The following is a 144179-nucleotide window of genomic DNA, read 5'->3' on the forward strand; positions in this document are numbered from 1 at the left end:
CTGTCTGTAACCTTCGTGTCTGTCAAAGTTACTTTCTTTATCGTTTACGCTTAAGTAGCAAAGATGGCATTGCTGATGCAACGACATCCTTTACTCGAGACAAAGAAAAGTACTATAATCTCCATCCACACCTAGCCTTAATAACGTCTCGTAACATGAGATTGCATATGCTTCCTTAGTTCCCACTGTGAACGCCAGCAACATTTAAATATTTTAAGGTCCCCATTAACGTCTTTTTTTTTTTTTTTTAATAGAGATAATGTTGTAACATTTAACTAACTTCTGAGTTAATAGTTTGTCATTTCTTTTTAAATGGCCATACGTAAAGCCTACTTAATGCTTCCTTAAATGTATTCGATTATTTAATTCGATAAAATACTTTTTAATATGCATGGGTCTTAAAATAAATGTACAGCACAAGAACCCACTGTAAGTGCATTTTGACGCATATTTACAGTAATCTCCAGCATACAGAAATGATGGCAAATCTAAGAATTAAATGTATCAGTATTCTATAATGTATATATTATATATATATATATATTATATATATATATATATATATATATATATATATATATATATATATATATATATATAGATATGACTGACCATATTGAGACATCCATACTTTCCCTGCTAATCGAACTTTGTGCTGATGAGACAATAGTAGATGTGTGTGCATTTAATACGGGAGAAACCATTATTGGCTCAGGTGTAGGATTTTAAAAAATCTAACGGTAATAACAAATGCATTATTAATATCAGCTTAAAAGACACACATATTCAACGATATTACTATCTATGTGTACTTATTGTGCACACACAATTATAAAAGTGGCTGCTGGCAAACTGTTTTTACCAGACAGCTCGCTTCTGATTTAAAAGAAATCCCCTTTGGAAGAGTGGAGCAGGCGCAAGCAATCATGGGCAGATCTTTCCTTATTACATACAGCGCATGGTTTCACCTTCAGCTTCTTTATCCATCTGTCCCTACTGAAATATTCAGTATACACAAAGGTAGGTTTAACTATCGAATTGTAATAGTGACGTTATTGCGCGATCTGGACTTAATTGAAATAGGGCCACGAACTCTATTAACTAATTATCGCTTTGAGCAATGGTAGCAAAAAGAAAAAAATAATAAACTTTCCATTGCTTTAAATAAAAACACACCATGATAGCGTAGCTGTGGTTAACGCTGTTGTTACCAGTAATCCGTTTGAGAGCTGTGCTAGAGTTCGTAGCAACGATGCTATTTTTACATTATGACATGGAATGGATTGCAGTACTTTAAAGTAGAAACACTGAAAGGCATCCGTGGCAGAATAGTATTTTTTAATTATTAAGGGACTCCAAATGTAATTGATTAAATATGTATATGAAAGCTATAATGGTTATTCATGGAATTATATTACCTTCAGTGTTATGCATTGGACTGTAAAAATAAGTGAAGTAGACGGTTTGTAAAAGGAAGTTGGGGGTTGACACATAATATAAATAATGACGGTAGACGCTAAAGTAAAGAGACTGACCAAAGAATACGTCTTAATTTATAAAGACATGCTAAGTGCATCTAACAATACGTCAGCGTGGAAACTTAATGTCTACAAATAATCGAAGTCGCTGTCTGCAAATTCGAAGGCAGCAAAGCGTTCTGTACGATATTTCAAAGAAAGTATATTATATGCAGTTGTAGAAAATGTTAATTTGATGTCTTCTTTTTTTTGGACAGGCAAAATACTGTATATATTTAGACACGTTTGTTATAAACTAAAGGGTGGTAGTGAATCACAATCAGTCCTTGTTTGCTGAAACAAATTAACCCTCGTGCATAAACTAGATATATCGGCGCAGTTTTATTCAGTTACCAAGTAAGGGATGGTGTATATAGACTACTCTTATAAATAACCCACTGAATTACATTGTATGGAGAATAATGGGATGATGGGTTTTAAAGTGATTGTTGGCAAACGGAATGCAGTTTAACATTGTTCAAATGCATGTTACACAGTATAAAAACATAACAGCTATTGGTGTCCAAAGGCTAAATTGCACAGAGTGTGCAGTAAATAATAATTTATGTTCTGAGTAGTTAATCCAGATGAATACAGTAGATTATTATTCATAACCAAGCCATTGTTACTTTTTTTTTCTGAGGCGACTGGTATAACCTGTGGAATGTGTAGTGCAAATAAAAGCCAGTGGCAGTTGAGGCAGAACAAATTAGCATTTTTTGAAGTATAAACTATTTCAGATGTTTTTTTTTTTTTTTTTTTTAAGGTCATTTAGGTGATCGAAACACGTCGCCAAACGCTCAGAATTGTCATTGATGTTGCAATTGATGAAACTCGGCTATCTCAAGTGTTTTCAGGAAGAAGAAGAAAAAAAAAAAAACATAGATTACAAGATAAACATCTGTTAACATGACCGTTTATCACTGCCCATAAATAGGTCAGTCCTTTCTTAAAGGAAAAAAATAAGCGTTAAAAAAAAAAAAAAAAAGATTTAATAACGACATTGAATTAATGACGTGTTTAAATGGTTGCTTTGTAATGAAATGTAATTCCTTTAGAGCTGATTATTACTTTATTTCAAATACATATGGGGATCAAATTAAAGCCAATAGACCCTTTGTTATCGACCCTCATCGCGTCTGGCATCACTTTATTACACTTGCATTCTATATTCGATTAATGGTTGAGAGTACAGATGAATGTTGAAGCAGCAGTTACCTGTGTTTACTCAGATATGCTGATACGAAATACTAGCTGGAAAGCTTACAGACACGTTTGTAAAGAACTTCATATACCGCCTATTTAAATGAAAGACCGACAGTACAGCCAACACAATGCTGCTTGTTTCCAATAATAGATCAAGTTTACTGTGATGTTTAGTGCTGCATTACTGAAATACTACTAGTGCTTGCTTTGTGGGAATTATTTCACTTCATAAATTACACATTCAGATTGTAGGTTCAAGTTCTAGCGATTCACAGAGTAATCAAACACGTATGAGGACTGGGCCCTTCACTTCTACTGCTGTGAGACACCCTCCCTTGGGATTCTTGTAGTGAGACCCAATGTGTGTGGCCCCGGTACACGTAGCGGAGAATGCAATGTTGCTAATTATTGTGTCTTTATTGTAAAGAACAGTATCTCAATTCAGTATTCATGGCAACCCCAATAAAAAAAAAATAAAAAAAAAATAAAAACTAACCAGTTTCCTATATAGAGTAGCTTGTTGTTAGAATATAAACAGGTTGCTGACCACCAGAACCAGGCATATTGCATATAATGGCCATGTCACCACCGCAGGGACACAATGGGCTTATTCAGGAACAGAAGAATGCTATTCCAAGTGAACTCTGGCTGCATTTGCTCCTTGGACCACCCCAGCATTCGCCCAATTGGCCTGTATGCTGTGGGCTGGTACTGCAGGAAAGCACATTTAAAGCAAACCTTTATCATAACCAGTTATATTAGAGACTGCAGTTTTACAACGATAACAGCACTTAATTGCACTACTAAAACTAGCAAGAAAAATACAGTATGTTTGTTGTGTGGTCAGTTGACTGGGCTTTAAGCCAGTATTATATATATATATATATATATATATATATATATATATATATATATATATATATATATATATATATATATAGAGAGAGAGAGAGAGAGAGAGAGAGAGAGAGAGAGAGAGAGAGAGAGACACACACACACACACACACACAGGTAGTTGACAAAAAAATGGAAACACCAACGTAAAGTCACTTATTAGGGCGTTGGGCCACCATGTGCAGCCAGTACGGCCTGTATGCGCCGTGACATAGAGTTTACCAGCCTCTGTAATTCTGTAGGAGGGATGCGGCACCATTCTTCCATGAGAAAGTCAATCAACTCACACCTGGTTGATGGAGGTGGAAAACATTGTCTCAGGCGTCTCCCATAAATATCCCATAAATGCTCGATTGGGTTCAGATCTGGAGACTGAGAAGGTCATGACATATGGATAACATCAGTGTCATGCTCATCAAACCATTGGGCGACCACACGTGCTTAGTGGATGGGGACATTGTCATCTTGGAAGACCTCCCCCGGCAGGAAAGAAATGCAGCAACATGGGGTACCATTAAGTAGCGATTAGCATTGACCTTGCCTTCTAAGGGAATGAGTGCACCCAAACCATGCCCGAAAAATGCACCCCACAACATTACGGAACCACGAGAACCCTTCACTGCTGGAACCAAGCACTCAGGGCTGTAGAGTTCTTTAGGTTGGCGCCAGATGTGCACGCGTCCATTTGTTGAGAACATGGTGAAGGATGATTCATCTGACCATATCACATTTCTCCACTGCTCGGTAGTCTGTTGCCTGTGCTCTTTGCACTACTGGACTCGCAAATGTGCATTACCAGGTGTGATGTGCGGTTTGTGCACTGCAACTTGACTCTGTGGAGTTCTCGGCGGACCGTTTTTGATGAAACTGACTGCTCGCGCCCCAGGTTGAAATGTGCAGTCAGTTGATCTGCAGTTGCTTGCCTGTTTTGCCTTGCACTTCGAATTAATGCACGGGTATCACAATCCTGGATTATGCGCTTCCGCCCACTGTTGCCCTTTGCTGATGGTGTCTATCCTTCGAAGTTCCATGTCAACATCACCTTAGACACCATTGCTCGTGAAACATCAGCAAACGCGCCCCAGCAATCACCCCTCTTTCAAAGTCACTGAGGTCTCCTCTTGCAGCCATGCTAGCTGTAATTGTAGGCAACCAGGCTTGTCCAACATTTTTATACATGACCCTAAGCATGCTGGGATGCTAGCTGCTTAATTAACACATGAGCCACACCTGTGTGGAAGCCCTTGCTTTCAATATACTTGGTGCCCCTCATTTACCCAGGTGTTTCCATTTATATATATATATATATATATATATATATATATATATATATATATATATATATATATATATATAATAATTTAGCATGGAATTAGTTTTAATACTTTACCCAGGTTGACTTTGTTGATCTATTTTTTTTTTTCTTTCAGTGTATTACCAAATTACTTTGTGTACAACAAAATACATGTTCAAAACTGCAACTGTGTGCAAAATGATATGATAACCTTATTTGATCAGATTTGTTGAGATATTTGGTGAGCAGTAGATTTGAAATCAGATGTAAAGTCTAAAGCAGTGGATATGATTTTGGTTTATTTATAAGGTACTGAGCTGGGCATTAGTAAGTTACCTGGCTGTAGCTGTTATTGCGATTGCTGTAAATTAGTGTAAGGGGTGGGGCTTGAATTGAACTACTTTTGGAGTGACTTGTCCTTGCAGAGCCTGCGGGAACGTCACACAGTCATGTACTGTAATACAACAAGTGAAACAGCAGGGGGAAAAGAGTGCCAGGAACAGCAATCTAACTTCTAACCTTTACACAAGCAGACAAAACACAGCAGGAATTTACCAAACAGTGGGGGGGAGAAAATGTTACGATATTAAACAAGTTACAAGACGTTTGATGGAGATTTTTTAACAAGAAGTACTGAAGATAGCGTAACTGAGGAAACAGGTCGATGTTTTAATACAGTAAATGGATTATACTCGTAGAGACCCCTTTGTCTATTGCTGAAGCGGCGTTGCTTGGTAAGATCATTTACTTTCTATTTTAAGCTTGATTGTTACATTTTGAGAGGTTGTGTTATGTGATAGCGTTGAATTAATCCGTAGAGTTGGTTTTATGTATGAAAAGGTGTAAAAATGTATGCATTCATATTTGTGAAGTATGTGCTTAGACAATTACCCTAACCTTCGTTTCCCTTAATTAATTTACTGGGAGGTGTCCTTAAATATAGCACAGTGCTTATTATTATTATTATTATTATTATTATTATTATTATTATTATTATTATTATTATTAGGTATTACCATTAAAATAGCTGCAATTTGATTTGCGTCCCGTTATGTATTATGTCGTATGTGTTTGAGTCTAGTCGGAAAGTATTGGTAATTTAAAAATAATATTTAATTCGAGTGATTTTGACTTTATAGAAACAAATTAAATGTAAAATGTGTTTGTATAAAGTATAAAATAAAATATATACATATTTGCATACTACAGTTTAGTTATTGGGTCGCCTTGTTGATCAAACAAGAGAGCTGAGTGCCAAGTGGAAGAACAATAACGGATATAGTGCAAAACCTAGTGGCTTGAAATGAGTATCTTTTTTATTACTTTAATCGCTTTTTTCTTTTATTTGTGGACACGTTTTACACATTATGTGATTTCTAAGCTCCCCTTGATCTTGCTTATTGATTTCATATTCAGCTTCCATTTAGTAACCTCGTATGAGGTGATTTTAGTAACCTGTATTGCTTAAAACGCTGGCTTCCTGTACTAAAAACGCGAGCAGGTAGGGTATGTAAGAGGACCTGAGAATGTAAAACCTGGTGGGAAATGAATATGAGGAGATCTTGACCCTTAGTTGGTAATTAGCTTACGACTTTTTAAAAATAAATAAATAAAGAAAGAAAACTTTCTGTGGGGGGTGGCAGTTGTAACCCCTTTAACCTTGAATATATGTACTGTGGATTAAAAAGTAGTTGGGTTGTGCTGAAAGAGAAGTGTAGAATTTCCTAGTTTAAGAACACCCTATTTTGGGATTTCCAATTTAACACCTAATGAAGAGTAATATGAACTCATAGGCATGGATACAATTAAAGTTACCATGTCAGCAACACAGCCCTAACCATACACAACAGGATTCCGTTCTCCCTGTTAAATGGCCTTTGACTGGTTTCTTTCTGTAGCTTTTTAATAGCTTCCCTGTAGTAAAATGTTACTGATGTATAGGAGCTTGTACTGGAAGTTGGAGAATCCTAAATGTTGTACAGGGATCTGTTGAACTATAAACAATGATAGTTGAAGACAGGTGAAGTTTAACTGGCATTCAAAATCTGCTTATTTTTCACTGCTACAGTTTATGTGGTAGTTACTGTAGATTATTATTATTATTATTATTATTATTATTATTATTATTATTATTATTATTATTATTATTATTTTAGTAGTATGCAGTAGTTCAAATATATGTCTCATCATCAATAATGTTTTCTTATGAATGTCGGTACTTAAATTATTTTATCTTAACACTTATGTGGCTTGTAAGTATGGTACACAATATCTATGTTATCACCAACAGTTTGTGTTTTCTTATTCACATGACATTCTCAACCAATATATAATTAACCAAGCATTACAACATACTTGCTATAAAACTAGTTAAAACAGGTCTGGAAAAGTCTCTGTAAACTCAAGCCGTTCCTTAAATTGAACCTCCTTATTGTTTTCTCCCACAAGGTATTGGATTCAGATGCTTGTGCACGCCTGTGTTGTACCTGGTAAAAGATGCTTGCAGAGTTTTCATAGAAACAAAACAATGGTAAGAATAAAACTGGCCTCATTTGGCCCCATAAATAATAACATTAAAACTGACTGAACAGTGGTGTTATGTGCATTGTGGACCTTGCTACTGAAACACCATTGTCCAAAATGTATTTCTGTACTTTCATAGCAATATGATGTTTTTGCACTGGGGGATTCACACTTTGAGTCATAAAAAAATATTATTCACTCTTCCATGTAGCAGATGGGCACGGATATCTTATTGAAATGTTTGCACTGATCAGGTGGGAAGGTTGCACACCAGTTTTGAAACTGATTTTTCAAGCAAACATGATAATGCTGAGTTGTGGTGACACTAATTAAATGTATTGTGGGAAGGATGGTTTTCCTTCTAGACTGAATGTTGTTTACAGCTATAGATTCCCATTTTAATAACATATTTCGAGATTTAATTTAAATAATGTGGAATAGATTTAACTGTGGTCTACAGTAGGTGCTTGTTGCTTTTTAAAAAAGGTATTTTATTAAGACTGCTTAAAAAAGCCATTAGAAACAGCAATTATATTAAGGATCGTCATTGTAAAAGAAAAACAAGTCAGTGGGTCAACTTTAGTCTGACACTACAGTTTTACACTACAGGCAGCATTTCCCAAAGACAAAAAAAAAGAAGTTGTCATTGTTATTTTAGTTTCAGTATGCTGTAAAAAGGTGACATTGGTAACACAACTCTCAAACTAAATTAAAATAGTTTACTAAAATATAACAGTCACCTGCTATATATTTTATAGTAAATATGCAGCTTTTGAGGTGTTTCCATCGTTAGATATCAATAATAAATGTGTATAAAGATAAGCAGTACCTAACCAATTCAGGGTTTTCATTGCTGTATTTGTTACATGTGACCAAACGACAGTTGCTGGTTGAAGTGATCTAAGAAGGGCAAGTAAACTTCATCCTTGGTTTGAATAATTAAATACTGGGTGTGGGACACTAAGAATAGAATTGTTTACTACAGGGTGTGGAGGACTGCACAAGGCAAAGCACCATTGAGGGGAAGAAATAGGACAGCTAAGGCTTAGCAATATGTTATGTGCCCATTAGAAATTATAATTGTAACTCTTTAATAAGATTGCAACAGTCAGTCCAAAAGAATTAAATGGAAGATGTGGTAGTTTATGGAAAATTACTGTTTTCCCATAAATGTGCATAATCAAACTGAAAATTCAGTAACACTGGAACAAACTACAGTGGCTTTAAAAAGGGTTTAACAAAGTTGAAAGATAATGTTTATAAGTAAATACAGCTTGAAAACACATCCCTGCCACATTTTGCTCATGGGAAACTTAGCTACGATTAGCATTAAAACAATATGTTTAATTCAAGACTTAACGTAAAAAAAATAAATGTAACTTTCATACAAAGTTTCCAGTTTATAAAAGTGCACTTCAGTAATTACATAAACAGGATAAGATAGAACAATTGATTTGGTTGCTGCTTTCAGTATAGGATTTTTCTTTGGGAACTTGGAAGAGTAAATTATGCATGTGGGATTTCACAGCTACAGTACACAGCTTGGCCCTTTGTCCTTAACAAGTAGATGATAGAAAATCATTCAAAGGGGCTTTTTAAAACAGTTGTCCTTTATATTAGATTCTGCTTTCTTAATGTGAAATGTAATTTCACCAGAAAATATGCAAGTGTAAGTTGTTTCCCTGTGTTCAGAACAAAATGAAACAAAGCCATTACTGTAACTGATTCACAGTGTAGGAGTCAAATGAGTTTTTATTACAGCTGAGTGACCTTTCTACTCACATTCATTTAAGAAAACTGTTGCAATAGAACTTTAAAATAAAAAATAAAAAGTTGTATTCCTTACATTCTGTTATATATATATAAAATACAAATATAATATCTATTTGTGGTTCCTTGCAGGTTTGCGCATTTTCATTAAGCAGTTGAATTATGGTTTGAAGCAAAACAGAGCTTATTTCCAACAGGACATTCATAATGAAATTGTAAGACATGATGAGAAAATATAAACTACTGTAGAATGAAGTCATGCTAATTACTTTGGAATACGCTAGTCATAACTCTTGGCTCGTATAAAAATTAGTGGATGGATGGCTACATATGACAGTTAATGAACGCTGAAAGATATAGTCCTTAATAAAGCACAGAATTGTGTGTTTCATAATGATGCGAGGTACATGAGAGGCGTACAGAAGCAAAAATTAACAATTCTAAATACTGGATGATTTTAAGATGAAAGAACGCATATTTTATATCTATGAAAAAAGGCTTTATTTCTTTCCTTTAATACATAATGAAATATATGTTATACATTAGGGATTTGATGTGTTTTTTTTTTCAAAATAAATGTGTGTCTGGATAATATTGTGTCTGCTGTATGTTTCACATTTTTCTCATTTTCAAAATGATCTGTGGTCCAAAACATGTGCCAGCTTAATCCTGTTATTGGGGTCATCGTCTTTTGCTCAGGATCGATACAAAACATGCCCAGTCAGTATTGAATAATGTTTCAGGCACAAAAAAAAAAAAAAAAAAACAATTTAGAAATAGTCTGGATTAGTGGGATCTGGTGGGGATTTAAGATGGTGTATACAAAATTGCCCTGTTGATACAGGAGCCAGGACCTGTAAATGGTCTTTAGAGCAGATTGGTTTATCAACGTTTTCTAGGTTGATTGGGGATTATTTGTCCCAATTTGGTGTTGGCTTTTAGCATAGAGTCTAATATAAATCTAATATGCCACCCTCTCCAGTTATTTATTTAGCTTATGTAATAGATATATTATTATTGTTATTGCTGTTATGTTTGTAAATTCTATTTGAATTACATATTTATAAAAAATTTGGATTTTATTAAGGTTTGCATTCTTTACTTGAAATAAAATGTAATTAGTGCATACACTTGTTATGTACTAAATTTGTTTTTAATTAGGAAGGTTTTTTTTTTCTTAAGATGAATGTAAAAAATGAATTTGATTTGTATGCACAAAAGCAGATTTACAAGACTGCATATCCAGTTGCTGCTCTGATTAGGTCTGATGCAATAACAGGGTGAAGAGTCACAAACAATATGTAGAGCCTTTTAAAAAAGTTCCAGAGTACACTGTCAGGATTAGACGCTCTATTTTAAAACAAAATATGTGTAAGTTTCTGTACATGTTTAGCCACTTTTGCTTATTTTCTTTCTGCTGGTCTTCTTCAATGTGGAATGAGGCATACTAACTGTGTGTGACTTGGAGTGCTGACTGCACCACAAACAGACAGTAAGGTATTAGTGGGTGTAAAGTCAGGATCAGTTGATGTGCTCTCATTCCATGCATTGGCAGTTGAAAGGAGTGCTGCAGTAATACACTGTGCAGGAAATGAATTGAGCACATTCGAAACATGGGGACATGCCATGACATCATCACACACATCAAAACTAATATAGAAACATGCGCAGATCTGACAGGTTACAGTAGTAGATACAGTATATAACTCCTGTGAGATATCACTTTTTAAAAATAAAATAATAAAAAAGAATTGTTCCCTGCAAATAAGTTATAGGTGCCAGTAGAACCAATATTAACCTTTTTTAAAGAAGGAAATGGGCATGCAGAAACAAATTTCCTGTTTAAAAAAAAAAAAAAAAAAAAAAAAAAAAAATAAATTAATTGTATTTGTTCAGTCTCTCTCTAATATATTTACAATGTGTTGGACCTATACAATTGATCTAAGTACTGGCAGATATAAATATCAATACTGTTTAGCTCATTAAAATAGTTGTAATAGATTTAGGTTCTCATACCAATTTAATTTTAAACAGCAGAGTATTTAGATACAATCATTTGGATAAATGTAATGGTAATATGGAATGCTTCAGAGCTCCACGGTCCTACAACATTGTGATGTCTAAATGCCTGACATGTGGTATAAGCTTAAGATCCAACACGTAGGCATAATTGCAATGGGCTGTCAGCTTTTTTTCCAGTCCCAGATGTCACTAGTGCACTGTATTGATTTGTTAGCAAGCCCTCTCCAGTGACTGTTAGACCTAAGTTTCATTATAGAAGGGTTGCACAAACAAGAACATAATTTTAGCATTTTTCTTGGTGAAGAGAGAGAACAAAAAAAGCCTTGTATGAAAACCTTTATTGCTTTTAATTTATTTGTCTTCACGTCATCCTCTCGTTTGTAAACTTTCTTATGTTCTTATTATTTATACAGAAAATGAACAGTTCATTTTTACTTTTAAGCACTTTTAAGGGAAATATAAAACAAACCAAAAAATAACAGAACAAAAAATATTGCTTCACTTTCTTCAAATGGTTGTGCCATACTGTCCATTCAGTTGTTAGTTGTTACTTCAGACTCAAGTGGGAGGAAAAGTGGCCATTTTTTAAAATACCTTTCAGATGCACAAGAGTGGAGATAGATTGCATTATTGCAGTCGCATGAGGGCACTACATTTTGAACACACAGGTTGAAAGGTCAATTGTTTTTACAATTTTGCAGTTTTTTTTTTTTTTTTTTTTTAGTAGAATATTAGGCACATGACCACAGCTCATATAAATTCAATTAAAAAAAAAAAAAAAAAAAAAGCTGTAAAGAAAATATATAATTCCAGAATAAATTTGATAAACTAGCCCATGTTTTAATCAAATACATACACAAATCAATTCCCTATTGTTTCTACCAGTCAGGGTACAGTAATCTCAGTTTTCAGATCTAATTCTTAAATCTCTCTGCCTGGCTTAAAACTAAGTATAGACTTCTATTTACAGAGCATGGAAATTATTGTATCTCATTATTGGAGCAGCAGAACTCCAAACCATAGTTTGAATTTTGAAGCAACTTATCCCTTTAATTTTAAGTCTTGCACTGCTTCTTAATATTAGTGAACATGTTATTTGTAACATGAGGTATTTTATTGTATTTTTTTTTACAGGTAATGCTGTTTGATAATTTGACAGCTGTTTAGTCAGTCTTCCTGGGCATCTTATTGGTTTTTGACGTGTACTTGTAATTGTAATGGATCACTGTGGGGTGTTTGTTGCTGTGGTGTTGACTCTCAAGCCCTGCAGGGTACTAATGCTGCAGACTTCTACTTTGTTGTCAGTCATATGTTTCTAAAGTCTTTTATTTTTATTGTATAGCAAAACAGCAGAAACAAGGCATGCTAGATGCCTCTCTTGGCTTTGTATTCACAGGAGAGTTTGGTTCAATCAGATTGGCTTCCTGTTTAGAATGCCGAGTTCTGTTGCTAGTGCAAAGGCTGGAAATGCAATAAGCAACTGTTTCACACTGACCTTGAAGAGCCTAAGTTGCTTTTGTTGGCACAGCTGATGATATTGTTTTTGTTTATTTATTTGTAAGCTACTAACAGTCATTAAATGGTCTCAGACCAGCGTTCCCTGTATTTGTAAGCTACTAACAGTCATTAAATGGTCTCAAACCAGCGTTCCCTGTAAGCTTTTTAGATACTGATAAACTTGCCGTTTTAACTGATAAATTATCAGTGAGAAACCTTTGGCCACGCATTAACCCTTTTAATATATTTTTGTTGCATTATATAATTTTAAAACAATATTCCAACACAAGTATCTCAACAATTTTAAAGTTTACTTTAAATTTAAGTAAGACATTTGTTGTGGCTCTGCCTCTGATTTTGAAACTTTCTCTATCCTGTGCAGCCCTGTCAGTTGTTATCATAGATATAAACTGCATGCTTGGTGGCCTGCATAAAACTGCTTTATACTACTTACTTACTGCATAAAACACAGGCATCTGCACTGCCTTCAATTGTAACCATCTTTAGGGCTACTAATTGTTTCATTCTTTGGAATACCACATTCTGTTTTTCAAAAATACTTTTCCCACTTTTTATCAACACATGAATAATTAAATATGGCAATTGAACATATTTAATTATTGCCAGTTAATATTTAATATATTGCTAGTTAAAATAAGTACATTTAAAAAACATTACTACAATTCTGTTTTTTTTTTTTTTTTCAAATCAAAAACGCAAAAAAATGTTGCTGTAAATATAAAGCACCTGAAGACACTTCAAACCTGTCATAATGTTTATAGACATCACTTGGTTCATTGCTGGCATTAAAATAAACAGGAAAACCTAATAATTATATTACAACAGTTCAAGAAACCAAATTTGCAGCACAGTTGTGAGAATTATTTTTACAGTCTTCCACTAAAACTGTAGTTCAGTCTACACATAAAGGTGTTTTGAAAAGACCTGTTTAGTTGGTTCATGGCATTTACAATAACAATAAAAATATGAAACAGTTTAGTAACAGTCCAGCAATGTCATGCGAGAGTAATCCTATGTACAGTACTCCGCGTTTTACTGGCATTATAATAATAACCAGGATAAAATATGAAACACTGATAAAGGCGTGTTTACTGACTTGTTGCTCTAAAACAGGTAATTTATGCCAAACAAAAGTGATGTACAATACTCGTAATGTTTGCAGAATGGCCACGTATCAAATAAAATAGCAAATAAGATTCAGAAATGATGTATTTCCTTTCGGAATGAGGTCTTTAAGGATGATCCGACCTAAAAAAAATAAATATTTCATTTTTTCATCTTTCGTACTTGGTTTTCATTTGCACTTCCTGATGCAACACATGCACAGTCATACACCGTTGAGCGGGAAAGTCGAATTCGGCCACAAATTCCATCTCCCTTTCAGTTTATGAACAATGTGATGTTGAAATATTGTCATTATTTTGGAAGTTCCCTGTGTACAGTCACACTGTGTTGCTGAGGAAAAATTTAATTGAAACTGTTAATGACACAACTTCAATATTTAAAAATGAAAGCGCACATGATGCATAATTTATTATACAGCGTAAGGTTCCATTATAATAACGTTTGCGGTTCCAATTCAGCCTGTAAATCCCTGCAACTTGTGGCAGTGGAACGCTGTGTTTTTCTTTCGGTTTGTAGATTTTTGCTTGTCATTGGAACTTTGTCTGTTTGGGTGTTTTTGTTATTTCTGTATACCTCAAGATGTCTGATAACAAAAACACCCAAACAGACACAGTTACAATGGCAACAGTGTTGCCAAGTCTCACGAGAAAAAGAAGCAGCACAGCCTTTCAAAACAAGCCCAAAACAAGCCCAGTCCATTTCAGTTGGGGTGTTTATACAAATTCGCCCCCCTTGGGCATTTTCACAGTTTGTTGTGTTACAACCTGAAATCTTGATGCATTTAAATGGGATTTTTTTCCCTTTGATTTACACAAACTACTCAACACTTTGAAGAGGCAAGAGAATTTTTATTGTGAAACAAGTTAATGAAAAAAACAAAAAAAACTGAAATGTCTTGGTTAGATAAGTATTCCCCCCCCCCCCCCAAGGATTTGCCTGTATTTAGCTCCATCCATTTTGCCCTCTATCCTGACAAGCTTTCCAGTCCCTGCCGATGAAAAGCATCCCCATAGCATGATGCTGCCACCACCATGCTTCACAGTAGGGATGGTGTTACCTGGGTGATGTGCTGTGTTGGGTTTTCGTCAGACATAATGATTTTAATTTAGGCCAAATAGTTCAATTTTTGTTTCTTCAGACCACTGAATCTTTTCCCACATCTTTTCAGAGTTTCCCACATGACTTTTTGCAAATTCCAAGCGGTATTTTGCATGTTTTTTTTTTCAGAAGTGGCTTCCTTCTTGCCGCTCTTTCATACAGGCTAGATTTGTGGAATACCTGCGCTATTGCTGACACATGGACACTTTCTCCCTTCTCAGCCATGGAACGCTGTAGGTCTTTCAGAGTTGTCATTGGCCTCTTTCTGGCTTCTCTGACCAATGCTCTTCTTACCCAGCTGCTCAGTTTTGGAGGACGGCCTGCTCAAAGCAGATTCTGGGTGGTGCCGTATACCTTCCACTTCTTAATGATTGACTTGACTGTGCTTCAAGGGATATTCAATGCTTTTAAAATCTTTTTATACACCTTCCCTGATCTCTGCCTTTCCACAACTTTATCCTGGAGTTGTTTTGAAAGCTCCTTGGTCTTCATAGTAGTATCTTTGCTTTGAATGCACTACCCAACTGTGAGACCTTAGAGAGACAGGTGTAGACACTTTTATTGCACACAGATGGACTTCATTTAACTTATTATGTGAATTCTGAAGGCAATTGGTTGCACCTGAACTTATTTTGTCATAGCAAAGTGGGTGAATACTTATCTAATGAAGACTTTTCAGTTTTTATTTTTAATTGATTAGTTTTTTCATCCCCCCATTTTTTCACACATTAAAAGTGTTGAGTAGGTTGTGTAAAGGAAAAAATCCCATTTAAATGCATCATGATTTCAGGTTGTAGCACAACAAACTGTGAAAACATCCAAGGGGGGTGAATACTTCCTATAGGCACTGTATAAGGTTTGGTTGGGTACTTTTATCCTCAAAAATACATAGGGCTTCTGCTTTTCGGTTTTAACCGATAAAAAACAATAAATCACCATCGATACAAAAAAAAAATTAATTGGTGGATAGCCAATAGACACCGGAAACCACTGGAAAAACCATGGAAACGGTTAATCAATTCACATTGACTTCACCCCTTTCCCATTAATGTTCCACTTTCCTGCCTTGTATCTATCCTTGATTCGTTCTGAATACTTTAAACCTGCCCCAACTACTGAGTGACAGCCCATTCCTACGTTTCTATTGGAGCCTCCGCTTACAAGATTTAAAACAATTACAATTAGGAATGGAGGGTTGTTAGCAGGATTTAAAGCTGTATTACAGTTAAGATACAGAGGTTTGAAAACAGAATTGCAAATTGTGGCGAAATGTAAAAAAATGCCTAAACACAAAAACCCCAGAAGAATGTGCCCGTGTGCGTGACCATAAGGATTTCGTTGTGAAACACAGCAAAGGAAAGAAGGTACAACTTAAGTGTGCAACTACTGTCGATTTACTATTATACATATTTTGACAGAAAAAAACACTCAAGCATTTTGGAAAGTAATCAAAAACACTAATTTCATACAGTATTTAAAAAACGAAAGGCCCGGAAAAAAAAAAAAAAAAAAAAAAAAAAAAAAAAAAAAAAACGATTTACATAATACTCGAAAATAACTAAAAGTAAACACCGAAAAATAAAAGGAATAAACACTGAAAAACAGAAGCCCTAAAAAATAAACTACCAATAATCTCAGTTTTGAGGAGATAAAGTGGTTTGGCAGACTAGCAAAAAAAAAAAAAAAAAAAAAAAAAAAAAAGCTTTGTTTAATGGTTTCCCCCACTTCTGTACTGTACACGTTTGTTACACTGAATGTGCCTTGATTTAGATGCCTTTCAAAAGAGCAAAACAAGCACATTCTGTGAGGCCCAATGTTTCTATCAAGTGTTTGTGTTTATAGACAGGGCAAAACGAGGGAGCATATATAGTAAGACTTTTTAATCCGATTTATGAAAGCATTGCTTTAAATAATCAGCTCTATTAAAATGAAAAGTGAATAGTTGCATACTTTAGTGCACTATTAAAAAAAAGTAGCCATAAGTGTTTGAATTATATTCATCTTTATTTACTTTATTTTTTATGTTGCAGGGGAGATGAAGATGGATGAGAGTGTGGAATTACTTGTGTTCAGGGTTAGTGAGGTTACTCTTTCTTTTTAACTGTACACTGCTGGAAGTGGCACTTAAAATACAGACATCTTTTTATATTTGTTTTATTTTGAATGTTCTGCCCATCCTTTGTTGACAAACATAGCTCAGCTAGATTCCTACTGAGGTTAGGATAAGGATGTAGAAGATTAGAAATGTTTATGGAGTTTTATGAAGTACAATAAACTAAACTCTTCTGCTTACAATTAGCTACATACTTACATGGTTGACAAAGAAACAGAATTAGGGACCAACTCAAGCAATGAAAAAGTAAAACTTATATTTAGTTAAATTTGACACCACTACATTTGAGAAATGCTCAAAGTTTGACCTGTAGAACAATATTTAATGAAATACAATATGGAATATAATTACTGAATTAAAAAAACAATGCATGCATGAAAGATAAATATGAACATAAGTGACAGTGTGCTGTCGCCACCCCACCTAAGGGGATTGGCCTCTGCCAGCCTCACCTCCCTGTGGGGACAGAGGGAGACCACTGGGACAAATATCAACTTGGCATGCAGAGAAAACAGAACACATTCATTTGCTTTCCGAGTTACCTGTACTGTAAGACTGTAAGCCTTGGTCTAACGAATGCTCTTGTTTTGTAGTTTATAATCACATGCCCTGAAATTATTGATTTGAGGTCGCACCATCACATTCTGTCCTCCAGCACAAAACAAGGTCATTAATCTCTGTATGATTCAAAATGCACTTTATACAGCACTGTGGCATCCTTTGTAGACAGCAATGCACACAATGAAAAAAATAATATGAAATGTATTGTCCCTCGAGAAATATGTGATAACCGTGAAAAAAAGAATATAGCCTTACTTATCAATAACGAGATCCAAACTGGTAAAAAGGTAACCTGTAGTTTTTGTGACACAGGTCTGTTGACATACCACATATTTTTCCCTGGATGGCTGCATATAGAGTGCAACTGAAACGGTACATTACAGCTCAGAAATGAATACACAGGGCCACTTATTTTTAACAAAGGGTTACATTTGAAATTATGTTTGGAAGCACTGCTAAAGTAATAATGAGCTCCACACGTTGTTTTAGAAAGAACAGCACTGATGAAATGACACTGGGCAGCAGTATCAGCAGCACTCGCTGCTGTCCAAGGCGCCATATTGTGTTCAGTTACAAAGGCATTTAAATACTCTCCCACACAAAATTGGAGTTAGTATAAAACACCAACGTTACACCTGTTACATCACTCTGTTGTATTCATATTCAGCAGTGAGATATATATGACACATTTCCTTGTAACATAAAAATAAAGTGTATTTATTTATTTGTTTTTAAATGTGTGAGATAAGCAGAGATGTGCATAAGAAAGTTAGATAACATGCAAATGAGATGTGTCTTATGCTAAGTGTGTGAGACCGTTTCTTTGGGGTTCAGGAGTTTGTTTTTCTATAGTACCCATTGGTAATGGTGCCAGCTGCACAACTTGCACGGGTTCACCTGTCCCTATTAACTTATTAATCTTTGTTAATGGTGCTTTATTTAGAGATTGACCTTGTGGAGTTTCAGATAATGCATTTGTACTGTAAAAATGCACAGAAAGATCATTCCTGAATCACTGACATGCAGACACAGATTTGTAAGTGACCTTTCCCAGATGCACAGCTGATAATGATCTCAAGACATCTATCTTATGTTTGACTAACATTCTTTATAGCCAGCTTATTTTCAGTGTGACAGGAGGTTGTTTTCTTTTTTTGTTTTTGTTTAATTCAGTTGCATACTGACTGTTGCAGGAATCTTGGAGAACTACTACAAACATGCTATTAACAGTCTCCTTATTAGAAGTCCCTGCAGATCATGTATCTGTACTGTAATGAGAACTATGCTATATAACACCAACACTAGCTGTTACTGAATATACTTTAATCATAGGTCAAGTAGAGTATTGCATAACAGCTAGCAAATGTCAAACAGTTGTTTACATCTTCATTCTCTATCTGTTCGTTTGGAATGGCATTGTTTTGACAGCTTGGAATTTGTGATTGTTCTTTAAGGCATATGTAAAACAAAATAACAGAGTATTCAGTGCTCAGTCACACGGTAGAGTAATAAACCTTGATTAATTTGCTGTAACAGGTTTAAGGGTTTAGTGCTCTGTGGCACAGTAACAGTCTAGCGTTAGAATGAGACAGCTACAGTACACAAGATGATTCTTATTCTCTGCTATACTAATCTAACTGCTATGTTAAACTTCTAAGTTGTGTGCATCTCTAGAAAGAGAGAAAGAGTAATACATGGGTCAGAATATATTATCACACAACACAACATATTAGAAATATATATATATATATATATATATATATATATATATATATATATATATATATATATATATATATATATATATATATATCCCCACCCAAGGGTTATCTTGTTTGTTGTAAAATATAGTACAGTAAATAACGGTAATAAAATGTCTGTTTGCATAGTAGTTTAATAAAGAGTATTGGTTTTGAATATTAGCTTTTTTTTTTTTTTTGCCCACGTGATGCTAAACCACCGGCAATGACAGTCTAGCTCATACTCAAACCTCTGCAGATTTGACCTTATTATTCATAATTTGCCTAAATGTGATTATTTTTTTTACCTACCCACAATGCCCAAATAGATTTATTGTGGATGGCAGAGGAGTTTAGGTCATTAGTAAGCAAGGGTTTGCAGTGTGGTCAGGAAGAAGGAGCTTCTTTTGTGTGTCACTGTTTTATTGTGTCAGGACCCTTCAAATGAATAGAAGGGGGAGCAGGGCAGTCTTTCTCTGTGATGACAAAGGCCATTGTTTAGTGAAAAGAGGGGAATTGAATTAAATTTGATTATCTCCTCCCCTCCCCAAGTACCTGTCCCAGTACTGGGTCTAGTTAGTGGGTGTACATGAGGGTAGTCTCTGGGAAAGTGAATATCCCTTTTCATCACTCAGAGAGGTCTGTTAACAATGTAAATAAGGATTTCCTTTTGCAAGTGTGACACTGAAGTTCTGTGGTTATAAGTAGACTGCACTGTTGCTAGTTGTGGTGAATGGGTCAACAACAAAGTAGGACAAATGTAAAAAGGCATATTTTCAAGTTGCTAAAGGTTCTCTATCTTTTCCATTATATTAAAATGTAAAGTTGTGTATGTAGTTATGAATATCAAGTACATACTGTATGGTTTAATTTAGTTTTCTGACATAACTCAGAAACGTAACAGATTCAAGTTGTCTTGTTTTAGCTGGCTTCCATTTAGGTTGTACAAAGATAACCATTGGCAATCTGTAGCAATGTCTTTGGTGACATTGTATTCTGACAGCAATCTTCGTCAGTTTTTACTCAGTGACAGCTGTTCATCATCTAATATATTGTTCAATATGAATGACAGTTACTCTATTCAAACTGCTCATATATGAATGTTCCTTGGAGCTTTTTTTGGTATCATCTCCTTTGTGCTGTATATATATATATATATATATATATATATATATATATAGAGAGAGAGAGAGAGAGAGAGAGAGAGAGAGAGAGAGAGAGAGAGAGAGAGAGAGAGAGAGAGAGAGAGAGAGATGATGCCTCTCTGTACTCGGCTCGTTTGCCCTTGTAAAACATAGACCATAAACACAGACAAAAGAACTGCACAGTGAAGCACTTTTGTCCACTTTTATTTTCACAAAACAAAAATAAGCAAAACAAAAGCCTAGTTCAAAAAGTAGAGCTTAACTGCATTTTAAGTCCCTAACTATCAGACTGTACGGCTAAGTCATTTACCAATCACAAAAACTTTCACAAACACTTTTCACACACAAGTGTAACTTTACACAATACCTTTCTTTTTCTTGAACACAACACTTCTCTCATAAACCAGCTCCCTAATGGCCCTGGGAGCTCTGTTTTATTAGTATGCGGCTGTTCTCAATTGACACCAATTATCTAGTTTGGGAACAGCCACATTCTCACATGTTTTTTGCAGGAAAGGAATTAATATGAAAGCAGTAGGGACTGAATTGGAAAATATAAAGACATATGAAGATGTACAAACTAGTAACATAAATATCATACTAAAAGAAGTGAGGATTTTAGCAGATAGATTGTTACAAAAAGACATGCTCCCTCAAAATCCAATAACAGGTTTGGTTAGAGGTACCCAAAAAATGCACAAAGATAAACGCTCAATTTGAATGATTGTTAGCACAATTGATAACCCAGCATACTTTAGTGCAGAAATAACTGAGAGGCAGTTGCAGTGACATGTTGAAAGTTTACCTAGATATGTTAAAGATACAACACGTTATTGGAATAGGATTAACAAATTAAGAGAATACTAATTGTATTTTTAGAGACTGAGAAACTTCCAGTTTTGAGGAATAAAGCTACAGCGTCACCTTTTCTAATCCACTTGTTTTGGATTAGTTGGATTTTTTCATAAGAATCCTTTATGGGTTGGGCTTCTGAATGTGCCACACAATGTTGGCTTATTATCCAAGGACTATCCTCCTGTGAAACATATTGAATATGACTATTAATTATATCTGATCATTTAAAATTAATAAAGTTCTTTAAAAGTACATATTTACCGTTAACCTTGCGTGAAGTCCTGTGTGACATCCTATCGTAACTGCAGCCCCATCAGTTGTTATCGTAGATATACACTGTAGGTTTAACTGGTTTTCTGCATAGATTTGCGTTATACAACTGTACAGAACACTGGCATCTGCGCTGCCTTCAATTGTGACCACCTTGAGAAACTTCACTTTAATTTCGGACTTAAAAGCAAAATCAAATAAAAGCTCATGTATCGCATACAGAAACATTAATATACAATATATCCAACTAAAATCTACTGATTAGTTTTATGTTTCTGAAATTACATTGACCACATACTAACACCAAACAGGCTAACCATTATAAACAATTAGCTGTTATTTGCATTTTAGTTTACCCACAATCTCATTAAAAACATTGCCTAATTGAAATATTAGAAATGATGTACTACATCTTGTAGTAAGAAACCAGATGTGATTTCAGCATCTATATTACAACTGCCCTTCTATGCATACGATTTATGTATTAAGGCTGCATGTTCTTTTTATAAATATAAAGTTTGAAATTTAAACTTACTTGTGATAGATATTTCACGAAAAGACGACTGTAGAATAAATAAGTAAACCAACCAATTTATACCTGTGCAGACGCGAGGCTTTAGCGATGGCAATTTGTTCTTTTGTTAGCCAAAGAACATTTCTGAGAAGATGAATAACTCTGTCTTTGTTATCATTTCCCATAGTGGCTCGTCTTTGAGCCTTTTCCCAGTCTTTTCGTTGTGCCCGAATATGCTCCTTGGTTGTAACATGTCGAAGCAAATAATCTTTTTTCCACCCGCCATCTGGAGTGATCTTTCCAGATGTCCATTCATTAGAAAAGCTGTTACTAACATACAGTCTTAAAAGCAATAAGAAAAAAAAATTGATGACATTGAAAATAATAATAATACTAATAATAATATGGAGCCATTTTTACCGACAAAAGCATTCGTTTTGTTGGCTATCAAATGAGAACTCGGGAAACCTTGGATCTGATTTTAATCAAAAAAGTATCCCAGAATGCGCTTGAGGTTGTTTACCTTTTGTGCTTGATGTAGATGTACTGGGGAAGGAAGTCTTATCAAGATTTATCAACACTTATGACATTCTTGTCTGGCAACAGTAGATGCAGCATCTTTATTATTTTAAATGATAACTTGGAATGTTGGTGCATCTGTTAATACCTCGTCTATCTATCTAAAAATATCGGTCTTTCTGTCTATATCTCGCTCCTTCATCCGATGTCGCTTACAATGTAGAGACCAAAATACAGTAGTGCTACCAGTAGTAATCATAGTAATAATAATAATGACCTTCTCCGCATCTTTGCGGGAAAAGAAATTGTCAGTCGAACGCTGAGTCATTGTTCATTTTACACTTACTGGTGGAAATAAAAAGACAGGGGTACGGGCCCAGCAAATAACCTCAATTGTCGCTTCCCCTGAAAGTTACGTTCATGTAGAGTTTATTTTGAACAGATCTACGCTGCAAATAGATTTGCTATTGCCAGGTCGAGCTCTGCACGCATATGGGCGTGCAGATCCTGACAAATCCGCTTCAAAACAGACTCCGCTATGGTTAAATTAATACTTTAGAACATAAGAACATAAGAAAGTTTACAAACGAGAGGAGGCCATTCGGCCCATCTTGCTCGTTTGGTTGTTAGTAGCTTATTGATCCCAGAATCTCATCAAGCAGCTTCTTGAAGGATCCCAGGGTGTCAGCTTCAACAACATTACTGGGGAGTTGATTCCAGACCCTCACAATTCTCTGTGTAAAAAAGTGCCTCCTATTTTCTGTTCTGAATGCCCCTTTGTCTAATCTTCATTTGTGACCCCTGGTCCTTGTTTCTTTTTTCAGGCTGAAAAAGTCCTTTGGGTCGACACTGTTCGGTACCTTTTAGAATTTTGAATGCTTGAATTAGGTTGCCACGTAGTCTTCTTTGTTCAAGACTGAACAGATTCAATTCTTTTAGCCTGTCTGCATATGACATGCCTTTTAAGCCCGGAATAATTCTGGTCGCTCTTCTTTGCACTTTTTCTAGAGCAGCAATATCTTTTTTATAGCGAGGTGACCAGAACTGCACACAATATTCAAGATGAGGTCTTAACGTCCTTACGGAAGTTTTAAAAGAAGCAATAGTGCCATATACCCTTATATATATATATATATATATATATATATATATATATATATATATATATATATATATATATATATCATGGTAACCACATGGCCCGTCGTGGTTTATACCTTACTTCCTGTCTATAGAAACAACAATGCCTACATTGCAGACTTTGAAAGAAAATTACAGCAGTCCGCTGATTTTCTTGTCTGAGTTTGAGTTTACAACTTGTTTGTTTTTTAAACAATTCTAAACAGCGGCATTTCCCAACAGTCTTGATGGGTTAGCGCCCTTGCACTCAACGTAATAACTTAAAGAAAGAAAGTAAACAAAAGGGGTCATGTGATGTTACCAGCCATGGTAACGCACAGAGGACACATACAGCAAGCTGTACAAAAGTAAAACACAGTACACAAACTACAAATAAAAGGTGCCACACAGGATGAGCGCTAGCCTTATAAACGAGGCGTCCCGCTCCAGGAACCAGCTACACTACGTAACCCTCGCTGTACATTACATGGGATCACTATCCCCTAAACTAACCTACTTATGAGCCGGTATTCATACGATGACTCCTGCTGCTTCATACGACCTTGGCTGGGCAGTGCCTTCACAAGCACCTCTTGCAGTTTCAGGGCTGCGTAGCTGTCGTTCCTGCAGAGCGGACCCTCCCCTTCCGAATACACGCAGCTCCCCTCTGCAGCATGGCGTTGCAATCGCCTCGAGCCATCTTGACCGGATGTTTTTATGCCGACAGACACTCGGTCAAGACCCGCCCACCTGCCGACTCAGGACCAGCTCAGCCAAACACTTGCTGCCCTTCCCCTCAACCAAGCCTAGCAGGCAGCAAGTCTCAATCGCGAGCCCGTGTGTAAACAATAATTCAATTACACAAATCAACTCCAAAAAGACACATTAAACCTGTTTCCACACATACAAAATTACACCAATAATAATTCCCCATTCTGCATGGCAATTGCCCTGCCATAACCACTACTCTGTTTTAAACAGAAGATATGTAGAAAAAAAAATCCTCTACAGGTAATCAATTACGTATGACTAAGGCCTTTGCACACTGGATCCGTGCCATCATTTAGAGTCCGTCATCCGATAAAGTCATTGTCAATCCATTGCACACTAGATGTGTTAATATTGTACTTCAGAGTGCTGATGTGCAGTGGAGGCTTTGCAGTAAATATACCTATTTTAATAAAAAAAATTAATACAATTCTGTTACATAATTTTGAACACAAAATATGTTAAATGTAGTATAAACTTAATGTCTGCGCCTGACGTATAGCATTCATCTGCAACAGAAGTACTGCATGAACACTAAAGTTTTCCATGATTCTGAAACAAACAGCATGTTGTAAAGAAAACCTCTGTAAGTTGGTAAACTTCTGTTGTCTGATATATTTGTTCTTCTGTCTTTACAGAAAACAAGTCACTCACAGTTTTTTGGGGGGATTTTAGCTGTCAACCATTTACATGCTTGCTCGCTCTGCTGTCTCATTCACTGACCTATATAGCCTCACATAAATGCTGCGTGAAACAACCAATTTAAAGATACTCGCAGAGAAGTACACATTTGAAAGGAAATAAAGGAACCGCCTAATAATCAAACTGTTTTTACATCCGTTTTCAAGGTTTCACTGACTTTTTTTCAATTCATGATTTTCACGATTTCTATGACTTCAGTGACACAAATCGTAGCTTTACATATGAACAATTTATTAAAGCACAAACGGGAACATTGTTGTCAACTGTATTCACATTTCACAGTAAGACACAACAAATTCAACACGTGCTACTTTTACATATTTTTGAATATAACAATGAAAATGAAACACTGAACAGTTTAATCATAAATCTTTAAATGATTGGGAATACAATGAAAGAAATTTGTTATGCAGTAGACATTGCTGTTTTCCAAGTCGACTGTTAAATGTCCTAACTCTTAATATCCAGGAATATAACTAGCAAACCTCCGTTTATTAGCAAAGCACTTCAGTTGCCACATATATTTTTACAGCTTGTTTTCTGTGTACATTATTCTGAGCGATCATGTAACATGGATCCAGAAGATGGAAATGTGAACTGAAGGAAAATTAAATATAGTGCGATTTGACTCGCTACTGGCTGCTCCGAAAAAAATGTAATGTAAATGTAATGTTGAATTTCATTAGCTGGCTGTGATGTAATGCTTTGTCGTTGACCAGTGGGTGTAAGACCATGAGAAGAGCGCTTTTTTCAAATGATTGTATACAGGGTTGCCAGTTCCGTTTTAAAACCGCGGAATTGGACTTCTATTTCCACGGAATCGCTTACAATTTTACCTTGCTGCTTTTTCTGTATTTTGGGCTTCTTTTCATGCTTGGTCGCTTATGTTGAAAATGGTTAACACTGCAAAAGTCTGTTCAATTAAATATCATTCTTGTATACAGAAGCAAAGCACATTATCTACCAGGTTTTTGTTTTCTCTGTAAGACATAGGAGGTCGTTTGCAGCGTACCAAAGTTAGTCCGCTTTATGGGTCTAACTAGTGGATTAGCAGGTTTAGTCCACTTGCTTGGACTGAAGTTAGTCCACTTGTTAATCCCGATTTCAGCGTACCAGACGATAATCATCACAGGTTGATCATCTGCTAAATCTGACTAAACAAGATCATGATTGCAGTGTACCAAATCGGACGAGAGATGATCCTGTTCAGGTGGACTAATTTAGTATTATTAAGATTAACTTAGTATGGTTGGTCATCCTACGTTTATACAGCACATTTTTGTTAAAAAGACAGCTCCATTATTCTCTGAAATGACATCTGAAAATGATTGAAATGAAAAGTGAAGCCTTTTGAAGCTTTTTGTTCAGTAGTGTTTGCTCGCTGATGCTGTCCCATGAAGAGCTTCTTGCTCAGTGCAAGGTACTGTTGACCCGCATAACCCAGCGTCTCAAGTGAAAGGCATCACTAACATGTAACAGAATACAGAACTATATATAATATTTTTAATTATTATATAAAATTGACAATTGCACAGTGTATGTTGTATCATTACCGTGTGTTGTTGATACACAATATTAAGCAATTATACATTTTCTAGGTAGACTACAATGTAGCCTATAATTTAAATATGCTGCACCTTTTTCTTTTTTTCTCATTTATCTCCCTTATTAAAAAAGAAGTATACTGCAAGTATGCCCAGGTCAAAATACTACGATTTTCCTATAACTGCTATACTGTGCTTCTTTATGAATTTGGTACAATTAGTAAGTGTATTAAGCACAGCTTTGTTTACTGCATTCAGTATTTTTAAATGTGAAATCTGTATTCTTCCTAATCAAACCTGTCAGTGTCTCTGTTCTTTGAAGAACTAAATAAACAGCAGCTGCTAATCAGCATGTGAAACTCAGTAGTAATACATTCTTCTGTGGTTTAAGTTACTGAACCAGAGAAGCTGGCACAAATAATGCTTGTTTGAAGCTAGCTACAATTTTTCTGATAGGTCTTCAGTTAAAAATGTGGATGCTATAATAAATACCCATGAATCATTATTGACTTGTATAACTATGCTAGTTGGATTGAAGCGTACATATATATTTTTTTTTTATATAAGCTTATGAAAAATAAACTTTTAGAATGTAAAGCTAATGAAGTGTCCATTCTATTAACAGTGGGGTAGCAAGGGGAGGATATGTGGTGTTCTGAATGCGCATTTTATTAATTCAGCTGTAAGATTTTTTACTTTTAGGTAAACTTGATGAAAGAAATGGTGAATTTACATGTATTTGAACTTTGATACTACAGTATTTATATTGCATCCACTTTCTATACATTTTTACCCTGACCTTTGTTCTCAGATTAAGGTCCTGGCAACCGTTCTGTTTTAGCTGCTAGGCATTTAAAAACCTTATTATGCCTTACCATTCTATTGTTTTGTCTTTTATTTGTCTTCCTTTGCAAAAAGGTTCAACCAACTTGTTTTTTTGAACTCTTCAAAACAAAAGTGAAGCAATGTGTAGCTAGTGCTGTTCATTGAGGAATAACTCCATAGGCTAATGTTTAACAGAATGGTCTTACAGATCATTGGCCCAAAATGAAGGCTTTAAAAATCCCTGGCTGTTTACTAAAGTTTCCTAGTAAAAGTAACTGTTCTAACGGTGCCTTAGGCACAAAAGCTCATACCATTATTTATTTTAAATGATTCATCAAAATGTGATTTTCCTCTATCTTTTAGTCAGCTCTGAATTTCACTCATCACATTCACCACAGTTAACTCTACTGTGTCATGCTTTTTAATATAAACACAAAATATGTATTTTAAGTGTGGAATTTTTTTTTACCAGTATTTTGTATCAGAGTGATAATTTTATGGTGGTTTAGTAATGTAGACTAATGCCTATTGGGGGCTAATTTGTGATGTAATGGCCTGTGTCCGATTTGAAAACAGGCTTCCACATGGGTAATCTGTAGACTCTACAGACATACTGTACTGCAGTCACACTAGGTTATATTGGGATTTGACAGACATACTGTACTGCAGTCACACTAGGTTATATTGGGATTTGACAGACATACTGTACTGCAGTCACACTAGGTTATATTGGGATTTGACAGACATACTGTACTGCAGTCACACTAGGTTATATTGGGATTTGACAGACATACTGTACTGCAGTCACACTAGGTTATATTGGGATTTGACAGACATACTGTACTGCAGTCACACTAGGTTATATTGGGATTTGACAGACATACTGTACTGCAGTCACACTACGTTATATTGGGATTTGACAGACATACTGTACTGCAGTCACACTAGGTTATATTGGGATTTGACAGACATACTGTATTGCAGTCACACTAGGTTATATTGGGATTTTACAGACATACTGTACTGCAGTCACATTAGGTTATATTGGGATTTTACAGACGTACTGTACTGCAGTCACATTAGGTTATATTGGGATTTGACAGACATACTATACTGCAGTCACACTAGGTTATATTGGAATTTGGTCCAACACATGCATTGCACCCATTCAGCGGGCTGAGCAGAACAGAGGTTTGGTAGAGGTTTGTATTTATCCTTGGTAGTGCAGCACAGGGAATAATGATTAAAGGAAAATACTTTAAGACCCTTTGAGTGAGTATGTCATCACAATCACTGAAGACAAAAACATTATATCTAAAAAGCCAGGTGAAATAATGGCAAAGAAGGTTCAATGCCCTTTAAGCAGACTTCTTAGGGCTAACATTAACAGCAGCTTTCTGCATTAGCAAAAGAATCTGGAGAGTAGAGCTCTAGTGCTTTGCCATTAGTGCTTTATAAAGCCAGATGATCACTGAGAGAATAAACTAGGGATGCTGATTTAATGTTTACTGCAACCCTCCCCTGGAGACTGCCAGAGGAAAAAACATTTCTTAGCAGCTATGTGTAGCAGCTGACTTAAAGCCACCAGAAGGGGTTCAGAGTAAACAGCAAAGAGTACTGTGTATCCTTTCCCCGCTATTAGTACTTGGGCTTCTTCCTTTTTTGTGTTGGCCTTGTATGTTCCTTCATATCAGCTCTACTGGGCTAGAACAGAATCTGCAAGCAGAATTGACAGCTTTGCATTTTATTTTATTTTTTTTAAACACATTATAATGCTGAAAGTCCAAATGGTCTACTTAATTCACCTGTTTGGCATTGCTAGCTGTTTATGTATTGTGCTTTCTTTGCATACTGTCTTGTTACACTAACATACAGTATTCCAGAAAACCACCAGAGGTTAAACAAATGTGCTTTAAGTCACTAAAACACTGTGAAAGAGAAAGAGTGAATCTTGATTATAAATCTCCCTCTTGACTTGTGAGGGCGCTGTGTAAAGGGAACAGAGTGGCCTGGACTGGATGACCTGACAATTCATTTCCAGGGTTAGGTGGAAGTCAGCCATCTGGAAAGGGGGTGGAGCTATGGTACACCAAGTCATCGACCCGGAAGGGAAGCGATGTGGCAACTGCGGATTGGAGGAGAAACGGTTGCACTCGCCAACCAAGGGGGCATGACATAATGTACAAAACGGGATATAGCAAGGTGATCTATTCCTTTGTTAGTTTTAAGCTGAACCGGAAGGAATACTGTGAATTATTGTGAGTGTTATGTTTGTTTTGTCGTGTCTAAAAATGTACTTGTTTGTTATTATTAGACAGCTAACATGATCCGGAGCAGTCGCTTAAGGCCAGCACTAAACCTGGACAACAATGCACCATTGTACACAGATAAATTGTATTACACCACAAGCACTACAGCACTCACTCCGGACTTGTGAAAGTGTGTGTCTTTATGTGTGTTCTACTGAGTTTATTATATACAAACTGTCTTATTATTTCGGGACTGTGCCTATTGTTGTGTGTTGCCTGGGGTTATTCTTTGTCGTCACCAGACCAGGATTATAAAATAAAACCTGTTTGGATCGATTTGTTGCCTGTCTTCTGTTTCATAATCACATCACCACTACACCTACATACTGCAAACCACTTTGCCACAAACACACATTGGAATTGTCTTGATTTGATTAAAGCTTATAAATGCTCATACAAGCAAGCCACCCTCCTGTATGCTTTTGGTATTCTTCCTTGATGAGTATCAAGTGCACCCTCTTGACTTCTCTAACATTTTAATTTGCTTAGAGGCCACACAATGTTTGGAGAATGGAAAATGTGCATGGTTTTGTTGAAGCACATTATCGGCATAAATGTGAAGGAGCGGTTTTGCATTTTGACTCCTTGCACTGTGTCTGGCTTTCACAGAATTTGACACTATGTTTTCACATCTTTTGCACTTCTCATCAGACACTACACATTTAAAAGCACTACAAATCAAACTGTAGTTACAGTAAGGTGTTGGATGTCTCTACAAAGCAGTCAGCAATGGCCGTTTTTCACAAATTAAAACTTAACAAAAGCAAACCCTTGCACATTTCACATGCTAATTATTTTAAAAGAATATGACCCCTATTTTTAAACCAAGGGCAAAGACAAACGCACATTTTGTGAGAGGAAAAAAACTGTTGTAACAATATAGAACTGGCAAGGTACTGTACAGCTTACAGTAGTTGCAGGAAGCTGTGGTTATGACAAGTTTCTTTTGCAGTTTTATTCTGTAACAGTGTTTTTATGCCTCTTCAAACTAACTAACTTTTGCTCTTGTTTCAAACAAAGTGGAGCACTTCATATCTTTTTTTTGTTTCAAACATGTTTTACAATATTTGCTTCGTTTGCTTCTTCTTGTCAGTTGATTCTGATAGGAAACACAGAAATACCTTAGTTTTCTCTGCTCATGATACTGCTGCTCATTTGGCCACATGGAGTTTGATTTAAAAGTTAAACAGTGGTGTAAACAAGTACATTTAGGAGCAGCCAGAGGTTAACTAGTTCGATGAGAAAAAAATGTAGAGTAAATGCTGTAGATCACAAGCTTCCTATTACTGCATGTGAAACTACAGTACTTCATAACTAATGGCAAACATGGAAAAGGATGACTTATAAAGCTTGACTGTTTGGTATATTTTTTGAACCTCACTCTGGTTTTATAATAGCTGCTCAGTACAGGGTACTCATCTGTTGTTTCTTTCATAGAAATCTGTGGCAAAAAAAAAAAAAAAAACAGACAGCAGAAGAAGGCTGAATCTGAAAGAAATTGTTTTCTAACAGTAACTAATGTCTACATTGCCACAATAAGCACAACTGCTGGCTGGCCGGGCTGCCACACTAACAGGTACAGTCAGTGAGAAGCATAACATTTGCAGATATGGGAAATTGCTCCATTTGGGCAAAATAAATCTGAACATTTGATCTTCTTGATGATCAAAAATCACTGTCTGAAGACTACATGTGTACATAAACTGTATCTTGCATTTTCCTAGTCCTGGGTGTCTTTTAAAAAATGGTTTATAAAAAGAGATTGAGCAGTAGTAATTGGTGGTTCCCTTTCAAGTACGAAATGTAACTATTACCGAATAGATACTTACCTCCTGAAGACCCGAAACCTGATTAAAATTTAACATTGCTACTCAGCCGAGACTGTGATTCAGTCAAACCCGCCCCCAATAGCATAAAGGACTGTGCACACAGATGTCAGCGCCATTATTTTGCTCAAGAACTGACTTGACAGGAGAGCCTATTCAGATAAGTACTTCCTACTTTTTCTGCAGTAGAATTTCACGTTTATTGTGTTTTTACACAAATTGTATGTGATATTAAAAATAATTGCTGTATTAGTTTTACTAATTACACATATTTGTGCACTATAGCCTGTTGTTTGTTACGTCCTGCTGCGGCCTTGTGCTCTGCATTAAGCCAGCGGCTTGAGTCGCTTCTTCCCAGGGATCAAGCCGTGTAAGACGGCTGACTTTGTGCTCTGCTCCCCCAGGCTGGAATAGCTCCGGCTGTAGTTTTTTATTCTAATTTTGGCTTCGGCCAAAATTACGAGACAGTTTATATAATTAAAGTAATTACTGTATGTTGTTGAGAAAAATATTTTTCTGTTCTGTTTTTCTGTTTTCACAGAGACCAAGCGCAAACCTGTCACACGTGTAGTGACAGCAGCTGCTGGGTTCAGCAACGCTGCGCAGGCCCAAGAGCTGCTTTGATTGTGATTGCTTGCAATCTCTGTGGTTTTGGTGACAGCTTTTGCTACACCATTACGAGGGCTGTTAGTTAATTCTAACAAGCAGGCTTCCCTTAGTCTCGTGTGACTACGGACTGTGACTACCAAACCGGGACCGAAGTTACCGCACCGACCAGGTATCGTCCCAATTCCAACCCGGTACCGTAGCATACTGATCGGTGCTATAGTCACCAAATCAGTACCGAACTGGTCCGTACCGTACCGTACCGACCCAGTGCTACAGTCAATATACCAGTACCAAACCAGGGTGGCAGGTATTCTCAATTGTGAAAGCCTACTTAATTTTAGTAGAAGCCAGGACAAAGGTTACGCTCTGTACCACAACTGCTTTTTTGCCGAAGACTATCTCTGCATTTCATGTCAACCAGTCTGTGGAATGGGAACCTTTCCATCCACCTTTACTAGGTTCTACAGACTTAATGTCGTGGATCCTCAAAACCCTGGTTTTGGAACTAGGGTGTTAAGGGCAGCTTCTCAGTCGAACCTTACAACACAGGAATAAATGTGAGTTTCTCCCTCAATTTTTTAGCCCTAGCTACTTTTTACTGGGGCTCTGAATGGTAATGCACAAGGCAGCCTCGGCTTAGCCTTGTAAAATTCTGGTCGTGCAGCAATCTCGGTAATGGTTACATTTCGAACTTAAATGGGAGCTTTAGATTACTATCATAACCTTGGTTCCCTGAAATAGAAATGTAACCATTAACCTTCAAGGTTGCTGCGTCTATGATTGCAGCAGGCTTGAAAGAAAAATGACATTGAGATCTGTGCACACAGTCCTTTATACCCTCGGGGACAGGCATGACTGTGCCACAGGCTCGGCTGAGCAGCTTTGTTATATCTTATTCAGGTTGCGGGTCTTTAGGAGGTAAATACCCATTCGGTGATGGTTACATTTCTGTTTCAGGGAACCAGGGTTATGATAATAACCTAACGATTTGTTTCTTCTGGAATGTTTTGTTTTCTGGGTAAATATAATTATAATTTCACTTGTCCAAAGTAACAAGCTAACTGGTGTAGTTCCTAACAGTGTGTTACCTCTTTTATCTCTGGTATACAGACATATTTCTGGCACAAATCCAAAACCCAACCAAGCCCGTTTAATCTATGTTCAGACAGTCCCTGTCGAATCAACACTAGAATTTCAATATAACAGTATGGTGGGCCATGCGTCAAATTGACCTTTTCTGAGCCACAAACCAGGCAACGTGAACTGACATGTTACATTCATACTGGCGTAACAGATGACACTTGCTTTATGGCACATGGCAGCATCTTGGACTCCCAAGATGTTTAGCTGTTGTTTGAGCCCAGTCTAGCTTACCTTTGCATTGAGCTACGAAGCCAAAAAACACCAAATCACAAAGTACTTTACATTGACACTTGTAAATCAATTTACCTGGCATTAGTTAGTTGCTTTTCCATAAAGGTATCATTAGTATGTGGCTTGTTCTATGGTGTAAACGCTTTCTGCCCAGTTGGCTACAGATGGACCAGTCATTCTACACAAAAAATGGCAGCTTCAAAGCATATTGCCCTCTTTTCTCAACTTGACCAGATTTGTATTAAAATTCCCAGAGTGGCTCATCCAGTTAAGGCAATACTGCTGGGAGTGCAGGATGAGTCATACAGCATGGACAGCGTCGGGTTGCGTCCAGGCTGTGCAAAGAAGCTGAACTTTGCTGGGGACTCTGAAGAGGGCGTCACATTGGCTCTGACGCTCCCAAGGGTGGGGATGGGAAACCAGCAAGGATTCCTTCTTCTCGTCACGCAACAGCGAACCCTCCTGACAAGACTAAAAGCATATTCAGAGTGGCTGATCTCTGTTCTCCAGGATCGGTAGCCACCCACCTCTGCTCTGGATTGCTCGGCATAAAAGCGAGTCTGGCTTTAGGCTTGTGCGATCAGAGGATACTCACACGTCCTCAGAATGTCTGTGCTGTGTGGGACTCGCTGCGGTGAGGAGAAAAAAAAAAAAAAGTTGGACATTCCAAATTGGGGGAAAATAAATTAAAATAATTGGTCACTCTAAATTAAAAAAAAAAAGATTCTGTCTGAACTCATTGAATTGGCCAACCCCTTAAACTCTAAAGAAATTAAGCAGACCAAACTAAAACCACACTCTTTGAGATAAAGGAATTGTGTTGGCCACCCACTTGCCAGCATTTAGATTGACACCCCAGTCTAGCCTTAAGATAAAGCACAACCTTGGTTGCTATAGTAACACCGTACCTCCTGTTTGCAGAAGCATATCACTAATTACGTATTCTGGCTTAATTTCATTGACATGGGTAACACTTTGAGAGCAATTAGGATGCAATATGATGAAGCTTTTCTGTGAATCAGCTCTGTTGACAATTCCCATAGTAAATAGTACTCCTCCTATCAGAAGTTAAGACAAGCCAAATGGGCCATGTATTGGCAAGGCCATTTTAAACAAGAATTCAATGCTGGGGGGAGGCAGTAAAAGCTTGTACATGGGGATTATACCAATAATGCAGGAAATATGTTTTGTTATACAGATCCTACTGTTTTTTTTTTTTTTTCTATGTTAACTCAAGCAACTCTAATGGGGGAAAAATGAATTCCCTTATTTTCTATGTCTGATATTGTAAGGGCACTGATATTAAGACTCCTTTAACTTACAGCAATGTTGACAATAAAAATGTGAGTTTATAGTGGTATTTCTAATTTGGTAGTGATTTCTGACTAATAAAAAGTTTTTGGTTGTTTGTTTAATTATGGTGAGCTACAATTTGAAACGTATAAAAATAACACAGAAAAATGCTGGCTGAGTAAGACTGATATGATGCTGCATCCCTGAATGCATTGCACTGTGCTTTAAGTTCACTGATGGTGCTTTCTTATTCTTTTGTGCTCATACATACTACTTCTCTTTGTCCATTTCTTGATGTAAGAGTGGAAATGCAGTTTGTTCATAATGGATTATTGATTGGTCTGAGAATAGCAGAGCCCCCGAGGCCCTGTCATCAGTGGTACTTACTTTCCCAGTGGTGAATGCGTCACTTCATGTAGTCAATTTAGGACCTCAGTCTATAGAATATAAGCCTCTAATTGTTAATTCTCTTAAGAGAGTTACAGAGAGGCATTAAAGTGTTTGCTAATATTTAAAGCTTTTCTTCTATTAGTTTAGCTTTCTGATTGTAATTTACTTTTACTCTGAAATGTGTAGATTAGTATTGGTGCCTAAAAAAATGTGTATTCTGAAACTTTGTCTGCTAGAACTAGTATCGGTCCAGCAGTTAAATTTCTTTTGGCAATAACTTTTCATCAGTCCATGTAGTGTAGCTCAATGGAAATAAGTTTATACTTCAATTTATCCACATTTGTACATAATGAGAGGATTGCCTATATTTCCTCATCTTCTATTTTAAAGCTTTGGGCAGTATGTCACAGGCGGGGGAGTTTAAAACCACAGCATTGTTTGTAAATCAACAAAATCCAACACAGTCATCAAAAGGTAATTTTCAGTGATCACATAGGAGGGTTGGACAGATTTTTTTTTTTTTTCTTTTTTTTACTATAACAATCAAGAAAACAATTCAGCATATCATACACACTTTAAAAAAATTTAAAATCTGGAAAGGGTCTGGATAACCAAATGTTTGCCTTATGCAATCTGAACTATAGTTAAACATTATCTCATTTAATCTAACAGCGTTAGTAAAAGTACAGTGAAGTCTTGATAGATAAGCTGGGCTTGTGCACAAATACCACTGTGTTAAACTAAAGTTAGTTTTAATAGAAATACATTTTCAGAACATGTAACTTTCAAATAAGCAGTGTGTTGTAGCTCCAAGGCACTAGTTATTGCAGTAACTGATCTGGTAATAAATTATGTACAGTGGAATTGCAATAAAATGTGTGTAGGTACAAAAACTAAATAAGTTGTGAAGTAAAATGACCTCTGGTATTCAACATTGCTGCTGTGCGCTGACAAGTGCAAAAACAATAGTCAGTCACTTAACGTCAAAAGTGTCCCATAATGTTTTAACAAGTACAAAGAAGAGTTCTTTTTCAGTCACAGTGGAGAGCCGGATTTAGGGTTGTTCATGTAGTTAGGTTAGGGTCCTGTATGTCGTGTGCTTTCAGTTTGCAGAACCGTTGAAACATTTTCCGAGGGGAATAATACAATTGTTATAATATTATTAAAACTAACCAACAACTTACTTGCAGGAAGGAGCATACATCACTGTGCTGCTTCTTGCTAGTTAAACCATTAAAATGATTAATTCACTGTACTGAAATGTCACATTTACAGTCACTTCCAAATAGGCCCTTCTATGTTTCATTCAAAAAAATGCTGTTTAAAATGGATGGCCTGTATACATTATGTATAAAAAATATCTATATTGAAAATACAGATTTTGTCTGTTTTAAGCATTGTATTTTCATATATTAGAGGTCATGCTGTACCTCAATATACGAGTAATAAATAATGCTTTAATATTTTTGTACTTAAGTGTTTATTTCACTTTAGTCAGCAAGGATTTGAGCTTAATTGAACAATATTGTTTTAAGTAAAAAGATACACAAGACTTATCACAGCCATTCCTGTAAATCCCTTGTTTTTCATTGATATATTAAAGACGTAGTTTTAAAAGTAAGCATGATTTTTGAGCCTCTTAAAAGAAATGGAAGCTATCACAGCATACTGTTCACCAGTTTAAACATAATAAGCTTGTGAAAACACACTGTGCCCCTGGCTCTGTAAAATGTGACACTTGGGAATCCTCACTCTATATTGCAGGCAGTGTGCCATGCAATAATAGCGACTCTTCTCCCTTCCCCCCACAGTACAAACTGACGCAGGGTTAGACCTGTCAGTGGAGTCAGTTTGGAGTACCGGAGTCGTACAATAAAAGCTGGAATTAGTTAACTGTTGCCCAAGCAAGATTCATTTGTTGTTGATGGCAATGTAAACGGCTTGATATCTGGCAAATAAAACAAAACACCATAAACAATTCCACTCTTGCATTACAGTGTGTATGCAATTACTCATTTTGAATATGCCACTTAATTTGTTGTAACGCATGCTTTATAGGAGGCTTCTGTATTTCATCTGGAACAACAGCACCGTGTAACTCATAATCTACTGACAGAAGCAGAAAACAGGATATTCTTGTTTCGGAACTGTGCCAAAGTATAGCAGTATTGTTAGTAAAACAGCAGCAGTTCATTTAGTGGTATGATTACCATTTTGGGATGGAAGATTTTTTTTTGTTCTTCGTATTTCAATTAAAAGCAGTACTAATCTGTCTAGGCTGACATATTCTGTGTTGTCTGGATCAGAATCATATTTCTATTAACTTCACTTTTGCATTTCCCTTCCACTAATTTAAAGGGATTAATGAATTTTGCTTACACTGTATGTTGTGTGAAAGTCTGGGTTGACAAACTGACAACAGTCCAACCTGGTAATAGCTCTCTTCCCCAGGATTGAGGATGTGAACCCTATTGACTGTCAGGTTCTGGATTTATAATCTACGAACACAGAGGGGAAAATCAGTGAAATAAACATGTGAAAGCAGCAAGTACTATACAAGGCAGTATAATATCATTGTAATACTGCAAACAAATTACAACAAGTCTTAATGTTCCCCTTTTGCAAAGCTTTGTGAACTAAAGATACTTTCAGAAGCACACTCAGCACAGTATAATGCTCACTCATCTTTTCACGGACAAATTTGGTTCAATAATTTTTGTTTTCTGCAGTGATTGTTAAATGTGTTGATTGCTCATGTTGCCCCAAGCACTTTGGTTTACAGTTCATATAACTCAGTTACCTGAGAGTCACACAGCCCCGGTAGAAATAATCGGCCATTAAACTGCAAGTTGAATATTGACTTTTCATAAAAATGTGGGCCAGAACACTCTTTAATCACTGAACAGAGGACCTTTTGTTTGTTTTTTTGTTTTTTTAAACGTGTTATTCCTTTCATTCCCAAATTTATCTGTATGTTATAGACAGTGGGGTGTATTCACTTGATCTAGTCAGCAGATCTACAGTAAATACCACCATCGTTTATATAATTAAATTAGGGATCCTTTACTCTGTTTACACTAGCCACTTTTCAGCTGACTCTAAAAGTAGCATGCTCCAAAGAGGGCTCTGAGACGGCTTCGGTCTCTTCTTTGTTCTACTGTGATCACAGAGGTCCGAGACAGCACGTGTATGCCACGTGTTTGAGGACTGCTGCAGAACCATTAATTCTGCAGTTAGTTATTAGGCTGGCAATGTATATTGCTAAGGTTGCCAATATGAGTGAAATAGGTTATTGTAGGGTTCATGAATACCTCCTCTAAAATCTATTTGACAGAGCTGAATAAGCAAACAAAAGGTTACAAAATTCAAACAGAATGTTGCATGTGCTTCAGTAAAGCTTGTTTGGCTTAATCAGTTCATGATGCAACTGTTCAGTGACTGTTACAGCATACACTTGTGTTTCATAATTAGCTGGAGAGTATGCTGAATGATAATAGACTGATTAACATAGATTAACATGTACTTCCGATTCTTTTTAGAAATATTCTTCTATCCTGACTGAAATTAAACAAAAAAACACTAACCAGCAATTAATCTTTTAACAGCAGTTGGCTTAATAAAGCTCTCAGTGATTGGTGATTGCATAGAAAGTAGTTTCCTTTAATACGTGATATTTCAGTAAAAGGTGTTTTATGATTTTGTTAATCGAAAATTCCTTTTAATACCATCTCCTTTTCTAAATACTTAAATATTGCCGCATTATGCTGCCGTTTCCCGTCAATGGCGCCGGTTACCTCCAATTCCCTTAGAGGGGTAAAAAACACATTATTTCCTCTATCTCCTAATTAAACCTGTTTTTACTCGCCATTCTTCCAGTTTGCTATGAGAAAGTACTGTAACTTCCTGAGGTATAGTGCACTACGGGGGATTTGCTTATTTTATGTGAATAAACATGTTTCCATTTAAGTTTATATGCATTAAGGCACCTTAATTCGCATTTTCTCAGACTGTCTAGCATTTCTTAAAGTTTGCCTAACTATAAACAGTTATGCAAGCTATACCTTTTCCATTGAGTTTGTTGCATCTTTTTTTTAATTTGCAAGCTTTTATCGAATAGATCCACTACAATGGAAACATAGCCTGTGTCTCAGTCCTCTGGACGAGTGCTTAAAACAAATGTACAGATGTACTCTCATGTTCACAGTCTTGCATTTGAAAAAATGCAGGAAAAGTAATTTTTCTAACACAGTGTCGCAGCAGTGAATAAACATTCATGGTGCTTACATCACTCGTAACTGAAACCTCCCTTCATTCATCTCCCCTGCAATGCCAACCCCACTTAATGCCGTTTAACGTTTGTGTTCTCCCTCTGCACGGGATGCAAAGTTTATTAGGCATTTGATTTTACTGAAACACGTTGCATCTTTGAAGTAAGTGTAAAGTCATTAAAAGGAAATATGTAGAGTACAGTAGTCGCTCAGCAATTACTCAGTAACGAGTTGCAAACAGGTGATCTGTAGGAAAATACAATTTAAGCCTAATATTTTTAGGGACCCCAACTATTGTTGTAGATTCTAACTTAAGCAATTCACATAAGGACTAGTAAGTTTACATCAGGACTAGTAAGTTTTAAAAGGTACTAGTCCTTTGGACTAGTACCGCAATTTGTTAGTTTCATATCTGAAATTACATTTAAATGAATTAGGTTTGTAAGCATACATTTATTAGGGTGTTTTAGTATAATAATGCTCACACCAAAACTAGTTGAACTAAAGGTTTGTCCTCTAAAGAAAAATTTGTAAAATGACTAATTTAGCCATTTAATCGTATTGTGTGCCATTTATTTTTAAAACAGTTTTATAAAAATCATTTTTTTTCTTGTTTTTCAGGTCTTCAGGATTACAGATATGTGTCTAGCTGACTAACCATGCAAACCAAATTTAAACAGCACTTTTGCATTTAGAAGAAGGGAGAAAAAAGTTGAGGAACAATGATGAAGAGTTCCAGTTAACAAAGTCTTAAGTGCTGCTCTCTTGTTCTCTGTTGGATTTAATATAGCACTGCAGTTAACCAACGGTTCTGTTGCCATGGATCACAGTGATAACACAGAAATGATGGAATACCAAGATGACTCCACAGACGAAAGCAAGATGAACAGAAATGATCCTGAAGTAGACAAGTCCCTCTTCCATGCCTGCAATATTTGCGGCAAAAGTTTCCCCTTTCAGAGTTCTTTGTCACAGCACATGAGAAAACACACAGGAGTCAAGCCTTACAAATGCCCTTACTGTGACCACAGAGCTTCACAAAAGGGGAACCTTAAAATCCACATCCGTTCCCACAAGATGGGGACTCTGAGCCATGGCCACAAGGAGGAGGAGGACCTAGGAGAGGGCCAGCTGGAGGCTGGAGTCTCTGATGGCCTAGACAGCTGTACTAGCCCCACCAAAAGCACGTCAGCTTGCAATAAGATAATGAACGGGGTGGCCAAGGAAGAAAACAGCAAGATCCTGCTTAGGAGCATCAAAAAAGATAAAACGGGGAGCAGTGATGGTGGGAAGTCTCCCACACTTCAGTGTTCATTCTGCAAGAGGAAGCTTAACAACAAGGAGGACCTGAAGCAGCACATCCAGGTCTTGCATAAGCCTTATCGATGCCGGCTGTGCAGCTTTGTGGCACTGAGGGAAGACCAGCTCTTGAGCCACATTGAGAAGGTCCACATCACAGTGGAGGCGCCCGTGCAGGATGTGGTTGACGTTGAAGCTGTGAAAAGTGAGCAATGCGCTGGAGAAGGAGACTTTCCCTGTGATGTTTGTGGCCAGGTATTCACCCAGGCTTGGTTCTTGAAGGCACACATGAAGAAGCATGGTAGCACTTTTGACCATGTCTGCCACATCTGCGGTCGCCGTTTCAGGGAGCCCTGGTTTCTTAAGAACCACATGAAGTCCCATAGCACAAAGACTGGGGGCAAAAGCAAGCCGAAGATGGATTCGGACCCCTTGGCTACAATTAATGACGTGGTTCAAGAGGAGGCAGCAGTGATGAGCGGGCTATGCCTCTATGAACTATGCTCCAAGTGTGGAAACATCTTCCACAACAGGGAGAGCCTTAGGGAACATGATAAGGTTCATACCCGAGCCAGCAAAACCTGCATGGAAGATGGAGCAGCTGTTGATTGCACAGCAGCGAAAAAGCACATTTTCATTGAGTGCCTGAATCTTAGACCAGTCGGTACCCTAGAAAACATCACTGATGGTAAGCTTGGAAAGAGAATAGCAGAGCTTGATCCTGTAAGCAGCTACCAAGCCTGGCAGCTTGCCACCAAGGGCAAAGTGGCTGAGGTTTCAGAGTATGCAAAGTACATTGGATGGGATGAAACTCTTGCCGACGCAGATGTGGCGTATGACAGAGAGAAAGAGGAATACATACTTTTAGGCCAAGAGAAAAGGAAACGAGAGCAGGACTCTCACAGCACAGGCAATGGCAAGCGACGAAACAGCACCAATATCATTAGCAGCAGCAGCAGTGGCAGCAACCACTACCAGCGAGCTGAAAAGTACAACAACCTTTCCCCAGGAGACCTGAGCCCAGAGAGCCACAGCGATTCTGACTACAGGCCCTCATCTCGCCAGAGCCGGAGGTCTTCCCAAAACAAGAACAAGGAGTGCTTTGAGTGTGGCAAGGTGTTCCGCACCTACCACCAAATGGTGCTGCACTCCCGGGTGCACCGCAGGGAGACACGGGGTAGCAGTGAAAGCTGCAGGGTCTCCAGGGAGGACCGGTGTGGCTTGACCAGTGAAGGGGAGTCAGGCTCTTCCAGCCGACCCAGCACCCCGGGGTCAGCCTCTGTAGCTGAGAATTCACCCACCTCTGCCATGGTAGAAAATGTGGCAGAGGATAGGTCAGAGGAAGGCTTGCCATTAACTCCAGGTGAGTAGCTTGCCTTACTGGGGTTTAATGCTGCAGTGTTCAGTGTGGTGTACCCAAAAAAGGGGGAAATAACTTTAAAAACCTGCAGGTACTAACTACAGTGTGTTGAGCACAAGAGTGTGTTGAGTACCTTTTGAGCATATATTATTATTATTATTATTATTATTATTATTATTATTATTATTATTATTATTACATACCCATAAACATGAACCATTTTTTCATTATGAATTCCTCAGTTGCCAGTTGTCAACTTAAGTTCTGAGTTTAAGACCCTTACTGTATGGGCCCTATATTTAACTTGTGAAGACATTGTTTTTTAGAATGCATTTATCCAGCTATGGTACAATTGTATCAATTGGGTCAGACTGAGGTGCAGGATGTTTTTATGACCCAAATGCCCACTGTCAAGGTCAGACATTATCGTAGCTAAACTGGAATGAGAAACCACAGCTGCAACCCCACTTACATTTCCACAGAGTCAAGACTAATTCACACAACTAAAACACTGTTGGATGTTCTCTTTTTCCGTTAGACTTAGATTCCACCTGTCCCCAGTGTCTATCTTTTAATTACTTTCAGTAAACAAAAAATGATGATAAGCTCAGTGGTTTTAATAGGATTAAGACTTGTCAATTTTACCCTCATGTTAAAAGTCTTAAGTCAAGTAGACAAACATTTTGGAAAGTGCCTTCATCATTGTAAGTTTTATCTAAATTTTGACTGAGCGGTTTGAAGTAATGGTGGAGTACCTTGATATACTTGAACGCCCTGAAAACAGAATCACTTCCCTCAAAAGAATGTTGACTTCATTGTTCATTTTCTTAATAAACTGTAACTCAAACTCTTTGAATGAATAGCGAGGCTTCATGCGCATGCCTATAGCACTTCATCAAAGTAGTGACATACGAGATGTTAACTCTAATGTGGCACACATGTACTATGTAAACACTTTACTATAAATAACATTTTTGTTTCAGCAGTGCAAATTCAAAAGCAGGGCTGAAAAAACAACAAAAATGCGGCACATTTATTGGTTGGTTTTATTATTGTAAGTCCATTCAGCTTGATTAGAATGGCAAGCTGTGTTAGCACATACAGTAGATTTCCTTGTTCAGATTGATGGCAAATACAGCAGGATTCTGCAAGGTGGCATTCTGAATTAGGTGGCACTTGCATCACCGTTGCACTGTTTGATTTGTACAAAATAAAAAGCAAGTGAAAGACTAATTGATGTATGTTTGTGTAAAAGAAAGGCAAATATATACTTCAGCCACACTTCAAAATCCTCTTCATTTTTACAGCAAGGACAGGGTTGGCATTTAGTTTGAGAGACAGGGGGTGACTGGGCAAACCTAATTTGATAAGAGTTTTTAATAAGCTGCCATTTACAGCACAGTCATTTAGTACCTACTAATTTATAGCTTCAAAAAATGTCTCGCTACATCAGTTCAGTGAAGCCTAGCATTCAATTAACGCCAACTACTTCCATTTTGGAAAAGTCAGTATACCTACTGTCTTAATTTCCAAATCGGTTTCCCTGCTAATCACAGTCATAAATCAGTAACCTGTAATTCACAAAATATGCCAGTTAATCAGATGCACACAAAATGATTAGAATCTGGTTTTGAAAAATTGAAAGTATGTGTAGGCAATCTGGAAATCTTAATCAGCTACCGGTCAGCATTTGTGAAAAAAAATCTGAAAAGTATATGATTCATACGAGTTAATTTGGCACAAAATTTAGATTTTTTTTTACGCTATTTTAGTTTACTATGGGTATCTGTCACATTGGATGCTGTTTAGCAATGTTTGTAAACCTCTAAGGCAGTCGCAAAACACTTTTGTGGACAGTTAGCGCACCAAAATCAGGCGCACGTGTGGGCAAACAGACTTTGCATTTATGTGATTTAGCAATCGTGCTTTAGCGCCCACCCGGTAAGTCAATGTTAGTGCTGGACATGAGCTGAACTTTAGGGGACTGTCCTCATTTACATACTACTGTAGTGATTTAGCGTGAAAAACGGGTCTAAGCTGCACGGAAATTACGTGGTCAACTATACCAGGGAAGGAGGTTTACAATAAAAAGAGAGACTGAAAAAAGAGAAATGAAAGAAGTATGGAGTGTGCATTGGATTTCTTTGTGGTAAGATGAAAAGAGAGGAAGAGGAGGATACGTTCCCAAATATTTTGAAGTCATCTGTCTTTTCTGAGCCTCTCTGACACACAATGTAAGCTGCAATTTCGCCTCTACAGACAGCCACTGACATCTCCCAACTGCTTCAGGCTGACCTGGAAGGAGACATGCAGAGAGCACACTGTTTGCCTGTAGCACTAAGGGTATCCGCTACACTAACATTTTATGCCACTGTATCATGTCCAGTGCGAGATGTAACTGAGCTTTAGTTTCTCACAAGCTGCAACAAAGTACAACAACTACATCACAAATGTATATGCAAACTATCATGGCTCCGCTCATGACTTGTTTATCCTCGCTAATTTGCGAGTGGCAGCTGCATTTCAGAGGGATGACAGTCTGAGAGGTTGGTTGATCGGGACAAGAGGTATCCGTTGAAGTGACTACTGACACCACTGCTGAACCGTACGACCCCTGCCGAACAGAGGAATAATCGTACCTTTAAATGTGCTCGTACTGTATTAATTAAGTGAACATTTGGAATTCTGATGTTTGGATGTTTCTAGGGGAACACTACAGTACACTCCTCAGAAGGTTAGCAGTCCTGGCTGATTGTATTTTACATACAATAGCTCTCCGTAATGGATGTGCTGTTGAACTTACAAAGGAAAGGTTACAGGGTTTGAGGGAAGCAGATGCTGAACTTGAAGCCCTAGTGATGGAGGTTGCAGATGCTGCAAGTGCCAGGCAGGTCAGACAAAGCCTTATAGATAACTTTTTTTTTTTAATTTATTTTGTAGCCTTGCTTAAAGGGTTTGGTCATTTTTGCCCAACTGGAAGCGGCTGCGCACATATTAAATTATATTAAATAGGGCCCAATATGTTTTATATCATGTTAGATATTTGATACACATATCACAGGTCAGTTGTGTAAATTATTGTAGGAAAGTTAATTTAAGGTGTAATATGCTATAGGTTAATATTATTGCATGTATGTTCTGTTCTAAAAAAAAAAAAAAAAAAAAAACTTTTTTAAAAAAGCTAGAGGGGGAATATGAAACACCATATAGCTGGTTAATCACATATCAACAGTATGATGAAATTGTGATGAAACTTGTTTAGTACAATTTTTACATAAGTTAGGAGAGCATCAGTATCCGTGGCTATAAGGAGCAGTCTGCCCATCTGTCCTTAACCTTACTGACATGCATTTTAACTGAGGCTGTCACTCGATTCAAAATTTTGATCGGTTAATTTATGTTAGATTATTCCATGCACATTTTTAATAAAGGTAACAATCTTTTAACAGTTGTCCTGCATAGTAATACTAAAAAAAGCGATAGAATCTAAAAAAAAATTTAAATGAGATTTTTTTTTTTTTTTTTTTTTAAAGCATTATTGTTATTTTACTAAATATAGCACATTTTCACAGAACAACCTTTTTCACAGATTGGACACCTGCATAACATGGGGCAGATCTTTGACTCTCCCACTGGTTAACCCTAACTCAAGACCTTCATCTGTTCATGTCCCGCCTCAGCTCACTTATGAATGGACTGCTGCGGAGAACATGCAGATCTGCTATTGGTTGATTTTATTTTATATATATAATATCGCTAAATAAATAATATTATATATATATATATATATATATATATATATAATATATATATATAAATCTGCACAATTAAATTGTAAAAAATAAATAAATAAATCTGTGATCAACTCTTTAGTCGATTAATCTGTTAATTGGAGCAGCCCTAATTTTTACATATCTATAGAGAACCATAGCATTCTTTAGAGCAGTGGTGCACAAGGTCATGGTGGGCCAGTGTTCCTCCTGGTTTTTGTTCTAACCATACCCTAAATTAGTTAATTGGACCAATAAAGCTTCTAATAAAGGTTAAATAAAGTACTTTAGGGTGCAGTTGTAATAAAAACCTGCAGGGACACCGGCCCTCCAGGACCTGAGTTCACCACTGCTTTAGTGTCATATTCTGGAGAGACAATCTGTATTTACACTGTGACTGGGGATATACAATGTTATATGAACATACTTGTTTATTTGCGTTTTACTCAACTAGTTTGAAAACTTGTTTTATGATGTCGTTTATTTGTTAGTTACAAAAATGAAACCAACATTTACACAGAACTACGGTAGTGCCAGAAGTAGAGACCTCTTGTTGTTTCAAGTCTAAAATGTAAATCGTGTTTAGAAATTCCCTGTCTCAGGAAACAACTCATTTAAAAAAAAAAAAATTAAAAAAAGGTATTTGTTTCATATCAAACATTTAGTGATAGATTATTTTGTTTAAAAAATAAAATAAAAAGTAATCCAAAACCATTAAATTCACTGTAGGGATGTGATTTTGTCACAGTAAAAATATGTAACAATCACAGCTAAAAGTATACAGTTTCACAGAATGGTATATATTTAATGTGTATTTAATGTGTATTTAATGTGTTTTCTTTTAACACACGCTTCTAGTCAAAAGTAAACATAGATTGTTTTAATTTTTTTTTTTTTTTTTAAACAGTAACAGGAATATGCTTACCTTTTAATTTTAACATTATACGTTTTCTGATGCAAAGAAGTAAAGTACCTGAACACTGAAATTTAGTTTTAAAAATAAATGTTCTGGTTGTAAATTGAGAATTTTACAATATCCTTTTCGTAAATGTCTATTTAAACACAGCTGTCATTTTGGTATTATAAGATGTACGTTGAAAGATTAGTAGAAGGATTGTTCTGCATTTATACTGTTGATAGTTAAGCACCTCAGGGGAATGACTGCAAATCGGGGTTCGTGCTTCTCCAGAATTGTAAACTATATATAAACTGCCCTCCTTTAGGTTTTGCATTATCAAGTGTATGCAGAGGTATATTTTCTGCACAAAAGGCTTTGGTTAATTTGAAGTTTCTTTCTCATTAAAACTGCTCCCTCTGCTTTCATTAAATTGTTTGGGACATTATGCTGCTAGTTGCTTAGAACTTAATTTCGACACCTTTTTTTTTTTATAGTTCTGTTTACGTTTTCACCTTTATTTGACATTTGCTAACCATTTTAAGTGCACTGAAACCAATTCAAAAGACGTGGCTCCTGTCCTATTTTCACGCTGAGTGGAAACAAATGTCAAAATTTTGGGTTCCATGACTACCGTGACAAAAATCACATCCCTAACAATTGGCTATAAGGGTGAACTGTGTGTTATTGTCTTGAACACCTGTTTCACGCATTAGAGCTGCCATACTGTAATAATGCAGGCTTGCTGTTGAAAGCCATGTCACCCCACCCCTTCCAATCCCTCTCCAAAAAGACTGATAGAAAACTCACTCATTAACAAGCTACGCATGGTACTTTAAACATCCTTGTTTATTTAAATCCTCCCTTCTGGGGTTGTTAATGTCTTCCTTTACATCTGCGGTTCAGTGGCCCTCACTATGAAAAACTATACACACATGTAGCCACAAACTCATTCAATGTCAAAGTTAACCCTTTTTATTGTTGTGACGCTTTAAAAAAAAATTAAAACACAGTGTTCGTGTGGGGGGTTCACAGGAGTAGTGTTCACCTGCATAGAAGTCTATTTCAGTGATTGACTATTTTAATCCAGAGCTTTTTGGAAAACAATCACAAAAATACCAACTTTATAAATAAAAGGTTAACGATTCACGTAAAGCTAGGTTAGATTAAAGAGCTCTGTTTTTCATTAATGGATTTGTTGTTCATAGTGAGCTTATAAATTTAACCATGTACTGAGATAGGAAGGTTAAAAAACGAAATCAATTTTATTAGTAGTAGCTGTAATAGTAAATGATTAACTGGAAAAATAAGATGTGTACCATTATGTATTAAGTCAGTATTGTATGTGGAATATACCAAATATTTAAGTTATTTTATAAAAACTAAATTAAATATACAATTCAAATCCAGAGCTGAATAGGATGTAGTCACATGTAAATTATGACTTTATGTGGTAAGGTTGCTGTGAGCTTGACTTTGAACACATTTTTTATCAAATCAAATCAAGGGGCTCCCGAGTGGTGTATCCAGTAAAGGCGCTCTGCATAGAGTGCAGATGCACCCTATAGTCTGGACATCACCAGTTCAAGTCCAGGCTGTTTCACAGCCAGTCATGGACAAGTGCTCCCAGGGTACAGCACACAATTGGCCAAGCATCACCGAGGGGGTTGGGTCGGCCAGGGTATCCTCGGCTCACTGCGCACCAGCTGAGGGAATTGGTACAGTGTCCTGACAGAACAGCAAAAGTCCAGTTCTCTCAAATCTTGCTTACTCACTGTTCATTGCCATGCTGGTTTTGTCTGGTTTTGGAAAAATGAAAAGTTGGCAACCCTAGTGCATATATATATATATATATATATATATATATATATATATATACACACACACACACACAGCTTGCATACTAATGAGCTGCTTCACACAGTATAAATCAATATGCACAACATTATAAAAATTCTATTTTATTTATTAGCTATAAAACCACTGCCAGAAAATGAGTGACATTTCACCCATTTTCTTTAATGCATTTGGGGAAACAAATATAGAAGTCATACAGCACCAACCTTCCCAGTGAAGACAGTAATGCACCTGAAATAAAAATGAAAAAAAAGTACCACAGAAGCTGTCAACAGTAGATACATGAGGCACAGCTAAATAAAAAAGAAAACAAAGATGAAAAAATGCTAAAGACTACAACAATGGCTGTTAGTGTATTTGAAATATGGACATTCATTTTAAGGAAATACATCCAGACCTCAGCAGCATTCTTCAGCCTCTATTGCAGCTTTTCTCAGATGGCGCTTTCAATGCAGAAATTCACAATAAATGGAAACGTGCCATTTATTTTTAACAAGTAAAGCTTAACTTATTCTTGAATACAAATGAAATGTTTTGTCACTTGGGACTATATACACTGCAGATGTACACTTAATACAAGTGTATTGTTTTTTTTTAATTTAAAAAGTTTGAAAATATTTTTTCTTCTCCAAAAAAATTTTTTATAAGTGGTATAAACCACTTTGGGCTGTATGGTTCCCATGAAATATATACCCACTTCTGGGTGGTTAAAGGCCCTTGGCTTTGTCGTGGGCCTAACACCACCCAGACGTGTGTATGTATTTCATGGGAACCGCAAGGCCCGTCGTGTTTTATACCTTACATATGTGGAGGTAAAAGAAAGAATGCAATGTAGAAAACTTTCATTCAGATTCTGAAATTTAAATTGATGTACTGTTCAGTAAATGTGTCTACATTTTCAATATATTCTTGCCTTTGTTCAAAATTTGCCCACATTATCTGTCATCTTTAAAAAGATGGAGACATTTTTTAAATGTGTGTGTTATATTTTACACTAGATAGTTAAAGGCTGCTTGAAATATCATTTAGTTTATAATGGTTTATAAGTTAAGATTTGTTTTAGTAATTACATTTAAAATGCTGACATGTATTATAAAGTCTTCCCAGGCTGCAGTAAAGGGAGTGTGTTGCTAAGTTTAGGGTATATGAAGACAGGAAGCAAAGTAAGAAGGGCTGGTTCAGCTCCCTCCTAAAACACTTCATGGATAACCAGAGGAAAAGCTATAATAGTCTTACAAAAGACCTCCAAGTAAAAACCAGATGCCTGTCTGCTCACTTATTTCCCATCTGTTACACCAGGCTGCAAAAAAACTGCATAGATCTCCAGAATATAAATGATTATGTGCCATAAGAAATAAATCAACACCATAGAAATACATTTCTTGAGGCCCTGGTTAAACATAAAATCTGCATGATATGCATTCCTGCGGTGTTCCTCAGTGGCTGTTTTATTCATCCGTGGTGAATATAGAGCCACCTAGTGGAAAAATACTGTACTGCTGTTGAAGTTTTAATTTACTCTTGAAATTACTTGTGTTGGCTTTAAAAGATCTAGGCCTAATTTATTTTAGTTTTTTTTTTTTTTTTTCTTTTCTAAATATATTCAACTCTTGGTGTTGTCCCGTAATAGATGCTATTCATCTATACATTCTGTAAATTATTAAATTTGTTTTTTTATGCTAGAATTAGCAATCATTGAAAAAAATATAGTGCCCATTTAAAATTACATGACATTTTGCACAAAAGAAAATAAAAAAAAAAACAGTTAGCATTTCTAAAAGTTTTAATGCTGGTCAAATTTGTAAATACTAATGTATAATAGTAGTGTACTGTATATATTTCCTGGCGCAAAGCCTGGTAGTGGTATGTGAAAAAAGTCCTTGAATGTCAAGGTGGTCCTTATCTTGGAAAAAGTCAGGAGTCACTGTTCTGCTCCAAAGCATTGAGTGACATAACAACTTTTACATGAAAAAAAAAAAAAAAAAAAAAATGATATGAAATACAGGGGAAAAACTGATTTGGGGTATTGACTTCTGTGTTTAAACCAAGACAAAATGACCCTAAATGTACAGGTCAGTTGAAATTCTGAACTAGTAAACAGTGAGTGGATTTGTATCCTGACTGTTTTACCTGGAGTTGGTGAGAGCGTGCCATCTACTGGTCACATATGAACATTTCATCAATTTAAATGAAATCATTAGAAAGCATTTTTTCTTCATTTAACCAGGGTTTATTCCTTTAATTAACTGTGTTCGCTTTTTAGACAGAAATTTGTATTATTATGAAGAAATACCTATCCTAGTTTAAAATTTCATTTAACATTTGTTTGTGTCAAGTTTACTGTAATTTATCATGTTTTTATTTTTGCTTTATCATACTTATGTACTTTATCACAATGTCATATTATTTACCATAGATACCAGAGTAAACTTTAATAACTCAGTCTTTTCAGATGATAACATTTGAGAAACTATATTTATGTATTATGTATTTGTGAATTGAATACACTTATGAGCATTTTTTTTTTAACAATTCTGGATATATTCCTGTTTCTCTTTTAGAATAACAAAAAAAAGGAAGTGCAGATGCACAGTTGGAACAGGATACAGGATGGTTAGTAAATCATCCTCTAAAAATAAACATAACTCTGCATATGACTCTTCCGGCACTTACTGTAGTTATAACCCTACAACCTGTTTTTTATTTCTTCTTGTTTGACGAGTATACATTCGGTCAAAATTACGTAGTTCACGTGTCAATTAAAAAAGAAAAACACCATATAAGTCTTTAGTGTATATAAGACTGACAATATGTTTGACCTTTTATAGTATACACAGCAGCACACATGGACACCAAACGATGATTTCCAGTTTAAAATAATCAATATAGGTTAAACAGTGATTTAATCTGGTTCAAAACCAAAAAGCAAATATGGTATATACAGTGCAGATCAACAGCTAGCAAGCTTCTACTTTAAAGTCTTGTAATTGACTTCTGCAATTTTGCAGTTCACATATACATAAAGTAAAATCCCTTATACACAAACTACCCACTGTTCTCCAACTTGGAACAGTGTCCCACAGCATTTTCCACTGGTGGGCATAATCTCTCCTTTATTCAAGCAAAATGGCTTCTAGTGTAACTTATTTCTGAGAAAATATATTTTTTCTGTGTAAATTCTAAGCGGGAGAGTTGATTAGATATTTTTGAATGAGTAAATATCTATTTTGTCTTTCTTACAGATGAAAAACCATATATGTGCAGCAACTGTGATCATGCAACTACCAGTTCCTCCTTGTTGATGTCACACATGAAAGACCATCACACAGGAGACCAGGATGCTGCCTGTAAATCCAGAGGTGCCAACCATAAAAAGGATATGTTCTTGGCTGAATCTCAAACACATAATGGTGACTCCTTACCGAGGAATAATGTCAAGGAAAACATAGTAAAGAGTGGAGAATACCGTTACCTGGAACTACAAACATCTATAATGCAACAGAACTTAAAACTTACAGACTCTTTTAAATGCCTTCAAAAAACAATATCTCCCAGTGTGGAACAGGCCATATCCAGCAGCGTTGTCAACCTAAGTATATCAGCAGAAGCACACACAAAAGGTATGTTGTCAGAAAGCAAGAAAGAAACGGTATTACAAGAAAATAATGCACAGGACAAATTGCCAATTGACACCATCCCCTTAGATCTCACATCTAAGTCCAACAAAAGTGACTTTGTGCTGAAGGATTTACCTACCTCACCCATACAGAATGCTTTGATAAGGCACCAGTGTCCGTACTGTTCTCACACAACCCATTACCCTGAGGTTCTGTGGATGCACGAAATAATTGCACATAAGGTTAGCTGCAATGCTGCTGCGCCCAAGTGGGTTCAGAGAAACAGATTTAAAGGACTGAAAGAAGATTTTGGTTTCTCAAGCCGAAGGAGCAGCACAGGGCCTCCCTTAGTATTGGATGGCAAAGACTGCCAGCCTCTTCCAGTTACCGGAAGCGCCCGCACCCAGGCACCACCACAGAGCAGCTTGCAAGCACTGAAGTCAAATGCCACAACTTACAGCTCCAGTGTGCCCAGTACTTCCCAAGCAAGGGACACAGCAGCTAGAGCAGCTCCCACAGGCTCAGGCCTACATAACACAAAGCAACCCAAACTTAACTACCACAAGAGGCAACATGGAGTACTAACAGAGCAGTCGCACGGGAGGCCCAAATTAGAAATGTATCCTAAAGTAGCACCTGTCGGAACCATTGAACAAAACGTTATGGCTTCGCAGCGGCCACTTGCGACATTCGGAGACAGACAGAAGTGCTTATTTCCTCGGGAAGGTTTAGGGCTTGCACTTTCTGCCAAGCACGGCCTCTCTGAGCACAAGGTCAAAGCGAACTCCTCTGAACCCCCTTCCTATCACTCGCCAGTGAAAAGCAGGCAAGAAGCTCCCCAAGCGTGCTCTCGGAGGGAATCTATCAATGATCCTCGCTCAGTAGGAAGGAACAGCATAGGAGGGAGGGTGAACAGCAGCTCACACAACTCTGGTTCCACAGGGTGGCCCCCTTCACTACAAGTACACTTCAAACAGGAGCCTCTGCCCGAGGGACCCAAGACACACTTCGATATCTTAAGCTTCTTAAAGACCTGCAACACACAGGACTTAACCACCCTCTATCACCGCTGGGGCTCCAACAACACCATGATAGATCAGACAGGTAAGAAGAAAAGCATGTCTTTTTTCATACCTTTTACAAAATGCTGTATACGTGATGCTAGGGATGTATGCCTGATAGATAACCAAGAGGAGATGTGAAATGATAAATAAATCCAGTTCCCCAACCAACAGTAAGGTACGCTTCTGTGTCATTAACCTGAGTGTGTTTTCAAAAGAGCTCCTCTGAGTTGACTGCAGTTCCCTTGCATTCATGCTGAGAGCTGGCATGCCGATTTCGTGGAATCAGAAGCTCCATTTGAGTATCTTCTTTCTTTCTTCTTCATGGCCTACTTCGCCTTGCTTCACAGGCCGTCTTTTCTACAGCTGTCCTGCCTGTGCAGTATTGGTGTGTGCGTATGTTGTCTTTCAACCTACACCCTTCAGGGAAAACACTGTTCCTCCGCCTGGGCGGGACCTACCAGTCGTTGAGCGACTCTGCCTGCTGTCGTTCACGCAGCTCAGGCAAATTAAATTCTTTGCTGTTGTGTGTCCACCTGTGTGTTGACTGTCTCGCACAACCCCACTTTGCCTATGTCTGTGCTTGAGTTTTTGCTGCACCGTGGATTCTGCCTGTGTGTCTCCCCTGGTACATGCTGCGTGCTGACCAGGTGGTTGACTACATGCGGTTAAGGTAGACACCACCACATTAGCTTCGGTACCTCGGTGCACGCAGTGTGCACAGTACTTCAGTGCCTCAGTGTGCATAGCTCCTCAGTGCTTGGTCCACTTGGTGCATCCGGTGCGCACGGTACTCAGTGTGCACGATGCTTCGGTACTCGGTGTACATGGTGCCTAAGTGCTCATAGCGCCTCGGTGCGTATCGAGTCTCGGTGCACCGTGGTACCTCGATGCATGAGGTGCTTAGGTGCTCCCATGCTTAGGTGCACTCCGTGTGCAGCGCCCTGGGTTTATACCTCAGCTAGCATGTTCTAGTTTCATGCTTCCATGTCCTGCAGGACGAACATGCCACAGGAGGATGGACATATGTTGTGCACGCAGTGCTTGGGTGTCCAGCATGCCAATTCAGCCCTAAAGGACAAGATGTTTTGCAAAATCTGTGCAGCTTTTCAGCCCCGGTATGCTTTGCAAAAGGCTTGACCGAGGCAGAGTCCAGCTTCAAGGTTGCCTTGGAGGCTAGTGCGTACCTGTTTGAGCTCCATGTCGACCCTGATGGCACGTGCTGCAAACTTCTTGCAGGTCCCTTGGTCAACAGTGGTGGAGCCACGGCTGTTCATGTTCAGGACGCAGGCTACGTCTCCTCACTCTCAGCCCTTCCCAGCGTTCCGGGATTTCATGGAGAAGGTACGCTTCTCCTAGGATCGTCTGGGATCAGTGCAGAGTGTGATGAAGCAAGCGACCTTGCTTGCTTCCTTGGAAGGCGTGGAGAAGCTGGACCTGGCGGGCTTTCCCCCAGTGGACTCCACCATTGCAGCCTTGGTGAAGGCTCCGCTAGTGGGGGGCTCACCTAAGGACCCTGTGTGCCCGAACCCGCAATGCAGGGTCATGAAGATCCACCTGAAGCGGGCATATGTAGCGGAAGCACAGGTGACCCCCCTAGAGAATACAGTGAATATCCTGACCACCTATATGGATGGTATACTATGGGAAGCCCCGCTCCCTGAGCTGGTGGCTTCCGAGTTACGCCTCCTTTCAGGCATGCTGCTCCAGATCTCCAGCATCTTGGCAATTGGCCGCGCTACTCTCTCCCCTGTGTTCCGGCGCAGGGCAGGTCGAGCTGCTGGCAATCTCCCCAGGCTCTGCCAGTGCACAGTTCCTATATGCATGTTTCGGTAGCGAGGTGTCCCTCGTATGCTGTCCGCTCACGCTTCCTTGCGACGGCTTTGGTATACTTTTCCCAAAAGTATTGGTTGGTGGTCATTTTCAAATTGAAAGGGAATGTTATACTTACCTTAACCCTGGTTCCCTGAAAGAGAAGACGCCCACCAAACCGTGCAAGGTCGCATCACTTCCTACTTCAGTGGGCAAGCCTTTTTTGAAAAGAGCTTTCACAAGTTTGTCGATGGGCCAATCCTTTTAAAAAAAAAAAGTTGCATTGGAGAATCATTCTGAGGTTTGATGCATTTAGAGTGGCTAAGAAGAATAGCAGCGGGCACAGCTGGATAAAAGAAGGTTGAAGCAGCAGGAATGGTGGCGGCTTAATGGAGATCTTGGGCAGTATTGTCAGATGGACGAGAAGCAGGCCGGGCGGATTTCTTTGAATTTTTTCAGCTGATTATTTGTTGAAGGAAGAAAAATTTTCATCTGAATCAGATGAAAATGAAAGCTGCCTCGGGTAAGTAACTTTTTTTGTTTAAAGATTGAGTCTGCAAGTCTGAGTGGTAACTGCAAACTGAAATGCAATACAGGAATTAGCTGGAATCAGTTTAAATAGGGTGAGTGACAGGTAATTAAAGGGTGACTGACAGATATTAGCAGGGTGACACAAGGGAAGAGCCCCAGCTTCAGCCCCCTGAAATACAGTTTTCAACAAAACTCAAAAATAGCTAAAAGTAAGCACTGAACTTTGAAATTAATAAAAAACAAAAAACAGAAGCCCTAGGTATATTTCATGCATCATTATTCCAGCAGAATATCTGTACGGAGATGTGTCCGAAGAGTGGTTCTGACAATCGTTTAATGTATTGTTAAAGGAAGGCTCCATGTACAGTATGAAATCTCTTTTCAAGGACATTCTTTTGTAAATCAGGAAGTCTATAGACATTATCTCTGACATACCATACTACAAACTACTGTGCTGTGCTGTCCTTTAGGTCATGCTTGATATTACACTAAAACTTAACAATATTCTTGGTCGCGTTGACAAACATTTGACAAAAGTGCAAACATAGACTGTTTCTTTGAATTTTACTCTTGTATAATAATACTTAAAAACAGATTTAGGGCCTCATTTACGAAAGGGCACTAAATGTAGCTGTAACATGCACATTAACTAGTGAGCCTAATGTGCACCATAAATCAAAATGTACTGTCCAATTTACTAACAGAGTGCATTAATTTACTTGCACACTATTTGGCTAATTTACATACCAGAGCATGCACAGTACAGGTATTGCAAGTGATAATTTAATGTGTATGATAATGTCTAAGACTTACCTGTGAGCACTGTGATATAAAAAGCACCAGTAGTCCAGACATATCTTTTGGTCAGTGGCTTACTGTGAAAGATGGAGGTGGCTTACACTGACCAAAAATGAACGATCAACAGACGCAGCCCTACACAGGGGTCAGGCAGAGGCAACGCAAACTAAAACTGCATGCAAAGGAGTTAGAAATTCTAGCAGAGGAGGCTGTTTTAAATTTTAATACCTTGTTTGGGCCAATGTTTTATTTAACCACTCTATTATTTGTACCAATGTAACGAACTATTAAATAAAATAGAAGAAATTCTAACATTCATTTACGGTTATTAACTCTTAATATAACCTGTTATTTACAGGTAATTTTTACAGCTCTGTATATGAACACTTTAATGCAACGTACTGCCTCCATGATGCCAGATAGATTTAAATAGGGCACCTACCAGTGGTTAAAGTCTGGTTTCCAAACTAACTAATTTTCATTTTAAGGTGCACACGACGATTATATTGTAAATTTACAGTATAATCGTAAATCTCAAAAAACTACTCACTTCTAAATCTTTTGTAGTCATTTTTGTATTACTTTAGTACAAGTACATGTTAATTTGGATTCATATGTTGTTTTTTTCTGACTTTATGTGAACGGAAAGACACAAAAGCGCCCGTATTCCCATTGGAAATAGTGATATTTTGAAATTTACCTGTCCTGGTCACAAAAGCAAAGTTTGTGGGGAATAATAGCCATTTTCTATACTTTTGAGGCATAAGCAATTAGGAAATAATACTTACTACCCAGGAACAAAAAAAAATAAAATTGTTACACGGTGTAATGAATACAATTGCAATAGTATATAAGGAAATGATTAACATGCATAGTAATTGCAAATATGGTGCACCATAATGTTCAGAGTCCTCTCGTAAATGAGGTCCATTACTGTGATACTGTTGTTTTTAGCATTTTAATACTTAACATTACTCAAGTCATTTAAGGTGTACAATAAAACTCTTAAAATGTTACAAATATGAACATTTCAATCATTGTATATGCCCTTACTTGTAACATCAAATTATATATCGCATAACAATTAAATATGTAACCTCATGATGGTTGGGAAGTGGGTCCGTAAGAAAGTATAGCTTAAGTCCACACTTCTTTTTTTATTTAGTTGCTGAGACATCGTGGAGTAAAATAAATTAGAACACTATAAGGAATGTTGCCCCCTGTTGGTGAAAGTTATAAAATGTTTAACACCTACTGGCAGATATTTACTGGCTGATATTAACAATATTAAGTTTAAAAAAAAAAAAAAAACTTAATTACAACTTCACTTTGAAGAATTGGAATTGTGCTTCGTGTACCCTATTTGTTGCCCTCATTTCTAAAATGCACTGCCTGCAGCATTTTTGGTCCTTTTGAACTTTATTTCAGGGTTATATAGGACAACTTAATCTGTGTTGTTTTTGTTTTTAAGCAAATGTTGCTTTTAATGATAATAAGAAAAAATGTATATAGAGTGAAACTAAAATGGAAAAAATATGTATAATTGATATAAAATAAACTGATATTAAACCTAAATTAAGATGTATATTTTGGTGTACAAGTACTGGTTAGATGGGTAAATCTGCCGTCAAATATTCTCACCATGCATTTTAGCATGAGAGGAATTAAAGTGCTGAAAGGTCTTGTTCCTTATCTTATATTGTGAACTGTGCAAACAAATCCCCATTTGGAATGACTTCAAATATCTTTTTGTCTTGAACCAGACAATGTGTCAGGAGCAGACATGATGGTTACTGTAGTTTCACATGTAGCCTTACAACACAAATATGTAAAGTAAAAAATAAAATTTAAAAAATGTAATTTTTTAAAGCTGCCAGCTGTTTTGAAAAATGGCAATTATAAAAGCTATATTTTCAATATGTTCTAATTTTTTTTCTTTTTTTTTTTAAATTCAGTTTTTCTTGTTGATGTTTTCCTAAGGTCAAATACTAAGTGTGTATCACTGCTATGCTAAAAAAAAAAGTAATGTAATGTAGACAGATGAAATCTCTGTCACATGTCAGGAAAGATATCATCACTACCCTTTGTAGCCCTTTGAGTCAGATACAATAAAGTGACCTTTTGGAAATGAGGATGTTTGAGTAGTTTTCCATGAATGCTAATGGCTCAGAAAACATGTTTACCAAGGCCAGCAGAAGGGCGTCTCGGTGTATGTCCGGTGACACTTTCATTCATAGATGTCTTTAGTCCGTGCCTTCGAGGTCCGAGGTCAAAGCAGCACCAGCAGGCAGGTAGAAGGCAGGTTTGATCAGCCTGTGATGGCTCCACTCACTCTGCATTTCTCTCCAAGGTATCCCTGCCCAGGGGGGACAGTCGCGCTCTGGTTCCGCTCACTTCCCATTATCTGTGCGGCTTGTCTCTGCCACGCTGGCGTCACTTTGATTTGCCTGATGTACCACTTGACAAAACTGGGTGATGGCTGGAAAGTGGATCCAGCTGCTCTGAAATGCGCACACCTGACATGCTAGTCCAAGAGCGGGCACATCACGGGGCGAATCTTTTAATTCACTCTAATTTATGCATTCTCACAGTCCTGTGTGTGTCTGGCCTGTCAGTGAATGCAGTGATGAAGGCTGACAGTTGTCATCCAGGGCCTGAAGGTAGCCTCACATAATGACACATTCGACATACTAATGATATTTTTTTTCCCTGGCATAATGTTGTCGTCGTCTAACTTTTTTTTCCATGAACCACAGGGATGCTGAGGTCACAAGTACGACAAGCAGACTATGTCTGCAAAGAATGCGGGAAAAGCTTCAGTCAGTCCAGCCACCTCTGGACCCACATGAGATCCCACACAGGTAGGGGATTTTAGCCATCGGAAACACGAAATTAAACACAAAATATCCTGCTTTTTTAAAAACAAAATCATAGAGACAAAAAAAAGAATACTTTCAATTTTAAACCTTTAAAAATGTCCACTATTGCTTTGATAACCAACATTTTTAAACAGCTGTATTTATTTATTTATTTATTTATTCTGTTTATTTTTACCTTTATTTGTACCTTTATTTTTTCAACTTTACAAATAACATGCTGTACCTCTATGGTGGATTGCCCATGAAACTAGTAAGCACAGTTGTGAAAGTGATGCTTCAGTGAAATCAAAGAATCCTATTATTGTTGTCTAATTGTCCTTTTGAAAATCATTAAAAGGACATCTATTGTGTATATTCTGTAGCTGTGTTCTGTGATATAACCTCTGTCCTTGGAATGCAGTTTTATAACAAACGTCATATTTGCTAGTGATACTGACCTGTGAAAAATGGTATACATTATTAATCAGATGTCAGTTATGTTGATGTAATTGCGCATGTTAATGAAGTGCATTGCCACCAGCACTATGAAAATCAAATTTTCAACATTTTCAATTTTCAAACAGACTTTGATCTTTGAACTTGAGCCCATCTTTATATTACCATAACAAAAATAATATAGTAAGCGGGACTTCCAGCTTTCTGAAGGATGTAAACCTGTGATGGATTTAATCCTAGCAGGTATGTCGTATTCACCACTGTAGTTCAATCTTTGCACCTTATCGGGGGGGGGCATACTAGTATGATATGAGACAGTGAGATAAATATGTTCTTTATTGAAAGTGTGAACGATGCATGCATAAGCCAGTTTGATGCAAAGTGACAGAGGCCAAATGGTAACTAATGCAAGAAGTGGGACCGCTTTACACATATAGTTGTAATTAATGTTGTCAGTGATTCACTTTCTTCAGCATAAATGTCCAAATTAAAAAGGGCAGGGGCCCCAGGCTTCCATTAGCATACTCTCTAACTGTAAGTGTCATATTGAGTTGGTATTTACAGTCCACAGGCTACTTTTTCTGGTGATGGTAATCTGTAATGGTCTCAAATAATGTTCACTAACTGAAGTCTTAGATTTTAACGAGCCCCCTTGTTCCCACAGTGGTTTTTGAGTCTAATGGACTCCGAGGTACTGAAGTGCACACCACCTCTGCAGATGCCCCAAAACAAGTATGTTTTATAATTAACTGGGTCTTTGGTTTTATGTGCTTGTTGGGAAGAAGGTTTTTAACAGATATACTCATCTATTAAAAAAAAAGAAAGAAACACCATTTTAAATTTACCATTAATGGTCAAATGCTGTCGCAAAACTGATCTAAATGCCTGTACATAATGAAGTCATTTAGGTGTTCTTAGATCTGGTATTACTGCACACACCTAGTCTACCTCATTGATTGATTTGGAATCTGTACAGTAATCTGTGGCACTAAAATCGAAGTAATGCATTTATTTCTATATACAGTAATCTCCCAGGTCACCCATGCTGCTTGATAGAGACATGAAATGCATGTCTCCTCTAGGAGGGTTGTATGTGTCTTTTGGGAGTTATGTAACTTTACAAAATAAATGTATTTTAAATTGATTCAATACAGACAACTCAGCGTTGAGTATAAGCTGGGTATCATATTTTATGATAAAAATATGACAAAATGGAATTAATGGGAATGTTTAACTTTTATCATCTAAAGACAAAGATCTCTGATTTCAGTAGTTTCAACGCTTAACTTTCCCCTATGAAAGTATTATTGCAGTAAATTCTTTGGAAATCTGAGATTGTTTAAGCCATATATGGAAATTTCTTAAATTACTAACAATTGTGTTAAAAAGGATATAGAAAGGAGAAATGCTACAGTCAAAAACTGCTTGTGTCCAAGTTATGCAATGCTTAAAACAATACCTAAAATGTAACTTTAACTAAACAAAGGTAATGTATTTCCACTGTATTTAGTCTTTCAAATATAATACATGGAATAATCTTACATCAAAAACCGAGTTCAGATTAGATTCCTCAGAGAAAGCAAGTTCGGTTCAGATTCCTTAGAGCAAGCAAATTCTTGCTCTAAGGAATCTACAATGTACATTAATGACAACTGGGTTAGGGCACCAAATTATTGTTTATTAATTATCTAGCAGGTAATGACAGAACATAATCCGCTGCATATGCAACTGCGGTGGGATCAGAGTAAGGGCAGATATGTAAAAAGTCAGATGAATGAATCCTGTTTTAAATACCATTATACACAGCTGTAACAATTACTGTATTCACACAATTATTGTTTTGAGATGCAGCTTTTATTTGGGAGCTCTCCTAAATCCCTTGTTTAGAAAGATACAGGGTATTAGTATTTGTGACAAGGTAGCCAAATGCTACGTGGGTGCGTGCATTCGCTGCTGAGTGACAGGCAGGAGATCGAGACGGAGGTTGAAGTTGATATGCCCCGCAGGCAAACAGGATTTATTTACATATCAAGTGTCAACACACAACAGCTTGGCGTGACACTACCAGCAATGGCAGCGCACAGAGCACATGTAACACAGTGTGTGAGATCTACAATCTCCGGTCTAATCTCTGTTCAGTAATAAACTAACGTTGCTGAAGAGAGTGATCATGGCGGATAAATGGTTAGGGCAGATATGTGATGGGCGGATACGTGATGGATTACTATACTAATATTGGGGTTGGATTTTGTACTTACCGATTTAAGGAAATACAGGAATTGGCAGAAGCAATAATAAAATAATGTTTGGTCTACTTCAGTAGACCAAACACTTGATTTCTAAATAATTAAGGGCATATCAACAGCCATGACTGTAGCAGTCTCCTTGTTTTTGTTATGTGTATGATGAAGTAAGTTGCAATAAAACTTGTATTAACATAACTTGCTGTTACCAGCCAGTAAACGTACAGAAGATTTTATTCTTTCAATACAAGGGAATAAAAGCAGGGGCTCCCGAGGGCGCATCCAGTAAAGGCGCTCCGCCTGGATTGCAGGATGCGCCCTATAGCCTGGAGATCGCAGGTTCGAATCCAGGTTATGTCATTGCCAACTGTGACCGGGGGTTCCTAGGGGGCGGCGCACAATTGGGCGAGCACCGCCTGGGTAGGGAGGGCTTTGGTCGGCAGGGGAATCCACAGTTCACCATGCACCAGCGACCCCTGTGGCCGATAGGACGCCTGCGGTAATGAAGTGGAGCTATCAGATCTGTGTTGTCCTCCAGCACTATAGGTCTGGTGGCCTCGCTGTGGATCCGCAGTGCGAAAAATGCCGGATTGGCAGGAGCGCGTTTTGGAGGCAGGTGCTCCAGCTTCCGTTCCCCGAGTCACCAGGGGGGCTAATGCGGTGAACCGGGATAAAAAATAATAATTAGGCATTTCAAATTGGGGAGAAAACCAGGTTAAAAAATCATTGGTGACAACTAAATTTAAGAAAAAATGGGAATGAAAGCAGCCACAATAATATTACAGAACTTAATACTAGTTTTGAGTATTGTAATGAACTTAAGTATAGTGTAGTTTAAATTAAGTTACCAATAACAAGATTTTGAAGGTAGATCATTGAAATAATTCATACATTTATGTCTCCTTGTTTTATTATTTCTTGCTTGCTGCAGGGGAGAGACCATTCCAGTGCAGATATTGCCCTTACCGTGCCTCTCAGAAGGGGAACCTAAAAACCCATGTGCAGTGTGTGCTTCACGTACCTTTTGACAACACAGTACCCAGACAACAGAGTTATACAGCCCGGAATTGTTGATTTTAACCAACCTTTGGACAAACAGATGGAAAATGTCCTAAAAGATCATGAACTGTCAGAAACAACTATCCTGGACCAAGAAGTTTATTTTAAACAAAACAAAGGGGGGAAAAAAGCAATATATCTACACTGGTGTCCATCACCTGAACTTAACAAGATATTGAAAAGGACTTATTGATGTAACCCATTTTCCTTTTATTAGATTGAAGATTTGATATGAGATTTGGTTTGATAATCTGTGTACATCATATTCGGTATATATGTGTGTGTGTGTGTGTGTGTGCAGTATAAATATAATGACACTGTGAAATGGTGCACAGTAGTTTTCTGATTTTCTGTTGTGTTTTGCTAGATGCAAAGCAGCCACGTTTCAGCTTTTATTTATAGCTTATAAATTCCATACAGAAGTGCATGTTACAAATTCTACTACTTGTTCTAAAAAGGCAACTATTTACAGACTGCTGTGGATTGCAAGTTTACATGAATAACTGTGAAGCCACTGCTTACTTTGAATCTAAACAAACTTTAAAACCATTGGCTTGAGGAACCCTATCAACTCCTGCAGTGTTTAAGCAGCACACTTCTTAGACTTTTAACTCTTAAAAGCTGCCTCAAAAATGGACTTTTAAAACACTGAATCAAAATCCAAGATGTTGGATATAGTGTTTTAGAATGTCTGTAGAACACTAACAGAAGGCCATTTCTGTTCTGTCCTCAGGACTTGCATATTACATGGCTAGATTCCAAAGCCTCCATTCACAAAGATTGTGTAGCGGTAACGCTTTAACCAGTAAAGGATCATTACCGAAATGTTCTATAACATGAAGAGGGTGTTCAGCATGACGGGAACCACAGTAGAATCGCTGTTTGTGAGGAGCAGGTTCAAAAGCCTAGCAGTGGGCAGATACAAAGAAAATGTTCAGGGTGGCCTCAGCTGACTGCTGACATCATTAAAGCGTGTTGACTTTGTAACTAAAGGTCAACCATTTCCTCCCCCCTTTTCTTGACATTAACTGGGTTTTTTAATAAAACAAATCATATACCTCCTCTGCAATAAAAGCTTTATGAATGCATGGCCCATTGGGACATGAAGCCATTCTATATATGCAATTATGAAGTTAGTTTTAGTGTATTTATTTTCTTCTGTTACTGTGATACTATACTGAGTGTAACAAATCTTTTCAGTTTCAAAATTTTGCACATACGACGAAGAGTTTATTTCTTAGTGAACGTTAACGCTGCCTTGAGAGAGAGTGTGTGCGAAACTGAAGATTTTTGTAAGTCTTGCTAGAAGTTTTGTTTTCTTACTCTTGTAACATTTTGTCAAGACAGGAGCAAAACTAGAAATTCCTAGCATGCAAATATATATAAATATATTTTTTGTTCAGTAGCTTTTTCATGTACAGTAATAATGTAAACTTTCTGTACTGAGGAGAGTTAAAAAAATGGTGGTAATTGGCTTATAACACAAAGATTTATATGACATAACAAGTACTTTTAATGTGATTTTGCTATTGTACTAATGCTGATTAAAAATCATTTAGGTTTCCTCTAGTTTCTCTACTTGAAATTTTCTTACTAGATGATAACAGCTATGGAGATGGTAATGTGATCTGACCTGTTACTTTTTAATGAAACCCTTTATTGCATCTGTTATAAAAATGAAATCATTGGTCAACAAGGTGCATTAGGATATATTTTTTTGTGCTTTTTTGGGACAGACAGGTCTGCATTTTTTTTTTTTTTTAAATGAAAAATGCCTAACCACATTCCAGATTGCATTTTTATTGCTACACAGTTTAAATTGTAATGTAGGGGTTATGATTCAACTTTTATTCCATGATTTTTGTATTTTAATTGTTATTATTTTTAGTCAGTTAAAACATTTCAAATGCTGGTAGAGCAATAAAAAAAAACAAACAAACAAAAAAAAAAAAAACAAGTGGTATATATCAAGTGGTCTAGGTGTGCTATGGGTTAATCTTTTATTTTAGTCTACTTGCAGAACCAGCTGTTCACCACTGTCCTTCTTTGCTGAGTCACAAAAAAAAAACTTATTGGCAAATACATGATAGCAGCAGAAATCCAGAATTAACTTTAAACTTTTCAGAGACCCTAACACAAGAAATGGCTCTTCAAAACTATTTCTGCTTAGTACAGTACATCCAAGAGCCAGGTACAGGGTTCACACAAAGCTGATCATTTTTAGTACCAGTGTAATCCAGAACATTGCTAATTCTGAAGCAATTGGGCAGTCTGTGTAGCAATCAATAAAAGATGACTCTATAGTGCTGGTCATAAAGTTTTTATAGCTTTCAGGAATCAAGCCACTTGTGAATGCCATTGGTATGTATTTTAATACAGAACATCACAAAAAACTACTATTTCTTTGCCTACTTGATTGATGAAACAATAGTGGGGACAAAATAAAAAGATAACATGCTAATAACAGAATGGGAGACACCCCCTCACTCCCTCTCTTTTTTTACTTTTAAGTTCCTGGTGTTTCTTTATCAGTGGTATTGTATTTATTTTGTGTTATTTTGTTAGTTAAGTTCAATAGGAAATAGTATTTAATGTTTTTTTTGTTATAGTATTTATTTTCAGTCTGTATTGATCAACTTTTAAAATAAACTTGTTATTTAGGAACCATTCACCAACTCTTACCAATGAGAAATTCTCTACCTCTGCAGATCTGATGTTTCTCACTTAACAGTTTTGTACATTTGTTCAAATTATAATTGTCAGTCCTACATTAAACAGTTTAATAATCCACTTGTATTTTACTGAGCACAATTGATATGATTTAATTGTTTTGGCTTAACAAATGCTTATACAGGCCTCGCCCCCCATGGCTCACAACCATGATGTTCATGTGGCAGGTGAGTCATACAGTCAGTCAGGGGAGCGCAGGGGAGCATCCAGGCTGTGCAAAGTTACCGTTTTTTGCTGAAGATTTTACTAAGCGTCACATTGGCTCTGGTTTTGGAGGTCCTGCTTGTAAAGGAGGCAAAACGCCAGGGACTGTTTCTTCACATAGTGCTATAGTGAAGCCACTGGGTTACTAAGTAAGGTGGGTCGTTGATGAAGGTATAGTTAACACAAATATATCTGTACGTCAGTATAGTAGACTATACATTTCATTTTTAATAATGAAAAGATCACAACATTTTCTTTTTGTAAAGAATCTGTTTAACAATCCCCCACTCACATTATGCAATGGACAGTCACAAATACGATGTGTCGTATTATTACGAAGCCTATAGGAGATATCATTTAAAAAAAAAATAATAATAATAATAATTTTGCTACTTTGGCTGCGCGCCATTTGGTTAGTATTCATCTGCTTTTGCTCAATTTTCTGATAAAAAAAGAACAAAGTTCTATAGCCCCTTTCCGTATTGCAAAAGTCGTTGAGAAGTTGATTTCATTACCTGTCTCACTGGACATCGTTGGAAGATAATGCTAATTAAGGAGGCTGCACACAAAATTGCATGTGTCCCCCTGTAAAATAATACTGTGCCAACCAAAGACTTTGAAGACTTGTCATAGGTTTGCAGCTGAATGAACGGCTTTGCTCTCCAATATAGGTATTGTAATTTTACTGTGTTAAAGCTCGTACATTTGATTGATACAGTGAGTGTTGTATTTGTGTGGTGGAATTTTGAATTAAAATTTAAGTATTAGGTTCGGTCTGTATCAGTTTCACAACAGCAATACAATAGTTTTTGTAACCATAGAGATGGATTGCAGGCATGCTTTTTATTAGAGCTTCTTTTATTAAGTGTTTTGTATGTTTTTAAGTCGGACCCCCTCATCAATTTTACTCCTAAAATGTTATCATTACTGTTTCAGAATATAGCAGTTTATATGTAACTACCTAATTAATGAGACTTTTGTTGGAATTAATGCTGGTAGGCCTAACATTCTTGACCAATCAATACAGTACTTGGTGAAAGTAGGTGCAGATGAAACCTTTCGTACGACAGGCTTTTCAAATCGGGGGGAAAAAAAAAAAAAACTTCGTCCACCAGAAGCCAGCAGCTGGGCATCATCCACTGTCAAACTCCTGGCACTAATACAACACAATCTCTCTCATATGTTATTGCTTACATATCAGAGCAAAGCTTTCATTTATAGTAAAACAGGCATGCATGGTAAGCAAAAAAGAAGTATGGCTAAGTGTGTCGTACTACAAAAGAAAGTTTCTATCTATAAAAACTACATCACGTTTTAAGGTGAAGAAACAACTACTATATAGTGTTACAATGCCCACAATGTATGATAAAAGCTTGATGAAGTACAGGCACTTCATTTTTTAATTACTAAAGTTGATTTTCCTGGAGTTAATGCCCTGGTGCTTTATGTCTGTGCAATATATTTAGTTTCCTGCTAATTGTAACTCTAAAATGTTGAGATAAATAACTAGTCCAAGTAAAAAAGAATCTCTAAGGTGGGGAGTGATTTAAAAAAAAAAAAAGTCTGAAATACCCTGGGCTAGAGCAATACATCTTGCAACCTTAGAATATAACTAACCTGCTTTTGTAAAGAAAACGTGCTGCTATTAAGAATTGTGCTTTTAATAAATTATGCAAATGACATAATGTAAATCCTTAATGGATACAATCTTATAGTTTTATTTTATTTAAAGACAATAAATCAATGTAGTATATCACAACTTGAATTGCAGAAGGCTTTGGGACATAGAGTGCCCAAGAAATTTTGTAATTTCTGGTAACTAATGTGATTTTATGATTCCAAACAATCGCAGGTACAAGTTACTTCCTCCAAAATTCCCACCTTAAGAACTCAAATACAGGTTTTCCATTTAATATGGTTGTTTATTAAACAAAAATATGAAACTAGCATAAGGAATACAGCTGCATTTCAAGATAAGTTCTATCATCAATTAGCTGTAAGTAATTTATTTAAGGTACCAGACCCCTCCCGACACAAACACTTTTAGCTAAAATTGTCACCATTAATTTCCAGTTTTTATTAACCATGCACAAATAATGTCTAAGGGGAAATATCATGCTTACGTGAAAAAAAAACGGCCTAGAAGTAGTAAAAATAGACTTGTGAATTGTAACTTATTGCCAAGGACAGTATATAAGACTTTGCATGGCCAATGTCATGTTTTATGGTGCAGCTGATAATGATTATTGCGACTATAATACTTGCCCAAACCTGTTGCTTTGATTCCAGTTGCCAACAAGCCTTTATCATTCAATTTTGACATTGACATGGAAAACTTATTTTCTCCTGCTGTTTCTGATAGTCATGTGTACTGCAATAGATTAATAGTGAAGGGTTTACAATGAGGCTCAAGTAAATTGCATTGATCTGTTCCACTTGTGCATGCACATGAGCTGCTGTTTGTACACATTATGACCATAGCAAGAACAGCCCTTCAGTACATTAGCACAGATGTGCACTTTCAACAATAGCCTCTTTACAAAAACCCACCTCCAGAAATATAAATCGTCTTCAAATTATAGCATTTGAATTACGAGTTAAGTCATAGGCTGTTTTATTTAGAAATCGAATTCACTGCATCTGCATTGGCCTTGGGGGGGGATCACAGCTATTTGAGTGTGTTGGTATTCTTCAGGTTTCTATGCATGATATCATGGACGTAGATTAGTCTTTTGACCGATTCAGATAGGGTCAACTCTTGCAACTCATTGTTAGGCATTGGCTGTAAGAAAATCCCAGCTACAGTATTCTGCTACAGTATTCTGCAATCAGCAGTTGCTGTAACTCGCTGTTTTTCAATTCCCCTTTACTCCCCAAATTGTAATTTGATATTCAGTACTTTACTTGTATTGTGCAATTGCTCCTCTTTGCCTTCACAATAGGGAACTATTCAAGAAAAAAATGTCATAAATACTTTTCTTACACTGAACAGTGCATTTGATAGCACATTCAATTCCACTTGATCTGTGCAGGAGTACAAACACCATAACAAGCATGTGTAAAGCAGATTTTGCTTTGCTTTTCATTGCTTTGTACTTGGCTTTACATGCACAATGTCAGGATGATATAATTTAGGACTTAGGTGAACTCTTCCAAAGTTTTGTCAGTTGTCAAATTGAACAGCAGAGAGTCTATCTATATGATGCAACCATTTATATATTACAAATAACACCAAGCCTGGCATCTTACTTACTTTTAATGGAACATTGTTAAAGACTTAGATTTCCACAAACTTCCCTTTTAATGATTTAAACAACAGCAGTATTTAGATTTGCCACCTGTTTAATCAATTGAATACATGTGTCTTCACATTTGGTACACAGCTGTATTCTATGATTTTCTCAGCCCATTTATTGTGTCTTTTACAAATCATTCAGTTCGAGATGCCAAAGATGCTCCCCAGAGATGCTACATTTTTGTTCATAGCTGAAGTTTTTTTATTTATTTTTTTTAGTCTAGCAATGTATTATATATTCTTAACAATAACCGCTCCAATAATTAGCTCCATTTACACTTGCCTACCAGCATTTACCTCTGTAAAACAGCAATGAGCTGTTAATGGCAAGGTGATAATATTCTGGTGTATGCCCCAAATTTGCCTTTTCATGCTTTTAGCGGTATATTGATCTATAGTTTACTGCTGTGTTATATGTTTACACATTAACAGCAGTGCGAAGGGTGTGGGTTGTATATAGATATATTAACTAGTGACCATTTTTTTTTCAAAGGGCTCGTCCAGTTGATATTTCACTAATATCAACAACAGAGCGAGATGTCAAACTGTCAGTACGAAACACATATTCACAAATCTCTACTGTGTACTCGATAAAGAAAGCCCTTCAGAGCCCTCCATGTCCAGTAAAAATCAGGTAAAACCAGGAGAAACACAGACTTCCAACAATCAAAACTACCTTGACAACAGGCTGCTTTCAATCTTTGGGCCAAACTGCATTTTCCATAAGGGTCACCATAAACATCTGTAGCCACCCAAAAAATACCCCATCCACAGCTGAAGTTGTTGACTGAAGGTAAGCCACTTCTCACAAAAAGGTACGCAAATGTTAGCAAACACAACACCTTTGGCACAAACTAATAGCAAAATACAGTGTTGGAGGAAGATAAAGACATTATTGTGTATCAACATAAAATAACATGCCAAGTCAAGTGTTCAGTGTACACAGTATAGGCCTAGATGTAATAAGAAAGGTTTCTATCACCTACCTGCATTGAATTTTGCAGGGATCTTTACATCCAGCACTACACTATTTTGAATCACGTGTGCAAGTTTAATCACCAGTCCCTTCAATGAAACTCATTTTAATTAAATTAAGCACTAGAACCCAAAGAAGAGGTCCTGCCTCGTGTTGTTAAATTTCCCAAGCTGAAGGGGAAAGTAGGCATTTAACATAACCAGACGATAAAGCCTTGTTATTAGGGTTTTATTACTGTTAGAAAATGGATGCATAAAAAAAAAAAAAAGTTTTTCTGTTCGTTTTTCTCTGGATTTTATGCAGCACTCATTTTTATTTGCAAATAAATATAAACATTTTCCTAATTATTCTGTAAGTAATGCGGGTTGCTCAGAATTCCATCTGAGTTCTCGAAGGCATAGCCTTCACTCAGGCTTCATTCCAGCAGTCGACGCTTTGTGGCTTTTTCCAATTGCCAAATCAAAAATAAAAAAAATTCTACTTCAGTTCTTCTTCAGTTCAGGTACCTCGTACAGAAAAGGAAACATGATTTGTGAACTGTTTGTAAAACATTCTTAAAACTGTAAAACAAAGACAGCTTTCCTATTCATATTTATTAGGATTTGAGTGCATGTTCGTGTATTTGTGTAAGTTTCAGTATTTAATTTACTGTTAGGCCCTAACATGTATTAGCTAAATAAATAAAATAAAAAAAAAGTTTTAGTAATTAACATATCTAGTTATCTGCAGTATGTGTTAATCCTGATTGTGCTGTTTGTTCAGTAATTTGTTCACAGTGTGTGTTCATAAAGTCAAAGCCTCCTTCTCCTGGCTTTAGAGAAAAGATCCAATGTGCCTGTGTTGCTTCTGTAAATAAAGTTCCAGACTGCAGTTGTTTGATTTCAACTCATCATTCAAATCAAACACTAGTTGCAATAGTATTGTGGTTCTCTGTATTGCCGCTAATAGCAAACCCCACTGTCGATCATTTTTGTATTTTACTTTATCTGCTATAGCCTACTAAATTTAAATAGATAGATAGGACAGCGAAGAAGCAGAATAGTCTACACTGACATACAGCATTCAGAGGGTGTGTACTGGAACGGAGATTATCTTTTGATTTGGAACAGTGATCAAACACAGTTTGAAAGATGATATTCAAGGTCCTTTATTAGTGATTTAACCCCTCGTACTGGCCAATCAGGATTTTCATTTATTTATTTATTTATTTTAAAGAGAACAGCAGTATTGGAACAAGGGAGGATAAAAAATGAATTACTGGCATCGGTAGCTACAATGACACAAACATGAAGATGTAAACATCTGCAGATCTAAATGTGAAGGATGTTAAATCACTGTTAAATATCCTTTTCCACTTTCAGCCTCCTCTGGGGCTCTATGAGCACGTGGGCCCCTGTGCAGTTACACCAACTGCACCACCTATTCGTCCACCACTGGCAAAATAGTTGTATATAAAAAAAAAAAAAACATTAAAGCACGTCATATTAACACGGTCCCTAACCTTTTTTTTCAGCTGAAAAAAAAGTTGCCATGGAAACCTGACGGCTTAAAAAAACAGAACAGGCACTCTGTCTCACACAACGCAAACCTTATTTTAAATTGTGTTCAAGTTTTTACTATTTTAAACAAAATTCTTTATGCAGTTCACTCTGTCTAATAATTCACTGGTCTAGTGGGTAGTGTGTGATAAAAAAAATGCCCACCATCGGGATGTGATGCTCTCGACGTAGTTAGCTGCTACTTCATTCATCGAGTCTCCTCCCACTGGTTACCATCTGTTACCATTTTTATAGCTGCTTTCCCTTTCTAAATCGACAGACACTAAAGAAATTGAATAAAAAATGTCGCAAAAATAATTTTGAAAAACTGTACTAATACTGTACTAATGCAAATAAAGAAACAATAATATTGTATTCCTTATTTACCACCCTGCTATAGCAATATAAAGTATCCTGATTCTCTCCAAATTAAGCTAATAACTAAAGTTCATGAGAAGGGTCAGACACCATTCACCGCATCACCAATTTCAATCATTCTTTCATTGCTAGTACTACATATACCCTCTTCACTTAGCTCTCATTGCATCTCGATTTTCATTGATTCCTTCCAAGAAACTCCGCCTGTAGAAGTTTGTACTAAAAGAATAGAACGCCATTTCCTTTACTCCTGCTCCCTGAAGACATTCAACTGTTGACAGATGCAACTCCCTCTCTTGGCTTTGGAGGGAACATGGTTTTCTGCTCCATGGCCCGAAGAATTCAGCACCGTTCCTACACCGATCAGTCCTCGTCATTGTAAGAGATGTATCCAGTTGCAGTAGCTGCATTCCTTTGGGGGTCCTACTGGGACCAAAAGTCCATTCTTATCCACTCAGATAATTCAGCTACAGTCCAAATTATCAACAAAGGTCATTCATCCTATCACCATATAATGAATCATCCTCAGACCCGCTGTTTGTTAGCAAAAACTGAGCAATTGTTACTTGCCATTGGTTCCTCTTTCAGATTCTTCCCAGGTGTGGATTCGCAGGCGAGAAGTTCTCCATTCACTCCTTCAAGATCAGAGCAGCTTCTTCAGCTTCTCACCATGGAGTTCCAGGCTCCCTTATCAAACAGTTAGGTCATTGGTCCTCCAATGCTTACCAAGTTTACAGTAGAACAAATATTACTGATCTTAAAAATAATTTTACTAAAATGTGCTCTTAAGTGTTAGTAGCCTGCTGGAGGAAGCACAATCAGATCAGCCATGGATTTCTAGAGGTTTATTTGTTTTCCTCTCCTGCGAGCCGCCAATCTTTGTAGGTCCATTCCTTCAAGTGGGCTATCTATTTCTACTTACAGCATTGAGACCTGCTTTTTGGGGGTCTCTGCCTTGTCCATTTGGCCAGGCAGCGAGACCTCAAGTTGTCAGGTTTGATGCCAAATTAATGTTATATTCAATGTCATTCTGTATTGTCAGTCCTTGCATACTCTGCATTCTGTAATAAATATTTTGGTGTGATTGATGATTGTCCCAAACTACTGAAACACAGAATATTTTATTTATTATATAGAATTACTTTCCAAAAGTTCAGGTAAATTGGTAGGTTTGGTTGAGAAAGATGAACGGCTTCGAAAAATCCTAAGGATCAAGCATCCAGTTGCTTATTTACAAACATGCATTGCAAGTGAGTGGATTCAACCATATGTTGTTGTTTTTTTATTATTGCTTTTATTTTATTTTATTGGTCACATGTTTCTGGCAATTCCCAGCCAGACTAGTTGCCAGTTGTCCCGACATTTCTATTTCTATTCTCTGGCTCCTGCATGCAGTATATTCACAATTGACTACCGTGATGTTGGGAACCAACGAAGCACAAGAAGCTTGATAACATGTTAACTCAAGACGTGTAGAACATTGCTAAGTTTATTCTTTACGCATTCAATTAAAATTTTTCAAATAAGGCAAATCTAGAAATTGTAATTCATTCTCATAACTTGTATAGCATATTGAGATATCCTACTTTTTATGGGGAACTTGGTTTCACAGCAGTGTGAATTGATTGATGTCAAATGAGTTTCCCAAGCAAATGCCATTTGACACTTGCTTAATGCTTTTCAACCCCTAGGCTAGGTAATGGGTATTAGCTGACAGTTTCTTGGTCACGGAAACTGTAACTGCCTTTTGGCACAAGGAACCACATTTATTGAATATTCTAGTTATTTAGTTTTTTCATTATTTTTAGGATTAGGCTTAATGCTTATTAATCTGTGTATATAACATAAAATATATAAAACCATTAAGAAAAATAAATATACAAAATATATCAATTCCATGGGCAGTTTCCATGTGTACCATAAGTCACAACCTACACAAATACGTGCATAGTTTTCTTGCAGCAAGCAGCAAACGCTAATGTTACAGTTAAGCCTTCATTAATGTTTACAGTTTATGTTTGATTGATAAAGTAGTATAAATAAACCCAGTTTAAAGTATGATTAATCCTACTATTATTTTTTTTGCTTTACCCCACTGCTTTTAGCATACCAGAGGGGTCTTGTAAAAGGTGCGTTAAATAAAACTGCTCATTCATGTGCACAATACACGGGGTGCACGTTATATAAAATATTATGGTACTGGTATATACTGTGGCAAAGTGAGGTGTGCTGTGCCACTTTTTGAGACATTTCACACTGTCTTCGTGTGTAAATGAACACTACCCCACAGGTATTTCACAAAACAGGACGCTGCCTGTATTTTTATTTTCATTTACAAACAAAACAAAACTTAACTTCAGCCAGGAGTTTTAACTAAACCTTTACGTATTTTTACCTACTGTATAAACTGGATGACTATGCTGTTTACCGGTGACCAAATACTATAAAAGTATTACAGTGCCTTTCAAGTTTGAAAACACAGGTCTCTCCCCAGGCCTTAGCCTTAACATAGACAAAACCCACACATCTGGACCTGCTTATAAATACCTGTCTTAATTATTAGCAGGCATGCCTAATTACGTGACTAAAACAATGAAACCTGTGGCTGTGTAAAGCAGCCACAAAATGCATTCTTAGGTGTGCAGGGCATCTGCTCTGTCACAATTCATAGAGTATATATAGCATGGGCAAACATTATATCTGAAATATGATCTGATACATTTGAAACATTTAAAGTTAGAGCAACTCAAGGCAATGGCACTGGAACAATTTTTAAAGCGGGGGTGCTGAAAGCCATTGAACAAAACTGTAACCCCTGTATATCACGCAAGCCATGCAAAGCCAGGGGTGCTGCCGTACCCCCAGCACCACTAGTTCCAGCCCCCCTGACTCAAGGTCAGAACAACTGGAAAGCCCACTTGTGGGTAGCCGTTCTGACCTGACATGGGGGTGGGTATTGTACATTAGTCTAGATGTCAGCTTCTGTATGCTGAATAAAGGTTGGTGATGTGCTTTTTTTCTTTGCATGTTGGTTAGTGCAACATATTGTTTAGCATGCATGCTACCTTTTTGTATTTTTGTTGAAAGTGGAAAGGTGTAAACGTGAAGTCACCATCTATGAAACTTCTGCATCACAATATTTTAAATCTTCAGAAATTCTAAAAAGACAAACAGGGAGTAACGGACATCTACCATATGATGAGGATCGTTGTAATCAAACCTGATTGGTTGAAGTTTTATCAATAAAATGTAAGAATTTTGTCAGGGGAAACAGCTCCCCAAATTTTGTCGATCCCAAATTCTGTGAAATATGATAAACAGCATGCTCTGCTGTAAAAAATAATATTTCATAAAAAATAAAAACATCCATGGGAGCAAATCCAGAAATAAATGCTGCCAAAAGAAACACATTTATACTGCCAAATAATTACAATGAAACGACGTGGATGCAGAAACACAAAATACATTCTTAAATTTACTAAAAAAAAAAACATTTGTGATGGAGAATTCTAAACTATTTGGAACATGTTCAAGTCAAAGCACATTAATGTGCTAATTTCCCTTTGTTATAAAGAATTATGAAGAAAATCGCAAGTTAGTAAAACCGAATGTGAAGACTTGAGCAGTGATATGCTGGAAACTTTTGGCTCAACACAACCATTGTTGTTTTATTTATCAGACAGACCTACTGTACAATACTGAGTAAAACATATGCACAAATAATAACTATACACTTTTTTCAACACAAATTTACAGAATGTTTGTAAGTAATCTAAAACACTTTTTTTGTTTTAGAACTGACTAAAACATGTCTATGTAATAGACTACATTTTGAATAAATATTGAAGATTAACACTATATTTACTGTACATATATGCCTGATTAAAAATAAGGCTACAATCTAGAGCATATTAGATATGTATGTTTTCAAGCACCTTCATGTAATTTAAGATTTTCGTTTATGATAACAATAACACCCTCAGGTCGCTGACCATCCAGATAACTGATTTGGTCTTTCATCCTTCACCTTTGACCTGAGACACTTAATGAAACCTCAGTCATTTAAAATGTACTAATTGGTAGTTTCTTTAAGTAAACTCTATAGAATTTCACCAAACTAAACATTAATAATAATATTATTGTAAAGCATTTTATTTAACTACTGGGAACTCTAAAAAAACGTAATAAAACGACAGTCACAACCTACAATGCGCAAATTAACATGTACCTTTTTAAGTTTAAGACTTAAAGATGTAAACGCACTCCTCATTAAAGCCTAAACAACTAAATGGCACGTTATTACAGACAAATAGGGCCCTGTTAGCATTCAAAATTATGTATTCCAGGCAAAAGGCCAAACAAATTTACAACACTTCAAGTGTTTCTACATAAGAACACTTCCACTGAAGAATATGTAAATACTGCACTAATCAAAGGTTCTGGAATTGCAAATGCCACAAAAGGTTATGACCTGAAGCCCTGCTAATAGACGACTGAGGGCGTACTCGAAGCAGGAACGAGTGACAGCTACACAGGGTGTTTTGCATGAAAAGGACCTCTGGTAAGTGACCTCTGCCTCCTCCTTTTCAATTCCATGACAGTAATGAATGTAAAGGGGTGTTTATGCATATCAACTGTTATTTCCACCTAAACAGAACCAAAAATGGTGCCCTGTCCTCTACTTATCTTAAGACATTATGTGGACAGCCTTGTATTGCATTTATAAAACAAGGTGAACATATCAAGAGTTTACCCTGGTGATTAAATACCCCACACTAAACTTTCTTTAAGCCCCAGTTACTTAAATTTACTGTTAAGTGTCATTTGCAAACTTTGTTCATCAAGTTTTCTGCATTTTCAGAATTCCCTTTTTTGTGTGCTTAAAATAACCATTCATTTGCCCAAAGCACTCCCTGGCGATGTGAATATTTAGGTCCGTCTGCAGTATGGATCGTACTCTTTGCAGTGCCTTGGTGCATGATTATTGAGATTACTGAGCTGTACAGGGCAAAGTAACTACGGGCTTCATGGATAAAAATATTTGCGCCACGGAGAGCTTTGGCAGTGGAAGGGGTAAAATGAACCATACGAATAATGTGAAAATAAAGGAGTTTGGCATACTGTTAAAATATTGCCATTATACTGCCTGGTAGGTAAATGTAAAGGTAGAAAATGAATTACTGTGAGCTCCCGAGTGGCACATCCAGCAATGACGCTCTGCGTGGAGTGCAGGATGCGCGCTGTAGCCTGGAGGTCGCAGGTTCGAGTTCAGGCTATGTTATTGCTACCCATCGCCGGGGGTTCCTAGGGGGAGGCACACAATTGGCCGAGCGCCACCCGGGTAGGGAGGGCTTAGGTCGGCAGGGCAATCCATGGTTCACCGCACACCAGAGACCCCTGTGGCTGATAGGGCGCCTGCGGGTCTGCAGTGGAGCCATTCAGATTTGTGTTGTCCCCCGGCACTATAGGTCTGGTGGCTTTGCTGTGGCTCTGCAGTGCGAGAAATGACGGCTTTGCAGGAACACGTTTCGGATGACTCGAGTTTCAGCCTCCATTTTCTGAGATGCCGGGGGGGTGCAGTGGTGAACCGGGATAAAAATAATAACTGGGCATTCCAAATTGGCGAGAAAACCAGGGTAAAAACCATTGGAGACTACTAAATTAAAAAAAAAAAAAAATGGATTGCTGTAAGTAACAGGAGAAAAATATCCATTAATGTTGCAAAATACACCTTGAATATTCTATAATTATGACTGTGGGTAATAACTTTACAACACATAGAATATTTTGAAGTGGAAGTTCACCACATGGTTACCGTTTCTATTTCTGTCACAGATAAGGAATTGAAAAACCTATGCTTTGAGAACATTCTGCTGCATCTTTTGTGATAATACATTTTAGCACACACATTTGGGTGGATTGACAGAACAAAATTCTGTGTTATTAGCTAGGCCTTCCTCACTTGTGTGAATAATTTCCTATTATCATGTAATGCTGTTATGCCTTTAGCATATCATACTTTTTCGGCTTCAGAATTAGTTAAATCTAAAGTATGCAAATAACTATTCACTGGGTTGCACTCTGAAAGTGAAAATTACTCCTATGACATACAATGACATTTAACAGCTCCTTTACTAATGTGTGCTTAATAGCCATAAAAGTGATTAGAATTAGAATTAATGACATTTTGTACATTCCCACAACATTAGTTTCCCTTTGTTAATACTAGATGCTAATATTTATTTAAAATAAACATGCAGCTTAAAAAACACTTTGGCAGAAATCCTTCTCTGATATGATTTTAAAAATGTATTCAAGAAAACAAAAAATGTGTACAGTAATTCCCTCAATTTGAGGTTTATTTTGGCCAGTGGGCTCCAGCATTCAAATAGTGATCATTTACTGTAGGTTCATAGGGGTTAACCATCCCCACTGTGTTTGTAAATCTACATTTTTCTTCTAAAGTCTGCAAACAGTAGTTCTGCTGGTTTTCAGATTTGATCATATTAACATAGGAAATGTTGAAAACGAGAAGAGGCCATTCAGCCCATCAACGCTCATCTATTGCTGGGAACACCATGTGCCCCAAGGCAAAAGCTGCAGTTTTTTTTTTTTTTAATATAGCGTTTTAACTGTTACAACTTCACCTTTGCTGTGTGTTCAACGATGCACATGTTAGCCCCAAGATGTGTTCTCCGCACACTAGTACATGCTGCTAGATTCTGTCAGCAGGCAACACTTCTGTCAACACCGTTCAGAAGTCTTTGTGTAGTTGAACGCAGCCCTGCCATACCATGCAGTATTACTCTTCGTAATTACCTTATGTTCGGGAATAATTTTACTCCGCTTCCATTTGTGTCCTCTAGTCCTACTCTACTTTTGAAATTTTTATAGGTTTAACCTTATTTGTACTATTTGGAATTGCACAGTATAAACTTCACTCTCCCATAACCATCTCTTCTCTCATTCAAAAATATTTGATTATTTTACTTAGTATACACAGCTCATATAATTGATTTCTTATTTTATATATACAAAAAAAAAAAAAAAATTGCACTCATTGGATAATAGACTTGTCAACTTTAAGGTTGGCTTCTGCTCTCGTCCCTTTCCCAAGGGAGCAGCAGCCTTCAAAAGTTGAACTTGTGCTGGTGTCGATAAAATAAACCCCATGATGGACATTATTGGCAGGCAGTAGTAGTTTTGATGCTTGGCTAGCTCTTGTGTACTACTGTGTGTGCCACCACTATAATGATTGCCATACTATATTCTCTATTAACTCTACTTGGCAGCCTACATGCTTAGGAGTCAAGAATATGTTCTGACAGGTTATAAAAAACGGTCTAACCCTTTTTAAAGCTTTTTATTTCTTTGATAAAACTCTATTTCTATGATATATATAATATATATATATATATATATATATATATATATATATATATATATATATATATATATATATATATATTGCCTATAGAAAGTCTACACCCCCTTTCAACATTTTCAACTTTTGTTGCCTTATAGCCTGGAATTAAAATGCATTAATAAATAAATAAATAAATATTTTCATTTATCTACACATCCTACCCCACAACTTCCAAGTGAAAAAAATATTCTAGAAATGTGTAGAAAATTGATTAAAAATAAAAACTTATATAGCTTGATTGGATAAGTGTCCACCCCCCTTGTAATAGCAATCCTAATTTAGCTCAGGTGTAACCAATTTCCTTCAAAATCACACACCAAGTCAAGTGGCCTCCACCTGTGTTAAATTGTAGTGATTGACATGATTTCAGGATAAAATCAGCAGTTCCTGTAGGTTCCCTCTGCTGGATAGTGCATTTCAAAGCAAAGACTCAACCATGAGCACCAAGGCGCTTTCAAAAGAACTCCGGGACAAAGTTGTTGAAAGGCACAGATCAGGTGATGGGTATAAAAAAATATCAAAGGCCTTGAATATCCCTTGGAACATGGTCAAGACCATTATTAAGAAGTAGAAATTGTATGGCACCACCAAGACCCTGCCTAGATCAGACTGTCCCTCCAAACTGGATGACAAAGCAAGAAAGAGACTGATCAGAGAGGCTACCAAGAGGCCAATGGGAACTTTACAAGAGCTACAGGTTTTTATGGCCAAGACTGGTCAAAGTGTGTATGTGACAACAATATGCCAAACACTCCACAAATATGGCCTGTATGGTAGGGTGGCGAGAAGGAAGCCATTACAAAAGAAAGCCCACCTTGAATCCCGTTTGAAGTATGCAAAACAACACTCTGGAGATTCTGTAGCCATGTGGCAAAAAGTTTTGTGGTCTGACAAAACCAAAATGGAACATTTTGGCCTAAATGCAAAGTGTTATGTTTGGCGCAAACCCAACACAGCGCATCACCCAAAGAACACCATTCGTGTTGTGAGGCATGGTGGTGGCAGCATCATGTTATGGGGATGTTTCTCATCGGCAGGGCCTGGGGCACTTGTCAGGACAGAAGGGAAAATGAATGGAGCAAAGTACAGAGAACTCCTTGAGGAAAACCTGCTGCCCTCTGCAAGAAAGCTGAAACTGGGATGGAAGTTCACCTTTCAGCATGACAACGACCCAAAGCACACAGTCAAAGCTACACTGGAGTGGCTAAGGAACAAAAAGGTAAATGTCCTTGAGTGGCCCAGTCAGAGCCCCGACCTAGGAACTTGACAGAGTTTGAACAGTTTTGTGAAGAAGAATGGTCAAATATTGTCAAATCTAGGTAAATGTAGACTCACAGCTGTAATTGCTGCCAAAGGTGCTTCCACCAAGTATTAACTCAGGGGGGTGGAGACTTATCCAATTATGATCTTTCAGTTTTGTATTTTTAATATATAATTATTTTCTGATAAAAACTTTTTTCCCCTTAACAGTGTGGAGTATGGGATATAGATAAGTGGAAAAAACCCTCATTTAAATGCATGAAACTCTGAGGCACTGACACAACAAAATGTGAAAAAAGTTCAAGAGGGTGTAGACTTTCTATAGGCACTGTATATATATATATATATATATATATATATATATATATATATATATATATATATATATATATATATATATATATATACATATCAATACCATTCCAGCCGTAAAGGCACAGAAAGGAAAAAGACAGCAACCACAATCCACAATCAAGGTTTCAACAAAAAAAAAAAAAAAGTATTCTTAGAAAAATTTGCTTATGCATTTTAACAGCATGTCTTCATCAGAGCAATACATGAAACATGCATCTCAGACCTTAAATACATACCGCACCCACAATCATAGCTATGACAATTGGTTGCACGTGATAATCTATTCTAAAATTCATACTCATTACATCATTAGGTTAAATAATTGATTGACTTAAATATTAACAACCTTTTATATATACAGTCTGATCTGAGTCCAACAGAACATCTGTGGGACCAAATCACCAGTGCCATCCACAAGAGACAACTGCTACCAGCCAACCTTCACCAGCTGGCTGCAGCTGCACAGGAAGAGTGGCGGAACATCCCACAGCAGTCTATCCAGAGGCTGATCAGGTCTATGCTTCAACGCTGCCAGGATTGTGTTAAGGCTCAGGGAGGTCATACCTAATACTAACTTTGTAATGTTTTCATTTTGACAGTGTGTACGTTTCATACTGAAAACTTATCACTTTTTTTTATCTGTATTTTTTTTTCACAATTTCTGTGATTTTGTTTGATGTCTATGTTTAAAATATTTGATTAAATCCCTACATTTTTCAGTTAGATCCAGTTTTAACACATATCTGTATTAGAGGGTATTTATGCATAAAAATGTAGATCAGTGAAGCACTGACAAACTAGTAGCATTATGAAATCACCTTAATGCAAGCCAAGTGGAAGCGAGGTCTGTATTCACCAGATCTCTTACTGTTTGTTGTAATTGCCAAAATCCCACACCTCCAGAGTGATATATAGGAAATGACGGGGCCCAATGTTGATGGACAGCCCAATCTCTCAGCCAGATAGTTTAAAGAAGGATATGTCATTCTGTTCTACCACCACATGTCACTGGCATCGTTTCAGTGCTAAATACGTATTGGCAAAATGTCTGTGCCAATGTTGTGAGCACACAGGCTTACATTTCCATGTTGATTTCTTGGCCACTTGGGATACGGAATGGATTTTTGTACTAATAGATCTGAATGGTGATTAAGCCTCTCATAATATCATTGTATCACCAAGACAAAAATATGCCTCCCCCTCCCCCTCCACCTCCACATACACACACACCCCATACCCACACCCACACATTTACGCTACCCTGGAACAGATAGTTTTGAAGTAGTAGTCACTCTTGAGTTCTTTCTGGTTGTGTAATTTTTATATTACTTCTGTACAGACTATGTCGCAAATGCTTAGAGGTATATGGGTTAAAAAATAAGTTCCATATTTAGATATATAAAGATTCTGGATCATTCCATTGGCTTTACAGTAGAACCTCAGAGTTACGAACACCAAACTTACGAACTGACTGGTCTACTGAACACCTCACTTTTAAACAGAAGTATAGAACTCACTCAACCATGCGTGCATTGCAACCAGTTAGGCCCTCCTGTACGTGGTGTGCTGGTCATGAAGGCAAAATTGCTGTATCAACAAATGTATCCAGACAGGTGAGGCAGATTGCAAAGCAAGTACGGACAATTTTACGAGGAACATTTTGCCAAGGGAGGTAAACAAGCACTACAGTAATCCATATTATCCTGGATGTTTAAATCTGTGTTTTTGTTACAGTAACAATTTCAATAGTAACTTAAATCTAGCCTTTTCCATGTATAGTCACTTTAGAACCACAACAATATCAGTATTGCATTACTATGCTGTATCCTTGTATTATTCGCCAGATTGAGGGTGAAGATAGAAGATGTATGCATTTATTAACGCCATTGAAAACTGATTTTCAGACTTATGGACATTGCAGACCTACGAACAGTTTTCATTCTCAAGGTGTTCGTAACTCTTAGGTTCTGTAGTAGTTTGAATTGTGTAGCAGAATGTGAACTGAACACAGCAAGTGGTTATGTATTACTGGTAACTGTAAGATGATTTATTACCATCAGGGGGTAGTCTCTCACCACTCTTACAAATTTATGAATTAGGGAATTAACCCGCATAACTTAGAGATAGTCAGAATCAAACCAGGAAAGTTGCAATCCCTAGCACTATATGTCTTTTTGGTTGAGTTGTGCCTTCATAGAAGTTGATATACACTATGAATCACAATCTATGCTTAACAAAGGGGTCAGCTCATCACAGTTGGTATATTGGTCAAGTTCTGAATTGGAATAAAAAAGAATAGGTCTAATACTAGTGAATTTTTACAAAAAAAGAAACGGGTCAAAAGGAAACAAGGACCCTTAGGATTTATAAGCAGAATTTGTTAGATAGGAGGCTTGTTAAATGTGATGTGCTGTACCTTGAAGGTGGACATTTTTTCTTTTATCTTGCAGTCTTAGCACCAGCAAGCAACTATTAAATATATAGCTCAATATTGTGTCTTGGGGTTCACATGTAAAGCTCTATGTCCACTACATTAACAGCTGACTTATTATTTATTATGCTTTATTAAATGTTTACACTCCACCATAACTGTTCCTATTTCTAAAGTCACTCATGTTCCACATCTAAAAGATAGTCCTTGCTTACTTATATCAGACACCTTTGTCTTGCTTATGTTGGATTTTAAACTCAAACAGAACTCAACATTCCCACAATGTGAGAGACAAACAGTTTAGCTGTTTGAACTGTAAGCGTAACGAAAGAGCAAAAAAACAAATCCAATTACCAAATTAACAATCAATTGAATCTCATTGTCAAACAAGTATAAGTTAGGAAGAAATGTTTTAAGTGGAATTGAGAGGAACAGTAGTTCCTCGTGCCAAGTTATCAGCCTCTCTAAGAGCAAGGATAGTTTACGTGTTTTCAGGGTATTGGCGCAGCAAAAGTAAATCAGCCTAAAGCACCATTTCACTTTTAATTTGTAGTTCCCAACACTCTTAGGTGAAATGTAGAAAAAAAAAGTCAATACCTTCATACAGTAACAGCAATATGTCTTTTACTTGTCTTGTGTTTTTCAGGCACAATAAAAGCGGATTGAACTTGCATAAAAAACCACACACCGAGTCAATAGAAACAACTGGGGCAACCTTGGCCCCCATCGGTTTTACAGTTGTGTCTATTTGCTTTGTGCTGGGCAAGGTTGCCCCAGTGGTTTCTTGAAACTTGGCTTGTGTTTTTTGATATCTCCACTTTAAATGGCTGGGCACTTTTGATAACTTGGCATTTTTTTCATATTTCCAATGAGTTTTTTTTTCAGATAAACAACTCAAAGGGAAAGGTGTACTAAGATGGGCCAGTCACAGTGCAAATATACTGCAGTTTGCATTTTAATTGCAACACGTTATCCATCCATCAACAGTCCAAAGCACCTTTGACCATTGTTCCATATTTCTGTGTTCTTGTGCATATTTTAGCCTTTTAGTCTTGTTCCCCTTTCTTAACAGAGGTATTCTTACTGCAACACATCCTTTAAGTCGTGATTTCAAGAGTGTCCTTCGTACTGTTGATTTGATGGACAATGACACATAAGTGCCTTCTGCCAGTTCTGTTATCAATTCAACTTTTGTCTTCTTTCTGTTCCTTAAGGATATTATCTTCAAGTATTGCTCATCCCTGTTAGACACCTTTTTGTGTCTTCCAGTCCTGGGTTTGTCAATTATAGATGATGTTTCTCTGTACTTGTTGATTATTGTTTGGATACCACACCTTGAAAATCGAGTGATGCGAGCTATTTCACTCAATGTGTTTCCTTCCTTATGCAAGTAAAGGTTGTTATAATAGTAGAAAACACTAGTGGGGGCTTTGAGTAAATTGTTAATGCTCATAATTCATCAGAGTAGAAAAATGCAACATGTCTAAGACTTTTGCATAGCAATATATATATATGAAGGCAGTTTAATCCCATCTGAATCTACAGTGAGACCCCCAAATATAAAATGTGTTTCTATTAAAAAGCTTTTCATAATCATACAGTAGCCACTCGCTAAACCGGGTATGTTTGTTTGACATTAGGTTTCAGGTTTAAAAAAAAAACAAACAAAAAAAAAAAAAAAACAATTGCACAGACATAAATTTATGCTCAATGAATTTTAAATGTATTAATCATTGCGCTGAAATAACACTAATGTTTTTTGGGTAGGCTACACATTACATTATGAAAAAATATATAAATCTGTACAGTACACCTATACACTATATAGTACAGAAGTAAAATCAAATGAACACCTAGTGCACTTATACTTTCTTTCTTGGCAGCCTAGACAATTAACACAAAATAGATTTTGGTGCTGCATTGATAAGTTATGATACTTGCAGGAGGACAGTCAATTCTTGTTAATACGAATTTCAATCATTATACAGTACCACTAATTCATATTATCATGAGTAGCCTATAAGCCAAATCTATACTCTCCGTTTTTATTTAAGTTAATGGTGTAGTGCTAAATTGTGCAGAATTACAAACCACTTGCACATTAATAGAATAGATGTGTTTCCTATTCCTATACAGAGGATCAGAATGAACTAGAGGGATTAGTGTGCAGTCTATTGTTCCCTGGTTTTAGGGAAAAATCGTTATTTCGATGTTCACCTCAAAAATGCTTTGAGCACAACTGGCAATGCATGAGGAAAGACGGACTGGGAAATGCCAGCAATGATTGTGACTGTTTAAAACATGCTTTCAAATGTTCTTAAAAAACGTATGCAATTGTAAGTGTTGCAATTGTCTGCAGCTTTTGTACATCTCATTGTAATATTTGAGAACCCTGATTTGCATCTCCACCCCCTTTGTGCAGGAATACCCATAAGTACATATTCATCTGAGGTTGAACCGCAAAGAAAAACTGCTGCTGCAAAACATTCCCTAAAAAGTTACAAAAAGCATTGCGTCTGATTAGTACATTTCACCCTAGACTTCCGACTCGTTTGCAACTGGTTTGCAACTATTGTGACAGGCGCAACGCTTTAGTAAACCTACCCCAATGTGTTGAATCAGTAAGAAAATAATGTGCTTAACAGCACTCGAAACAGTGAATTATATTTACCGATTCAATCTCTTATATACATGATGCATTTTATAAACTACAAAAACAAAATCAAAGCTTGTTATACTAGAAGTCAGCAAGAATTCTTAAAATACTTTTTTAAATAGTATTAACACAAAATGGTGTTTCATGTTTTGTATAGACTTTTACCACTCAAAAAGCAAAACAAATGATCTTTGGGCACACAGTTCATTTTCAATACTATTTCTTACTGCACACATGTGTTCCTTACACACCAGTTGTGGAAGGTGTCAGCACATGCAAGTCATTTCTTTCTTTTGTATTTTACTTGACAATCACTTTTGTAATCCTCTGTCCCAGACATGCTTATCAAGCACAGCAGGTGGAATCTTCTGTTACTGGCTGTGGAAAGTCTCTCAGCTACATAAAGGAACCTCTTCAGCCAAGTAAATGCAGAGTCAATATGGGAAGTTGTTGAGTACAACAACAATATTATAGACAAAATCAGAATGACTTTGTGACTGTTTATGAAATTCTTCTAACCCTTATGATTCTATACACTCTAAATAGAAATGCATTTATTTTTCTAAGTTTTAAATTAAAAGGTGACACACTACAGTAAGATATAAAATAATATACCGTGTAACACACTTTGTTATGATGTCCAACTTCAGTTTAGTTTAGCCGAATCATACTGCACATTCTAAACTAATAAACGAGACAGGAAATGAGGTCCTCAAATTAATTTGGGGGGATTTTTTTTTTTATAGAGCATGTATAAATTGTAATATAACACAATTCAAACAAAATGGCTGTACCAGCTTCTGACTGCAAGTTTTAGCATTCTGTGCCATACTAAGAGTTGAATTATGATTGAGGTTATAGATTTTTTGTGTAAATGTAGCACATTACTTTACTCAGTTTATTGTTGCATCACCGACCATCAGCTTTTACCTGTAGACCAGCTTTTTAGTTCAAATCAGTTGCATTGCTAGAATGACAAACCCCACAATGCCACAACCATCCCTCTGCAATGTGTAATAGAATAATACAAATTCAGCACTCACTTGTTATAAGATGTTGGTATTCTGTGTAACTGCTTATAACAAGTCCTGGTCAGATCTCCTGTTTACCCCCTTAGGCCATTCCACTAACTCCAATCTGGTTTTAAGGTGGTATAGAAATGGCTCCCAAATACAGCATTAAAATATTTTAGGGTATTTTGTGGTAGACAACAGTTACAAAAAGTTAATATTTTTCCCCAGACTAATCACATAAATCATAATCTTTTTTTTTTTTTTAAACAAAATAAAACATACAGTTGGATTTAATATAGAATTGTACAGCAACAATATTTATAAATCCTTTACAATTTAACTAAAGGTCTTTGGACTTTGCAACCCCCCACAAAAATAAACCCTGCTTTATTGAAAACAAAAACTAAAAAAAACTATTAAAAGTTCTTAAATCATACCTGCATTGTTTTCCAATTGTTCAAGCATGCAGTACGTGTAAACTGGTAAATTAAATTATTAGATCTCACATGCATAAAAAAACTTGGATAGCACACCTGCTAAAGTGAAATGCTGGTCTAAACCCCAGAGAAAACTATTTTCTTAAGGCGCCGTTTGTGTGTGTGGTTGATTTCAACATTTGCATCTTAAAGTGAAATCAAAGTTTGTATCATAACAGGCTACCAATGATGGTAAAAAAAAATAATAATTGCACAGTCGTCCTTTGCAAATTGGCCCCAAAAAGTGTTTTTCACACTAGCACAAGGCTTTCACTGTAACTAAACACATTTTAAGGTGTTGCATTGAGTGTAATCTATTCCAGGTGGTCTTGATCTCAACGTTTTCAACACAATCTTTTCTTTGACTAAGAAACTAATTATTTTCTGCAACGACGTGTAAAAAAAAGAGATTGACAGCATCTGAGATGGATGATAATAACTTAATGGACATGTTTAAGAATCTAATATAATAGAGGCATTTCTTTAAAATAACAGCAGGTGGCGTTCAATAGCAACCAGAGTATTGTTTTGTGAGAATAAAGTTGTGACACTTGTACAGATTGTTAACATTATAAGACAAGAATGCCCCTAGAATATTCCAATTGGAGAAGCTAATGGTCACCTCAAGTTTTAAGAGAGACAGAGGAAAAATCCTTCTTGTCTAAAGCAAAAAAGGGTTTATATTTAAACAGCTGAAGCATCTCACATTTTAAGTTATGCAGGTTATAGAGGAATACAAAGTACTGTAGTTGATACTTTTACAATACAATTAGCTTTATTATAGAAAAGATCATAGGGGGCACAACTAGCCAAACACAAATTATCTCCAGACCCCCTACGCAGCCATTTCACTAGGCTGGAGTACAATTTTAAGTGGTGTTCATTTCTTAATTTTAGTACATTTACACTGTTTTATAAAAAAGGGAAAGAAATATCCACTCTTCTTTTTACTATACACAACCTCTAAGCTAGCAATCTTTACCAATGACGTTATTAAAGGGGGGGTTCACACGGTACAACATGTGTAACAACATTTTGAATAAAATACGTTGTACAGAAGTCGCTGAATAAAACTTATTTTCAGTTTGTGTTAACATCTGATCCCTTGTATCTAATTAATGTGCAACTTTTGTAAAACCAAAATAAGTAAAAAATGATTTTAGGTACCTCAACAGAAAAAAAAAAAAAAAAAAAAAAAATAGTAACGAAATTGTATGCACCTGATTTATTTAAAAATGGCAATTTCTAGTCCCTTTTTGATGGCAACCGCCTAATGATACAGCAAGTTGATTTAAACATGTGTCTCGGGCAGACTTTTGCCTAGTGTTCCAAAATGGCTTCAGCTGTTCAAAACGATTTACTTTCTGTTATCGGTATTTGCTGCGCAGTATTAATGATGACGATGAAAAACAAAAAGGGAAAACAAAATGTTGGCTATTTTGATGGAAACCTGATCAACTTTGTAACGGAAACACTACAAGTAAAACTTTTTTTTTTTTTTAAATACAGGACTACGTTTTCAGGTTTTAAACCAAGAGAATATAGTGTAAATTCTGAACAACTGTTGATTGACAGGGATGTCAAGGTTAAATACATTTCAGTATACATACATAGGCTAATATATATATATATATATATATATATATATATATATATATATATATATATATATAATACTTTATTTTTTTATCTGTCTATATTGTGTGAAACCTAACGTTTACACAGCCCTACAAAATTGCTAGTATTATTAATAGACTGATAGGACTCGTTCAGTGACAAAACTACGGTGACCACCCATCCCTAATTGGGTGGGACAGTCCCAAAATGTATTTGTCCCAAGTTCGTAGACACAGTGCAAACTTACAGTTTAGTGCCACAGTCAAACCATAGCATATCTGTTTATAGCACATCATAGTACTGCCCTGCCGTTTTATTTTGCAATGCCCGACACTCACTCGCCAGTTAAAACAATACAGAAATATACACGTATGTATATATCCAATCGCCCCCCCCCCCCCCCCCCCCCCCAGAAACCCCCACCCCCCCCCCAGTGTGTCATGCGTGTTGATACCACACAGTACGCACAACTATGGAGTGCCATTTGTGCCAAAACTATCCGGCAGTTCAAAACAATTAGTTTGTTAATTTGTCAATTTGTCAATTTGTTTGTCAATTTGTGAATTGGTCAATTTGTCCAGCAATTCTTCTATAAATTTGTCAATCCATACAGTAATTCGTAAACGTATTTGTTAATTAATCTAATAATTAATTAATTAATTTGTCAATTAATTAATACGAAAGGCTGTACCGACCTGCAAATTTCCAATCATCCAGACAAACTTCCCAACAACCAGACAAACTTCCAACTGTCAATCTCGCACTGTGCCGAAAACACTGCAACCTTTCTAGCCAATGGGAGCACACATTAATATTTTAATCAATAAAAATCTACCCCCACTTAAAACTGCTTTAGAAGGGTGTTTCAAAAGATATTCTATTTAACAAGATACTCGACTCCGTTGATTTTCAATGGAGAGTTCCGTCTCACTGCACATTGTGATATATAGAGAGTTAGGCAAAAAAAATGTTGCTGGTTTTTGCCATGTTAAAAAAATGCATAAAACTTTTGAAATAGATTTCACATTTGCCCAAGGCCTTTTTAAGAAAATGGCAACATTATCAAATTATGACAATAAGTAGTTGTTATGAAAAATGCTATTTTCTAAGCAATGTCCCGTTCGTTGGCGCATGCGCAAACATCGCTCTGAGAACAACAAGACCCCTGGACAGGCTTGTTGGGTGGGAGGGCATAAGACCAGGATGAAGAGGAGAGGGCCAACAGCTACCCCCCCCCATGGACAGCCCAGCCGCCCCTGCCTGGCTCCCAGAGATGGTTGCGCTCATCCAGTCCACGGCTGCGGAGGCGTCCGCACAACATTCCTGCGAACGCTTGTGCTGGAACTGTGTACAGCCAGGCCATCTACAGTGACAGTGCCACGCCACCACAACTCCACTGGAATCTACGTCCGTCCAGCTTCACACGGTTAAGGGGGAGCTTATGCCTATGAAGGGGAGAGGAACAATTGCAATTGAGGTGGCAGGCCGTACGGTACATCACCTCGTTTGGGTCGCAAAAGTCCAGGATTCCTGCATTCTCGGTCTGGGCTTTCTACACTACACTGACCAGCTGGCTGGACCTTCGCACCAGGACTTTGCACTTCCCAGGGGGCCCGGCCCTTGTTTAACCCTACACCCCAGGATAGCTTGGCTGGGACAGGGACGACTTCAGCCGACGCACGCAGCCAGCCAATGATGGAACCCCACAGACACCCCCTGGACAGTGACTAAAGCCCTGGCCAGGACCCCCGTCCTCCCTGACAATCGATGGCAACAGACCAAGGAACCAGGCCCCCGACATGTCCACCAGGGGGACCCCAGCCCTTCCCCCAGGCCAACGACGCCAGAAGTCGGGACCACCACCTTCTGCTTCACCTGCCCCGGTGAACTCAACCCCTACCCAGACTCGGCATTGCTGGGGATCCAGACTAACCCCTTCTGCTCCCCAGGTACCATTCGCCCAGGCTGGGCCAACCAACCCACCAGCCGCTTCAGCCCTGCCGCTGCTGCCACGGAAGGAGCACACAACTCTGGCAGCGGTAATCGCTATCTGGCGCTGCAACTGCGAGGGGCTTAGCCCAGAGCAGCAAGCCCAGCTGCAGGAGGTGCTGCTGGAATCTGGCGAAAGCTTCGCCACTAGCTCTGAAGACATCAGCAGGACACACCTAGTGCAGCACAAAATCGATATGGGAGAGGTGAGGCCCATCAAGATGTGGCTCCAGCGGCTGCCTTTGGCCCGTCAAGTAGCTGCCAAGAAGTTGTTGGGAAAGATGTAAGAGGCAGGCCTGATTGAGCTGTCAGACAGCCCCTGGACATTGCCAGAGGTTATGGTGCCGAAAAAGAACGGAGAGTGGTGGTTTTGCATCAATCACAGATGGCTGAATGAAGCAATACAGAAGGACTCTTACCCCCTCCCCTGTATTGATGAGTCCTAGGACCTGGTGGCTGGTTCGAAGTGGTTCTTCTCGCTGGCCTTAAGAGCGAGTACTGAGAGCCCCGGACCATCAAGGAGACAGCAGCCCTGATGACAGCACAAGCTCCTGGGTCGTTTTCTAGGTGTGATGACCCAGGCATTTGCACTGCAAAAAAGACTTGGTGACTGTCCTGTTTGTTTGTCCTTTATGTTTGTTCCATGTTGTACTGTTTTGCTGTGCCACACCACAAGCTAACAAGGGGTGGGGGGAGTGTTGGTTGCCTGCCTGTCCAGGCTCACCAGTTCTCTTTCACCGGCAGGAGCAGAGCAGCAGGAGCTGCCTCTGCCTCCGCCACCTCCACCAGCAGAGGGTGAATATCTGCTGGTTCCGCCTCCACGATATGGGAAGACAGCTTGCAGCTCCCCCCTCCACCACCAGAGGAAGACTGCCTGTAGCTTTCCCCTCTACCACTAGAGGAAGGACCAGGATGTGATGCTGGCATTCCTCAGCAGTCCTTGCATATGCTGCTGAGAGAAGCACGGGGAAGAACCGGCTGGCCGCAGTGGCCGAGAAGAGGGCCAAAACCTGCACCCCAGCTTGTCCTGACTGTGTGTGTGTGACTGTGTGTGTGTGTGTGTATATATATATATATATATATATATATATATATATATATATATATATATATATATATATATATATACAGTGCTCCCTCGCTATAACACGGGTCTCAGGGGATGCTCAGGGGGACAATATGAGCGTTATAACCAAAGAGCATTATAAACGGGTGCGGGGGAACCACAGGACACATAACAACACACATCTGACCAAAATACAAAATAAAATAATTCCCTCTCTGTAAAGCACATACTGTATAGTGAAGCAAAAATGTAACATTCCGTGAATTAATCATGGACAAAGCACCATATAACCGTGTCACAAAGACGGCCGGAGTGGGGGACGTCAGACCAGAAACAGGAACCAGGAAATAAACGACAGAGAGATGGAGTTTGGTGGAGCTAAGGGAATGGTCTCGCTCAGCATTTAATGAATTAACAGAACAGTAAATAAAAAGGTTGTAACAAACAAAAACACAGGACAAGGCCCATTCGCCAAAACAAACGAGACAAACAAAACAGACTACACAGACAAACACGGTGAGCTTCTATTTTACTTATTATTACTATTAGTATTATTACCTCAGTCTCTAACTCCATTCTCCATTCACCGAACACACAACCCCGAGTGAGTGAAAACATGTAGCTTTTATACAGCTGTACCGAGACTCGATTGCTAATCAATCATTCAATTGGAGTCGTGGTACAACTGCACGTGAATTAATAAAGTGCAATTCCCCGTGCTCACATGTTATTACTTTTTACTTGCACGTGAAGTGCTGTGCAATCCTCGTGCCTAAATACAAATATACATTTTAAACACTCATGTTACACAGGCCCGTTTATATCCCGTGTACCAATGACTGTACACCAACATTAACACACAACCTACAACACAAAATACACAGAGAGGCGGGCACTTTGCCACAAACCAGCACTATATTTTTTTTACTAAAACAAAAAAAAAAAGATAAAATCCCACTTGTGCATTATTTTAATTAGCACTTTTTAAACTATAAATAGCCTGACGGTTGGGAGTTCAGTTCGAAGTGACAGACAAGCAAACCAAGTGCGAGAAGAAGCGTGAGAGAGAGAGAGAGAGAGAGAGAGGAAAATGGAATGGGCTCTCCTCAAGCTCGCCTGCCGGAGCGGGGCTGAAGCAAAGCTGAAGCGTCTTGTCTCCCGGAGAAAGCCACAGCTCCTCTCACAGCAAAAAAGTCAATACATTAGGAAAGATAGCCATGTAACAGGCCTATAAAAATATTTATTTAGTTTTAAAACAAATGCTGAATGTGAAATAAAGTGCCAGCACAGCTTTTCGCCAGTTCAGATACCGTATCAAAAGGGAGAGACAGAAAAGGAAGTTAGACTGAGAAGTTGTTTACAGTTTGAACAACACCAGTACTGTATTTACTGTAGAAATATTGCATGAGTCACTAGTATAGGGAATTGGTGGACATGCTGTAGGGGTGTTCTATCCAAGACATTCTAACCGAGAGCCTTAGCGAGAGAGCACTGTATATCCTGTTGAAATATATTCTGTAATTTCACACTTTTTTCTCCCCTTTTTCTTTATTGTAAATCCATGTTTAATTCTAAAAATACTAAATCACTGAATCCCTTAGAAAGGATATTTACACATATTGTATGAAGCAATATTATTTAATTTAAATTCACAGCCAAAAACATTTCACTATAATGTGGTACAGATAACACTGTGTAACAATTATGTATTTATTTATTTTTTGGTTCCTGGGTAGTAAGTGTTATTTCCTAATTGCTTATGCCTCAAAAGTATAGAAAATGGCTCTTATTCCCCACAAACTTTGCTTTTGTGATCAGGACAGTGATATTTCAAAATATCACTATTTCCAATGGGAAAACGGGCAAATATGTATCTTTTCGTTCACATAAAGTCAGAAAAAAACAACATGTGAATCCAAATTAACATGTATTTATACTAAAGTAATACAAAAATGACTACAAAAGATTTAGGAGTTTTTCGAGATTTACGATTATACTGTATTTACGGTATAAAAATTCTGTTATATCTCCCCTCTACTTTGCAGTACCCTTAAAGGGTACATCAGCACTACATGAAAAATAAAAAAATAAACTATCCCAACTTTCTGTTTTGAATGTATCCATTGTATAATAATCTGTATGCGCCAAAACATTTGCCACAACCTTCCCACAGTGTTTAAACGATTGTGCATGTGTTGTGTCAGGAAATGCAATGCAAATGAAAACCAAAAAATGCAATATTTATTTTTTTAGGCCAGATCATCCATTCTGCAAACATTCCGAATCAGCTAGAGCTATATTTCATACTTTGGGTACATATACTGAAATAACACAATGCTGCTATAATTGTGGTCAGGTCCCTTCATAAGTTGGAAATGAGAACAACTCCGTCTTGGGTTTTCTTTTCCCTGCGACTACTTAAACAGCACGTTTTTTTGTTTTGTTTTGTCTCGTTTTTATTGATTGCAACATTAATCATAATAATACCTAAAAATACAGCATGCGAAGAAAACACGTACAGTGTGAAAGATGTCTATCACACAAAGCGAAAGCAGGTACAAGTTCCATCATTATGGAAAATTAGACAGACCATGTTTGTCACACAGACTGGCGTGTTTCCACATGGAGGTAATATAGCTTATACAAAGCTTCTTGGGCATGCGCCGATACGTTTCAGAGTACATGTGAGGGTACATGCGGAAGTCATGTTTTTTGTCTCAGAAGAGATGCTCGAGAACAGTGCTTTTGGACATAGCAGTGTGGCATTATGCAGATGTTTGGGGCCATACGGATTATTATACAATGACCAAATAGAACAGCAAGGTGGGATTATGTTTTATTTTTCATGTAGTGCTGATGTACCCTTTAAATTCAGTAACTGCTTGATTAATGCTGCTTAAGAGAAACAGCGACTTGGAAATCAACAGACAATCCTCACAGCATCTCACAATGTATGCACCCTTAGCATTAGATTTATTCTACCTATGGGACTAGTTTAATGTTTGCCAAATAGTACTACATTTGACTAACATCTCAGGTCAGATTATCCAAGATTTGTGCTAACTGAAGAATGTAAAACAAGCAAGACATATGAAATAAAAAATTAATTAAAGTGGTATGGTGATGATTAAAAATGTCAGCAATGACACTAATCATGTAGCAGTGTTTCAATACAATGACTACTGTATAAGGTGTTGCTAAAAATTGAACAATATCTACTTTAAGCAATGGTAAACAAAGAGACATATTCTTGATTTGAGAAGAATGTGGCATAAAGAAGGCTTTACCACTAAAAATGTACCTTAAAATGAATCCTTAGCATGCATTCATTTGATAGTTGCAAGCGCCTTTGAGTTTTCTGAACAAGTTTCATTCCATTTTAATTGGTAGATAGTAAACAGGCATAGGTTTAATCATGCTGATTTAAATGTAAAGACTATAAAAAGTAAAAAAATGTGTACGCTAGTCTTGATCTTTCTTCTGGGGGGGGGCTCTTCCTGAAACATTCCTGAAAGAAAAGAGATCATTTCTTTGGTCTTGTGATTGAGTGGTTTGCAGTGCACCGTGGTACAGGTGATGCAGGTGCTCCAACAACGACAGGCACAAAGTTCACAGTTCAAAACACTTCTTTATTTTCTGTTTTCCCGGTTTGCAATTGGTTAAATAATAATACTGGCTTTACACAATGATGTGTATTGACAGCATATAAACCACATTGTTCAGTCCTGAAATAATAATACAAAGAACAACACACAACACAGACATGGTCACTCCTCCTGATAGTGAGTGCTCTTTGTTTAGGTGCGGTGCAAGGCAAGTATAGTGACAGTAGTGAATTGTAGTCCAGGTTTGATGCCGTCTGACATTGACAAACACAGACAGTTAATTTCAACAAACAAACAAAACACTTGAAACTCACGATACACTTTTCACAGTCCGTTTCCTTTACCGGTCTTTATCATAACCACACCAAAGTAACAGATTACATCGTCACTTCCCCTGCGATAGCTAGTTCAGTCAAGTCTCCTCCAATCCATGACTGATACATCACGTACCATATTAGGATGATGACTTCAGGCATTGTGACTCCGCCCCCTTCCTGGATGGCTGGCTTCCGACTGACCCTGGAATTAACTGTCAGACCATCCAATACGAGGCACACTGTTCCTATTATACAGCACCCTCACAGGTCGGGAGGGAGATTGTTGACTAGGATTCATTCGCTCTCTGTTACAGGTCTATATAGACTATGGATTTTTAGAATTCGGAAGGGAACAAGGCCATCTTTAAGTGGACGGCCATATTGAAAGTTGTGTTAAAACAATCAATTTCCGTGTTTTTCCTTTGCCCACTTTCAAAGTGATCACCAAATCTAAATCCTAAACACCCCTAATATAGACAATACATTGTAAAACCTGTATATTGTACATTCTTTCTGCCTAGGTGTAGATGATAGGATAATGACTTAAACATGTTCTACATTGGACATAGATTTACAGCCCTAATTTATTTAGGATTTTGAAAATGTACATATTTTACTGAAAAGTACTATTATTTTCAGACTTCCACCTGTTGTTCAAAATGTATTTTGCATACAGAGTTCTCCTTAGTATCCAGATACCCTGCAGTGCCAGATCTCATTTAAGTTCAATGTCAAAACAGTGGCCTGATTGATAAGAATTCTGACATTGTCAGTCATCTGTTTAAAAGAAGTGAATCAGTTCCAGTACCTAAGGCAAAAAAGCGAGAACTCCTTCCTATAGGGGACTGAGAAGTGGATAACGTAAGAGGGAAGCAATAATCCTCTGCCAGTGAGGGTATAGCTTACCATGCCTTCAAGCATAGAGAACATGTTGTACAGGCAGCCAAATGGTGAAGGAGTTAGCTTAGTTGTATTTGTATTGGGATACATTACACTGGATTCTTTCTTCAGCCAGGGTCAAGTTGATTGTTAATTTTGTAGGGTTATGGTACTGGGAGAACTCAACTTATTTGGAGATTCTCATTAGCATTATTTTGGTCTACTTTTCCCAGCTCGGTCAATTTCTACATAAACCCTGTAATGTAACAAGGCAGAGCTTGTCATTTGGCAACCAGCCATTTTATCCTACTGGTTAAACAAAGCTGGTTAAACATAGCTGCCTCATCTAGCCTGCAGTATCATCTTTTCAACTCTGACTATTCTTTTCCTTTTTATAACTTAGAATCGAGAGTACCTTTTAAGACTGAAGCCTCATGTTGAAGGTGGTCCTTGAATGACAATACCAACAAACAGTGGGGGTCACAAGCAAGCACAAGTATGTTTTATTACAAACAAAAATAGTGTTAGAAATTGAAACAGATACCTGTCTTTGCAAGGTGTGAGCGAGTAGAGCTCTGTGCCACTTTTTGTTTTTCGCTTTTATGATCTCTGCTTTACCTTTAACCCGTGGCCATAACCCCCAAAAGGAATACGCTTATAGCATACCAAACCCTCTTCCCACAAGCAATCAAGTGCATAAAATATTATCAAACTATTCATGAGTTAATATGTGCCAAAGCAAGCATAAGAAAGTGAATGAGATGAAGAGGCTAACAAAAAACAGAGGGACAAGAGTAGACAGTAAATGTTCACACATAATGAAAATATAGAACACATTTAGACACATACATTCACAGTTATGACCGTCTTTCTGTACACATCCAAAATGTGTGTGTTTATATCATTTGTCAATGCCTTTTTTATGTTAATGATTAATTACATTTTAAAATTATACCCAGATAGTATACCATTAGAGGTGAGGCTTCTGTCCATGGTTAAATCTTCAGGGACTTTTTTCAGGGTTAAATAAGGCAGAACATTTACTGATTCCCTTATCCTTACAATCTCATATCCTGCTCATAATTGTTGAGGACAAAGATTCCTCAGAGCAGCATCAGTTCTTCCATGGGATGCTTGTAACAGTGATTTCATATACTTAATAACTATAACTTCAAGAAATTTTTAATACAACATTTGGAATTTTTCTTTCATTTTTATTTTACTTTTCTATAACAGTGCATTTGTAAGCATGTCAGCAGTAGAATGTTAGAATTGTTCATATTTTCTAGGAAATGTAGTCCAATTCTAATGAACACATTTTTGTTAGAGATACCACTACTGTATTTCATACCAGTACCTGCATTTTATGCTGCCTAAAGGATGCTATATTATATATATATATATATATATATATATATATATATATATATATATATATATATATATATATATATATATATATATACTGATAATTTTGCAGTGGTCTCTTAATTTTTTCCAGAGCTGTATATACAATGGCTTGCAAACGTATTCAGACCCCTGACCAATTCTCTCATATTACTGAATTACAAATGGTACATTGAAATTTCGTTCTGTTTGATATTTTATTTATAAACACTGAAACTCAGAATCAATTATTGTAAGGTGACATTGGTTTTATGTTGGGAAATATTTTTAAGAAAAATAAAAAACTGAAATATCTTGCTTGCATAAGTATTCAACCCCTGTGCTGTGGAAGCTCCCAGTTTGCACCGATGAAAGAAATTGCCCTAACGAGGACACAATTACCTTACCATTGGCCTCTACCTGTGAACCATTAAAGTTGCTGACACATTTTCTGGATAAAAACCCCACTGTTGAAGGATCATTGTTAAGGCTGTGAATCTGAAGGAAAATGAAGACCAAAGAGCATTCTACAGAAGTTAGAGATAAAGTAATACAAATGTATAAATTAGGGAAAGGGTACAAAATAATATCCAAGTGTTTGGATATCCCAGTGAGCACAGTTGGATCAATAATCAGGAAGTGGAAGCTGCATCACACCACCCAGGCACTGCCAAGAAAAGGCTGTCCCTCAAAACTCAATGCTCAAACAAGAAGGAGACTTGTGAGAGAAGCCACAGAGAGGCCAACAATCACTCTGAAGGAGCTACAGAGTTCAGTGGCTGGGAGTGGAGTAATGGTGCACCAGTCAACCATATAAAGAGCTCTGCATAACACTGGCCTGTATGGCAGGGTGGCAAGAAAGAAGCCGTTACTCAAAAAGTACCATCTGAAAGCATGTCTGGAGTTTGCCAGAAAGCATAAGAGTGACCCAGCTGCGATGTGGGAAAAGGTTTTGTGGTCAGATGAAACCAAGATAGAGCTTTTTGGCCAAAACTCAAAGCGCTATGTGTGGCGCAAACCTAACACTGCCCATGCCTCAAGACACACCATCCCTACAGTGAAGTATGGTGGTGGCAGCATCATGCTGTGGGGATGCTTCTCATCAGCAGGGACTGGGCATCTTGTTACAATTGTAGGAAGAATAGATGGAGCAAAATATATGGAAAATACTGCAAGAGAATCTGCTTCAGTTCGCTAAAAAACTGAAGCTTGGGAGGAAATTTACCTTTCAGCAGGACAATGATCCCAAGCACAAGGCCAAAGCAACATTGGAGTGGCTCAAGAACAAAAAGGTGAATGTCCTACAGTGGCCCAGTCAAAGTCCTGATCTCAATCCCATTGAGAATCTCTGGCACTATTTGAAAATTGCTGTTCACAAGGGTCGTCCAACCAACCTGAACAACCTGGAGCAAATCTGCCAAGACGAATGGGCCAAAATCACTCCGACACTGTGTGCAAAGCTGGTACATACTTACGCCAAAAGACTTAAAGCTGTTATTGCAGCGAAAGGTGGCTCTACCAAATATTAATGTGTGGGGGTTGAATACTTATGCAAGAAAGATATTTCAGTTTTTTATTTTTCTTAAAAATATTTCCCAACATAAAACCAATGTCACCTTACAATAATTGATTTTGAGTTTAAGTGTTATAAAATAAAATATTGAACTGAACGAAATTTCAATGTACCATTTGTAATTCAGTAATATGAGAGAATTGTTCAGGGGTCTGAATACTTTTGCAAGCCATTGTATATACAGCTCTGGAAAAAATTAAGAGACCACTGCAAAATTATCAGTTTCTCTGGTTTTACTATTTATAGGTATGTGTTTGGGTAAAATGAACATTTTTGTTTTATTCTATAAACTACTGACAACATTTCTCCCAAATTATAAATAAAAATATTGTAATTTAGAGCATTTATTTGCAAAAAATGACAACCGGTCAAAATAACAAAAAAGATGCAGTGTTGTCAGACCTCGAATAATGCAAAGAAAATAAGTTCATATTCATTTTTAAACAACACAATACTAATGTTTTAACTTAGGAAGAGTTCAGAAATCAATACCATGTTGGGCCTTGCTGAAGCACCCCCAGATCATCACCGATCCTCCACCACATTTCACAGTGGGTGCAAGACACTGTGGCTTGTAGGCCTCTCCAGGTCTCCGTTTAACCAAGCCCAACATTGCTTTGCTTAAGCATTGCATGGTAAGTTCAATTTGAAGAGCTTTTTGCCATCAGAGACGTTGCCCAGGGGTCACTACAAGGAAGTAACTCTTCTTGACCCCCCTGCCTAAAGATGATAGTATCCTATTCTAAGATAATACTGTAGCAAAACAATACCTATAAACACTGATAAACTCCTGTTTCTGCATATTCCAACTGACACTCTGTGATTTGTAAATCTAAAGGGGTCTTCTGGAGACCTCACTGTAGTTTAACCTTGATAAGTTGTCCAAAATAGTTTCAATAGTGCAATATATGCTTTACGTCATAAACATTGGCAACTCTTTTGGCAGGATAACAACATCATCCCATCTTGGCTCTGATCTGACCATCAGCTTGGCATTGAAATCTGGAGTATATTCAACTGATTTAAACGGCAGCAGATCTTAAAACTGCCACTGTTGAAATTATTAATATAAAGAGCCCATGGTTATGAAAATCAAACACCTAGCAGTGCATGTTAGTCATTTACATTTTTCTTCCATATGAAAAAGATCAGGAAGATTAATACATTAATAATTGAAATGGTAGTTGTATTAGACCAAACACTGTTTAGATCAGTTGAATAGACCCCAGGATCTCTTTTAGTCATGTAACTAAAATGTATGTATATTCCCCACAGCCACCTATTGAGCATTTAATATATAACAGAATGCATGTGCCAGTTGATGAAAACCAAGTTACAGTATATGTTCCAATGAACCACAGTTTATGGGTAGGCTGAGATGCTGGTTTAATATGTTTAATTAAACAATTTAAAACATAATTGGAGAATAAACCTGAACTGGAAGGAATAACTTTGTTAATAGTTGGGCAAGCCAGTTTAGTCAAATGATCATTGTGAAAAAAATAAGACTAAAATCACACACAGTACACACAGATTCAAATCCAGGATCTTCCAGCTATCAGTACTTAACTTTAGTCAAGGGACATCATTTCACCATACGACATCAAAAACTGAATGCATGCTGGATACACCGTGATAGCAAAATTAGGGATACACTAGATTTTAATATCATTTCACACATTGTTTATGAGTTACTGTATATATGTCTGTTTTGGTTCTGCACAGAGTTAGAAAGGGGCAGAAAAATATTTATTTACCATCTATTAATAAATATTACTAATGCAGAAGAATGCAAGCAGCAGAGGGAGGTTATAGGAAGTTCTCCATCAAATGATTTAGTGACTTTATTGAAAGCCATTGCTTTCTGATGCTTTGCAATGTACTATTATTGCATTGCAAGGGTGAATATTTCTAAAGGAGGTCAATGGTACTTGTAATGAAGCTCGAGTTCATTTAGACACTAGATTCTTCCCCCTGATAATACTTTGGCAATATACAAGTCAAATCTATTTTTTTTTTTTTTTTTAGGGGCAATGATTTATTTCCCTGCTAAATTGGCCAGACCAGTTAGTTTTTATTTTTATTAAGTTGCACTATTCTTAAATGAAACTATTGATTTAAAGTCAACTTGGTGAGTATTTAATTTGTTTTCAGGGAATTAAAGCAGGTAACATGTTATAATTTTACAATAAAGTGAAATAGGAACATCCCTTCAAATTATTCTCACCTCTTTTCGTTCAGGCTGCTAAGACATTAACAAATTTAGAACAGCACACTGGAAATATGTACATAAATCAGCCCTGATTAGTTCGCCCCTGTGTGTGTGTGCGTGTGTGTGTGTATTGAATGATTTTGTCAAGGTACTACTTTGACCTTGTAGTTGATGGTTGTCTTACCAGAATCCATGTGTTTCTCTTGGTCAAACGGACAGGTATTATCTCTTGATATTATCATAGGTTGTACATTAAGCTATTCATTAACTTCATACATTTTTTATGATCATTGCTGGAACAGTGCTATCATTATAGATGTTTCAAAGGGGTGAGGAAGATGGGACTTCACTCTCAGTATGACATTTAATTTTATATTTAGTAATAATAACTAACATTAGTATCCCTCTTTTATTTCATATTGAACTTTCTCCTTGGGCTGTCCTTGGCATCTTTACTTTGCAATTAACAAGCAAGGTGGCTGGAATTAAATACAGTTTTTATGTATCATATTTAAAAGTTGAGAGATTTTTGTCCCGCAGTAAACACAGAAGGTGATTACATGTTGCAGTTCTATTTTCACACATTTGTACATTTACACAAAGCAACTTTAAAAGGCTTTAAAACCAATTTCCATACATCACATTAACACTATCAGGTTTGCTAACCATCGTTGGTAATTTGATTGCTTTTATTTTAGATATGCACATTATTTTAATACAACACAATAGATTAAAAGCTCCTGATGCTTAATCATTTTCTGTGTATTGAGACAGATGTACTCCAGTGGTCCTCACTATGAATTATGGAGGGCCACATTAATAATTATATAAATCACTGAGAGCTTAAAGAGTAATTAGTGTGGTTCTGAAAAATAAGTTTTATATGTCTGTCACACTGTGACATTGACCCCCTTGTAAAGGCCCAGTTAAACACTATTATTTTTGTCATATTATAAATAAGTGTGTGTGTTTGTGTGGTTATTTGTTTTGCACTCTTTATATGATTTTTTATTTACTTTTGAGCATGTTTATAAATATACATTTTTAGTAGAACTCACCTTATTCTTTTGGCACAGAGCACATGGTAGAAATTGTTTGTGTATGGAGCACAGGGCTGTGAGAAAGGGATCATAGGAAGTGAAGGACCGCTGGAAGTAAAGGCTGCTGGGAACTGTAGTTGTTTGGACAGGCAAGGTGAAGTGCTGCTAAGGTCAGGTACAAAGATCTCATTTAGTGAATTGACTGTGTATTGGTGGGGAGGTTTGAGGGGAGGAGCTAACCCTCTTTATAAGCAGGCATACAGCAACAGCATAAGAGAAGCAACTGTGATGAGGAAGGAACAGGACGAGACAGAGGAACAGGACGAGACAGAGGAACAGGACGAGACAGAGGAACAGGACTATCTGCAGAAGCCGAGAGCAGGAGGAAGCAGCGTGGGAAATCCTTTTGGACTTGGACTTGGACTTGGCTGGAGACGCAGAAGCCCGGAACAAGCCTGGACAAGGTGAAGGTCCACAGCTTATAAAGGGGAGTGGAGTTCGTAGTGTGCACTTAGAGCCATTTTATTCCCATTGATATTCGTCACTCCTTTTATGCTAGTCTTATACTGACTATTTATTAATATTGTAATAGTATGCTAATGTTTCTAGAGAATTAGCTCTTTTACTGGGATTTTTATAATGGGTTTAACGAGGCATTCTAGTTGAGTGTGTTTTTAGACGGCCATTTTAGTATCAGCTTGATAGAGTGGGGGAAGAGGATCGGCAAGTGATCTATTGTTTTAAGTTTTTTTTTCCATGTTTTTTTTCCTCTCCCTGTCAGGCATAGTAGAAGAGCCCTGGGAATTAATGGATAAGGCCATCATGCCGACATTACATCCTCCCGAAGTACTGAACCCAGAAGTGAACAGCTTGCCTTGAGTACAGTGGGCATGTCCTCCACACTGCCAGCTGTATTATTTTCTACTCTTAATTTGATTCTTTGCACCATAGCCTAGTGGTGGGCACTTTTTAACTTGATACTTTCCACCCTAGTTAGTTGGTGGGTGGTGGCCTTTTTGTCAAGTGTAATTTTAAATTTTTTTATTTCAATACCTCAAACTTCTGTTTTAATTACATTGCTGATGTTTGTCTATGGATGGGTTGATCTCTATTCTCCTATCTGTCACAAATTAAAGAAACCTGTGCAAATTAACTTTATTTCTGTATAGTGGGTCCTGGTAGCCGGACTGCATATGTTTACTGCTTTGCCAATGTGTACCACGACATGTCCCCACATGTTGCTACAACTGTTTACATAGTTTCTCGTTTCATTGTTAACATCCTGACAGCTTTTACACTTATATCTTTAAAGTTGGTTTCAAAGCCCTCTTCAAAATGGCCACTGTAGTGCACTGGGATTTGAGATCTGTCCTCTAAATCAGTGGTTCCCAAACCGATCATGGCCACCCATTGTGTACTGGTTTTCATTCCAACTGAGCTCTCAATTACTTAACTAGACCCTTAATTTAATTGATAATTGCTGAATTAGAGTTGAACTCTGCAACTGTTTAAGAGCAGAAAACATAATTATTTATTTAATATAAAAAATATATAATTACGCAAATTAACAGTTCAATTAAGGGTCTAGTTAAACAATTGAGAGCTCATCTGGAATGAAAACCAGCAGACACAGGACCGGGATTGGGAACCACTGCTCTAAATCACTACAAAAAAGTTATGCCTTTTTCGTTTTGCACCACAACCGTTATTGCTGTGTTACCTGTTTGACAGTGTGGCCAATAATCCTTAAACTATCAGTGCACTAGAGTAGCCATTTTGAAAAGAGATTTGAAATACAATTTAAAGTTATAAAAGTAAAAAAATTGTAAGGATGTTGACAATGAAAAGAGAAATTTTACGTACATTATTTGAACAATTGTAGTAACATCTGGGGATGTGTAACACTTTATTTTACTTACTCTTTAAGGGTGATATTACAGTATAATCACCTTTATTCCACCAAACATTTAAAATTACACTCTTTTGACATTTTCTATTAGAAAACACACTGAATCCTGACTCTCAGAAGTCATGTAGAGTTGGTGATGGTTAAAGTGATCGTTGTTCGATCAGTCTTGAGTACCTGTATTTGCAAACTAAATCAACAATGGTATAGTTTAGCTTGCAATAGCGGAGGGACATATTCAGATGAACACTGTTCTAGATCTAATCAGATCATACAACATGTGTCACAGGAAGTAATGGTTCCAAGGAGCAGCAGGCATCATTACATTTAAAAAATTCAAATAGCAAAGCAAAATTCTTCAATATAGCAGAAGAATGAAGTGCAATTATAATTATGCTAATGTTAAACAGTCAACCAAAGAGCTAACTTATTAGCTGACTGTCTTCTGTCATTGAGGTATTCACATTTCCTGCTTCTCTATTTCATTCAGTGAACTAATATACTGTTTACAGTGGCACCCTGTACATAAGAAGTCTGACCCATAATTGTGCCCACTATATACACCTCTGCTATCCCAGTTGGGAATATGCCTACCCAGTGGGCTAAGAAGTAGCGAATGTGTTTATAAGATTTAGTCGTCGCAGTAGTCTGTGCAGTCTGGGATATAAGACACTGCAAAATATCTTTACTTACATCCATTTAATTTAAAATGCTTTGTGGAAAGGTGTTGTCATGTAAATCTAGCACACTGCTTGTTGCCTGAATGTATACATCCTCTGCCCACAACTAGCTCCAAAATATCTTTGATTACACCCAAGTCTCGACAATTAACTATTAGTTCTAAGTCCCATATACTGTACAGTACAGTCAAACGTCTGAGATGTTTCATTTCTTTTCCGTATCATTGCCTCTCTGTTTCAACTTTATTTCCAAATAGTTCCTAAAAGTAACCACATCCTTTAATGCAGTGTAGGCTCCTAACTGCTATATTAATGTTGTATACAGTGCATATTTAAACATACGCTGGCAGTGTGTAACAGTTAATGATGGAACTATGATGAGCTACTGTTGTAGTTTCTCTGCTGGATAGTGCAGAAAATATGTTTAACAATCAAATTGTGGTAAAATGTTAAGAAGATATGAAAAGTGTTGTCAGTGAGAATACATTAATAGATTCTCTGCTGCAGCCCCCTGCCTTTTTTTCTGACTTGCCTTTTTTTTGGCCACCAGCCGCCACTGCTTTAATATTATGCATATGAAAACTAGTATTTATTTAGCTATTTCAAACTATTGAGATATTAAAAACTATTTTCAAAATAGTATAAAACATTGAACCCTTCAATTTTGTACACAATAATCTGCAAATCAAATATTTTCTTGTGGAGAGTCATGACACTATCTTTGGACATTTGGATATGTTGAATAGTGCAATAAAAATAGAACTTAACAAAAAATTAAATACAGGAAATCCTTATATTTTATTTAAAAAACAAAATAAAAAAAACACAAAAAGGACCAGCCTCCCAAATAGTTGTAAAGGTACTAAAGCACAGATGAGCAGGTGGTGGCAGTGGATTGAACGGTTTCTGAATGTGTGCCACATTCCAGAGGGAGCCCCACTGGGCCCTGTTTTGGAACTGAATTATTTTTCATTGTACGTAATGGCATTGGTAATGGTTTAAACCTGCCAAATGACATTTCTGTGCCGAAGATTTAATAATTTATTACCGTTATAATTCTACTGACAGGATTTTAATGTTGTAGAGGAGAAGCTTATGAACAAAAACTCAGAAGAGAAGACAAACCAGATAATGTGGGTGACCATGGGGACAAGGTAGTCATTGGTGAATGCTCATTGTGAATGTGAGAGATGAAAAACTTACTTTTGGACTTTTTACATCCATTTTCACAGCTACTGACTTAATTATAATAATACCATTTGCACTGAAAGCTCCATTAACCAGTCACCAATGGACTGAACATTAGTGGATGCTTATTCAAGGTGCCTCTCTGCTTCACTTGCACTGAAAAAATAAAAACTGTTATGGGCTTTAGTGGCCAGTAAGTAATGACGCTTAGTTTAATGACTGTAAATGAAGGTTTAACTAATATTTTAAAAGCTTAACTGAAAAGCTGTGATAAAAAAAAAAAAAAAAAAAAAAAAAAAAAAAAAAACTATTTAAGCAATAGAACCTAGATTAAAGGTTGTTGTCATCTGGTAGTTGACCATGTGGGAAGGTAAGAGCTACTGTACAGACAAGGTCAGCTACAAAAGATAATGCAAGATAATCAAGGTTATATTGTGATTTTGAAATTGGCAAACAGTTTCTTTATTGTTGCTGTAAACATGTTAAATCTTGAATTTACAGATTGATTTACTTTTTCAATGTTTTGTTTTTCTTCTGTTTTTTAAAGCAAGACATTCTACTAAGCAATGGACCTCCTATATTGGTTGATAAAGGTTTTTAGTCTCTCTCTCTCTCTCTCTCTCTCTCTCTCTCTCTCTCTCTATATATATATATATATATATATATATATATATATATATATATATATATATATAACAGATACCAGTATGATCTGAGTATTCGGTACACACCTAATAAAAAATAAATAAAAAGAACTAAGAGATTTGTTGCACAATAAAAAAGGCCACCAGTGATAATGCTGCTAATGCTAACATAAAACAGAAAATATATTTTAAAGCCTTGGTTATCACTCCATCCTCATGCATGCATTTGCAGTATAATATGGATGTGTATGTTTCAATAAATGAGAAATAAAATATATCTTTTTGAGAACGGAAGTTTAATCATTTCCAAATAAGGAAGGTCCTTAGCCTATATGTCTTTGCTAGCATTAAAATAAATTGTCAACGAGAAAATATTGTAGCAGGGAATTCTGCAGATTGAAGAATTGATTGGTCTAGCCCATGAGGGCACTTTATTTGTGGTGCCATTGACGGCCTTTATAGAAATGTTTCACTGTATTGAACTGAGGGTAAGCTGGCAAAGATATTTATTTTTTAAAAGTGTATTTTTGTTAAATATTGTAACAACTCTTGATCTGCTGTAACCATATTCTGGAAGGTTCTGTGACCCAGAGTCAAAGGTTCAACTGCAGCAGGTGTTCAGGAGTGTCAGAGACACAGAATTGCCACTAATCAGGAGCTTGGCTTGCAGCGTGAGCAGAACTCGGTTACAACATTGTTGTCATAAATCAGAGATAAATTTTTACAACAATGTTGCAAGGTATCAAGAGTGGGAAACCAGGGGCTAACAGAGGGAAGCCAGGCATGTTTGGGATTGGTGGTTGGTGCACCAGGGGTGTGGCCTGGACCGGGGGATGTGGGGTGTGGGGTGTGGGTGGGATAAAGGCCACAATACACTATGCTATTTCCATTTAATGTGATCTCATGCGATTGATTGCATCACTATTGCACCATGCAATCAAGCTTAAAGGATTGCATTCAATTGCAAGATATCAAGCGGGCGCTATTTATTTGCAATCAGATGCGATTGCCCTAGACAAGTATTCAATCAGTGAGCAAGGTGGAATCATGTGACAACGTCTAGCAGCTGACAGTGACAGGAGCTCCCACTACAAGGTTGTTGTATGTTCGATTCAGGACCCACCCCTGGTCCAGACAGATTTGTTGTGACGTGACTGAAGATTTCTCCTTTTTACCACAATCTACATCATGGCTGAAACAGCAAACATAACAACAGCTTGTCGATTAGTCAAAATATTAAAATATATCGGTATGCAATAAGGCCCGACAGGCCGTCTGTATATGTCGAATTTACGGATGCCTTGGGGTGGGCTCCGTCAAACAGCCACCGATTCAACAAAATCACACAACCTAAGACAGCACTGCCCATGCCCCCCGAAGACAGAAAAGACATGGACCCAGCCAATGTGGCGGAGCCTGAAACCAACACGTCCTTACAGCAGGGTTTTGTCAGCCCAACCCAGGCCGAGTAGACCCCCACCAGCCACCCGAGCCCAGCCGGTGCTACTCAGGGGAGAGAACATTACTCTAGCCGCAGTGAGTGCAGGAGCTGCTGCTAAAGTACTGCGTCAGCTTCGCCACCAGCTCAGAAGGAGAAGGCCAGTCTCACCTGGTAAACACCATCACATCGTGAGGGGGGAGGCCACAACTATCAAGCTGTGATCTCACCGCCTACTCCTGGTCAGACAGGAGGCTGCTGAGAACATACGAAGAGAGATGTGGGAAGAGGGCCTGATTGAGCTGTCATACAGCCCCTGGACATCGCCAGCTGTGATGGACAAAGTGGCGCTTCTGTATCGACTACAGATGGCTGAATGAGGTGACCAAGAAGCACTACTACCCCTCCCCCACATTGATGAGTCCCTGGACCAGGTAGCAGGGTCTACAAGGTTCTCGTCACTTGACCTCAAGAGCAGCTACTGGCAGGTAGCCCTTCAACCAGCGCCAAGACCCAAATCACGCTAAAATCATATTAAAAGGGAAACATTTTACAATATTTCCCTTAACCAATTATTTTTCCAGTGACTTGTGTTTCACTGAAGTAGAATGATGGGACATGGTAGGAGTGTGGCAATTAACTTTGGAAGGAGTGATATGATATATAAGTTCATTAGTAACTTAAAAAATGACGGTAAAATATATTACGTAAGATATACTGGAATTATTTTCTCTGTACTTTAAATGTGTTCCAGAATTGTATCCATCTGATTGTTCAAGAGATATGTCAGAATTTCCTTAGCATATCTATTTGCTCTCTATCAGCACGCCTGATGTCAATTTAAGTCTAGGGTGGCATCTTTGAATAAGCTGGGATGCGCTTATTTTTTTCATAACTTTTTTAATGAAAATATTCTTTCATCACAATAGTAATTCACAGCACTCTCGTTTTTATTGTTTACTTGCAAAGAAATCAATGAACTGATTCAAATATGTTTGGGGACATGACATGGGCTTGTTTTTTCATGTTTACGAGTATAGAATGAAGCAAACTGTGTTAAAAATAGTGAGGTCCTAATATATTATTGCCATCCAATTTGGAAGCATTACAGTGTTGTTTACATTCACTCAGACATTCTGTGGGTTTTTCATGATATTTTCAAAGAATCAAATCGGTGTTACACAAATGTTCCCCTAAAAGGTGAGTGATTTATTGCAGTCTTTCGTCACTCATAAAAAAAATGCACATTGCTATGTCAAAAGCTTGAACATAACTGTACTACAGAACAGTTTGGGCCTGATGTATTAAAGTTTACACAAAATGCAACTTGCAGAATTTCTGGTGATAGTAAAAACAAAACAAAACAAAAATCTGTTAGCAAACAAATTAATTTAAAGACTCAAAAGTATGTTTCTACACACAATATACATTAATGCTTAATGTTTCCTTTTATTCACCTGAAATGAATAGTGAATACTTAAGGGTTATGCACTTACCTTTTTTGTCTATGCTCTGAAGGAGACCTATGAGTCAAAATGTGTTAGCTATGTTTGCTCTGAAGTTTTATAAATATGGAATAAAGACTGTTGCTTTTATTGAGAACTCTGTGGATATGGACTTGATCTTTTTATCCCGTTTGCCGAGGTTGTCCACTGGAGGAGATGTGTGTGTGTGTGTGTGTGTGTATATATATATATATATATATATATATATATATATATATATAGTGCCTTGCAAAAGTATTCAGACCCCTGACCAATTCTCTCATATTACCGAATTACAAATGGTACATTGAAATTTTGTTCTGTTTGATATTTTATTTTTAAACACTGAAACTCAGAATCAATTATTGTAAGGTGACTGGTTTTATGTTGGGAAATATTTTAAAGAAAAATAAATCCTACAGTGGCCCAGTCAATGTCCTGATCTCAATCCCATTGAGACTCTGTGGCACTATTTGAAAATTGCGGTTCACAAGCGTCGTCCAACCAACCTGAACAACCTGGAGCAAATCTGCCAAGAAGAATGGGCCAAAATCACTCCGGCACTGTGTGCAAAGCTGGTACATACTCACCCCAAAAGACTTTAAGACTTTAAGCCCCTGTGTGGGGGTTGAATACTTATGCAAGCAAGACCAATGTCACCTTACAAAATTGATTTTGAGTTTAAGTGTTATAAAATAAAATATCGAACAGAACGAAATTTCAATGTAACATTTGTAATTCAGTAATATGAGAGAACTGGTCAGGGGTCTGCATACTTTTGCAAGGCACTGTATATATATATATATATATATATATATATATATATACAAATTGCATTTGGTTTAAAAACATTTACATTACACAACCTCACAATAAAATGTATTAACATCCTCATAAAACCAAAAAGTTTGCAGAACTCCCCTAACAACAATCCAATGACCCTTACGGCAAGAATTTTCACCTAAAGGCTTCTGAGACTTGACATTTTGTTTTCCTTGGGTATAACAATAGACCGTCATTGTGATGAATATTTGTGCCTGCCTGGGTGCTAACTTTACATTAATCATACAGATGCTTGTATACCTTGACTAAAATAGGTTTAAACTCGTATCCCAGAAGAGAACAACGTGGTTTCACACCATTGTCCTCGTCACACTGCCTGAGAAGGGGAGACTACAAATTGAAAGAGCCAGAAGGGAAGAGAAATGGTCTTCATGCTTCCCAATTTTGTAGCATTAAACAAAGTGAATTAAAACAAACTGGATAATAAAAGGCTCTGAGCGCAGAGTGCCTAATTGTGAGCTGCTCATCTCCTTATGGCGACTGCCAGATGCTGCTGGTATTGCTGCCCGCCAGTTTTCTCACTGAAAGTGGTGATGGATAGACATATGTAGGCACACAAAAGAACCTATTTGGACTGGTGTGTCAGCTCATCTTTATCAAATGTTGCACAGGTATATTCTGTTTCCATGCTTCATTACCCTGGAATGGCGTGCCAGAAATGTTTGACTGTTCTGTCATCGCTTCTCCCCTTTTAGTTGTTATGTGCTCCGCCAGGGAACTTTGCTATGTGAGCTATGAAGACAATCAACCAACTGCTATTACATTCAGCAGCAGAGTGAAGCAACACCTTGGGGCTGAATGATAGATATTATTATAGCTCTTTAGCTGAAGGCAGGTAAGCTGTGCTAATGAGGAACCACCTAGCGCTGTCTGACAGATGACTGTCTTTGCTTTAATATTGGCAGTCAATTGATGGATGCACACGTTAACCCATTCTGAGAGTGATGTCGCCTCTCCTTTTGCCTTAGCTGACCTCTGGATGACACTGCAATACAGATTTAGGTAGCTGCTGTTACTTTCTGAAGCATGACTGAAACCAAGTGAACTATCTAATTTAACCCATGCCAATAAATATTGTTAGAAAAAAAAACAAGGTATAAACATGACTAAATATAATTTGTATTAATAGATCTGGAGCTACAGCAGAAACATTTTGATAAGAGACACGAAAGCCGGCTGGCAAATAGCTGTAATAGAACTCTGAACAGACAGACAGAGCCTTTGAACTCTGTTTCACTCAAAGCGCTTTCAAGTTACATAAATTATATTATATTTCTGTTTTATGCTATTTTTATAACTAGTTATTTATGTTTTATAATTTTATATGTGCATACAGCTTTCTACACCTGTTTACACAGAAGTTTATTGCGTGAAATCTCTTATTACAGTTTTTCATGTTTATGTATATGTGGACTTTTTGAAAAAAAATATTTAAAAAGTTTAATTTTCAATGTAAATACTGTGCTTCTGCTCTGAAAATGTTATGCATGTTCAGAAATAAAAGTATTAAGTTGTATCCGATTGTTTGTTTTTCATTTTCATATTAAAGTTGTTTTAAAATGGAGCTGCACATTTTGGGAGTGTGGCGGTTGTATGTAGTCTGAAATCTAGGCAGTTCTAGTGTTAATGGCCCAAAAGTCTCGGTCAGGGTCCTGGCACTTGAATGGAGGTCCTAACAGGCCCCTGGGCGGCCACGGTCTGTTTTGATTTAAACGTACATGCTTGATATTGCAATTCCTTGTTTTCATTTTGCAGTCTAAAATAAGGTACAACTTAAAAGTTTAAGTTTTGGGAAATTACCATTTTTCATTGCTCTAAAAATTTCTCTCCAAGAAGTCCCAAAATGCCATGGCTAAGTTATAAATAATTAAAAAAAAAATGTATAGAAATAAAAAAAAAAAAAAAAAAAAAAACTGTTTTTGTACTGCCAGTACAATAATAGAGGAAATAGTTGTAAAATGCATATGGGATAATGTTAGAGCCATCTTCAACATGAAAAAAAAACAATGTATAGGGAACTACACTTCAAAAGGACAGGCCCATCCCTGCTAAATAGTTGCCTGCCCATTGGATTTTCAGCATCACTGATAATGTAACCTTTCTCTTCAGCTGTCTTATTATTACTACAAATTGCCCGACAGGAACACTTTTATTGATTAGCAGAATCTGTAAGTAAAAGGAATGTGGATAATTTGCTCTGACAATATAGCAAGAGGTTTTTTTTACACAATGCTATTCCAAAATAATGAAAATGAACAGGTGAACCAATGTTTTGATTAGTTATGTCATTACCACAAAATTCAATATAGAGAAATAAAATCTTTGCAAAGGTAAGCAGAAGGTTATTTACAAAGTGTACAAAGTTAAATCTTGGCCTATAAGAAGGAGGGGTTTGGCCACTAAAATGAACTAAATTCAGCATGGTCTCTTTGTGCAAAGGGTGGAGTGTAACAGGGCGAGCAACCCTGTACTTTGTATTTTTAGAATAGGGTTTTCCCCTCCACCCCCGTACCGTGTTATTTTGTGTTTGTATTATTTATTTATTGTGTTTATTTATATATGATGGCAAAGCACCATGTGTTTTATTTGTTAAAGCGTGTTCTGGCAGAGGCGAGGTTAGTAAACTCGTCCTCTGCCAGGAATGTTTAAAAACCTTGTGTTAATGTGTGGCTGTCGGCTAGTACATTTGTTAAACTAGCTGGCAGTCACACAAATTAATAAACTCATGCAGATTGTGGCCGAGGGGTAATAGAATAATTACAAACTAGTTAAACCCCTCGGCCACGGTATTTAAGCCTGCAGCTCTCCCTGCTCTGGGTGTGGGTGTTCGGAAGTGGAGAACGGGAGATCGAGTGGAGAGATTCATTTGAAAACAGCAGATATAGGAACAGTGAAGGTGATCACCCAGCCTGACCTATATTTGTATTTTGTGTTTGAGATTTGTTTTTGTTTTTGTTTATTTATTTTTATGCTCTGTGAGCAGTGCCTAACGAGCAGTGCTTCTTGCGACTATCTCTTTTGCTTGCGTGGGAATTTAAAAGCAAAACCGTGTTCTCATAATTTATCAGAAGTTAATTTGCACTTGGTAAAGGAGGGTTTTAATTAACAAAACAGTATAACTCACCTTGAAACAGAAATTTAACAGAACGTGGCTGATGATACAGAGAGAGAGAGTGTACATGACCAGGGTGAATTTCTTAAAGACAACCTAGAATAGATAATTCAATATTTGTAGTTATGAAAATATTTTAGCCTTTTCGATACTTGTGGTTATGAAGGAGATTTATTCAATTCTTCAGGCGGACATTATATGACAGCTGACCTCTACTATAGATTTTATTTGTATTATACAACTGAAATCCTGGTATAGAAATGGCATATTAGATATTACAATAAAGTTCCCTAAGGTGATTGCAGTTTTTGCAATGCATCCTTGGCTTTTAACACCCGTGTCTTATCTACACAAGAACGAAGAGCAGGCTTACAAGGGCACACACATCCACTAGGAATATGATAGAGATCATTAACATGGGATTTGCTAAAAATGTATTTAATGTTGTCAGACTTCCCCCACATTTTATGTAAAATGTACACTTTCACCATCACACGTTTGTATGCATATAAAATGTCGACAACCTAGAATAGATATCAATATTTGTAGTTATGAAAATATTTAATGTAAGTGCTGTGGCAACTTTGGCTACTTCTAATCATGTTGAGTTTATTTATTGTGGAGATGAGCAAAGAGTACCAGAGAACATGCATGATTAGAAGATTCACCAAACAATTCTAAACAAATTGTGTATTGGGTAGGGAGTTCTATCGTAATTTTAAAAGCTTAATAATTAAGTGTTATGTGGCAAAGTGGTGAGCGGTACGTGCAGGTACAGTGCAGTAATCCAAGAAATGACAGACAAACAAAGTAAAGGTGAAAAGGTTTCTGTTTATTTTAATCCAGGGGTCTGATGACCAAACAGAGACAAACAATGATGGCTGGCAATACACAATGATGTGCATTGCGCAGTAAATGATGATGGGTTGCAGTCCTGTTTACAATAAGCAATAATCCCAGTGCAAATACCCAAACACAAACACGGTCACCTCTCCCAGTGAGTGCTGTAGTGCTGGTCGTGAATTTACAATGTTATTTTAGTGACCAGTCAGTGCATTGTTGTCCGGGTTTGTGCTGGCCGTGGGCGACAGCTCCAGATCGTGTTTAGCTGTTTAATTTAATACACAAGACAAACAAGAATGCATAGACAAACTGACAAAAACAAACAAAACACTCACATTATTTTTAAACACAGAAATACCAGTCCTTTCGGTTCATTTGCATAACCACAACAAAGGAACAGATTACGTCGTTTAGACCCCTACTTATACCGTCACTCATGACCCCTTGGTAAATGACTGCAGTCACTCCTCCAATCCACGCCTGCCACATCATTTCCCTCCAGGTCGATGAGTTAGTATAGTGAAGCTCTGCCCCTTCTCTAAATGACTGACTTCCTTTTAACCCTAGGAACGAAGTGTCAGGCCAAGTAGTCCAGGGTACATGTGTACATGGTATACATGTACAATATAACTAACAATTACAAACATAAATGTCACTTCGAACGTATTTATTTATAGCCTACAATCGTACATATTAAAATACAGACAAAAGTAGATGTCAACTTAATATACATAGATGGCATACTGTGTTTTTTTTTTTTAAACCAAAAAAAGTTTGCAAATGTACATTAAAAGAATTGTGTATAGTAAGCTGTGGCAAAATATCCCCTCGAATGAGGGTGAATGACTAGTGGGGTTTAATTATTTTTTTTAATCTGTGCCGTTCAATTTTTACCCACATGCCAGATAATCATAAGTCAGCATTGTAAACAAATGTACAACCTGGATGACAAAATGCACAATTTTAAATGAAGTTTACAAATTATACACTACACAGATATACCAATTAGTTTTTTTTTTATTTCTCAAATAGGGTTCTCAAATATTATAATGAGATGTACTAAAGCGGCCAGCAGTTGCGATTTATTGCATCAATTTGTTCAGAACTTTTGAAAGCATGTTTTAAACAGTCAGAATTAGCAAACTTTAAAAGGCAGTATGAAAAACACCATCCCCTACTCATGGTATAATTTGTTCCTGGTTCCTTGAAATTCATATTAACTATCAATGCGGCACCATGATGTATTTTGTATTAATTGTCTAGGCTAAGAATAATAATAATTAAAAAAAACAAACAAAAAAAAAAAAACGCTACAATCATTTAGTCTCAATTTAAAATAATCTTTTATTTGCATTGTACACCAATGTTTACAATGCAGCAGCATAGTTTATTTAGTGTTACCTGTAGCCTACAGCAGGCTAAAGTAAAAAGAAAGTGCACTAGGTATTCATTTGATTTTTCTACTGTACTGTACACTTAGTGTTCCGCATTTTCGGTTTTTATCTTTTAGTTTAATTTACAAATATTAAAATAAGGATAAAATTGGTAAAATTGAACATCAGTAAAAATCTGGGGAAACAAATTCTCAGTATACACAGTGTACATGTGGAATATGATTAGGGGTCTACCTAAATATTGATTTTGCAGAAATCTGGAAATTGAGGGGTCATCGTGAAATTCATCTCTTTTAGGGGTCAATGCATACCGGACAAGTACAGAGAGAAAAAAAAGAAATCTTGTTTAAATGAACTGCTGCACAACGCAAGCAACGCAAACTATACATCTTCCTTCTGTAAGTAGGCTTTTTTTTGCCTTCACCTTCCTGTGTGCACTGCACTTAGGCAAAAAAAAAACAAAAAAAAAAAAAAAAAAAACATCCAAATAACATTTACAAAAAAATACTCCAAAGTGGTTAACATTCTTGTTTGCTTTTCAAATGACAACAATGTTTTAATTAGCCTATCATTGCGTCTGTACTGGCTTTTCTGTGACCTGTACTTGTCAGTAGGGGGTGGGACAAAGTCAGTGCTGCATTGTTCTGATTTAGGTTGCTAAAATCTAGTTTTCAGCATTGGAAGTAAGATACCACAAATGGAGGACAAAGCAAAAAACGTATATTTTGGAAGATGATCGTGTCAAGATATTTCCCAAAGAAATTCCACGTGCAGATGGAGATAATTGTTTTGCACATCTTGTAATGTATCTGGAGAAAATACGATTGATTGATATTTAGCTTCAGAATCACACAGAGGCTGCTGAACAGAACATAAAATAAACAACAGCTTTCAGAAAACACTAATAAAATAAATTATTGGATAGGACAAATAACATGACAACGAACATGCTGCATATATTACCCTTATTAAAGTATGCCAGATGCCCTTGGGTAACTGAGTTTTGAGTCTGTTTCTAATTGATTTCCAAAACTGTATAACCTGGCAAAGCTTTGCTTTACACCTCCAACCAATTCAGTGGATGCAGAACATGCAGTCTCAATGTATGGGCAAGTCCACACCAGACAGAGATGTTGACAGCAGCTGCTGGGGGATGTTGCATGCTTGCCTTTAACAAATAACAACACTCTGTTTTAGTAAGGAAGCAAGTACCACTATTTTTAGGCCTTTATGGTGCTCTGAAATATTGTCTACTTAGGTTTATTTAATGTTTAAACAGGTCTGCGAAATCCTAATTTTATTCCATAACCTACCCACATAATACGTACATTTACCGTGATTTAAGTAGACCCCTAAATATGATGCGTAGCAGTTCTGGTTTCTGATTAAGTTTAATGTCCCTGACATGTATGATGAAGCAGAATCTGTGCAAATCGTGGCCACGTTTTCCCAAGTTAGCTGGTACTTTGAGAATGTTTGGGCAATCGCTGTGCTGACGGAAATAGTATCAGCACAAAACAAGCCAGGATCATTTGCCTTGAAATCATAAAAAGAAAAGAAAATTGAAAGAAATGGATGGTCCAAGCTATTGGAAGATGCATCAGAATTCAAACTGGACATTTCCATCAGTGTTTCATACATTTACCAATTAAAGCATCGTTATCTTCTGTCAAATATTTACAATTAAGATTGTCTGCTTTAGGCATTGTTTTAGCTGGTGGTCACACAAACTCACTAATACGCAACTCTCTGCAATAAGCAGTGGCTGTCCAGCAAAGCACAGTGTTCTGACAAACTCACTAACACAGTCATTCTGCGTTCTCTCTTTTATTAAAGTGTGTGTAAAAGCTGCATAATGGATTGCTTGTCTCTCAATTCACTTTCCTATTTTAGTTTAATGTGTTGCTTTCTTTCAGTATGTTCTTTTATTCTGTCAGTGGGAACATGTACCTCAGTGCAGCAGTATTTGAAATGCAATGCATCCTCTGTCTAATCTGGCCCACTTCTGCTATATGGCTTTTTGTATACTTTGAAATATTCGTTCTCTTTTGAATATTCATAAACTGATTTATATTATATATTATATTTTTGTGTAAGTGTTTACATTTAGTTTTTGATCAAGACAGTTACTACGCCCAGCACTTGTCACAATAATCAGACTTTCATTGGGCAACAGAATCAGGTGATGATGTGTTTGTGAACAGATAACCAATGTGCGACATTTGAACATCATTTGATCCTCTAACATCTAAACATACCTGCTGTATACTAGGATGCAATGTACTGCTGTTTATTACAATGTCAGGATCAAAATAAAACAGCATTTTAATCAAAATATTGTGTATTTCCTAGAAAAGTAGATTTATACATTTAAAATACAGTGAGCACTATAGATACATGTGTGAGATTTTATTCTTTATTTTTAAACCCGACTTTATGTCAGATAAACATGTCTGGTTTAACAAGGGGATACTGTGTGATTATGAAAAGCCTTTTGATAGAAACACAGTTTTTATTGGGGGTGAAGGTGGGGCCCCACTCTAGAATCTGATGCAAATAAACCGACTTTATTTGAATTTATTTGAAAAAAAAAAGTTACACAACTCTCTCAGTGCTAGAGATCTCGCTAAGATAATGCTTCATTAACATATTTTCTCTTAGTACATACGACAAAATGTTTACATTGCAAATTGTCGCAACAAAAATGCTTATTCCGGTATGCGCTGCGACTGGCACCTCTTAGATTGTTAAAGGTCAGCGTACAGGGTGGTACACTAGATTGTAGTGTACTCATTGTTGAAGTTACATAATCCTGTGCAACATATAGTTATTCAACAGCAAACACAGTGGCTGCTTTTTTAGGGTGCCTCTGACATTTACTTGAAAAATTTACTGGCTGGCAGGAGCAAATGACCATTTAGTTCAGGTAGTTTGAAATACAGATTCCAAGTCCATGAAAACTGATTACTCTACAAACAGCATCTTCCACATTGTATGCCACACATTTAATGTTTGTACACGTTTAATTTAGAAATCACTGTACAACATTCACATCGGCTTTAAATTCTGCATTAACTACACAGCTTAACTAAGAGATTGAAAATTTAAAGATTTACATACATAATATCTGTAAGTCATTTGTTGCAGAATTGTTTGTTTTCCATCTGTAAATATTTAAGCTCCAAATTTTGATGATACACTGCTTACCAAATTAAGCCAGCGCTGTACAATTGCTTTTATGCATTTTGTTCTTATTTCCGCCCTATTGTTTGCAATTGTAAATTGAATGACAAAAATGTACATCTTATGATGCGACCAAAATGAGTAAGAACATTACTACAGTTTTTATGCCTGAAAAGGTGACATGACAAAAGAATAGCACTCTTACTCAGCCTGCCACTGCTGTTGTTCAAACCTGAAGTCTTGAGTAGACTATGTTAAAATCCTACTAGGCAAAGGTCATCATTCAGCTACCGACACCAACTACAAGGCACAGAACCCTGATCCATAAGCAGATGAGAACATGAAGCATATATGGAAGCTATTGTAAATCAAGAGTGCATTGGGATATAAACACAAATGCTATCCCATTTCCATTGTTTTAAGATTCAGGAGCTTTTTTTTTTTTTTTTTTTTTTTTGGCAAACTAACCCCTGCTTGTGTGGCCTTCAAGAGGTAAGGCCAGGGCACCAATAGAAATGTGAGAGAGCTTCCTCTGATCCCCATAAGGGGCAATTACAAAGGAGAGGGAGAGGACGATGAGGTAACTAAAAAGTAGACAAGAGGAAATTACTAGAACCTTCATTCAAGACAGAGGATAATTACACAAATTGGTTGATTGTTTAAGAGGGTCTGAGTGCTAATGCTCTGGCACTAAAATCTCACACACTTGAAGGTGCAGTGAATTGTAAAGGTCTGTGGAAAAAAAAAAAGTGATTTTAAGATATTTCAATTATGGACAAATACAATCAACATGCACTAGTCATCTACCCTGGTACCATGGTAGTATATAGATACCAGTGTGCTTCCTTAACTGTGGAATATTTGTTCCATTGTTTCTTCAGGGTAAAATTGATTTGTCTTGTTTTTAAACTATGTTTGAGCAACCTGTGGATTGTAAGGTTGTGGTCCCTAACCCCAAATCATAAATAAATCTTCTGTGTTTTTCCGAGGGTGGGATTAATATTGCCTTGTTAGGAGAAAATAAATTGTCTTAGGCAACAAATTGTAATTAATCTGCCGAAGAAGTACTGCTTGAAAATACACAGTTCCATCCAAGGGGAATAAAGAAATATTTCTGCTTATTGTGATGTAGAAAGTCAGAAATCTCATTTGAAATAAAGATCTAGGCTATACTTCCAGCTTCTGTTTTTTCCTGTTTTTATTCATTTCATTTTTCAGTGCTTATTTTTAGCGATTTTAAAGTTATATTTTTCAGGGCTTTCGCTTTTTGTATACTGCATGAAATTAATGTTTTCAGTTACTTTCATTTTCTTTCTGTCACAATATGTATTGTAACTCGACAGTACTTGCACTCTACAATTGTACCGTCTTTCCTTTGTTGTCTTCCACAATGAAATCCTTATGGTCACAGGTACATTCTTCTGGGGTTTTTGTGTGCTTAGGCATCTAAAAAAATTTTGCCATAATTTGCAATTCTGTTTTATATTCCATGAGCATCTAAATATTAGCAAACTGCATTACAGCTTTAAATCTCGTTAGCAAGAACAATCCTCTGTTTCTTCTCGTTTTTAATCTTGCAAGCGTGTTACAATCCTCCAATAGAAATGTATTTTCGCTGCCACTGAGTAGGGGTGGGCTTAAAGTATTCATATACAAATCAATGCGAGATACATGTCAGGAAGGAGGGACATTGCCCAACTGTAGGTATTTTATTTATTTATTTCACGGGGAAAGGGGTCAAGTCAACATGAATTGAATAACCATTTCCAGTGTTTATTGGATATACATCAATTTCATCTTTTTTGTATCAAGGGTGTTTTATCGGTTAAAACCAAAAACCAGAAGCTAAAGATTTGCTCAATCTTTAGTGAATCCAGGAACCATTTTTTACATAACTTTTAATGAAGGTCTATCCCATAAAAACAATATTGAAAACCTAGGAATGGACTTACAAACTTACATGCATAGTAGCAAGTGGCAACTAGGTATTCTATTGTGTTCACCTTCTTTTCTTCAAGGGAGAAGTCACATAGACAAACTTTGCATAATTAATAACGGATGCCATAACATTTACAAAAACACATTCATATACCTTTGCTGTATCCTGTGTTGTCTGCATCACTACAATATCAGCTAGGGAATAAAACCAATAGGATTCTGTACTTGAAATGAATGGCTATAGTGGGAGCAGAATTGTTGCTGGAGAGAGCATAATAAGGCTACACTATGACGCTCATAAGACAAATCCTATTTCTCGTGGTAAATGCCAGAAAGTTCTTAGTATTATCTGAAAAAATATACTGTCATGATATTGACAACACGGAACAATGAAATGTTCCAGCAGTGTGATTTTTGCAAACACTACATTGTTCTGTATTCCTTTAACATTGACGTATGAGCCAAAAGTGTGAGCCAAAATATAATTTAAAAGATCACAAGAAAAAACAAATATGGATGAAAGCATTAGCTTAAAACATTTGACTTGAGTTTCTTATATTTTAACTTCATTATTAAAGCTTGAGTGTTTGAAGTTATGGATGTGTTTCCTTTTACTGTCTCACACTTTCTCAAAAGGCACAGGGTTAAAAACTGCAGCTGCATTGTAGTCCAACTTTGAATTCTGGCTCCTATGCTAATGCAGGGAGAACTGCAACTCTCGTGCTTGCGACCTCAGCCACTTAGCATTTAAAGGTTAGCAGAGAGTTAGGACACTAGTTGGCAAATGGCTTTCTTGTTATTAAGTGGCTGTCGTGTTTTGTGTTCGTTCTAGCTGCTGCTGACCAATGTTCTATAGATTCCTTTTTCTGGGTGGTAAATCACAATGATGATTCTTCATTCTGCACATTCAGTCTCCTAATGAGGCAGATAATTTCATCGAGTCCAATCACTCAAACCTAAAGGACAGTTTCAAATGTTCTACAGATGTGAGGTGGTCTCTGAAAATGTCAATGCAGTGGCAGTTTGGGCGGAGATAAATCCCAGAAACTTTTCTGAGGCTACACTTCCATTGCACGCATTCCAAGTTTGAAGTAGGACATGCATATATCTGTTTTAATCAGCGAAATGTATCCTAATTCTGAAAAAAAAACCATACATTATGGTTTATAGATGTCACAGAAAAGCAGCATAAACAAAAATCCCAGAAAGAAATTGCATTTAAACTAAATGTCATATGATGATACAGATGTCTGGGAAACATCATGTCTTTATGAATTATACAAAATAAACCACATCTACTTTTTTTGTATTATAATATTGTCAAAACAATTTTTAGTGTAATAAAGGAGGGATGTCTGTGGTGGGGTACCCCCCGACCTTGTGCACAAGTATTCCTGGATATATATCAGCACGAATAGCAATTGTTATTAGTTATTTTCTTTACTTCACCTCCCAACTCTCATTCCATCCCTGAACACACCAACCCCTAAGTGAGACATTTGTGCTGCTTTTGTCTACAGCTGCTCCGGGACACTAATTTGTGCAATCCCCGTGCCCACATACAAAAACACACTTTACTCTGCACGAGAAGTGATTGTGCCTTCCCTGTGTCTAAATACAAATATACATTTTAAATCACCTGTGCTACACAACCCGTAACGTGGACGTCTACATACATACATATAAACACTCCACATAAAACACAAAATACCCACAGGGGCGGGGTTGCTCTGCCACATGTGAAACACAATTTTACACATTTGTTATTTGATTTGTTGATCGTAAAAAAACAATAATGTCTTCCTGGGGCGGGTGGAGGTAAAGTTAAACTTTAAACTGCAGCTAGCTGACAAAAGAAAGAAACATACAATAGGGAACATGAACTATAATAAACTGATTTCCAACTGCTTCACAGTGATGTTGTTTTTTAATTAATATGATAAGGAGAGTACTGTCACTGTGGGTAAGAACATAAGAACATAAGAACATAAGAAAGTTTACAAACGAGAGGAGGCCATTCGGCCCATCTTGCTCGTTTGGTTGTTAGTAGCTTATTGATCCCAGAATCTCATCAAGCAGCTTGTTGAAGGATCCCAGGGTGTCAGCTTCAACAACATTACTGGGGAGTTGATTCCAGACCCTCACAATTATCTGTGTAAAAAAGTGCCTCCTATTTTCTGTTCTGAATGCCCCTTTGTCTAATCTCCATTTGTGACCCCTGGTCCTTGTTTCTTTTTTCAGGCTGAAAAAGTCCCTTGGGTCGACACTGTCAATACCTTTTAGAATTTTGAATGCTTGAATCAGATTGCAGCATAGTCTATTTTGTTCAAACTGAACAGATTCAATTATTTCAGCCTGTCTGCATATGACATGCCTTTTAAGCCCAGAATAATTCTGGTCGCTCTTCTTTGCACTCTTTCTAGAGCAGCAATATCTTTTTTATAGCGAGGTGACCAGAACTGCACACAATATTCAAGATGAGGTCTTACTAGTGCATTGTACAGTTTTAACATTACTTCCCTTGATTTAAATTCAACACTTTTCACAATGTATCCGAGCATCTTGTTAGCCTTTTTTATAGCTTCCCCACATTGTCTAGCTGAAGACATTTCTGAGTCAACAAAAACTCCTAGGTCTTTTTCATAGATTCCTTCTCCAATTTCAGTATCTCCCATATGATATTTATAATGTACATTTTTATTTCCTGCGTGCAGTACCTTACACTTTTCTCTATTAAATGTCATTTGCCATGTGTCTGCCCAGTTCTAAATCTTGTCTAGATCATTTTGAATGACATTTGCTGCTACAACAGTGTTTTCCATTCCTCCTACTTTTGTGTCATCTGCAAATTTAACAAGTTTGTTAATATACCAGAATCTAAATCATTAATGTAGATTAGGAATAGCAGAGGACCTAATACTGATCCCTGTGGTACACTGTTAATTTTTATTGGAAACTGCTTTTACCCCTCTATCTTAAAATGCTATCATTCATAGGCTGGTTTTATGTGGAGCCAAAATGTGTTTGTGTGTGTGTGTACATGTTCAAAGGACACTATACAGTCAGAATGATCCTATGGGCTTCATACAAGTTAATGCTGCTGTAAAAATTACTTACAAACATACTTCATACCTGTGTAAAATAATGTTTTCCAGACCATGGGGCTATATCTCTGTTACATATACTGTATAGCCACTTGCAACGGGGGTTTGTTACGTGTGTGGGTTGTCAATGAATAATAATGAGGCACACACAGAGTATTTGGTGTTGATACAATGCACAGGCATGCAGATTTAATGAAGACAAGTGCAGACACTAGCGTATCAGCAATGGTTGCCCTAGTGTCACACTTAATAAAGAAAAGAAAACAAAGCTAAAAATAAAAGTTTGCACACAAGGCATCCTTACGGCGACTCCTGTCACTTCAAATGGCCTCGGCTAGCAATGCCTTCACGAGCATTGTCTTGCAGTGGACGGCTTTTGTGTAGTAGTTCTCTCCATAGAGTGGACGCTCTCCTCAATGTCAATACAGCAAGCTTTCGCTCAACGCCCATCTATATGGCTATGGACATGCAATAGCCTCAATGCTTTTGGGCACGCCCCCCAGCAAATCCGGACCCCTCGATCAGTTTGGGAGAGCCTAACTGCTCAATTGGTTGCCCAGCAACGCGTCTCCTGTTCCACATCCCAGCTGCCCACATTTGCACAGGAACCAGCGACAGGTTTACAGGTTTACATGTTTACTTCAGCATCCAGTGCACTGTTACTTTTAAACAAGCTGTTTAAAGATGCCAAAAACAATAAAAAGTAACCATAAAGATCGGGTCAATGAGTTTGGCAATAGCAATCCAGATGACAAAGACTAACTCTGAGACAAACTCATATGACTATTGTTTTTTTTTTTTGTTTGTTTTTATAATTACTACACATGTTTAAAGTAAAAGTTTAAAGTAAAATACTAAGTTTCTTTATATTATTGATTGATGGCAGTTCCATTAGAAAACTAGGATCCTTGGTTATAATTAAGCGACATTGCCAGTCATTGAAGGCTCTACCATGTGGTAGTTGATGTCACAAGCCAAAGTCTAGGAGGCTAAAGAAAGTCAAGGTCAACTTCCACATGATAGAGCCTTCATCGAGAGGGCGCTATCGCTTTTATAAAATACTTATTCTCATTACTATTTTAAAACAACACTTTAAAACCTAGATTTACCTTGAGCTTGAATGATTTGTCGGGTACCCTTAAGTTGAGAAAACCTTAAGGAACATACTGAAAATTTTTCATTAAGGATCACATACCTAATAAGAGAGAAAAAAAAAAACCTTTATTAAACAAATACCTTTTTTATTTTTCGGAGTTGCCTGTAGTTTATCTGGACAATGCCAGATATCTGAATGGAGCAATATTACTGAATTGTCAGTGTCTCGGTTTGTTGTTGTTGAAAGATGCTGAGCTCCAGTTGAGCTAACAGGCTGTGATTGGCTGATTCGCCAGTTGTGGGTACAGGACTGGTTGCAATGTACTGATTGGCTGGTTGTGGTGGAGAATATAATAAATCTGGATCAACTGCGCCTTTGTTTAGTATTTGCTGTCCAATAGATGTAAACTGAGCTTTCAATACAGCAAATCAAAATGAAAAAGCCATTACCTGCGCAGATTCATTTTAAATTTGATTCACAGGTGGTGCTCTGAAGTAGCAGCAGGCATCTGCTGTCTGACAGAGCTGAAAGCTGATTGGCTGATGGTACTGAATAATTTTCAAATTAAAAAAAGAGCGCATAAGTAACAGCGTTTTGCCATTGGTTACCATTGTGATGTCAAATTTAAAATGTTGCCTTTGCTGTCTATGCTGTATATTCTTTGTAATACATTTCTTTGACAGATGTTGTATGAAAAAATACTGCATGGTTCATTATGTGATAATATCTTTAACTATAAGTATTAGAACAATTTGACATACACAAAAATATGTATATATTAGGACCTAATCACTTTAAGTTATTACCATAGACTGTACCATGTAACATCTTTGTACTGGAAATACAAAAAATAATCAATATCCTTTTGGTTGTAGGTATGTGGTTGTTGAAGAGACTTGTGTTTCAATACTATAATTAGGTCATCTTCAGAGCTGCTGCTGGTCCCCACTGTCTCCCTCTGAACTAATTTTTGCTTGTTTATTAACATAAGAAAAAGGTATCAATATGTTGATTCGGTGTCCTTTTTCAGTTGTGGTTGGCTTGCACGGCACTTTCCAGTAAGTTAACATAAGCAGGTTATGTAGGCTTGGCTGACGAGACACGTTTCAAGGTATAAATGTTCAATACCACTAGAGCTTCAGAGGTAAGAAAACACTGTAGAACATTTAATAATAATTTTATTATATATATATATATATATATTATATTATATATTATATATATATATATATATATATATAATATATAGAAAGTGACCCCGGCTCTGTGCACGTGATACACTTGATGTTTGTAAAAAAACAAAACAAAACAAAAAAAAAAAAACCCTAGCTTTAAATAGAGAATGTTTTTGTTTAATTAGGTTGGACTAATGTTGGAATTGGGTGCACACCAGGGACCTGTTTTTTGCTGCATAGATTCTAAATGGTTTAATTATGATTTAACTTCCCAGATACTCGCACAATACAGGGAGTCTATAATATTGTTAGTGATGACAAAACATGCTTTACTTTGTTAAAGGGAGTTTTGTGGTAGGCATTTAAAAATAAATTGGTTCCTATATAAACCTTGTTAATGTCCTATGTACAAAGTTTGAAATTGGTCTTAAAAAACCCCACCACTCTCCAGAAGAGAACAGAAAATAAATATATATCAGATTGTAATCTCTACGGCTCAGTGTAGCTCCTTCTGGTCTCATGGACAGGAGTCCGGCATGATTTATCAATGCAAACCTAATAGCATCAATATGAATCTAACTAAAAATCAATATTTCATTACCAAATTGTTAGTGAGAATGAAGAAAAATTGCAGGAGTCAGAGCATTCTCCAGGGTAGGAGCATCTGGAGTTCAATGTGACAAGATGAGTGATGCATGACTCGAAGCCAGGGGAAGGACACGGAGGACAGGTCACAGTGTGGGCCGAGCCTTTCGCAAGAACTCTCCCTCACTGCGAGAGACAATGGGAATTAAAGTTTCTCGCTTTCGCATATTAGTAGCAAGGAGGCAATGCTTTTTTACAGAGACCACATAAAAGAATTAGTGTTTTCCTCTCTTTTTTTTTTTTTTTAATCTTCCCCAATTGGCCTCCCCGAGCTATGTATAATCTCACAGTACTGTGTGCATATGCTTGTGATTTAATATAAAGATAGGCCTTATTTTTCTATACTTTCTTTGTCAGAGAACAAGACATACACATACTTACAAGAAGTTTGAAAGGTTTTTTTTTTTTTTTTTTGTTTTTTTGTCGTCCAGTCAAACAGGCTAGCATTTTGCATAATTTACTAATGAAGAATTTTGTAATTATTTTGATGACTTTAAAGAATTGCATGTACATTAATTGGATACATTATTTTATGCTTTCTTATCTAAGTTGCCAATTATAAAGCTGATCTGTAGTGACCTTTTTGTTCAGGTATTTGCACTCCACTATCAGTGAATGAAGGAACATATAGAAATTATACTTCCTAACCCAGTTAAATTGGAAGCAATCTCTTTCTAAATTCTAAAAAAATCTGCTGATATGAGCAAATACCAATATTGTCTGGTCATTGCAACTGATTAAAATGTTAGCACAATTAAGATGGCAAATGCTGTGCCATTTGAGAAGAATTGCGCAGTCCTAAATTCCCAAAAATAGGTAGCTGTACAAAATACAGTGTTTAGCTTGTTACACAAATGGATATTGGTGCTGTATTGAGATTAATGGTGTTCTGATTATTGGGTTGCTCAAGTAAATTCAAGAAAAAAAGTAAAACCAAGATAACAAATTTACACCCCAATCTTACTGGAGTAAAACAAGTGAGCAGAATCTCACGTGTTTGAAGTGTTTGTTCACAGATTTCATACTTGTCTATTTTTTTTTTTTTTGTTTGTTTTTTTGCCCACGGGAGATCACTTTATTTTTCAATGAGGCCTTATTTTTCAGTGGTTGTGGGGTTGTCAGAGCTATAAACATCTATTTGACATTCAGTTGTTTCTCTGTAACTGGTAAACAGCAATACTATTTTGATATGGATGGTATTAGACTACATAACCTTTTCTGTACTGCATATTTAATACATTAATATGATAGATATGTTAATATGATTTATCCTGCAAAAATTTAGGTGGGACTGAGGACTACAAAGCAGCAACTGAGCTTATGGTATTACAATGTATACCAATGTTTCATGTGTTACTTGATTTGCAAAATTCCCTTACAGTGTAATGTTGGAAATCTCCCTTAGAAAAGTTTACCAAGGTATATTTGGTTATTATACTATGCATTTACCCTGGTTTGCCATGTGTATTATTATGCTTTACCATACCTTGCTATTTTTTTTACAATGCTTACCTATGCTTCACCATACTTTCACTGTGCTTTATTGCACTTTGATGTGCTTTTACAATGGTAAACTTTTATAAGGGCTGTAATGTTAGTATCCCTAATCTTTAATGTTAATTCCAATTATAAAATGGGTCTTTTAAATACTCTATCCTGATTGGTTAAAACAGGTAACATGGTGTGGAAGGTGATTGCCCTGCACGATAGGTAATTAGTGTTGGTGTGATTTATATGTGGGAGTTGATTTGTTTGATTGAATTATTGTTTACAGACGGGCGCTCGATTGAGACTTGTTGTCTGCTAGGCTTAGTTGAGGGGAAGGGCAGCAAGTGATTGGCTGTGCTGGTGCTCAATCAGCAGATGGGCGGGTCTTGACCGAGTGTCCGTCAGTTTAAAAACATCCGCGGGAGATAGCTCGGGGCTCCTGCAAGGCCTGCTGTTTTCATGGCACCTTTGATTTATAGTTTGTTTTTTTGTGTTTTATTTTGCATTTTTGTACAGCTTGCTGTATTAGTCCTCTGTGCGTTACCATCGCTGGTAACGTCACACTACCACCTTTATTTACTTTCGTTTGTGTTAATAAATCCTGCGCGCCTGTGCCGGTGTTTCAACTCCACGTCCATGTGTCTCTCTGTGTGCTTAATCAGTGGCTACCCACACACGTGACACGAGCAAGACCCTGTCACAGGTGGATTGTTGCTATTTCAGCATATAATGATGGGTTGGGACCTCTTCAAAAAGGGGAGAATCACTAGGAGATACGCCACCAGCCTTTAAAGAAAAAAAAAAAAATGAAAAAAGGCAGCCATATTTGAATTTATCGCAATAAACATGATTGATCTATGTAAATGCTGAACTTCTGGGAAACCAAAGTGTCCATGAGATATTGAATGAGTCTGAGTTGGATGCCAATGATTAATTCAAGTAGTGAAAAAAATCAAAAGTATTCAAATCAATAAAGAACTTGCCATTCTGATCGCTCTGCTCTTTGCCCCTGAACTCTGTCAGAACTAGTGTTTCCATATCCCATTCTGAAAATATAGTTTTAAAAAAAATATCTTAAACTTTCAGCATTTAAAAAAAGATTTGGGTCACTCTTAGAAGAGATTTTGGTAGTTAAATGGATGTTTTGTTGCCGCTGCCGCTGGTATATGTCCGTACCAGTGTCCCGCTTCCAACCCAAACCTGCAACACGCTCCAACAACGTCTTCTTACCCACGACCCGACCTGCAAGTGTTTGTCCTTTATCTACTGCCTGTGTCGACTCACTCTCTCACGCTTCACACACAGATATATCTACCATTCTTCACAGATTGAGTTTGTACAATAGGCTATACAGTGTGGTAGCTTTCTCTAGTGGTCTGAGTATATTTTAACATTGTAACATATTAACTATCTCTACTTACTTTACTATAAAATCCCTATCTATTCCTTTCGTGCCACCAAAGTTTTGTGGCTGTCGTACACAAAAACATAATGACAGGTTTTACAAGAAACGAATCCAGTCACATGTTCATTATTTTCATTTTCTATGATTTCAAAAGAATTCCACACTTCTGATTTACCACCACATGATATAAACCCTGCGCTATCTTTTATTTCACCTCGTCCACAGGCATTTTTAATATTACCAAGCAGATGTGATAAATGGATCTTGCGACGTATCAAACAAGCAGCAAACAAGCAAGAGCGCTGCATCATCAGCTAACTCCTCCCTAATCACTTCCTGCTTTAGTGCAAGAAATACCAGTACATTTACCTTCTAACGAGTACACTGCAAGAACAGAAAATGTTTTCGATGATTCAAATTCAAGCCCGAGTCTGACCCGAAGATTTAATTTTTTTGACCCACACCCAAACCACAAACCATGAGTTCACATTTCAAACCGAACCCGACCCACTTTTGTGGGTCACCCGTGGGTACCCAACCCGATGCAATACTCTAGACCGTACTCCTCCTCTGGTTGGTTGCATCTCCTGCCTTGCCTGCTGCCACCGGTCCCACCCCCTGTGCAGCTGTGTGATCTGATTCTGAATATTTATAAATGCATCTTGACATATCCTGCCATATCTTTCTCTCCACATATTCTGCTGTGCCCTGCATTGTTTTAAATTGTTTCTTAACGTGGGCCCAGTCATTCTCCATGTTGTCAAGCTGTAAACTGCAAAGTCAATTAGATAAGTAATCAGGTAATTGCATAACACAAGTAATGTCTTTCTCGCCACGGTAAAGCGGTAGTGCTAATCTGGTATGGATACCTCCTGTCACTACCCCATATAACAAAGGACGTTTAAAATAAATAAATAAATAAAACAGCCTTGTCACCTAATACTATTCCAGGTCTTCAGGAAGGGTCTGTGTGATGTAAAGGCACATGCATTCTCCTTTTATAATGAAAGTGGTCAGTAATTACTTTAAAATGTAATGAACAAGCCAAGAAGTATAACGAATCAAATAAAGAAATGACAATTCAACATAAATACATAGATTTTTTTTTTTTTTTTATGTAATTTTTGTTTTATTTTTTTCTATGTAACAATTTTTTCTTAGCTCTGTTTAGGTGGTAGGATATTTAACAAAAATGACATTTTTGTTAATTCAAAAAGTTTTTACATTTTTTTTTCAATTGAGTTAGTTATAAGCGCAATAAGGCACTTCATTATGTGTGATATGCTCTTTAACCACCCTGTCGTGCCATATTGCTTACATATATAATGTTACTATTCTAGAAAACATAGTACATACTACAATGTTCTATGCTATGGGGATGAAAAAGACTCAGGGAGACCAGATGGGATTCAAAATAGGTTTTTTTCAATCATTAACTAAAATGAAACCAACGAACAGCGAATCCCTGTTTGGGCCGGTATTCATGCCAAAATAAATATAAAACTAACTAATGCGCTCTCTCTTACTACACTTTCACTTGCTTTCTTCTCATACAATCCTTCAGACTCTTTCTTGGTTAGCTCACTGTTTCGCAGTTAGGCACTCCTTTCACCTTTCCCTCTGTCCTTCACAGTTCCTTCTCCATTCAAGTCTGCTCATGGCCATCTGCCCCTCCTACTTATAGTCTCCAAGGTACCCACCCACTACACAACATTAAACGAGACATAACAACAAGTCAAACACAATGTCCCGGATTCCCTCATCGACAGGGTCGTTACAATACCTTTTTTCACCAGCACTTCCAAAATGAACCCATAACTATGTGGGTATTACTTTCATTCAATTTTATGACCTAACAAAAAAAATAAAGAAACAGTCTTCTTAACTTTTTTTGCACTGGTTAAAGTAATTACTTGTGTGTTATCTATGGTGAACAAAAGATAACAAAAGGTTAATAAAATGGAATAGTGAATACACCAGTGAAGTTATCATATAGAAAAATTACTATTGTGATGTAACCATAACAACAGTGTATTAACCTGAAGCTACGCTTGCAGAATCACTAGAAAACCACAGCATTACCAACGAACATTTGAAACTGATATTTAACTGTATTTAATAACATTGTGGTACTATAGGTGTTTTGTTCTAAGCACAAATGTCTCAAAATATGAAGCTAATACTGTTGTAGCTGCCCTTGCGCTACCATTGTTCCTTTGACATAATCATGGATGCAGTGACCATTCGAGAGGATTTACATAGGAAAAATAAACAAAAGCTTCTCATTGGCACAGACAGAATAATATCGGTAACTTTCTCAGTAACTGCACAGAGCACATAATGGACATTAATTTTGCTTTCCTCTCTAAGAGGAGTGACATTTTTCATCTGCACTGTTATGGTAGTTGAACATGACTCATTGACATCAAAACAACCTGACTGCTCAAATACTTAGTGCAAAAAGAGGAATGTGCTGGTACTGTAACACTGGGAAGAGAGGGTTAAGTAGAATTGTAGAAATACATCATCCACTTGTGCATTTAGGAGTTCATGCCTCTACTCATGAAAGGCTTTGGTGATTTAACAGTAAAAGTATTATCAATACGGTAGACAGAATCTGTCATTTGTACAGTTTAATTGTGTAAGGAAAGAATCTAATAAAGGGATTGCTAATTGGTATTAGGGTATTTAACTATTTATAATTTTCTCCTTTTCTGTACAAAGGATGTTTCTCTACATGTCTCCTCAAAACACCAGCATCAGAGACTTGCATTTTGTCCTAATAAATAAATGACATGGGCAATGCATTATACATGTTAGACTCCTTGTTGGTTGGAGTGATATATAATACATGCCCTAAAAAATTCATTTAAGAAGGTTAACTGTAGCTTTTCTCTTAATAGTAGAACTTACTGTACAGTACAGGACTGTAGTTGGCTTGTGTAAGGTGATAAAACGTCTATGTTAATGTTTGCCACTCAGTTTTGCTTAAATGATACCTTTATTAGTTAGACAAAAACATGATTAAAATAATTTTATGGGTCTTGGGTTTTCCAGTGAAAGGCAGTGCTGTATGTCCCCAGATAAATATACCGAAACATAACTCAACTGTAACGTGTTACAGTATTCTGCTTTAATACTGTGTTTGTGAATACTATATGTTACTAGAATATTGTTTTCTTTCAAATGTGTTCATTATAATCATCAAGATTTCTGAATAAATATTCCTATATTATATTGGAATGCATTGTGGATTTTAAAAAAACTAACTGCGGTGATGACTGCATTGCTTAAAAGCTACAGTGTTCTACAACCGTGTTCACTTTTATAATACAACATATACATTGTATCGATTTATTTTCTGCGCATGGTAATTTATAAGAAAGCAGACTCTAAGGGGCTCCCGAGTGGCGCACACAGTAAAGGCACTCCACAAGGAGTGCAGGATGTGCCCAATAGTTCAAGTCACCGCTGACTGTGACCAGGCCCCCTAGGGGGCGGCACACAATTGGCCAAGTTCCACCCAGGTAGGGAGAGCTTATGTCAGCAGGGGAATCCATGGCTCACCACACACCAGCAACCCCTGTGGCCAATAGGACACCTGCGGTTCTGCAGTGGTGCCATCACATCTGTGTTGTCCTCCAGCACCATAGGTCTGGTGGCCTCACTGTGGATCTGCAGTGCAAAAAATGACAGATTGGCTGGAGCACATTTCAGAGAACACATGTTCCCAAGTCTCCAGTAACAATTGGGCATTTCATATTGGGAAGAAAACCAGAGTAAAAACAAACTAAATTTATAAAAAAAAAAAAAAAAAGAAAGAAAGCAGTGCAGACATTTGCAGTCTAAACAACTAAACCCCAGCAAGAGGCTATAAAGAGAAGCAAGACAGAAAATAAACTTTCCCAGTGATCTTTTTTTTTGTTGCCATCAACACCTGTTTTTTTGAAAAGGGCATCATAAAGTAACAACCTTCTTCTATTTTTTTTTATGTATACAAACTTTTGGAAGCAATTTTAGGTTATGCTTTGTGGATGATGATATTCTACCAAAGCAGTAAAAGGTAAAAGTGCTGTTGTTCCTCACTGAGTTCATTTTAGTTCATTATGTTGGATACCTTCACTAATGCATTATGAACACCAATAGCTCAGGCACAAATAACAAAGGGAGGCACAACTTGATTGTGATTTGGATGTGAATCTGTTACTGTTGCACAGTTTGATTCAGATCAAAAATGGAACAATTAATAGATTTTTTTTTGGTGATTACAGGTTTCATCAAGCTTATGGTAGGAGAACAATTCATTCTGGGAAGAAATTCATCCTAGTGTTTCAATTACTGTATAAACATACAGACCCACAAAGATAAAGGGAGGCAGTGAAGATAAGCATTAGATGACAAAATGTGAAATTGCTGTGATGGAAGGTTCAAATGGATGTAAGTGGTCATTCCTGCCCAGGCTCTTGTGTTTTGTTGCCATGGTTACATTGTTAAGGCATTATTAGGTTATCTTCATACAACTATTCTTAGAAGTTTAAATCAACCTGTTTTTCATTTAATCTGTTTAGTGTTATCTTCCATTGGGGTCAGGCATTCACAGTGTACCAGAAGCAATGAGTGTGCTACAGGGTACACTAAGACACTGTTCACACTACTGTGCTGGCCCAGGGCTACCTCAGTGGACACCTCAGGCTGCTGCATATTTAGGTCTGCAATCCTGTTCACATTTGCAGTTTAAGGCACCTTTACGTGTTCACATATATGTCTGAAAAGCAGGCCTAAAAAATGTAAATGTATTTTTTAATGGAATGATAGTCTGCACTCAGAATGGAAAATCTATTGGGATATACAGTAATCCTTGATTAGTAGCAGATGTTTCTTATTGATATCTTTTTTTTCAATGTAGCACAATATCAATTTTATGGTATATATACACACACACACACACACACACACACACACACACTGAGTGTACAAAACATTAGGAAGACCTTCCTAATATTGAGTTGCAGCCCCTTTTGCCCTCAGAACAGCCTCAATTTGTCAGGGCATGGACTCTAGAAGGTGTCTCAAGCGTTCCACAGGGATGCTGGCCCATGTTGACTCCAATGCTTCCCACAGTTGTGTCAAGTTGGCTGGTAGTGGATCTCTACTCCGAATAGCTCGTTCCATCTCATCCCACAGATGCTCAATTGGATTGAGATCTGGTGACTGGGTAGGCCACTGCTGTAAGCTGAATTCACTGTCATGTTCGTGGAACCATTCCTGGACAATCCTAGCTTTGTGGCATGGGGCATTATCCTACTGAAAAAATCCATTAGCAGATGGATACACTACTGCCATGAATGGATGCACCTGATTGGCAGTGATGTTCAGATATCCTCTGGCATTCAAACGTTGCTCCACTTTTATCAAGGTACCCAATGTGTGCCATGAAAACACACCCCACACCATCACACCACCACTACAAGTCTGCAATGTTGACACGCGGCATGATGAATGTATGTACTCGTGGTTTTCTCCATACCCTAGTCCTCCCATCAGCATGAAACGGCAGGAACCAGGATTCATCAGACCAGGCAATGTTTTTCCAATCCTCCTGTGTCCAGTTCTTTCATTCCTTAGCCCACTGCAACCACAGTTTCTTGTGTTTTGCTGAAAGAAATGGAACTCTGTTAGGTCGTCGGCTGCCATACCCCATTTGTGTCAAGGTACAATGAGTTGTGCATTCTTTTATGGGTCTATCGGCACCAATGTTGAACTGGACTGCCAGCTGACTAACTGTAGCCTGTTTGTTGCTCTGCACAATTCGTGTCAGCCTCCTTTGGCCTCTTTCATCAATGAGCCATTTTCGACCACCGGCCTGCCGTTGGCTGGATGTCCTTTGGGTGGTGGACCATCCTTGATACACACGGGAAACTGATGAGCGTGACAAACCCAGCAGCGTTGCAGTTCTTGACACACTCAAACTGGCGCGCCTGGCACCTACTACTACACCCCGTTCAAAGGCACTTAAATCTTTTGTCTTGCCCACATACACAATCCATGTGTCAAGGTTTAAAAATCCTTCTTTAACCTGTCTCCTCTTCATCTACACTGACTGAAGTGGATTTAATAGGTTACATCATTAAGGGATCATAGCTTTCACCTGGATTCACCTCATCAGTCTATTTCATGGAAAGAGCAGGTGTTCTTAATGTTTTGTACACTCAGTGTCCAAGCTTACCCCCACCCACAATCACAATATTCTCTCAAGAACAAAGAAGTATTTAGAATGCAGGAAACATCAACTTGCTAGTGGTCACAGGGATAAATATTTAATTTCGTAATGCGCCGCTGGAAAAGCATAGAGTGAGAGACTGTAAAACTGTTTTATCTATTTATTTATTTATTTAGTTAGTTTTGTTTCTATAGTGCAGACTTTTCCACATTGCCCATATGCCTATGAGGGATTTTACATCAAGCCCAGGAGCCCCTGGGACCCCGGGTCTGGTGAATTTGAAATCCTAAAAACGCGGGCCTGGAATTTTATCCTGGGTTTGGAAACCCTAATGTTGATGTAGGTTCTTGGAGCTGGTGCTGCTGAGTGACCAGGGGTGGGGTGGTGAGTGGAAAATATTGGCTCTGCTGAGACAGACTCGCACAAAAGTTGAAATAATAATGCGGTCCGATCACTTCCAGATGCGATTTGGATTCCCTTATTGAAAAATATTTTTAACAGTCTGGCGATGGGCCAGTCCTTAAAGAAAAGCTGGGCAGGGAAGGAATCCTGCCAGCGTTTCCTTTTGGAATGGCACTGCTGGGAAAGCTCTGGGTCAGGGGTTGAAACAAAGGAAGGAGATGCCGCTGGAGGGATCTCAGTGTCGGAGCAGAAAGAGGTAGATAAATCCATGTGTTGGATCTGGTCTTAGTTTGGTAATCAATCAGGAAATCTTGCTGCAAGGTCAAAGCCAAATCAGGAAGTTGTACATAAGAAAGTTCAAAGCCAGATCGGGTAGTCAAAGGTTCAGGAGTCGAAAATGGAATCAGCGAAGTCAGACAGGCAAGTTTCATTCACGATAATTAATTTAGTATTCTCTCTCTCTCTCTCTCTCTCTCTAAATATATATATATGGTTAAAAAAACGCAAGAGAAAGATCTTGGCTGTGACTGGGATTAACTATGGAGTCTATGATGATAGGCAGGTGTAATTAGGAAGGGGTGAAACCCTGGCTCACGCCCCCGAAACCCACTAAAGTTAACATGAAAAGCTTTATACAGTAGATGCATTACATTTGGTCATGTTCTATTTCCAAACCTTTTAACTGCATTATATAATTATATGTTTTAAAAAGTCGTTAAATAAAAGTTTATTATTTTTATTTTTTTATAAATAGGCATTTTATAACATTTCCTTGTACAACATCATCAGCTTTACCCTTTATTTATTCTCATTTAAAGATTATGGCTAAAAGGGCCAGTTTTCAATGAGTACCTTGAGACAAAGTTCATTTAGGTGGGTATCATGTATGTATTGTATCTTGAAGAGAAGAAACTTAAAACTTGTAGTTGAACCAGCATTTATACAAAACAGCAAATACACAGTTAATGCTGACTGCATCTTTTTTATATAAATACTGTAGTGGAAGAATTCCCAGTGGTGGGATTGTTTAGTGATCTTTTTGCATGTTAGTGCTTAGTTTCCTTAGGGGTTATCGCTGGGTAACCTCAGTTTCACACTGACCTTATCTTAATAATCTGCTTTTGATTGTGTCTGCTCTAATCTTAATAATCAATTTAACCTTAAGAGCTAATGAAGCACAAGGCCTTACTTTGCAAAATTGTTGGAGCCTTTTTAACAACAGTTTCCACTGATATACCCTGATTTACGACACAATAACAAGATTGTCCACTAAGCTATGGTATCAACAGAGAATGGCTGTGCTGTGGTTTTTTTTTTTTTTTTTTTTTGTGTAGTTGCAAAACACACCAATTCTCAGTGGCTTGTCAATGTTGGGTATCCAATATCTGCTTCATTAAAATTCTCTTGGTTATTCCCTTTTGAGATCTTGTTTTTGACAAGGCCCTTGGGATATTCAGTTATTCAACGATTTGTATAAAGCTTCATTAACATGTGTTTTCCTAAATATAAAAAATATAGGTACATTTAAAATCAATAAATAATAACATAAAATAGTTACATATTGTTCATATATTTGTTTTTTTATTTATTGCATTTATATAGTGCTTTTTATACAAAAGTATCGCAAAGCACTGCACAGTATAAAGAAGAAAAAAAGAAAAAACACAATACAATTATATAGCATGCCACACATACAACTGCCACAGTCAGATCATTTAAATAAAATATTTAAATAACAGTATACACAATGCAAAAGCATCAATTTTAAAGTTAAATTAAAACCCACTAAGATAAGCGAGCCATTTTATAAAAGTGTGTTTTTAGTCTTGACTTGAAAAGTGTAACGATCCGAGCTTCCCTGACAAACGAAGGCAGAGCATTCCTTAATTTGGGAGCTCTACAAGAAAAAGCCCTCCCTCCCGTGTTGCTCGGAATAACCAGCAGCCCTGCATCCTGTGATCTCAGAATGCGATTTGGAAGATACAGGGTCAGTAACTACTGGAAATTACTAGCTGCTAATCCATTCAGAGCCTTGTCAGCATTCTAGCAGTGTTATTCTGAACAAGCTGCAAGCGGGATACCACATGTGTTGGGACACCAGAAAAAAGTGCATTATAATAATCAATTCTAGATAAAACAAAGGCATTCATTAGTCTTTCGGCATCAGATACAGAAATACATTATCTAAGTTTGGCTATATTTCTCAAATGGTAAAAAGATACTTTAGTAACTTCCCTAATATGAGTCTCAAATGAGAGATCAGGATCAAAGATGACAAACAAACTCTTAATTTCTAGTTTATGTTTTGATGTGAGCCTGCATGGGTCAAGCTCATGTAATCCCACATTTCCTTTTAGTTGGTTCTGTGAGCCCATAAGCATAATCTCTGTTTTATTTGAAATCACACATTAGAAAATTCTGTGACATCCAATGTTTGATGTCTAATAACACCCAGGCAGCAGAAATTCCTGGCTTTAGGGAGAAATATAGTTGGGTATCATCAGCATAGCAATGGAAGTTCACTCTGTGTCTGCGGGTAATGTCACCTAATGGTAGCATATATAATGAAAACAGCAAGGGACCTAGAATGGAGCCCTGTGGAACACCACAGACAACTTCCGATAATGCAGATGTTACCTCCCCAATTGAGACAAACTGAAACCTGTCATAAAGATAAGGTTTGAACCAGGATAGGACAGGCACAGAGAGTGCCTACTGTGCTTTCAAGACGATTCAGTAGGATGGAATGGTCTACAGTATCAAAGGCAGTATTTAGATCTAGAAGAATTAAAACTGAAGGAAAGCCCAAATCAGAGCTTAGCAGCAGATCATTCACAACTCTGACAAAGGCTGTTTGGTGCTATGTGCAGCATGAAAAACAGACTTCAGTATACCAGTAAGTGTTAGAAATTTTTGTAACTGAATTGCAACAACTCTCTCTAGAACCTTATCTAAGAATGGTAGGTTAGAGATTGGCCTATTGAGGATTTTAGGGTAAAATTGTGTTTCTTAGGCATAGGCTTTTCCACAGCGACCTTAAGAGCTGAGGGAACTGTACCGGAGGAAAGTGAATTATTTATCATTTTTAAAATGTGGGTATTAATAACACCAAGAACATCTTTTAATAGGTTTGTAGGAATAGGATCAAACGAGAATATAGTAGCTCTCATATGTTGAACTAGCACTGCTGGTTCTTGCAAGGTAATCAAAGAAAAAGCCCCCATAGCAGCCTTAATAGATGTACTTGGTAAAATTCTGCTGGATAGAATGTGTCTGTGGAATCTCATTTCTATTTTATTTTTTAAAGAAATGTAAGAAGTCATTGCAGCTGTAAGAGGAGCCAATGTCAAGGGTAGGATTATTAGGGGAAGGATTAATTTATCTAGGGTAGCAAAAATAAATCTTGGATTATTTGTATTTGTTTCAATTAAATTAGAATAATATGATGATCTAGCGAATGCCAGAGCCTTCCTATATTTAAGTAGGTGGCCCTTCCATGCAATGTAATGAACATGTGGTTTAGATTCCTGCCATCTCCGTTTCATCTTATGAGTTGTATCATTAAACCACTGTGAGCTTTTTTTAAAAGACACTCCAAGTTTTGATCGGCGCTACAGTATCTAAAATACCAGTCAAGGTGGTGGTGTAAGTATTAACCAGCTCAACTAATGATGAGGACCGAGAGAGTAGTAATGAACTTCAGAAAGCTTAACAGCAGTTACCAGGGTTTAAAATGTACAGTCCACAGTCTTTGTAGATACTGCCAGATTCACCTCAGAAAGAATGATCAGAAATAGTAAGATCTAGGGTTATGATGTTCTTAACAGCTAAACCACGAAAAATTACCAGATCTATGGTAACTATGGCCACAATTATGTGTAGGACCTGTAACATGCAAGATATAATCTAAGGAATCCAGTAGCTTAAAAAATTCCAAGGAGTTAGAATCAGAATCAACGTCAACATGAAGGTTATAATCACCCAATAAAAGAATGATATCATATTTGACGGTCAGTATAGATAGCAGATCCTCAAATTCAGTCAGAAATAGGGATTTTGTCTCAGGTGGTTGATAAATAATTACAGTATATACAAACAAATCTACATTTATTAACAAAAAAAAACTGTTTATTAAAAGAAACTTTACCAGTAAACTGATATTTTTGTATGTCCATATAATGATCAGTGGCCTTAGCCCTGTTAGACCCACATTTATATGAGGTGTGTGCCCAAGTACAAGTACAAATGAGTGTTAGTAATGAGTATAGCCATTTCTTAGATTATGAGTAATACACAAGTAATTTTGCTATTACTTGTTATTCAGAGAAAAAACAAAACAAAACAAAAAAACCTCCTGGATCCAACAGTGCAGTGGTGACTGTCAATCTCAAATCTAGAGATAGAAAGCCAATCCAGGAGGAAAGGAAGAGAGACCAGGGTGATGCAGTCTCTGACACCATGGACTAAGTATCCATTATGATTTGAAATTTGAATTAAACAAAAACTTGTCAGATTAAAAAGTAAATTAAAAAACATGATCAGTATACCAATAATGTCCTACTGACTATTGATGCAAAAGCTGAACATCCTTCTCTTAGCTCAGAGCTACTAAGAGTCTCTCTCTCTCTCTCTAATGAACTCCCAGGAGATATTTATAGCAGGCTACCCATCTAGGCTCCTCCCCCTAAAACAGTCCAAACTAATACATTTAATCTTTTAGAATAAACAACAGATAGTTTTTATTTTACTTTCTTTGTATAATACATTTTACAAACAAACATCGAAAAGCTACTTATTCTGATAGCAAAGTTTTTTTTAAACAATAGGCCTCTTTGTTTACAAGTAAAATGATTATTTAATACTAAAATAATAACTTTCTTTTTGGTTTATTTTTATTTTTCAGTTATACACCAGGACGTCTCCCAGCTCCCACAACTGTGGTTCCACACTCAGGTAAGTGCATTGTGTTCTTTTAACTATTATTTTATAATTTGATTATTAATTTAAGCAACATTAGGCCAGTTTACATATTGGTTTGTTTCATGTGAATAGACAATACACTTGAAAGTTGGCAGGGAAAGCTCGTGAAAATGTCCTAAAAAATGGTCTCAGTATTTTACCGTGAAAGTCTCTATTTTCTTGTGAAAATATTAACTCGCTCATTCAAGTCCTTTCCTAAAGCTATAAAAGTCACATGGGAATATGTATGTTACCATGGTCCAAAGATGGCAGCAGGGAAATGAATGTTTTGTATTTCTTTTATCAGATTGATATTGCAGATAACCACACTTTTTTCTCCGTCTTCCCTAGAACTTTGCATAATGCTAATCATATACAAATCTAAATGTGTTTGTAAAGTATCATACAGGTTGTATTCACCAAGTTTCTGATTTAAACTATCACTAAAAATGTTTGATAAACTGCATCGTGGGCTTGTGAATTCAGGTGGTTACAGCTACAGAATACACTTGCAAATAGCTTTCTAAACAACTATCAAAAAGTCTTTATTGTAAAGTACTACTAAGTACTATTTTTAAATGTGTATAACTATGCGACAATGCAATTTCTCCTAGTTACTTATGTCTGAGCAAAATCTGTGTCCATCCTCCACTTACGTCCGTTGGAGCGATGAAGAGACTCGGGTGTTAATATCCATAAGGGAAGAAGATATGATGAGGCAGCTTGATACAATGCTCAACACAAACATTGTTTAACCCACTCTCAAAATAAAATGTGGTGTGAAACTTTTTGTTATTTATTTCTTGAGAATCAACAATACTACTCAATATTCTAGTTCTTTATTATGCAGAAGCAGTCATACAAGAACAACGCAAATGAGGATGCTATATTTGGTATAAAGAGATACAAAATAAGCTAATGAAACAAAAATGTGATACAAGATAAAAGTACACAGTCGGATTACAAAAATAAAGATAGCAGTGCATCTCTAATAGCAGCAACCTCTTCATATCTCTGTTGTGCAATTCTTGCTGCAGGCTGTGGTAGCTGTTTCTCTGCTTGCCTGAACACCTTATGATCCTGGCACAGATTGTGCAGGATACAGCAGACTGTGAAAATTTGGGGAACAAGGTTGTGATTCACTTCAGTACACTTCAGTAGTATCCACCCCCTCCCTTGCAGTAGCCCAAATGCCTGTTCAGCGACCACTCAGATTTGGCCCAGTTTATTTTAATAAAGATCTACATCACACCCGATGACACACAAGTTCTTTCTTGTGAAACTT

At 37.1% G+C, this 144179-nt stretch overlaps 1 protein-coding gene across 3 annotated transcripts; it reads left to right on the forward strand.

The window, feature by feature from the left end:
- The first annotated feature begins 957 nt into the window (after positions 1-957).
- LOC121314848 (zinc finger protein 516-like) lies at positions 958-66182 on the forward strand. 3 transcript variants are annotated; one of them, XM_041248565.1, is made up of 8 exons: positions 958-1020; positions 7360-7441; positions 16998-17041; positions 40332-42372; positions 52134-53612; positions 59467-59571; positions 60689-60756; positions 63199-66182. In XM_041248565.1, the coding sequence occupies exons 4-8, from the start codon at positions 40530-40532 to the stop codon at positions 63256-63258; spliced, it is 3555 nt and encodes a 1184-aa protein (XP_041104499.1). In that variant the 5' UTR covers positions 958-1020; positions 7360-7441; positions 16998-17041; positions 40332-40529; the 3' UTR covers positions 63259-66182. The 3 variants fall into 3 exon arrangements, with proteins under 3 accessions (XP_041104499.1, XP_041104497.1, XP_041104498.1); XM_041248563.1 differs by lacking the exon at positions 958-1020 and adding an exon at positions 5130-5645; XM_041248564.1 differs by lacking the exons at positions 958-1020; positions 16998-17041 and adding an exon at positions 5130-5645.
- Positions 66183-144179: the final 77997 nt, after the last annotated feature.

This window comes from Polyodon spathula, chromosome 4 (genome assembly GCF_017654505.1).
Source record: "Polyodon spathula isolate WHYD16114869_AA chromosome 4, ASM1765450v1, whole genome shotgun sequence".
NCBI lineage: Eukaryota > Metazoa > Chordata > Actinopteri > Acipenseriformes > Polyodontidae > Polyodon > Polyodon spathula.

Coding starts and splice junctions, on each gene's coding strand:
- LOC121314848 (XM_041248565.1), top strand. CDS start 40,530: ATGGATCACAGTGATAACACAGAAATGATGGAATACCAAGATGACTCC. Junction 59,572..60,688: donor CCACATGAGATCCCACACAG/GTAGGGGATTTT, acceptor TTGTTCCCACAG/TGGTTTTTGAGTCTAATGGA. Junction 60,757..63,198: donor CTGCAGATGCCCCAAAACAA/GTATGTTTTATA, acceptor TGCTTGCTGCAG/GGGAGAGACCATTCCAGTGC.